The 144,179-nt window shown below is 42.4% G+C and overlaps 1 protein-coding gene across 1 annotated transcript; it reads left to right on the forward strand.

Annotated features, from left to right (window-relative positions):
- Positions 1–25,032: 25,032 nt before the first annotated feature.
- Positions 25,033–68,211, forward strand: bnc2 (basonuclin 2; the record flags this gene model as incomplete). Its single annotated transcript, XM_022765417.1, is given in 5 exon segments — positions 25,033–25,075; positions 25,077–25,183; positions 27,118–27,353; positions 57,833–60,240; positions 67,389–68,211. Coding segments are annotated over 5 exon segments (3,617 nt in total), but the record flags the coding sequence as incomplete, so codon positions are not given.
- Between the last annotated feature and the right edge of the window lie 75,968 nt (positions 68,212–144,179).

Consider the following 144,179-nt stretch of genomic DNA (forward strand, 5'->3'; position numbering starts at 1 on the left):
GAGGAAGCTAATGAAGGCAGGGGCTCAGTGCGGTGAGAGCTCGCAGCCGTCAAAAAGGCTTTTGATTCCATTTGGAGGAAAGACCTCTGAGGGCAGCCTGGTCTGGCACCAGCTGACCTTCTTTATCTGACCTCTGACCTCCGTAGTAGCTCGGGAACTGGGCTGATAGCTGATTTGTTGGCTCGCCCAATAGCCCAGGGAAAGATAGAGCGAGAGCGAGAGAGAGACACACAGAGAGAATGTGTTTTCACTGAAATCTTGTTTTCATTGAACTTCTCAGCACTTTGTGCGTTCACGACAATTACATGCTGGTTGGGTGACTTGTTAACAGCGTTGCAGCCTTGCAGCACACTGACCCTGCGCTCATGCAATGTGAGTGCCAACACTGTGTCTCTACACCGTGTTTTAGTATCCATAGGAGGCCACAGCAGCTGAGGAAAATAGGAAGAATAGGGTAGTAGGGGGCATGTAGAGGACAATCATTAGACTGCACAGAAGGAGGGATGGGAGGAGGCAGCTGGGTGAGAGAAGAAGAGAGAGGGAACTTCAGCGGTCCCTGAGCATCTGGCAACACGTCGCGGGGAGCCACGGTCCCTGTCATTAATAGTGATGAAATCATTTAAGCCATCAGGACTAAACGAGCCAGTTAAGAGACACTCAGCGCTACACTTCTGTCTTGAGACGGAAAGACATCGCCTGTGTGCGCTGCTGGCATTGACACACAGAGAGGGGGGAAATAAATGTGTGCGTATGTGGAAGCTGACAGGGTGTAGGAAGTACATTAACTGTGTGTTTTTTTATTTTATTTTACTCAGCTGTGTTTGTGATGAATCCAAAGATTAGATTTAAAGGGGTTCCAGTGAGTGTGTGGGGTAAAAGTTATGCCACTGTTACTTTAAATTGGGTTTTGAATTTGAATTCTATGTCCTGAATGTCAGTTGTGTGGGCATTTTAGAAAGTGAATGCTGTGATTTGCATCTGAATTTTGAAAAGCAGTTTCTGCAGATTAGATTTGCTGTCATGTCACGTGTTATAGAGTAGAAGTTTGAAGACTACACAGGCTACAACTACACAATTTCAATTTTAACTTGCAGAATGATTTTGGTCTGTGGCAACATCTGGCCACCAGGAATGGTAGTGCACAGAAGGCAACCGACAGATACAGTAATTGTAAAAGCAGTAGTAACGTAAATGATAAGTAGTGGTATTAAACAATTCAACCTAACAATTAAAAACGAAACACAAACTCAACAAGCGCTGAAATTCAAATTCAAATTCAGAACAGATCATTTACATTTCTTTGGTTTATGGTGAAATGGTTAATGCAGAAACACTGTTGACAGGAGGAGCACACGAGGGCTGAAGATCATTATAAGCTCACCACTACATGAGCAGAACATGTGGCCATTTTTTTATATCAAGTTCCAGCCTCAGCAGCAGCCCTGATGAGACATTCTCAACAACAAACAGGTCAATTATCTAGTCCAGGCATTACCTGTACATTAACTCTGTGTTCCCCACTGCATGTATATTATGCCAGTGAATTATTTTTTTTTGGACACCACAGTGAGAGGAGCATAAACTATGCGTGTGCCTGTATGATACAAGTTGGTGGAATCAAGCAACAAACTGTATTATTGGTGTGCCACAATTTACAAGAGATGTGCCATCATTAGAGCTGTAGTGAGCGGAGAACAAAACCACTGGCTAAATCTGCCATGAAATACTAGACTGCTGCAATAAAACCTGAGCATCTGCACCAAACTGGAAACAGATGAACCCCGTCAAGGATACATTGTGCTTTTTTTTTTTTTTTTCTCCCCCCCCTTCCTTGTTTCCTATGAGGCTGCGAGTCTTCTCTGGATAAGTGGTGAGAATGGTGATTTTGTGCATAATTACGTGTGTTGATGTGCGTGCACAATGCGCAGCATATGCCGATTATGTGCGTGTATGAGAGAGTGCACACTGGTGTACGCTTGTCGGCCTTTGTGTGTATCATGTTATGGTCTACACAAGTACTGAGGCCACAAAGGAAATCCACTGCCAACAACAGCACAGCTACTGGCAAGGAGCCATACCACCCCAGAGGCTTATGGGATAGGGTTTACAACCAGAGATGGAGTGTAGGAGGGTGAAATCTGTAAGGGTCACCCTGTGTTATACTGTATATAGTGTCCACTTATTCCTCAGAACACTGTCAAATGCCTTCCCAGAATTCCATATTTCTCACATTTCTAAATAATGACTTTGTTTTCATTTTGTACATGTGGAGATAAAAGCAAAGCTCGGCCTATAGACTTCTCCGCACTCGCGCTACATATCAGGCTATTAATACCAAGCATTACACTGATGTAGAGCAGAGTACCAGAGATTTATAGACTACATTAGGAGTCAGACGAGAACATTATGGTGCTTATTGTGAATTAGGGCATGGGCTCTCTGCCTTGTTTGCTCCTGGGGAGAGGTCGTGATATCCTGTTACTTCCTCAAACCCCTCACTCAGAGGGGACAAGTGTGCTTTTTCCATCTCAGTCCCAGACAACTTATTTCCAGTGTGTTGGCTTTTCGTTATATAATGATATTTGATCGTTGGAAGGCCATGCCGAATGGCTGGTTACACTGTACAGATGTAGAATGGTGATTGGTTTATTAGCCTTATAAACATAATGATGTGGTGTGTTTGCCTCTTTGGCAAAGCGGACTAAAGTAGCTGTAAGATGACGGGGTTATGCTTCTTTCTCATTCTCCTGGTGGCTCAGTAAGATGATGTGTTATGTTTGTGGTAATTCATCTGAGTCAATGCTAATAGTCAACATACATTTTCGGGTGGCATAACGTAGAATTTGAACCCAGGGCCAGAAACCACCACGCTAACCACTGTGCTAACTTCTCTCTCTCTCTCTCTCTCTCTCTCTCCTTTGTCTTGTCATCCTTTTCTTCCCCTTCTCTCCAGTGAGAATCAGTGCTGCCTTTCGTCAGTGGCGGTGCCGTCTATTGACAGAGCAGTACATCCTAGACATATCTGGGGGATTAAGTTGCAAATTTAAGCAATGGGAAAATCAATGGGTTCCTCTTTTAATTCATGAGAAAGGCTGTCACTGTGAAAAAACAGCAGGGAGATGTGGCTGTTTAGATCACATTCATCCAGGGAGAAGCAGAGTAGGAGGAGGAGAGCGCAAGTACAGCATCCTTTAAATCTCTCCATCAAATGGGGGCAAGGCTGTTGGTGACTCACCAGAGATAAAACCACACCAGGAAAAATATATCCTTTGTTTCCACCTTCATCAGTGGCATTCGTTTGACTGGTCATTCATAGACTGATTGCTGAGAAAATTTGAATGGCATTGTGCTTTCATTTTTCTTTATCAGAAAGCAATGTACATTTTCACAATGTAAACTTGGGGAGCAGGAGTGTGTTTCATGTCTTTTAAGTCCATGTAGAAACACTAGTACTCAGCGGTGTTGGGAGAGGCTGCAGCATAGGTTTTAAGTACTACCTCGACTGTCAGCCAATAAAAACAGGTATCTGCCTGCGCAGATGTATAATTTTACTCTAGCCAGGGTTTTTTTTTTTTTTTCACAAAAAGCCGAGAAGTCACCCAACCCTTTTGTTTTCATCTGCAAAGATTTCAATCGCAGCATCTCTCTATTTTTGATACAACAAACTTCATTTGTTTAAACTTTTACCACCAGAAGTTACGAGTACAGCAGACTATTTATACGAGAGGTGACAGAAAAAAAAAAAAAAAACATTAAACATTGTTTTCCCAAACACAAGTCACTTTTCTGGCAAACATTCAGTAACGTCATCACATTGCTGTGTTTTACGACTCCTCTAAACAAGTCGCGTTCATCCCCAGGTTACACTCTGTTACTGTGTCTCCCCTGCTGACTTCAGGGAATTTGATTTTTTTTAATGAACAGCTCAATATCTAATTCATTAAAGTGGCTGTTTTATTTGATGCATTTTCCTTACTCCAGCTGAACCAAGGGAGCAAGCCAGGGCGTGTGGGGAGATGGCCCTGCTGATGGACATGCAGTTGCACATACAAAGTGTGTCGAGTGTGTGTCTGCATGTGTCCCCTTGGAGAGACTCGGGGGCTCCGGTCGATTGTGGCTCCTCTCCACAGGGGCTGAGAGTGGGAGTTTTACTCTGTTTGACTGCTGAAGGACGGGAGCTGTAATTGGCCTTGCACACACTCTCCCTCGTTATTAGAGGCAGGCCAAGAGGCAGGCTTAACAATCGGTGTGGGGCGCACTGCCAGTTGCTTTCTCTTTTCCTTCTGAGCCTCTATCTGGCAGTGAAATAGCATAAGGAGGCACGTTAGGCTTTAGTGCCGTATTAAAAATGTCGCCCATGGCTCCGCTTTGTGTGTGTATGTATCCTCTGCTGCTCTGTAATTAGCACGTCTCTCATTTAGCAGCTCCTCCGTGGTCTTCTCCGATCAACTGTCTGATCTCGGATCTCAACTGTAGATCACACGCTCCACACAGACACACTCTTCCCTCTCCAAGACACATGTAGAGACAGACACAAGAGATACAGGTCATCTTTAGAAATAATAGAAACATGCATTGCATAATATAAAAAAACAGGGAATCTGATATATAGTAGGTTGAGAGGCGCTGAAGACGTGTACTAAAGTGAAACAGAGGGCCTTGGTGAAATATGAAGGGGTCAGAATAAGAGTGGAAGGGGCTCCCTGGTGGAGGCCCGGGGGGGCAGCTCGGGATGTGTCAGGTGCCTGAGCAGCTCTCTGTGCTGGGCAGTGTTGTTGTTACACCGAGGGCAGCGCCACAAGTCCGAAAGTATTGATTTCCCGCCTTGTCGAGAGGCAGAGAACTGTCATGTGGAGAGCACTGACCTTGGTATACACACTAAGACAACTATTCCCCCCGGCCCCCCATGGCACAGAGAGGAGAGGAGGAGAGGAGCAGATGCAAGACACGGCAGCGGTGAGCAACAAACAACAACGAGCTACAGAGTCTCCTGCGAGGGGGGGGGGTTGTAAGGTGGGGGTGGAGGCAGGAGAAGAGAAAAGACGAGGTGAGCTTGAGAGGAAGAGAGGAGGAAAAAGAGAGGGGAGAGAGAGAGAGAGGTGGTAGCAGGAAGCAAGAGAGAGAGAGAGGAGAAAAGCTGGGGGGGTGGGAGGGGGTGCTAACAGTCAAAGCCAGGGCCAGTTCCCCAGAGTTGTCAGTTGGGCAGCCCAGTGTCTGGTTATCACGCTTTGAAATGACAATGGCTTGACTTGTATTTCCTCCTGAGACTCAACTCAGATCTATAAGCCAGAGGGGGTGGGGTGAGGGGGGGTGGGGGGGGTGTTAGAGGAGCAGAGAAAAGAAAAGGCTGGTCAGAGAGAGAGAGAGATGATAGAAGAGGGAGAGGGAGGTAGGAAACAGTACAAGAGAAAGCCTGACAAAAAGAAAAGTGAGGGGGGGAAAGGAGTAAGAGATTGACTCCTTCTGTCTCCGTATCACTGCTGCAGTTGCAGCCTTTGAGATCTACAGAGAGAGACAGAGAGGAAGGAAGAGAAAGAGAGCAAGAGCAGCAGCAGCAGCAGCAGCAGCAGCAGCAGCTCTCTTGAAATGTTTTTCATGTGGAAGCTCCATCAGGACTTGACAACAAAAAGGGCTCCCTGTCACCTGCAGCTACACGGCGGGGCTCATCCCCAGTCACTGCGGAGCGCAGCACAGAGAAACAGACAGAGAAAACACAGCCTACAAAGAGCTCTCCCCGGGTTAGATCAGGGTGACAGACACTTAAGAGACCCAGCTTTAGTCACACATCTCTCGCCTCAGATCAGGGTATTTTGCTAACAAGCTCGGCAGCAAGTTCCCTCTCTTGTACACTGAAGCTTATGAATAAAGGCCACTTTTTCATGATGAAGAGTTCTGTGTAGAGTTGTGAGGGAATCTATTCACAAAGTCTCTTCTTTTTGGGGGGAATTTGAAAGAAGTGGAGTCCTAATTGAATTAGCTGGCTTATTAGTGTTTGACATTGTAAGCTTGGCTATAAGTAAGGAAGTGGGGACTTGGGAAGTGGATTTAAAGAGCAGTGTTGGTTTTGGTTCTAATTTTACACTCTCCTGACACACATTATTCCCCTTAGCTGCAGTTAGGCCCAGATATGGTAATGCTAATAATATGTGTGCAAGGGGGTTTAAGTGGCTCTCTCACCTCAATGGACAGGCCTGGGAAACACAGTCTATAAAGCCGGTGTCTACAATTTCGTCAATGGTGCAGACACATTATTTATGGGTGAAGCAGAACCAGCGGTGTGATTTAAAGGAGATTCATAAAGAGCAGAAAAGGTGTTATTAGACACAAAACAAAGATACTGAGTTATTATTCCATTTAAGGATTCAAAGAATAACCTTCTTCATCCTCCTCTCATCTTTGTCTTTCACAATCCTCTTATTTCAACATGTCTTGAAGGAAAAAAACACACTAAGCACACCTTTGGCTATAATACTGTTTAGCAGCCTTGATGCAGATTTTTGCCTCTGTTAGTCTGCCTTAATTTGGTCAAATCTAATTGCTAATTACACGTGCTTTCATTATCTTAGTGTGTTAAATCCAAGGGCTTTACCAGTATTATCTTTACTCACAGAAAGAAAGAAAGAGCCTTTGATCAAGATTAACAACCTATGCTCTCCTTCAGTCTTTGCAAAGACACACACACATACACACACTTGCATGCATTCACATACTGCACAAACTTAATGAATCTGTTTCATCTCTCTTCTTGACTTTCTCTCTGTGTGTAGTCGATATTCCCCTCCCCATGCCCTGAGAACACAGTTTCTAAAAAGTACAACTCCATGTTTTTGGAGCAGTGTATTAAATAATAACACACACTACCATCGAAACCTTATTAATCAACTTTTTCAGTCAAAAGCAGGGTTGTTCTTGATGCATCTACCATCCCACTAGGTCAGTAAAGTGTTAAAAGTCACTCGGGCAGTAGTTAACAACTTAATCTTTTGCCTCATGTTGATTGTCTGCTTCCTTTGGGAGCACAAAAGGAACCTTGTGGCTTTTACCACATCACCATGAGTGCTCCGACCATTTAAAAACACAGAAACACAAACATTGGCATTTATTGCACCTCCCCAAAAATATACTGGGGCAACTGGCAGCAAACAAATGAATAAATGTAAGCCTCCACAATTAGCCCTCGCTCTCAGTGGATGCATAATGGATCTCGCTACACAAAACGATTACGTGCCACTTGAGATGATGACAGATTGTGCTAAAAGGAGCTACTTCACCCACTTAGTCAGCTCTCTTTGGGGGTATCGCGCCGTTTGTATCTGTGGTGGAAAGGGACATGCCAATGAGGCCTGTGAGCCCCTCAGCCTCCCCAGGTGCCAGAGGGCGTAATGCCAAGCAAATGCCCCCGGCTGACACATGATAAACCTGGGGACAGGTGACCAATGTGAAGCAGGCCATTCTTTGCATTCCAGACATGCCGGCAAAGAGCCTACGGTTCACTTTCACATCTTTTAAATCGAACAGGAAAAAAAAAGGTCAACACTCGCACTGGTGTCAACAGCTCTGATGAAACAAAGGAGCGCAAAGGTTACACATTTTGATGATATAATGGCAGCTCTTTTTCTCTCTGTCTCTAGCTCTGACAGTGCTTCACTGTACTAATTTGGAAGTCAAACTTGGCCTGTCCTCAAAGGCTATCAAATATAGTGTTGAGTGCAAATTCCAGTATATTACACTGAAACCTTCATGCCAGAGGATGGAGTTTGCGACTCACATGGAAATACACCCAAAGCACAGAAAACACTAGGTCCAACTGAGATTATAGCTTTTAATCCTGGGTGAAAAGAATTATTTAGGATCAGTTATTTTTTTATAGCAAGAAAAAAGTGATTATATGTTGGTTCCTCAAACCAAACCAAAAGTGTGTATCTTAAGAATTAAATTATAGTGTAACCTGTAATTTATGTAAATTGACAAAATGTTGCCAACAACAGAAGTCCAGTTTGAGTTTTAAAGTGAGGGAATATTCATACTGTCTAAAGTGTATTGTCACCTTCAAAGACCTACTCAGAGGCAGCAGATGCTTTGAAACAGAGACTGAGGAAGAGAGAGGAATAAAGAGAAAGAGATTCAGAGATTGGTATATTTGTCTGAGAGCATAATCACCTCAGCGCACAACACAACTGCATTTCTTTTCATTTCCATCCTTGTTTGTCTCTGTGTGTTTTTTTTTTTCTTTGCCCTGGTCTTGTATCTATCCCACATATTCCCCACTGCCCATGACATACTGGAAATGCCTGGTTAAGTGCTGTTCTGACATTAGCTGAGTGTAGTCACAGCGTTTGGCCTGGGGACAAATGCTAGAAAGGCCCTATAAATATGGATGCCACCCACCCCTCCTCTTTTCTCCCGCTCTCCCTCGGCTCCCTGATGAGTTTGCATGTGTCTGTGTGTGTTTGTGTCTGGGTGGCACGCCGTTTGCTCTGTCACACCATGTCCCCACTGTTTGTTTACTCACACTGACAGAGATACACTCGCTTGCTGTCGGTGCTCACCACCTACGCCTGCTAACCATGTGCCAAAGAGCTCGCTAATGCTCCAGCTCCTCCTGTAAATAATGCATCCGCCAATGCCAGGCAGCTAGCTAGCACCGCGGCCCCAGATGTCTGAACTATTTCATAGGCTGATGAATCTGTTAGCCTGGACGTCATTCTCAGTTTGCCTGAGTGTGAGTATGTGTGTGTGTGTGTGTGTGTTTGTGTGTGTGATAGGGAGTGTCATTGTCACCTGCTGTTACGTCGCAGAGCATCGCACCCAGAGAGCTCAGTGCTGCGTGTAAATGATGCCAGCCAAGCCAGGCGTCTTCCTATGTGTGTACCTCTCTGCCCGTGGCGCTGTGGCGGCCCTGTGGGTGCCCCGTGGCTGCACTGATGCCAGCACGTGCGAAGCTGCAGGGAGGGTCCCCATGGGGAGGAAGAGGGCCATTAGTACAGTCCTTGCCTGAGCGTTTTACTCCACTTCAGTACACATCACAGAGGGCCGCCCTCTCACTAACTAGCTAACATATGCTAATTAGCCTGGCGACAGAGCCAGTTTCTCCCTGCTTATTTGTAGCTCCAGAGCAAAGCTGGCTGGGAGGACATGGCCAGGGACCGACTTCATTAAGTTTTCTTTTATCCACTTGAAATAAATGTAGTACAGCAGCGTGGTGTTTCAGAGCAGCTGGAAAAATATGAACGATAGGACAGGGGTGATTCTTTTAAATACAATTTCAGTACAGTCTTATTTGCAAACTGGGGTGGTTGACTGACAACTCACTGCTTTGAACAGGCATCTAAACATAAATAAACTTTCCTTACCTTCTAGATTAGTATGGCATACAGTCTGCTCTCGAACAACTCGCCTTTCCTGCAATGTCTTCATTTTCTAGAAACAAGAACAACCACAGCCTTAATGAAACTTAATGATGATAGTCATAACACAACAATAATCCAGTGGTCTGGAAAACTAATCAATGCGTCTTCTCTCCTTCCCCTAATGACCTGTGAAAACAAAGCAATAAAAAGGCGGCGTGTGTTTATTTTGGCCAAAGCAACAGGCTGATAAGAGGGGCTGGCTGATTAGCGCCGCGCAAAGCCAAGACGGTCACAAAGATTAGGACACTGCACAAAGCTAATGTCACCACATGAAGTGAAGGTGAAGGGGTTTGTATGTGTGTGTGTGTGTGTGTGTGTACGTGTGCGCACTTCAGGAACTCTCCTCTCGATGGAAATTTTGCTGGGCAATTTTACTAAAATGTATTAATTCTACCACAGTAGGCTTGTTATCTACGTGTTAAATAGATGAAAATTTCCTGTTTGATGTCAGTACACTATAATTTTCCTGTTACTGTAACTCCAGTCAGCGGTGCAAAGTTGCTCATCCCCGTAGTGCAATGATAAACACATGTTGTTTCCCCTGTGTAGTGGCTGACTGCTGTAGCTCTTGTTTTAGCAAACCTCTTGTCTGTTGGTCTCTGGTTGATTCCTCACAGACTCTGGCCCCTCACCACAAATCATTGAGGTGAACTGTGTGCAGCTTTGGGACACAAATGTGCTTCTAAAGTGGTGCAAAAGCACCGTTACTCAGATTCATCTTTTTCCTTTCAGACAGAAATACAAAATATATACGGGTTTGTGATTTCCACAGTTTATTTTACAGTAGGATGGCGAGTGTTGGTGACTGCTTTTAATTAGTTAAGTAAAGATATGGGAAAGAAGGAAAAATAATATTTTGCTTTCACAGTGTGGTGGGAATTAAAAAAAAAAAAAGGAGAAAAGGACACTTTTTCCACTTCGGATCAGCAGCTGTACCATTCTTTCTCAGCGCATACTGTAGTACATCATCTGCTTCTTGCCACTGATACAAATAAAAACTAGTTAGTACACAATTTACAACACTGGAAATCACATGTACATATGTTACACAAACACTCAGAGGAAAAGACCACCTCAACATCATTCTCCAGGGGCCAAACCAAATACATGTCATGCATACTATATTAGGACACAGAGAATTTCTGAAATCCTCAGAATTAAAAATGTTTGAACAAGCTCTGTAATAAATGTGTTTCTTATTCCCTGGTCAGATCATATGAATACCTAAACACACAACACACTTCATATGGCAACATGGGAGATCAGTGTCAGGTGGATTACATGGAATGATGGGGTGATGTGTCTTTTTTTTTTTTTTTTCCCTGCTTGTTGGAGAGCATGGTGTCCTGATTAAAAATTTCAGCTCCACTGCCTTTCTAATTAATTAGCGAGGCCACTCAGAGGAGCGCTGTGGACCAATTAGTCTCTAGCAAGCCGATGATGCCTATCGCTACAGCATCACTGTACAGCTGTCGCTCCCCGCTCCGAGGACGGCTGGGGATGGACCCTCAGGTGCTCACACAGGTTCAAACAGCAGCATGCGTGCATCAGATGTATGCACACACACAGCATAATAATAATGGCAGGAGAAGAAGAGATATACAAAAATGTACATGTACTGACACAGGATCATAAAAATATTTCTTAGACTGACCTCATCTTTCATCTAATGAAAATGATCATAAACAATGATATGCCTTTGAAGCTGTGAGGAATAGATATTTTAAGTCTGGATTAAACAGAAACAGCCCTTCTACTGACCTGCAGCGTCTGAGGCTGTTTGTTTTCTGCTTTTTTTCCCTCTTTAAATATATTGAATCTTTTTGGATTTTTGACTGCTGGTCAGACAAAAATTGACAAATTCATCAGACAATAATACTGTTGCAATTTTCTGTTGTTTTGTGTCAACTAAAAACTACACCTGCATCTGGAAAACATCAATATATATCTAAAGGAAATAAAGATATAGCTAGGTTCTTCCGTTTGCCATTTTAAGCTAACCGTGGGATATAGACTTCCATGACTGTAATACCATGAATTTGCTTTTCCTAACCTACAGTGCTCGACGTGGCTAACAGCGAAGGCTTTGAAAGTCGCCCGAGTTAGTACAAAAGCCACCTGAAGAAAGAATAGACCTCTTTCACTCGTCTCTCCTTCGCACGTTAACAACAAAAGCAGCTGAAATAAGACAGACCTGTTTCTGTTTCCTAGGTCTGATGGTGAATTCATCCTGCATGCTGACCACAAGGCTGGGTGGGGAGAGGTTGGGTTGGATTGGGAGTTGGGTGGGGGGGGTTGGGGGTGTGGTGGTGGTGGTGGTGGTGGGGAGGTGTGTGCATTTTATGTGGAGGGGTGGCAGGGTTTGCTGACTTTGTGAGAACGGACTAGTTATAAGACAGAGGAAGCTCATTTCCACTTCAAGGGGTCGTCTGAAACATGGCATCAGCAGGCCTCTCCGTTCGTTCTCGCACTCGCTTCGCTGTACACTCGCACGTGTGCGCACTAATGTATGTATGTGCATGTATACACACTCATGCACACACACACAAACTCACACATCATCTGATCGTCTCACATTCACAGATACTCTTAATGTCTCCCCATCGCCTCCTCTTCCACAGTCTAATGTTTATTCGTACTTGAGGAAAATGCGCTGATACAGTTTTTCTTCAAGACTAAAAAACAGCCAAAAGCTAAAAAAAAAAAGAGGAACTTCAAAGCCCCCTATGGTGGTGGGTACACATTAATGAACACATCACACATTTCACACACGCAAACACACTCAGAACGTCCTGCAAATAATTCACTTTCTCTTACAAGTTTAATTACTAAGTGGATTTTGGATTGGCACGTTTGAGCATAAAAAAATGTGTGTGTGTGGATGTGCTTATACAGCACAGACACACACACACACGAGTCACTCTGCAAGCACAAACAGTCAATACCATAGTGGCTGATTAGTATGAGAAGAGGGGATGAATATTGGAGAAGGACTCTCAGGAGCCGCCCATGAAACATGGAGAGGATGTCAAAGCATTTTGTTCCCATCTCGTTCATTAGATTTAACTCAGGCTAGTGGATGTTGAGAGTGTTTTTAAGTGCACTCACAATCGCACACACACACACGCACGCACACACGCACGCACACACGCGCGCACACACACACACACACACACACACACATACACACACAGACAAAAAAGGTACACTCTGAAAACAACACTGTTGGAAACAGTTGTAGTTATTAGATCGGCGTGTCTGACATTTTGTCGACATAAGTAATTAATTTAGCCTTTCTATTGGGAAAGTCCAAAGAGCCCAATTAACATGGCTAATATTGCTGCATCGTGTAAAAACATCATTTTTTTAAATACAGAGGGAATATTCAAATGACTTGCCTTCATTATTCAAATGTATAAGCAAAATCATCACTGGGGAAAGAGACAAGACGGGATTCGCACTCACAGGAACAAGAAAATGATAATCAATCTTTTATTTCTGCAAAGCAATCAAATAAACAGCATTTGTGCTTTTCTTTTATCTGGGGTTTTCTTATTTGTGTCATCTGGAATTTAAGGGTTTCTGATATTTGTCCTCATTATTTTACACAAGAAATTTTAAAAGCTTATTTTTTGAAGATCATATATCGATTAAGTGCCATGTAACACTGATTTTAGTTAATTATTTAATGGAAAGAAAACAGCAGATTTGGACATCGTGGCAGTATGTTTGCACAAGCTTAAAAGCAGTTTGATATTTGATTGAAATTAAGGAGTAAGTCAAAGCTTTAGAGAAAGAGAATTTTTGACTTTTACAGTTGGTCCAGTACACATGCTCAGACAGGAAGCCAGGCCAAGACTCGCTCAGTTGCCAAATCCCACGGCTTTGTAAGCAACACACTGCAGAAATGGAATCAGACGAATAATAGTCTTAATTCAGAGAGTGAAAATGTAAAGGTCACAGGCAGGAGTGAGGGACGTTTTATAGTCTATTTGAATCTGTTTTTATAGATTGCTATTGTGGTACTGTGTTTTCTATTTTCACGGCTCGTTCGGGTATTTGTTTTCAAGCGAACTCGGAGGGCCCCACTAGTGCAAGGCCCGGGCTCTTGGCTCTACTCTCCCACTCGTATAGCTGTAACAAAGTCAATATTACAAAGAGGTAACACATGTCGAGGTATGCTTCAGGCCTGCCCTGGTGTTGTGATCCTGGATTGGGACACACACACACACACACACACACACACACACACACACACATACACACACACACGTACACTGTGTAAAAGAATGCATACCTTCAATGGTAGGCTGCCTACCTCCATGAAGAAAAATGTATCCCGCTTTTTTTTCATCTCTTTGCAAATTTGTTCTCTGGTTGAAGCTGGTATTTTGGCTTTCACACATGTGAAATTGTTCGTGTGTGTGTGTGTGTGTGTGTGTGTGTGTGTGTGTGTGTGTGTGGGAGTGTGTGTGAGCTTCTCCCGCTACACAGTGTTATGTGTGAGCGCACAAGTACTTGTTGGTGTCTGTGCGTTCACATAAATTTTGTGTGTGTGTTGTGCTGTGATGTGTGTGTGTGTGTGTGTGTGTGTGTGTGTGTGTGTGTGTGTGTGTGTGTGAGGGCCAGTTTGTTTTGTTTTTCCCTTACTTCAGCACATCTGAGAGAGCTTTTCTGGAACTCCTGAGCCCTGTCCAAACAAAGATGGCCGAATGTGAGGGATGGAGGGGAGGTGGATCAGGGCGTGCGTGCGTGCATGTGTGTGTGTCTGTGTGTCTATGTGTGTCTGTGTGTTTGTGATTTTTCAAGTAAGCTGGGACCAGAAGGGCCTTGCGAAAAACCAAGAGGAGGGAGAGAAAACCGAGCCCCTGAGAAAGGCAGCTGGAAACACGGAGACTTGCGGTCTTTCTCTCCCCCACTTCTCCTCCTCCTCCTCAACCACCCCCCCCCCCCCCCCCCCCATCCCTCTCTCTCTCCCTGGTCCAGCTGCACTCAGATGTGTCTGCCTGTCCCCCCCGAATCCCCCCGCCTCCCCCCCCTCACCTCTGCACTCCCAAGCTCAATGCCACTGCCAAGGAGAGAGAGAAAGAGGGAGAGTGAGTGAGAGAGTGTCGCAGCTGGTAATACTTACTGGCCATTTTACCGCGGTAAAGGCATGAGATTCATTAGCCCAGGGCCTGCGTGTTTTGTGCTGAGTACCGGCCGTGTTATTGTTAGGATGTGGTAAAATTATAAATATGGAGGGGTGAGGGGGTTTTCGGGGGGAGAGGCGAGTGTTGGAATCTAAGTGGGACGGGTGGAGAGGAGAGAGTGTGAGGTGGTGGTGGTGGTTGGGGGGGGGTGGGGGTGGGGGGGGCAGAGGGGGGGAGAGGAGAAACATGCCACTCATTAACTCCTCTGCCACAGTCTTGTTTCTCATGATTGGGTGGCAATAAAAAAGTCTGTCACAATTTGTCAAAGTTAATGACTCAATGGCACACCAGCACTCAAGGGCTGGAAGACACGCTAACATATGTCGAATTAGTCAATAGCTTTATAATTGCAGGAATAAGGATTCCGGCTTTAGCCAAATGAAGCGGACTTAGAGGGTCCTGAGAGGGAATTCGCAATTTGGTCAGGTCGATTGCAGAATGGCAATCACCAAGGCTTGGCATTGCTCTCCACATGCAATTGTAAGCCGCTTTCTTTTGCTCTCTTCCCTCCCTCCCTCCCACCTGTTTGAGCTGCGTCTGTGTCTTCTTTGTGACCTGTGACTCTGGATCAGTGTCTAGCCTCCACTTCAGCCCCTCTATCTGTGAACTTTGTAAGACTGATAAAGACGAAAGCACCCAGATGGACTTTTCCTTTGGTCGGCCGTCTCCCTCCCTCTCTCGCTATCCCACCACACACACACACACACACACACACACACACACACACACACACACACTTGGAGTCAAGACATTCCTCACTTCTCTCCCTCACTGTGTGGCTTTGGGAGTGACACACTTGTCATTGCAGTAATGTAGCCATTGGTTAAATACTCTCTGTGTCTCTCCCTCCCCTCTCTCGCTGTATCTCTTGTCTTGTGTCCTATTTCTCTGTCTCATTTGCTGACTGAGAGACTGTAAATACTAATGGAAGATGCAGCTTTTTCTTGGAGTGTTTTATCTAAAGTGGGAACTACGAAACTGAATCAGGAGCAGTCTTCTCACTATGCTGGCTGAGGTAAATGATTGCACATCTGTGATTGCAAATCTGCAAATAACAACAATCTGTGCATTGATTTTTCCTTCTTCTTGTTGCTCCACCACTTTTGGCGATATTTTATAGTTGCAAGAAATAAGTAAAATGCAAGTGGATTGGGCCACTCGGTTGCAAATAATCTGAACGGAGCAGTTATTCCTGGTTCAGCAATAGCTTATACATAGTTTTGTATTTCCACAGCTGTTGGGTGTGCAGGTCCAGGTGTTTACAAGTAAACCGCCATGCTGACACACTGTTTGAACAAAACTCTGAGGAAAGAAACAAATATTATTGCCCAGTCGTGTGTCTTGAAAACCAGCCAATCTGTCTACAGTAGTGTTCGGTTTAGTTGAAAAAACACATATACATAATTTGGAGATTGCTTACACACAATTAGTGCAGGCTTTTTTACATTAAAAAATGGTCAAAGAAAATAAAGAGCTATTGGCAAGATTAAATCTAGGAGCTCTTCCAGGATTTCTCTGGCTGGGAGCTAGTTTGAGTAGGGGAATTCACTGTGTGTGAGTGTGTTTGTGTGTGTGTGTGTGTGTACATGTTTGCATGACAGGGAATGTGGGAGAGTGTGTGGGCGCTTGTATGTGTGTAGTTCAGGAGGTAGAGTCCCACCCTGTAGACTAGTGTGATGACTAAATGTCAATTTGGGGTAATCTCAGCAGTGCTGGCCTCCTGTCGTCAAGTTGCTGTCAAGCCTGCGGTGTGTGTGTGTGTGTGTGTGTGTGTGTGTGTGTGTGTGTGTGTGTGTGTCCCATCGCCCACGCCAAAAAAATGATCACCATGGACATGTCCCCTCACAGAGAGGGGTCGGTAATATGTCTGGGCTCTGACTAATACTTTCTGTTTGTGTTAGGGTGCAGATGGGGAGGGAGTTAAAGAGCAGACGATGTTGGTCATCTTTTCTCCGGTCTCCATTTCCATTTAACTCAACCCCCCTCCACCACGCTTGTAATTTTTTCTGTCCCCTCTCCTTTTACTTCCTCTCCCCTCTCCGTTTTCTGTCTTTTCTGCTTTCTCACCAAAACATGTGTCTGGTCGCACTGTGTGGTCATGTCGCTCCCTCAAGTCTCCCGACTGTTGCAGTGCGGGCTGTCACTGAGGCATTTGCATTCGGTGGGGGCGATCAGTGGGCCAGCGAGTGCAGGTGTCAAATCTGACAGGGAGTTGTCCTTATCTGGCGTGGGTTGTTCCCTCTGATAGGCTGAAGGTCAGAGCAGATCTAGTATATATTGACGACAATGGCCTCTTTTATTTTCTTTCCTTTCCTGTCCACACAATGGCCCAAGATAAGGAAGCGTGTCTCTGAACAATAGAGAGGCGAACAAGTTGTGGAGTGATTCCTGGCTTTTATTTTATTTTTTTAATTTATCAAGCAAAAATAAACATTTGCTGTTTTTAGCATCTCAAATATGAGGATTTATCACAAAGGCTGGGCCTTTTTCACAATTGTTGACAACTTATAGACAAACTGAGTAATGAACTGTAAAAATTAAATCAACACTATGTGTAAGATGAACGTTTTTATCATAAACAAGTGATATACACGAACATTGTTGATAAAGATCCCTCAGATGCCTTTGACAAAACCCAAAGATTTAGCAGAAAACATGTATATTTTTCAGGGAAATAAAACATTTAAAAAGAAAAAGATTCTTTAAAAAAACAAAAACAGTCGGATTTAGTTATTATATGACCAATATATTTACTCAGCAGGAGCAGTTTTAATCAAAAATAAACTGTAAAGTGTTCGGTAGTGGTACCATGCTATTTACTTCCAACATGGTTTTGGGGATTTTTCTAATGTAATTTGTTATTTATTTGTCAACATAAGCATCTAATATTGGTCATACTAATATACCGTATCAGTTGGACTTTTTTGTTTTTTTTTATTGAATTGTAACACTAACACAGTATTTCAGTTTATCATATACTATTATATCAACTGCCAAAAGTTGCGTCTTACAGGAGAAACTTTGTGAGATCTAACCCGAGATCTATAGCTCAGCATTTTCTCCTCACCCTTCCTACCGCCCCTCATCAACTCTCATCTGCTGCCTCCACCTTTGCTGCAACATTTCTTCCCCACCTTTTTGATACACCAGCTTGCCCGACTCCCCCCTCTGCTGCTCCCCTGCTATCTTACTTCTCTACCTTTTCGCCAACTTTCCCTTCGTTCCCCCCCCCCAGCACCCCTTCTTTGAACCTGGCCTTGTGTCTGTGGACCCAGAGGTCTGTCACTGGGCAGATGGTTTGATCTCTGGCAGGGGAAATGCTTTGAGGAGAGCTGAGAGGGGCCAGGGCCCTGGACCGGGGGCCTCTGCCTGGACCTGCTGTCTACACACAAGATGGGAGAAACTGCTGCTCCCTTGATGCTTAGGTATTTGAACTGACAGTGCAGTCCAGTGTTAACGGTGTGCTTCAGCTCTCCCACTACATAGACTGCACTGACTGAGAGCATGGCATATGATAGCCGGATCATGGGGCTGTGTTTCTGGTCCAGTATTGTGATATTACGCTCCCTCTCCCTCTCTGTTGTTTCACAATATCAAAGCCAGCTGGGTCCTTTATCTGTCCACTTCATAAACAAGCATGACTGTCCTGAAGTACACGCACAGCCATTTATCATGCAAGTGAGTCAGACTGAAAGTTTCGTCATTGATCTGATTTGAAATTTTTGGGGTGGTGCTCATGATGGGGAGATTTACTTTCTATGACTGTGTTGAACCACACAGAAGTAGGAATGTTGGAAACAGAAATGTTACTCTGTTGTGTGCGTGTTTGATTCTGGACTAATCACATGGGTGTTGTGTGTGTATATGTGAAATAGTGCAGCGCATGAGTCATATCTGACAGCTGACAAACACTAAAAGACAGGACTGGACCTCTGGTTGAAGTTGAAACTGGACGTCATCTGGAATGACAACTGATTATAGATATCAGCGCTCACGGTTCAGTTGTTTAGATTGTCCGGTTATGAATCTCAGATTTATGTTGCTGATTAGTGATTCTCATGGACGATGACTGCGTTGTGATTTCATCACTAGCAGGCAGCAGTACCGCATTTTGTTAAAGTATTCACAAAAGGTTGAAAGAAGGTTTGATATGACAGATGGCATCAAAAAGGGCTCAACAGTAATCCGATCAGATTTAAACCAGGCTTGGTATATTCTCCACCACATCTGACATTTTCTGCATTTGCAGTCTTGACCAAGATATGACCCCCTTAGTCGTTGGGTCAGCAGGACCCAACGCTGCTACATCAAAGCGGGTGATAGCAAAGTGCAACAAGACCGAGAGTCACTGCCAAACAGCTGAAACTTATGTTTCAGTTTTTCACAGACACAACATGTTGACAGACCAATGAAGTTCAGATGAACTCCACTGTTCACTAGTCTTTGCTAAATGTTTATTTACCTTGCTCACTTCATTTCCAAACGTCATTTTCAAATCTGGCCTCTTTCAAATTCAAACTAAGTAGTTTACACTATATAACTAACACGCCTTTTAAAAAAGGGCTAAATCTAAACACTGTAATAGCCATTTTGTACACATTTGATCAAATTTGAGATACATTTACTGATTGACAATAACTCTTAAAATCTGTCAAGTCGCAAAGAGCGTTAATTGAGAGTGCGTGCAAACAACAGACATGGCTGCTTCCATTTGTTTGACTTAAAGAAAGGAAGGAGGGAAAAAAGAAAAGAAGAAAAGAGAGGGGTCCCAGGTCTCCACATGAATACATGAAAACACATGCTTCTCTTCTCCTTCTGTAATCCACCAGGGACTCACGCCCCATTTGGTTCCCATTAGCATAGCTCTGGTCGCTCTGCCCCGTGTCAAAGCCCAGACGCACAGCTGCACAAAGGACAGGGACCTCTGGCTCTGTGACTGCCAGCCGCTGGGCTCAAAACCAGAACTGACATGGAGGACGGGCTGTGCACTGTGGGGATTTCAGAGGGGAGACACTAGTTGTTTCTGCCGACTAAAGTTTCCCCCTGTAAAGCGTAGTAGAGTTTTTAAGCTGAAGTCAGCGCACAAGTGATTAATCATTGTTTATTTTGTACCACTTTGTGAGGCAGGAAAAGCTCTGTTTCAAGTCAAATCCAATGTATAAAATCAAACAAGCAAAAATTAGCCCTGGCATGAGGTATTTGCTCCCTTGTATTTTGTGGCGTGCTGTGTCTGACTACAAAGACTTTCTTTATTCAGCGTGTTTTATTTGTCACCTGTTTCCAATATGGACATTGTGAAGTCCTGATCTATCTGACGGAGCCAGGGCCTGCTTTATGACACGCAAAGCTGCTATGCCTCTTTTCCTACACACGTTGGCTGCACATTTCTGGCAGGAAATTGACAGCATTTCAGCAGCTAACTCATGGATGAGATAATATCTTGTGGGTGGAAGAGAGGACAAGATGCTCCCAGTGTTTTACAGTGACCCTAAGCAGAGACAAATTTAAATCTGAAGCTGCTGCTGCAAAGAGGAGGCGCACACATGCACACAGATGCGCACGTACACACAGGGTTTTCATTTAAATCTCGGCTTTGCTTAACTCACCAAACAAGAATTGTGGTCTGTGGCTGTGTGTTGAACATGGTAAAGGTTTCAATTAAAGTAGGAGGAACAATACCCACCCTGCATCCAGCAGCTGTCTGGGTTGGCTTTCGGTTGTACACTGTCTAGAGAGGATACAGAGAGGCTGAAAGGGACTAGGCAAGTGGTGTTTTAGCGGTGTTTTCTGTGGCATATAGTTACAACGTCAACCGTAAAAAAAATGACAGGGTAGCAATACAGTTGTACAGGATATTAGTTTAGGATCACCATCAATTCTATGGTTTCATAGGACTTGTAAAGGCCAATTCAGTGTCTTTGTTAACCTCTATATATGCCTTTTGGTTTTGGGCTGAGCTGACTTACATAATAGCATTTATTCTGGGGCCTGTGTTTCCCAGTCAGTCTGTTTAAAATCCTCTTGGAACTGACTACAAGAGTCCAGACTGAAGCCATCTTGTTTTGAAGCTCTCCTTTCCTGCAGTTCTTCAGTCCATCTGTCCCACTAACAGTCTTTTAATTGAGAGTCCTCCCCTGTCTGATGCTGGCCATTGCTGACTGTCAGTGTTTATACAATTGGGCTGGGACAGGGACTGCGAGCCAAGCAAAACATCCATGAAACATCAAGCCTCGAGCTAAACAAAACCCAGCAGTGAGACACACACACTTGAGCCAGATAAGGGATGAAAATGATGCTTTCTGAACGCAGCTAGGTTAAGTTGTTGACCAGAGCGGCAACACGGCAGCTGGAAAGGAGTGTTGACTGTTGTCTGGGTCTAATTGCTACAGCATTGTGGGATTTTACGCACTTGCTAACAGCTTTTGCTTCCTAGCTACTCATTTTTCGAGTGATTTACTAAGTCGCACACACACTTGCTCAAACACACCCCTCTGTCCTTTTCCTCACCGTCGTCGTCTTTAGTTGTGAGCCAAAGAGGAAACCCTGGCGAGACGTTAGCACAGTGACTAATGCATGTGTATCTGGCCGGGGCGCAGATAACATAGCCTCCTCCCCCGGCCTGCTGTGACAAATATGTGCGAGTGTAGCAGTGGGATCCAGGCCCAAGCTTGTCCCTGACCCAGCCCAGGCCAGACGCAGGTTAAACCACGGCCAAATGCAACCCAGAGCCACACTGTCCAGAAGCACAGAGTTATGAGTACGTGAGAAACTGGAGAAGAAGTCAGTATGATTTTGTCTTTCTTGTTTCCTCTTTCAAGCCACACACGCAGACGAATCCACATCCTTGATGATCTTGTTTGTGATGACCATCTCTGACACATCCGCCTGCTCCCTCTCTTAAAAAATTCTGTAATCAGTCTGTAATCTTTCATCTTATGGTGTATGATCAATTTTGATGCTTTCATATCTCAAACATCTCTTCTGTTACGCTTCTCTTACACACTCCTGACTGAATGTTGAACAATACACAAATTAATCCCGAGAAATAACAGGCGCAGTCCGTCCCCTCCCTTCCCTTTTCTCCCGTCAGTGCCTCCTCAGTTGAGGGGGCTTGCTGCTTTAATGCTTCTTAATGCTGCTGTCTGCTTAATGGGCCAGATATGAGAGGTGCTGCTAGCCAGCGTAATAAGTCAGTGATTAGAGGGCGCCTTGTCACAGCAGCAGCCCCGCAGACAGTGGCACACTTTAATTGCCGTATTAGACGCCCCTTAACTATTTTGTCAGCTGTCAGACCCCAGCTCGTAAACAGCAGAGGTGCATTTGATATTTCCATTTGTTTATTTCCGTCTGCTCCTGTTAGTGCTGCCGGAGAGAGAGGTAATTAGAAAAGGGTTGTGTTGTGTGACATGACTGTGCTAAATCTGGATACTCTCAATTATCGTTTGCAAAATCTTTATGCAGGAGGAGTTACACAAAAAAGGAAAATCATGTGTGGCAAAAAAATCTGACATAGATTCACTTTAAGGCGGAGTGACAGTCTAACCAGTGGACAAAAGTGTGCAACAGAATTATGGCAGCAATTAATGACTGTCTTTCTTAACGAAAACATTTCCCAGAGCCTTCATATCAAGTCTTCATATTGCAAAATATCTCATATTACCAGTCAATTAATAGAAACTATTCACATTTGAGAAGCAGTCAAGTATTTGGCAATTAATCAGTTACCAAAACTGCTGCTGATCGACGGATAGATGAATAAACTAATTTTTTCCAGCTCTAAACGGGATTGGATTTTTAGAGAGTAGTTAATGCAAAAGCAGTTTTCTGGAGATTCGATTTCTTTGTCATTTTAGAATTACGTTAAATTACATATGTACAGAAAATAACAATTGATTAAATGGGGGAAGAATATATTACAGATGAATCCTTAACCATAAATTTCTAAATAGGAGTTTAGGCTAAATTGTGTGTATCCTAAATCGTGACAACATAGAAAACTGCATGTAAATGTGAAGAGCAGCATCCTAGAACAACTGTATAAACATAGACGTTGCTTCAAATACACTGTAGATTTTACAGTAAAAGACTTTTCTAAATGCAAATATTCTTTGACCTATTTCTGATGACAGCAGGGCAGACTTTTGAGTTTATCCCTGTATCTGAAAGGTCACAGGTTTGACCCTCGCCCGTGGCCTATGAGTCTTCATGAAGAGACACATCTACTACTGCGTAAGTGTCCTTGTTGGAAGGAACACTGAACTCACTTTTTGCACGCTGCTCTGGATAAGAACGTCAGCTCGGTGCATAACATATGTACACTCCAACTGACACATGGCATATAATCCCCATGCACTGCGAGGATTGCCGAGCCCGCACCTGGAGAGCTTAAAAATGGTGTAAAGTCAAATAATCTCTGTCTCCTGTCTCATTCGGTGTCAAACAGTGAGGTGACATGGTTAGAAGTGGTGTAATTTTGTGTTTAATCTTGGATTAGCCCGTGTTCACTTTGACACCTCCAGTTACTAATCTGGTTTACAACACCTTAGGGCGAGAAAGACGGCGGGGGGTGGGTTCTGATAGATTTTATGGTCCCTTAGTAGATTATGAGTGATCTGACTTTTATATCCTGAATTACAGGATATAGGTGTAATCCACAGACTAGGTAATGTCGTTTGCTGCTTTTAAATGCCAGAATGTGCACTTGGGTCAATAGTGGCGGGTTCGGGTGCGTGCGCGTGAGTAAAGAGCAGAAATACTCATCTGCCTCAGCTGTAAAGCAACGCATCAGGAAGGGCTGATGTGCTGCTGATCCTTTTTCTATCTGGAAGTGCTGATTAGCTGTTTTTGACATTGTGAAATATAGGTTGCTGGCGCAGACATGGACTCCAACCTACGACCCTTTGTGAGCATGTCTGTGTCATTTCGTTGTCACACCGTTGCCTTGTAGGAACAACAGTGAGACAATGAGAGATAGCATTTTTAGTGCAGATTGTAAATACATAAAGTCTCGGGCTCTGATAACTGGGGGACAAGCAGTCACTTTGTCATTCCTTCTCTGACATACACCCTCATCCCTATCTCTATAGATAGTGCCTTCACTTTTTGATCTGACAAGTTTCCTCACTGGATCATTAGGATTTTCCTGTCAAAATAAATAGGCAGCCCCTCACAGCAGCCACCTTGTACACTACAGCCAATTTCCTCCCTCACGCATTCTTGAAATATTTTTAGCTAATTTTCATGATTACAGATTTTCTTTCTTTGCAACCTAAAGAATTTACACATAGGAAAAACCCTCAGTCATTCAGCACTGACTCAACACCATATGTGCCAAAGGTAAAATACATTATTCTCATAGTGTGGAATTGCTGTTTTATTATGCCAAGTTATTAACTCGTAGTTTTTCTATTCTAACATGAGCAGCAAACATACTTAAATTAGATGTTTATGTTAAGGACATACAGAATTTGATAAAAAAAACAAAGATAAGTCTGTGTTTTACGAATGAAAGGTTTCCAATTTTTTTTTTTCTCCAGTCCTCCTACAGCTGCAGATTCCCTTTAGGCAGTTTGGGTTGCAAAAGTGTTACTATCTTTATTCATCAATTCATCTTGATAATGTTAAAAAATGTCTGATAAACAAAAGTCAGCCAGTGCGTATTGAGATTCATGTTTCTAATTTCTTTTCCTCTTTTCACTCCTTTTGCTCCGACTTCTTGTTTCTCCCTGTCGTGTGAAATTTACGGCTTGCAGCTGCTGCACTCATTTGGGTGATGGAGCTGTATTCATTTGTGTGGATTTCTGTGTTCATCACACATTGTCTCCGTGCTGTACAGTCTCTTTATTGTTTGACGAATGTGAAACATCTTACAGGATCAAATGACCACCCGGCAAATTGTACCTGAATCTTTTTGGTTTTTAACGGCCCTTTATCTAGGCGTGAGCCACAGCACGGCCATGCATTGTGCTGCACTGAGTTGCCCTCGTCAAGTCTGGACACTTAACCTCTCACTACTAAAAGCTTTCCGGGGTCAGACTAAGTGCAGCTCTAGTGTTGAGTAATGGAGCCTCAGTCAAAACAAGTTACATTTCTATGTTTTCAGGAGGGGAAGTCCTTTTGTCGGTTCAAGTGAACTCTGGGAAATGACAGTATGGAGAGGCCGGTTCACACACTGGAATGAAATAGTAGATGGGAAATTTGTGGGCTGAGAATTATTCTTTGTGGCACTGGCTGCAACTGTGGATATGTTTTGTATTACATTGTCGTCACATTTCTAACCACAAAATACTTGTTAAGGAAACTATTGCGCTATTGACTATTGCAGAACAGTCTCATCCACACTGCACCGACTGCTTCTTCCTTATATTTATGACTGCTAAACTGATAACTGCTCTTTAGTTCGCACCCATTATCTCTCCTTCGTACTGGAGTTGTGACTGATGTGGATTTCTCTCTTTCTCTGTTCTGTGTTTCTACAGGCCATTCGCTGCACACTGGTGAACTGCACATGTGAGTGTTTCCAGCCGGGCAAGATTCACTTACGAACATGTGACCAGTGCAAACATGGCTGGGTGGCTCACGGTAAGGACATTTCATTGTTAGGATGATGGGTGTATTTAAATATTGTATAAATTCATATGAACTTTGTATCTGACCCTCATAAAACTGCTTCTTCTTGCTGTGAAGAGAAGGGAGGTCCTGACCTACATATCTGGACTTTCTACTGTGTATAGAAAATTAACACAGATACAGCAGCATGAATGCATCTCACACATCTCACACAAAAAATGTGTTTTGCACTGTTTTTTATTTGCTGCAGAATCCAGATTCTCTCTGCCTGTGGTTGTGATTGTACTGAAACCCAAATGTTTTCACTCATTTTCAACAGTAGAAGTAACTTTGCTATTTTTGTTTGCTTCTGTATTTTTCAACTGCTTTCAAAGTCTTGTTATTGCACCTTAGATCAAAAAACAAAAAAAAGAAAAAAGAAAAAAAAGAACACGACCACAAGACAGATACAGAAGCAAGAGACCACACCTTATGGGTTTTTCACGCGGGTAGAAGAAAAAGGGAGAGGAGGCAAGAAAGTACAAAGAGAAGGAGGAGGGGAAAAAAGATAAAAGAAAACACCTGTTTGGCTTGCGTCCGCACAAGAGCGGGCCATGGGCCCTTCAGCGGATCGCACAGGACCCCATTGACTATTTTTTAATCTCTCCCTCTGAACTGTCAGGCGCCCATCTCTCCTCTCCCCCACTTTTCATTTCATGTCGGCATTGGCAGGGACTCTGACAAGTAGTTCTTCATTTTTTATTATGTTCGTGTCTGGCTGCGCTGTGTTGTCAGGCAAAGCCCTCGTCAGCAGGAAAAAGCCGTCCCAGGATCAGAGAGAGACCCAACCAGGTGTCACCCAGACAGGCAGGGGAAGAGGGGAGGGAGAGGGGGGAGAGAGAGAGAGGTATGAGGTAAGGGAGGAGAGAGGGATTGAGGCAGGGAGGGGGAGAGAGAGAGTGAGAGAGAGAGTCGACCAGGTGTCGCCCAGACAGCCAGAGAGGAGAAAGAGGTGACTGAGGCCGTGTTAGAGGGGGCAATAACAAAACCCACCTTGCGCTCACAATTAAGCTTTATGAGCAGCAACGAGTGTTCGGCTTTTTTTTTCACCCCTCAGGCAACACACAGGTTACTTCATCTTATTTCTGGAGTTTGTTGTGGCTCCTGAGAGAAAGACCTGCAGACATAACTCAGGGCCAAAAAAAGCACTCCCACCTCTTCTTCATGATTTGTGGGTTAAAATGATTTCATCAAAGTGTGTTTTTATTTACAGTTAATAGCCTCCCAAAAACACACTACTCAATACAAATTAAAAATTAGTCTAATTCAAGTATCGATAAAGTATTCATCGTTAATCCAGCAATTATTTTGTTTTACATTACAACCACCATTATAAAAAACATGGAAACCAATTTCTTATTCTTTCTAGACTGATTATAAATGTGGGTCAACACAGTAAAGGAAATAGTGATATCATAAATAGCAGAACCCAAACCTACACTCTTCTTGCCTTCTTGGTGCACAAACCATTTAAGCGCGTTTTTGATTAGGTACAAATAAATCAGATGTAAATTAAAGCAATAAGAAAAGCAGGTGTGGTGACAAATGGGAATAATTAAGGTTAGATACAAAAGAGGATGTAATGCAGGTTAAAGGGGGGATAGATACAGAGCAGGCAAATAAAAGAACGAGATGCAAGAGCAGCGTAATGCGAAAGAGCAAGATTAGATTAAATGGAAAGAATGGCGGATAATTACATTAATGCCATTGCATTTATCTGATAGATATGTTATTATCAGCTCGTGCTGACTGTGCAGTAGCCTCCTGAGGAAGATCTGAGATGAGAGAGAAACTTGATAGTCATTAACCGTGCCTTTCTATGTGTGTGTGTGTGTGTGTGTGTCTGTGTGTCTGTGTGTCTGCATTTTCTTTTCTTTTTGCCCTTTGTCACCCGCTCATTCACGCAGCTCTGGACAAGCTCAGCACCCAGCACCTCTACCACCCGACCCAGGTGGAGATCGTGCAGTCCAATGTGGTGTTCGACATCAGCAGTCTGATGCTGTACGGCACCCAGGCCGTACCTGTCAGGCTCAAGATCCTTCTGGACCGCCTCTTCTCCGTGCTCAAGCAGGAAGAGGTGCTGCACATCCTACACGGCCTGGGCTGGACCCTCCGAGACTACGTCAGGGGCTACATACTGCAGGTCAGTGACCAACATTCGTGCTACAGCGACGAACACATGTAAAGCATCATATGGGTTTAGTGTAAAAAGTCAACACGGAATATAAGAAGTACTTGCTCTGTGCTTACACACCATTGCATACCCTACACGTGCTTTTATATTTGCCTGCAATTTTCAGTGATTTCTGAAAGCGGGAAGAGAGTCCACAGTGATCACTACCATTACTTTCTCACCAAGTGTATCTACAAATTTCTTTGGCATTGCAGCTATTTTGAGAGGTATTGATCAAAACCACAATAGTGACAATCTAGGCCACTTCAGTCCCATTGCCCATCATTTTCCTCACATTTTCCCTGCTGTTACTTTTACTTCAGTCTGCCTCCTTTTCCTGCCCTGTCAACACTATGCCCCTCTGCTGGAAAAAGGAAAGGAATAAAAAAGTGGAGAAAAATGTCACACCAGCAAACTATAAAACCACTGTAGTGCGTTTCCTCTCTCCATCCATTCCTCCTCCCTCCCTCCCATATAATTGCAGTCAGACACATTTCTCAATCAAAGGTACGGAGGTTTTGGTGTTGAAACCCAAACCAAAGTGTTCCTGAATGAATTAGTTAAGAGCGAGTGAACATGTGCATGTGGTTAGCTGTGTGTGTGTGTTTGTGTGTATATGAGTATATGAGTGTGAGTGTGTGTGTGTGCTTATCTGTATGCGTATATAGTTTAGTGTTCCAAGAGTGTAAGTGGAACAGCATGGTGAGGAGAGGGCGGTTTGTATGTGGAAACAGCTTCTGTGAGTAAAGCGCTCGCAGATCCAGTCCCTTATCTGAGACAGAGCACGCACACACACACACACACACACACACACACACACACACACACACACACACACACACACACACACACACACACACACACACACACACACACACACACAAACAAATCAATATAAGCCCAGCAGTTATATGGATCTATGAGTATATTGTATATTACAATTTGAGCGTAATTTAGAGACGAGACAGAGTAAAAATATATGTAACAATTTGCATATATCTGAAAATGTAGGAAATAAATAATATAATATAATATAATATAAGAAATGGAGAAGACTGTATTATAATCTAGTAATATTAATATAATTAGTTATATGATCTTACATGAAAAATATTTTCTTAATTTTTCTTATTAAGACAAAATAAAAAGCATTAGGGCTTCAAGATATTTACTTTAAAACAATATGAAACACAGACAAGCAGCAAATCTTCACATTTGAGAAGCTGAATGCAAAGAACATTTTCTATTTCCGCTTGATTCAACAACTGAAATGATTAATCGATTATCAAAATTGTTGCAGTTTAATTTTCTGTCAATGCCCAGCTGTTTCAGCTAAAAAAATAAAATAATAAAAAAAAAAAAAACAAAAGAAAAGAAAAGAGAAAAAAACATTTTTATGTTTCAACCTTTGGATTTTTTCCAGAGAAACCTAACTAAACGCTCCAAATGTGCAGTGTGAGAAAGCCTTGTATTAAGTAACCATTGGAGCACTGTGGTTCCCATAGTCGTAGCCACTGTGTTTTTATCAGCTGGTTCTAATAGTCAGCTGTTGGGAGCACCATTGCTCAACCGCTCAGCCTCATGTCACGCTACTGGCTAAATCCTCTAGATCTCCTCAGAAGGGCTTCAAAGGGGCCGCGGCCGTGGAGAAGCAGCCAGTCACTTAAGGACAGTAAGTAGTCATTGTACGGCCCTATTAGCCTGTAAGTAGCTATGAAATTCAATCATCTTCCCCGAGCCTCCGGGCAACGCTTTGTGTCAGGGGTGTGTTCCCCACTACTATGCTGTGCTAAATGAGAGATAAAATGAGGAGAACAGTATTGCAAACGATAGATAATAAGTTGTCTTTTTGATATTGATGTCAGGGGACGTTATTTGATGATAAATTACTTTACCGTAATCCTGGCAGCCAGGCTTTCAAGTGCTTGCTTGTACTGATTTAGGATTTGAATAAAAGTGTTTAGGCCACAGGAGTAATCATTGTTAATTTCTATTTTAATGAGATATGTTATAAATCGCCATAATTATCCAGCAAATAAATCCACTATTTCTGAATTATGTTCTAATGAAGCCTTACATTTTCTTTGAAGGTTTCGGTTAGCTCGGCATGTACTTGAACACATGTGGCTCCCTTTGTTTTTCTGAGATCGGTTTACCCATCTCATTTTTTTTTCTCAAGGAATAGTTTCCATTGAGAGAAAAATTCATCTGTGTGTTTGGTGCATGGTGCGAGCTGGGTGTCAGTGTGTATGGGTGTCAGTGATGCGTCAGAGAGCTCAGGACACTGAGCTGACAGAGTATACCTGCAGCTCCTCTGATGCCTGACCACTGAATGTATGCAGTGCAGGAAGAAGGAAAACACACACTTATATTCGACCAAACACATCGAGAAGACCCCTGAAAACACAGACACAGCTCGGCTTCAATAGTCTGCCTTCCCTTATCAGACGACACACCCTCTATCTCTTTGTGACGCGCATCAAAATCACGATGCCTTTCTATTCATACTGTGGTTATCTAATGAAGTTAATGCGGGTGTTGCAGTGTGGCACCCACAGACCTGTAGTCCTGCTGAGGCAGTGGTCACCCTTAATCACTCCTCCGCCTCCTTCTTATCCTCATTTATGTTCTTGTGATCTCATTCACAGAGCTCACACTTGTGCACACAGCCATGCACCTGGGCAAACACGCCAACTTTGTCCTTAGTTGTGTTCTCTGTAATTTCGAAGCTGTAAAGACTTAGTGTGTGTGTGTGTCTTTATGTGCCGCCTCCACGTGCACTGTCCTGGATTAGAGCTTCACCAAGACTCATCTGGTTTGACTCTCTCCCTGTGAGGATATTTCAGAGACCTCTCACGGTGCTCACCTGCTCTTCCTCAGAAGTGAGCCAAACACCTACATACCTCACGTATACACTGATGTGCAAGAACAGCCGTGAACCGCCACTCATGTGTTGTTCATTCATATCAGAGGCCTCGGCATTGTATCACAGCCTCGCTTACGTTCACGACTTTACATTAGCATCAATACATTTTGGTTAGCTATCATTACTTTAACCTCTGTAATCTGTAAGTTAGACTACGCCTGCAGAACGGACTCACATTCTCTACAGGAAAGCAATACCACTGCGATGTCATCGTAGCTTTTTTTAGGTCAGATTTACAAAGAAATAAATCTGTATCAACACCTGGGATAAACTTTACCACCCCTGTGTCCTCTCTGCCATCCATTGCATACCAAAGGTAAATACATCATAGAGGTGTGACTAAATATGCGTACTCTCTGCAATTTACCTTTGTAATAGGCTCCTTAAACTGAAGAAATTAATCGATGTTATTAAAAGCTCAGTGGCTTATCATGTGGTTGGAATTTTGATTTGTAAAGGGGAGGAATAATACATGACATCAATAACCATTAAAATGAGTGATTGTCTTTCTCTCTCTCTCTCTCTCTCTTGTTTCATTCATCTATAAACCTTGCAGCTTGACCTTCAGTTCACAAACAGCTCTTTATAGTACCAAACTTGCACAGTAACTCACTACAATATTCATATACAAATGTATTCATAATACCGGCTGATCTGCTGGTGTGAACGCAACATCCACACACACACACACACACACACAAAAAAAGTCTGGATGTTTTTAAGTTCTCAGTAAATACATTCTTGAAGTTAAAGACGAGCCAGAAGAGAATAACTCCCTGTCATCACACGTACAAGAGTGTTAGTTTAAAAGTTATTTCATGACCTTTGCAATGCGCTTTACCACTACAATATTCCATACGGAGATTCCCCTGAAAACTCGCACAGAAATTTCTGCCAACTTTAGCAGAAGGCGGTTTAAGATCTGCTGCTCTTTTTTTTTTTTTTTTTTTTTTTTTTTTTTAACTCCGTTGACTCTTTTGTCACAGCTCACAATAAGTTAGTTAACAGATGTGTTGAGATGTATGAAATTATCATTAATATTTAACTGTAAATTTGCAATTATCTTAGATGCTGGCAGACATGCATACATATGAGTACAGATGAAGAAGATAAAACTAAAAACAATAGATACCAAGTAGCATTTTGCTACTGACAGATAGTAGTATTAACTGTAAACATTTCATGAACAAAGTAACCTGCCTTGCTAATTCATTTCAACATTATCATAAGGGTGTAAAAGTCCACGTCAGAGAAATACTCAACTTTTTGCAGAGCAAATCTAAGCAAGGTTTTCACCTGATGACTGAAAGTTATGTGTGTGTCTCTGGGTGTAATATTTTGCCCTTCACACTGCTTTATATCTCTCTATTTCTCCCCTATCCCCCTGACTTCAAGTTCAATCCAAGTCAATATGTGAACAATACAGACACATTTATTCGTTGCCAGAATTCTTTGCCCTTCACTTTGGCAGGACTTTTTACCTTCTCCACTCCTCAGCCCTTCATCCTTTTCTCCCTCTTTCTACTCATCCCTCTCTCCTTTCCTCTCCCATGGTTGTTTCCAGACAGACCCACGGCCAATGTGCACCAGATGCCCCCCCCCCATCCCACAGCCTGTCACCGCTCACTCCTCTGTTCGATACCGACAGATGGAATTGCTATCAGTACTGGCTTCTCTGTCTCAGCCTCTGTCTCCCACACTCCACACTGTCTATTTTGTCTTCCTCCTTCTTATCCCTTACCAAGTGAAAAATAAGTAGAGGGAGAGAGAGAACGAGTGGAAAGAGATGGAGAGGGGGAGCGAGATACAGCCTTTGCAGCCAACATATGGGCCAAAGCCCAGGGTTTTCCTAAGCGACATTCTCAGTAATGTTCTGTCCTTGTAGAACATTGGGCTGCCTCCGCTTTTATGAGATGTGGTTTTCCTGACTCCACACGGCTTCCAGAAGACCCAGATGGAACCGCTAACAACCCCCACCACCGCCACGCAACCACACACACACACACACATACACACACATACCGTACACACACAAACAGGCTTAACCCTAATTGCACACACACTCGGAGGAATTCTTATTCAAACTATCAGGCACACACGCAGCCACAAAATCACACTCGTCTACCCCAAAACGGCCCTCCAACATGGGGCTTTGTTTCAGTGGCAGTTGCATGGGCATGAGTGTGTCAGAGGAAAATGTTCTCTGTATATATTTTATTATATATCTACTTATTTGGTAAATATATTGTTTATCTAATGAGTATGAATGTTGGAGGTAGTGTTGAAGGGCCGCAGGGGGGATGTGCTCTTATTCAAAAAAAAAGACTAGTCACTGTAATGTTGTACATGTGTACTTACACATGTGGAATATGAGATGTAATTACATGGATTAGGGGTGCAACAGTGTTTGTGTAAGACAGGAAACCATTTCCAGTTGCAGGTGGGTCCTGAGGCCTTAGTCAAGGTACCACTCGGCTTCTCTATAGTGGTTTAGAAAGGTATTTATTGAGTTAGAGTCACATTTCAAAACGTCTATCGTCTTTTTTCCTTCTCTCTCCCTCACTGCACTCCCTTTCTCCGTTTTCTGTCTCTCACTCTGTCAACTGTGAAGGTCACCATATCTCTTGATCCTCGCCTGAGAAACTTCCATTTTAGGTAGTCAGGCTCCGCGCAACAACATTTTTTGGACACAATCCCCTTCTCCAATCTCCTCCATACGGCACACTTGTAACCTCTATTTTCCTCCTGTCCTCCTCTCCTCCTCTCCACCCTCCATCACCTCCCAGTGCCTCCCGTCTCTCAGAACCTGTTTTCTGTTATCACTACTTAATGCCTCACCCTGGGAGATGGACGGGGGAGAAAGCATTCTCCCAAGGTGGAAATTCTTACGTTCATATGGTTATGATTTGGTGGGGAGGTCAGGCTCGACTTTTGCTGGAAGGCTTATGGTTGGCTCTGTGCTGGCCGTGCTGGGCTCCAAGCACATCAAAGAGGGCCGGTGTACTGAATCAAGGTGATTCTTACCCCCTCCCCCTCCCTCTGCACACACATACACACACTTGTCCTCCCTAGTGCTCTTAAGGGTGTCTTCTCCCTTCTTATTCTCAATCGCTCACTTCTAAGTAAGCCGGAGATAAAAGGATGTGATTTCAGATTAGAGGATCAGTCAGAGAAAGGTAGAACAGCATTATCAGCAAGGCATTAAAACCTTAATTTTTGATAACATAACTGTATATTAAAGAAAACACTGCTTTAACGACAAGAACTATTGAATCCAGCATGCATTATATTATCACATAAACAATCTAAAAATCAATATTTTTTTTGCAGAGGGTGCAAATGTCTTCACTGTCACTTTTCTCACAGCTTGCAAAGCTCACAGCCAGCTCCTTACACAAGTTCTGCCCATGCCAAATCCTCAGTCCCTCGCTTTTGAATCCTGAACCCCGAGCCTCAAATGAATTCAAGCTGGAGAAGCAAGGTTATGAGCAGGTTACATTGTATGCTGGAATTTGGGAAATAATTCCCCTTATATTGGATTTGGACGGTAGTCTGAATTTTGCCATAGATTTGACAAGGCCTCACAAGCTGCTGCAAGTTCAAAAATTGAGGAAAAAAAATACTTGTATGTATTGATATTATAGCAGGTTGTGTGTTTGATTTTACACACTTGTAATACCTTTGAACATCAAGTTGAGATTGAGAAGAAAAAAAAAATACTGTATACAGTATATATATATATATATATATATATATACATACATATGTGGAATTGATATTTTTTGGGTTCATCTTTGTCTTTCTTCTTAGCTCCATGAGCTGGACAGTGGTTTTAGGTTTACTGAATACATGCTCTCCCTTTAATGAGCAGAGGTACATTTGTTTTTCTCTCTATTTTCTCTGTTTATTTGGCTTCACAGAGGCTTGAGGTGAAGTTTGGCTGACTTAAGGCTTCTGATCCTTTTTTGTCAGATAGTTTTCACGGTGTAATATCAGGACTGCAGCGATAAGACAAAAACTTGTGCTGTTACTGCCAGTGCATGATCATACCCTTGTGTTTGTGTGTCATGCACTCACATCTTTTACACATACTGTCCTTTGTCATTTTTTTACGCAATCTAAGCCTTTGATGTCATTAATAACTCCCTCATATATTTTGTTCTGTCAATGTGCGACCTGTCTAATATAATACCTCCACCACCGTCTCCTCTGTCACCTCTTAAGGATGCTTTCTCTGTGTGTGTGCTCAGGTCTTAGCTGTTATGAACTACAGTACCGTGCTGGGTTGTGTTATTTATCTTTTTATTTTTTGCTTGGAAAGTCAGACCATTGCTACAGCAACAACATTCAACACTGTGATGTGCTCTCCTCTTTCTCCCCTTCTCAACGATAATCAAATCACACACTTGTTGTGGTTTAACCCTTTTCTAGCAGCCTCATAAATGTTTAATATGACCTGCTTTTTTTTTTTTTACTAACTGCACACACACACACATATGCACACAATATACAGTGAAAAAGAAAAGGAAGGACCATTTCCTAACCCTTATATTAAAGGAGTTGTTCACTGATTTAAAATATTTTTTGACTTAAATATTACATCATCAGAGCAGGCCTGTAGTAGCAGTTCATGCACTGAGGCCTAGGATCATGGATGCTATATCACATAATGTGCTAAGAAAAAAAAAAAAAAAGAAGCCAATACACGCTGCAATTCTTCTCAAGAGACATTTGAGCAATTACACCGCGTTTGGAAATCCCTTTAATGCATCCATTACATGCTTGGTGGCCACATGTATATTTCAAAATGTTATTTTAACTTGGGGTGGGTGACCCAATATATGGTCATATTTAAAGATCATGAATATTCCATGCCAAAGCATATGGGAGCGAGACGAGTGTGCATGTATGTATGTGTGTGTGTGTGTGTGTGTGTGGGTGTGTGTGTGTGTGTGTGTGTGGGTGTGTGTGTGTGTGTGTGTGTGGGTGTGTGTGTGTGTGTGTGTGTGGGTGTGTGTGTGTGGCGAGGGGGTGTTGCACTCTAATAAAATCTGATTGGGGAGTTAACCTGCTGTGCAGGGCAAACATGGGAAGTGAAAATGATATGTTTAACATACATGGTCATGTCTAGGGCCTCCCATGGGATCCCAGTAGGGGTTTGATCAAACTACCCTCAGCACACACACAGTATATGAGCACCACCTTCTTACCCATTTCCCTCTTAAATCCCCATGATAAGGCTGACTTCAAAGCCTAGTAGCCAATCCTACAGCTTTGCCTGAGATGCTGGTTTGATTCACTGGCTGCATCTCTTCCCATGGCCTCCAGCACACCCCAACACATGCACACACACACACACACACACACACCCCCACCCTTCTATTCAGTTTCAATATATATCTGAAAAAAAGAAGCTATCCCTGTCCTCCTCACAGAATCTCCAAATCCAAGTGAAGAAAAAGGGGCCACCAATGCTTCTCTTCTCCCCTCTAAGTTCCACTGGCATGTCATAATTAGAATAAAAAGGAATATTCTGCCTGTATTAATGGGGTGCACGCTTTCTCCTCATCCCCTCTGAACACCCTGTTCCTCCCTCCTCCTCGCCTGCTCCATGTGATATGCGCCATACTGATCAGTGTGAAGGGATCTCTGGTTCTCTCGCTGCGCATTTGCCTTTCTCTTTTTACCCAGTGTCCATGCCTCCCCCGCCCTCCCCTCCCCTCCTTCCCCCCGGGAGAATTCCCTCAACAGGTCCTCGCTGCCGCCCCGGTGTGGCTGGAGATGCTCTCATAGTCAGCTGCACACCCTAATTGAAACGGGGAATCTGCCAGCGTGCTTATCAGGAATTTTTATTTACCTCAGCCAGGCTCTGCCCTCTTTACTTTTTCAAAGAGGGCCGTGTTATAATTACCTCCTCAAACAGAATCCCTCTCTATCTGTCGGCATCCCTGGCTTCATATATCCTTTTTCATAAGTTATAATATCCTGTCTCGCCTGCGCCGGAAGGAGGAAATGGCTTCTGAATTCTGAAGTGGCTTTTCAGGGGGCTACGGGGGTTTGTTGTTGCAGAGGGAAATTGAATTTTACTTCAAGGTCAGCGACACTAATGACAGTGTGGGAAGGTGTTGATCTCGCGTAGCGCTGGTTTGTCTAGCAGCATCCCACTGTATCGATCCGCACAAGAGATTCTAGTCTCGCATTGATTGTCACACTGAATTGTTTTGGAGTGTGGTGGAAATCACTGGCGTAGTATAAGCTGTGATTTGGGACTGCAGGCACTCTCTGGGGTCAGTACGTGTAGATAGAAAAATAAATAGTTTCGAACAAAAAGAATACTAAGACAATTCTCCCACAACAAGTAGAAATCTAATGCAGATAATGCACAGTAATAGCAGATCCAGTACACAAATGTCCTGAACTGCTCCCCCACATTATGACTGATGCTTAATATAGCTGTTGAAAGTATACATACACTCTAAATACATCTTGAGAAACCCAACATGTGCACACACACTCACACAGCCCTACACAGACTCAAAAAAAAAAAAAAAAATACACCCACCCATACAGATACCAAGAGTGAGAATTTTAACCAATCACTTTCATGATTCACTGCTGTTTGTATGCAAGATGGTTAGTTATGGGTAGGTGCCCTGCGGTGTGAGTGAATGTGTGTCACTTCCCCCACAAATGGAAACATTTAGACACTGAAGTGTATCCTGAGGTGAGAGCTGTAGAAGCTCTCACTCATAAAGTAGCGGGGAGGCAGCCTGTGGAGGAAATGAGCTAGGCAGACTGGTGGAGGGAGAGGAGCGTGACACACACCGAAGGACCTCACACACACATGCACATAGAGACACACACACACACACACACAAACGCGCGCGCACTCTGGTGAACCACACACTGGTGACTGCTGTGGTTGTGTCTATCAGCGTCTCGTTTTTCACCAATGTCTCCAGCTGTGTTTGACTTCCTGCGTTTCTACGTGATGCTGTGGTGTCATTGGCAGAAGGACACAGCCTGCACTGTACCTCCATGTTGTGTGGTGGTGGTTAAAAGGTCCACTGACCCCATCGTGAACCGACACCAGTGCTGAGACACCTGTGGAACTCACCACAGAATACAAAATAATGTGGGACGGTTGCTGGAGCTTCTCAGTTTAGACTTTTAAAGTGAATCTATATTTTCAACAGGCATTTTGGGGGGATTTTGAAACAAGTGGACACCTCACAAGCTCCCTCTTCTCTCTCTCCACTCTCTCTATCCTCTCTCTCTTTCTCTCTCTCTCTCTGACGTGTTGTGCATGAGTGCTTTTATTAAGCAGGATGACCTGTCATGCCGGTGTGAGGAGGAGGTGATGACTACCCCCCCATCCCTCCATCCCCCCATCCTCCACCTATCCTCATTCTCTCTCTCTCTCTCTCTCTCTCTCTCTCTCTCTCTCTCTCTGGTCTAAAGAAAGACACTGCCTCTCCTCTACCAATTGGTCCGGCTTCACTTCACCTCAGACAGGAGAGGAGAGGTGGACAGAGGGGTTGAGGAAGAGGAGGCGATGGGGGGTGGGGGGGGGGTGAAGCCATCAGAGTGAGAGCAAAGCCGTGCACTTCACTGAGAAGGACCCAAGAAACTTCAAAGTCAGTTGAATTCCATTGTAGGTCGGGCTGTTTTTAATGGTGATTAGTATTAGCATGCGTTGCAAGCTTAAAGACACTTTTTGTTTGTTTGTTTGTTTGTTTGTTTGTTTTTATTCGCAGCCATGCCAATAAACAATCAGTGCATTAAGTGGCGAGCAAATGGAATCAATTCATCCAGTTTTGCGCAGATGAGTGCAGAGAACGAGGCGTGAAGCAGCCGCTCTCTGTGTTTGGAGTGGCTAATTAGGAGCCCATTACAGGGCATCTCAGCATGGTGCTACCCTGATTGTTTATTAGAATTTCACAAAGGTGAAGGAGAGCGAGAGAGAGAGAAAGAAAAGGGGACTAATAGTAGTAATAAATGGATAATAAATGGATACCTTACAGAGACACACACACACACGCAGCCTCGGTGAATGCCAGCCCCTGGGCCTCCTACAAAAAGGGCTCTTGTAAAAGTTGGGAAAAAAGAGAAAAATCTCTACCAGCACCGTGCATATGCTTGGCTCCGTCCTCTTAAAGACTGTCTTATTAAATGGGTAAGTGGCTGAGTGCTGGGACCACCAAGTGAGCCGTGCTGTCACTGGCACACAGCTCTCTGTGGGCTGAGTGCCGCAGGCGTAGACAGGATATGATATAGGGTCACCAGAAATGATGGTTTAACACTCGATGATGCATCAGTTCCCAGCACTCACTGCTCAGCACTGCCAGTGGCATTTCTAAGACTTTTCTACTCCTAGATTTTGTTGTGGAAGACACAGAGCTAAGTTATAGCCTCCCACAACTCCACCCTGAAAATGTGTGTATGTGTGTGTCTGTGTGTGTGTGTGTTGGAAGGAAAACGCAGTAATCAAGAAAGACAACAGGGCTTACTGAGGAGGGAGAATCAATAGACTGCTACAGGTGACTGACCTCAGTGAGCGTACACACATGCATGCAGGATAACCACACAAAAACACACACACACACATTCAGGCGTAGGCACATGCACCAGTAAGTACTTGTGGCATACTCTCCTCTGTGTTGTCTCCACCTAACCTCTGGTTTACACTCTGTGTATGTAGTGTACGCTCACACGCAACCAAGTATTACTCTCTCTCATCTTCAGGATCTAAGGCTCGATGCCAACTGGTGCTTTGGTGCCAGGCACTGCCTTATCACCTCCCCGGCACACACACGCACTCACACACACACACACACACATACTTGCATTCTTATTCACATGTGCACTTTAAACAACCTCGTTGCGTGAGTTTGTGCACATGCGCTCACACACAGTCGTACATGATGATCTACCCTCCACATAAACAAAGATAAGAGCAGGAACGCGCAGCACAAGGCCCCAAGAGGTACAAAGCTATTACTGGGAGACCACAGTCGCGTGGCTGTGTGTGTATGTGTGTGTGCAGCCGTGTTTGTGTTTATGTAGTGCCAGTTGCAGGGCAGAGCTCTTGGAAAAGCAGCTCAGAGTTTTGTGTGTCACCACCATTTGCCAGTGTTGCAGTACTGAACCGATCCTAACTGCATAACGGGAGACTGCCAATGATTGCGTGAGGTGCTAAACTCCTCACTGACTTCCTGTCAAGATCTTTGCCACCAGCCGTCACAGCGTGCACATTCAAAAGGGATCTGACAGTAGGATCACAGCAAGTCACTGAACAATGTGCCAAAGGGCCCTGACAATTTGACAATGACTTTGTCAGCACCAGTGTCTCACGTTGAGCATTGAATCACACCTTATGCCGAGCAGTGCGGCCTACTTAGGTATGGGGTGTGCTGCCTCCGTCTTGATCCCTGACAAAAATCCAGCCTGCTGAGGTGACACAGTACAAAGCGTTTTCCCACTTTGCCAAGCTGACAAACCTAATTACCGTGGTAAAATTCCTGGGATCATTCCTAGATCAAGTCTCCTTAGTACTGTGAGCTGCACACCCAGTGTCCCTCAGGACTCCATTGATTTCCCCGATTCCCAGGTCTGAACACCGAACATGTCTCGAAGCTTTGTAATTACTCACTGAAATTCCCATAGTGTTATCTTTAGGTTTATAGCAATCACAGGGTAGTATATGTTTTGCCTGTTGAGTGAGGTGAGATCTCATTACCTGTTTATTAGCTTTAAAACCTTGAGGCAGGAGTTGTAATAGTTTGTCAGAGGTGACATCTATGACTCAACCTGCCATTTATTAATGTTTTAAGAGTTTTTTTTTTCTTTACAGGTCCATATTCAACCCAGGATCAGTCTCTTCTCAACACAGTATGATTTGAAAGCTAAAAATAGACAGTTTCAGGCACTTTTCTCTGGCTGAGTGACAGAAGTTTGCCTTTGTGTAGCAGTGGAATGAATTCCTCAGCATTATGACCACATCAGTTCCTTCAGCTCTTTGAAATAAATGCAGGACTGAGGCAGTTTTTTTTTCTGTTGTTATCAGAGCGTAGGCCCAGCCACCCTCTCCCTTTATGGGCATGTTTTGCTAATCTTGCTACTGGCCTCTACTTTTTAAGTTGAAACAGGTGTTGCATTTATAATGCAATCTTGTATTAGTGCAAGCACCTCAGCTCATACTCCTCTGAGGCTGTGTTTTCTTTTCAGATTCCTTTGTTATAGCTACGAGGCCTACACCTCATTTCATATAAGTTAGAGACAAGTCATTAAAGCTATTTTGACATGGATGTAATTTTAAGATGGGCTTGTCAGGGGTCAGATGTACTTGTTAGAAGCCCTGTCGATGCTTCAGAAAGCAATGAAGAATTCATGTGCTGGCACTGAACCAATCAAGACAAAAGTTGTATCCAGTGTGAGTCACAACTCACCATTTCTGTTTTTGCCATCCACCGTGTGCGTGTTAGCGGGTAGGTGAGTTTTATTGTCTCCCTTAAAATAAAAGTGATATAAAGTAAAAATCAATCTGGCACAAGACCCAGCAAAAGGTATCTGCTTTGGTCCCCTCAGCCACCCTCCTCTCTGCCTTTTCTTCCATTTTCATGTCTAAGGATAGAGAGATTAAAGGGAGGCCATGTCTCAACCCTGAAGAACTGCCATCACTCAAAGATGAGCAGTGCCAAGCTCCTCTCTCTCTCCAGCTCTCTTTCTCTGTCTCTCTATCCACTGGATGCACAACATCCCCTGGTGCTCTTTGGCCCTTCGCTTCATCCTCAACCCACTCACTCACACACACATCACACCCATGATTTACTGTCATACACTCCTGTGTGTGTGTGTGTGAGTAAATGTGTGTGCACATATGTGAACTGTGTGCATGGCAGCGGCCACATCAAATACACTAAAGCAGCACTCCTCTGAGACATTACCCCATCCATTCTCATTCCCCCATAGTGATTCCAATACAGAAAAAAGTCAACATTTCAAAACCTGAAAAAATTAATAAATAAAAGTAAAGGCAGACTACATCTGGCACAGTGTCTGTACTTAAGGTTTCCAAGTATGTGTCTGGGGAGGAGATCTGGTGGGACGGAGCCCGAGTCGGCTTGGAAGCAGTAGAAACGGATGTCACACTGGAAATTTATACGGTGCGGTTCAGGGAGCAACGGCTGTAAATTGACAAGTGATGCTTGTGAGCAGCGTTACCCGTCTGTTTCCCTTTCTCTCATCTTCTATCTTTTTCCGCTCATCTTTTCTTCTTTTAGCGTAGCTGTTACTTCTTACATCTGTGCTCGCCCCGAGCATTATTGTTAACGGGTGAGAGATACAAAAACAAGCCAGAAGACTAAAGGGGGTGGGGGAGTGGGGTGTGGGGGGGAGCTCTGCACAGAGACGTGGGAGAAAATTACTTGTATTCCCTGTGTGACATGAAATAGTGACAGACAAAAAATGTGAAGTGCATTTGAAGCCAGTATCTTTAATCTCTGAAATGAAGCAGTGTTTTGCTTGGATGAATGTGACCCTTAAGTCCTGTTTTGGCAATGGCGGGAGAGTGTGAAATGAAGGGAAACTGTAATACAACTTGAACATTGTAATACAGTGTCACCAGCACCAACATTTTCTATAAGCCCTGTCATTTATTCCTACAAAAATATTAAATATGACCTAAGCTATAAGGCCACAGTGTTGAGGCTGAGTATGTGTGTGTGTGTTTGTGTGTGTGTGTGTGTGTGTGTGTGTGTGTGTGTGTGTGTGTATCTGTGATATAATTTGATCGAGTCATTCTACTGTATAAATGTCTCTAATGGCAGCACTCTTCTTAATAATACATGATCCTTTTTTCTCTGTCCCTCCTCCCCATCACATCATGTACGGAGTGACGGCCACATGAGCCACCAGTCCTGATGCACTTCCTCTGTGTGCAGCAGGTCAACCAGACATAGAGAGCGTATGCAAACTGTATATAACAATAATATGATACTGAAACAAAGATGCACACAAAGGAAGACAATTGGCTACCTACAGTAATTTGGCAAGTAAAATACTTCAAAGTTATTTAGAGGTTGGAGACTATGAGCGTTTGTGGCATTATCATTTACCAAATCCATCATTGATATCCATTTTGATTTATAAAACTTACATTTCTGAAACTTCTGTTTAAGAAAGCCTCAAATCCGATATATGTTCTGATCATGAGAAAAAAAAAAAAGCCTAACAAAAAAAAAATCCAACTATTTTCTGGGGTGTCCTGATGTTTCAACTGTCCATTTATGGCAAAACATGCTCCGGTTAAAAATGATCACTACACAAAATAGCACAAATTGAGCCATCCTCTAAACTGCACAAAATATGCTACTATGCAGTGTTAAATCTGTCCATGTGGAGAGCATGTGTTGGAGTTTGTGGAGGATCACAGGAGCTGTAGTCAGCCAACTGAGCCACAATCTGACAAAGACATCATCGACCCAGTGGATATTTTTAATAATTGAAAATGTTATTTCCTTTTTGTTCAATATAAAATCAAAATCGTTACTCCCTAAAGTGAATCCTTCTGAGAGGATGAAGTGTGCTGGTGGTGATTCTGCTTCACCGTGCCAGTCAGCGCTCACGCTGCCCGGGCAGCTTCAGCAATGACATCTGGCAGGCTGTGCTTTTCTCCCACCAGCATTGCCGCACACTAGTTGAGAACAGACAGATGCCAAGACCAGTGTGGCAGCTCTGTCTTGCTCCCTCTCTCTCTCTTTTTTTTTTTTTTTTTGTCTCCCAGTATACCAATCGTCTCTGATATGGGAAACATGCTGTCACATCTGGGCCTTCTAGAGAGAAAGAGAGACGTGAACAGAGTGATAATATGAAACAAAAATGGGTGGAGGGATCACCAGGGCGGACAGACAGGAACTCTAACACAGCCGCTCTCATCCACATACGGAACATACACACGTACATGTGAAATGTCACAGGCCCAAACATCAATGTGGGTGCCATGAGGATGATATCCCTTTAGGGTGACAGCTTGATAAGAAGGGTGTATTATACTGTAGCACCAGTGCAGTGAGGTGCACGTTACATGCCGCACCCCTACCTCGTCTTTTCCGCTCTCTCCCCCTCTCATTAACCTCGCTTCTGATTGCCCCCAGGACTCCCTTGTGCTAATTAGAGGGGGGGAAATATGTCTACGATGCATGCACTCCTGTACAAACACACACACACACACACACAATTTTGCGCTGCTGACAGAAAGGCTGCTGTGACTGTAGGTGTGAGAATGAAAGGCTCATCTGCTATTGTGTTTCATCTACTCTCTGAATGTGTTGGCAACTGCAGGGTTAACCCCAGCAGGTGACGGTTGGCAGCACTGTTGATTCCTTTTACACAGACAGCCTTCATCTCCGTAGTGCTCACTTCTTGATTTAGCGCGGCTAAATCAAGAGGTGAGCATTTTGTCTCGACATGACACAATTAGGGCTGAACAGGATGTGTAACTGTGAATTGATCATTTCACTCACTCCCTCCCCCATAAGTCACTTATTATATTGGATTTTGCCATAATAATACAAACAATTTATTTCTTAATGACAAATTCAAATAGAATCAGTGGATTAAAAAAAAAACAATAATATCATTAACGTAATTCCTTCATGTTTTAATGAGGATTGACCTCTTGTGGTGAGATGATCAGGAGGATGCAGATTAACTGATTGCCGAGATGAATTGCTTCACACACAGACACACACAGACACACACACAAAGACTCGCACAATGACCGTTTCCAGCTCCTTAGCGAATTAAAGCCTATTGACGGAGAAGCTGTGCAGCCTCTTCCAGCGCAGACATCTCTAATCGTACTTTGACATCTCCATTCAGGGGGCTTTTGTGTACTGGGGAGCAATTTGTGAATAAAGAAAGGGCCCATTCTCCTTTTTTTGTTTTTTTTTTTTTTGTTTTACGTGCTGTTAGGGACAAGCACGAGCTGACACAAACATGTTGTGGGAGTTGTACAGCAAATAGCCATTTGTACCTGGACTGGACCTAGGGAGAAGTGGGGAAGAAAGAGAAAGAGGGATGGAGAGAGGTGGAGGGGGGTAATAGATAGAGGGAGGCGGTGGGGAAATAGAGAGCGAAAGAGAGAGTATTTAAGAGCACTTGAGTGCCAGCATAGATGTAGTCACTTCTCCCAGTGGACAAAACCGGGCCCCTCTGCACCATGGCATGATTTTTCACTTTAGCAAGCACCACTCAGGGCTCCTCCTTCAGTCCCCCTCTCCTTTCTCCTCTCCTCTCAGTCACTGCGTGCTTCAGTGATTCCATCATTCCCTTTCATTCACTCTGACTACAAGGGGCACAAGTGCGCACACTCACACACACGCACGCACACACACACAATTTGACCCATTTGCCCCCCTGCCATGGGTAGTAAATAATTCCATTGTGAGAGCCATTAGCGAGTATCTCAAGGGTTAAGAGGGGAAATACACAGGCAGTCAGATGGGCGATTAGACAATAAGAAGATGAAATGTCTACTATTGTTTTGTTGCTTAATTGTTTCACAGAGCTCACATTAGACCTGTGGCTAATTCATATGCTTAATGTCCTCTTATTTGCCCTGTTTTCTTTTTTTTACTCTCGAGGGCCTACATACTGTAGAGATGAAGACATTTAAACACATACACACATGTGCACAGACTCTCACACACATTATTTGTGTTGCTACCTCTCTCACATGTGGCAGCAGGTTACTCTGCCAAAATCTAATGATCAACAGACCCGGTTCCCATCACTGTTAAGGATTCAACATCCCTTCAGACTTAAGGAAATGTAAGACGCAATTATGCAAAGTATAGAGAGGGCAGAGCCAAAACTCTTCGCCTGTCCTTCTGCATTCCAACGGCAAAACCAAAACTGTTTGTGTTAATGTACTGACCTCTGTGTGTGTGTGTGTGTGTGTGTGTGTGTGTGTGTATCCGGGTGTGCATGTGTTTCTGTATGAGTCGGGCCTAAAGCAATGCAGCTTGCCATTTCACTCGAGGACTGCACCTTACATGGCTAGACCACAGTTTAGCCAGTGACATAGCCTTTTAAGAATTAGTGTCACCAAGCCAGAAACCTCACAAGGGAGACTGACTCTGAACAGTGTAATGCATCTTAATTGTGTGTGCATGTGTCTCTGTGCATGCCTTGTGTGTGTGGTGTGTGTTTATGTGTCTGTATCGCCCCCACAGCCTGCAGCCAGTCCCGTACACATGAACCTGTGGACACACTAACTGGTCCTCTGAGCCTTTAGTTCAGCCACTGTCAGAGGGATCCTTGTATTTTTCCACAGGCATGTCAGAGGATTACACAGTCCCTCTGCTGTTTCACTGACCTCCAACTACACACACACACACACACACACACACACACACACATACATCAAAGCAGCTCAGCGTAGTGCCCGGCACTGAGTTAGGGGCACACTGGCCTACTCACTCAGCAGGCCGCTGGCACACACCCCACATCTGCCTGCAGGGATTGCCAATGGCAAGCATGGCCCCTGTGTGAGTGTGTGCGTGTGTGCATGTGTGTGTGTGTGTGTGTGTGTGTGTGTGTGTGTGTGTGTTCGTAAGAAAAATATAGCATATAATCTACTTATGTGACACATTTTGTGGTAGCATTAGTAAACAAGGCGATAGTTTCTATGTTTTATCATTTCAAAACTGCTTCCATTCCACCTGAAATATCCACAATTTCCACTTCTTTTTAGTCAGCCTGTGGTCTACCCTTTGGGGAAAAAAAAACTTAGATTTTAATCATGCAGTATATCAGCTAGATTCCAAGACAAGGTTCCAGTAATTTTACTGAACATTTAGGAAAAACAGAACTACACAAAAAAAAGTCCAACAATTGCTAGTACCCTCGCCCACTTAATCTTCCCTTTTTTCATAAACAGGGAAATTAAATTTCTTCCAGATAGCAATGTAGGCCGGGTAATGAATAGAATAAGACATTTCCAAGCCTTTCCATTTTTTAACTTTCAATCTAACTGGTGTTTTCAATATTAGCTTAGTCAGAAATTAGCGTTCCATACTGATTTCTTAAAAAGAAATCAGACAAACAGGTAGATGTAAATGGGTATTGGGTAGCTATGAACAAGAGTTATATGCAACATGAATTATTAAAGCACCTAGGCACATTTGCTGAGGGGAAGATATGGTGCGTGTGAATTATCTCCGATCAATATATAGAGTTTAGTGGTAACATGGTTCCTAATTACGCCCCCGTTTGACCACACGCTCACCTCTTCTCCCACCTTTTTGTTTTCTTCTCTTTACAAGCTCTGCTCCCATCCCACTCCTCCTCTGTCAGGCGCTTTGGCTAACACACAGAGCAACTATACAAGCACAATACAAATCAATGGGTTCGCACATTAACACACAGACGCACAGCAGACAAGGTGCGGGCTTCAAGACCTCTAACCCAATCACCCCTAGCCCTGCAGGTTGATCAATAGTCAGAAAAAAAAAGCATTAACAGCCCATCGCACTCTTTCCATCTCTCTCATTCTTCACTAATAATTCTTTCGATGTTATCTCTCTCACTCCTTCCCCTTTTCTTCTGCGGCAGAGAGGAAAGTTTATTTCCCAGAGCTCCTTAGAAATCCCAGAAGCCTGTATGCCCCCATCTCACCTCCAAGCCACAGCCAGACACCCTGTTAAAGGATATTACTATCATTACCCCCCTCCCTCCATCCCAACAAGACTCAGACAGAACCTGGACATTAGCTAATCCATACTTATTGCATCTGGGTTCCTCTCACTGCCTTGTAATTCGTATGGAGAGACATATTAGCACGACATATTAGGCTGGCAACAGGTCTACGAGGTGAGATGCTACACTGACACTGAATTGACTTAGCCGGAGCCTCGTGGGATGTTGTAGGGCACTGCTGCTAGCTGACGACTTGGGCCCAGTCTGCCTGTATTGAGTTTCTGTGATGGCTGTTTAGCTTGTGGTGCTACACAGGGCAGAGAGGGGGAATGGAAGGTGCTCCGGCTCATTGCATTTACTGACAGGAACCCTGCAGACCACAAGGCTATAGAGATCAATAGCATTGCACTGCACAGCACTGCCAGACCAGGCTAGACGCAAACATAGGAAGATTGCGTTACACATAGGCTGGAATCAGGACAAGCCTACAGTGATATCAACGCAGCAAAAACACATTCAATTTGTACTCAAATTCATTTTCTGATGCACCATCACATCCCCTTTTCAGACAATGTCAATGCAAACAACACTGTACATTCATGCAAACACAATAACGTAATCTGTCCCCAAATCTGATCGACACGCGCACACAGGTTATGTTTTTGTCTGGTGATTCTGGGCCTAAACCTCCACGGGGGCCCTGCATCCCCTCTCTGAACAAACAGAGCAGCGGCTTGCTTCACTTCCCCAAAGTCACCGGGGCCAAACCCAGACATTGTGTGGCTCACCGGCCTGCTGACACGGCCACCCAGCCTGCCAGGGATTTGCCGCTGGGTCATAGAGTTGACATTTATTAAAGGAAGTTGCATGGAGAGTTACGGGGAGTTGACAGTCCTCTCGTCACGTCGCACTTCAGAACTCAGCAACCTGCACGGTACACACCCCTCTCTGTTTCCAACAATAAAAGAAACAATGAAACTGTTAAGCACTGTATGACCCTCCCAGGGCCCACTACTATGAGAATGACAGCTTTAATTTCCCTGACTAGTGCCACTGGAGTTTGGAGTTCCTCGCTGGGTATTACAACTTATAACCATTTTCAAAAAGGACCCCCTCGCATCTCGGAGGGTATAAAATAAAGATGTTTGATCATCACCAGATATTTAAATCTTATAAAAACTAACAACACACACACACTCACATACACACACCCTTCTAATCACATGCAAAAACAAAAGCCTATATGTTGAAATTACTCTTAAGTGGGTAGAGTGAATGATTGTGAATGAATATTTGTGGGCCACAAGGGAGAATGCAGAGCTTAGTGGACCATGAGGAACAATGAAAATCTAAAAGGGAGAAGTCAAGTGAAATGGATTGAGTGTGTTGAGGACCAGATGTGCCGTGGATGGATCAAACATCTGCTGGTTCTGCAAGGCCTCAACGGTCTTGAATGACCCCCATCATCTCAACTTTCTCACCATGCCTCCTAGTAAACCTTTTGTTCTTCACTATCTGCCCCCTCATATAGATCAAAAGTTGTTTTAGTGAGTGTTTGATTTTATTCTGAGCATCCAAATTAAAAGGTATTCATCTGATCTTACAAATGTACAGGGATTAAAAAACATTCAGATTTTACAGTGCAGATTTGATTTTTTTCTGTTATTGTTCTCAAGTCTGTGTTTTGATGGTCTAGAGCTTTTCTTGGTGTATAAGTTACAGTACAAAGAAGCAGCACCAGATGGTAATGGTGTTTATTTTTGCAGTAAGTAATCACCATTCTGGAACTTATGACAGTAGACAGGCCCAGGGACCTGGAACCATGCCCCGAGAGACCTGAGCACCACTTCCTGTCGTACCCACATGATCACAGACGCACACAAAAGCGATCACACACACACACACACACACACACACACACACACACATAAACATGAACATCCTCTGGGCCGCTGGCGATGTGAGCCCCTGGGCCACAGGGATAGATGTGTTCTGGCACATAGGTTGGGGGAGTGTGAATTACACTGCAGCCACACTGGCACCCTCCGCCTCCAAGATGAATGAGCCAACTTACATGCCAGGCAACAATTCCAGTGAGGCAGTTTAAAAACAGGGAGACTGCACCATGTGTGATTTGGGACCATTTTACTCACTCAGTGCACTATTTCACTTTGATAAAACAACAGTACACACTAACACACTTCTTACATTCAGCCTTAGGTTTAATTTACAGTAATGTTATTAGTCAGTCTGTCTTTCTTTCTTTCCAAGTCTGTGTCGAGAAAAAATGTCTTTAACAACATATTTGCGAGGTGCTAAACTAGAGAGAGAAATAATTAACCTATTACCATAATTTAAAATATCCATTTCACTCACTTAATTATTTAATTATAAATGTGGCTAATAATTAAACTTACTACAACTACTTTTAACCCAAATTATAGCCTTTAATATATTTTTTTTTTTTTAAACTTTCCTAAATACATGCATGAAAGTGGAAATTGCACGTCCAAATTTTCTCATAAATGTATCAATGTCTAGAAAGACTAAAATAATACTGGGTGGGTGCAAACCTTTCTTATTTGAATCTTTATACTTTAAAATTTTAAAATGGAAATGAGAAGTCTTGCTAAAACAAAGGTGCTTTAGTAATTTGGTCAATTTTATAATGCATTATATTTTGTAGCTTGAATATATTACGTACTATTTTAGTCCTTATATTTTATTTTATTTCTTTCTAAGGTGTCAAAAATCCCCCAGTACTGTCTCTCTTTATAAAGTGTGTACATAATATTGTACAAAACTCACCATATATTATTTTTCAAATACCGATTTAAAAAAAAGCGACTTGCAGCGACTTCTACTTTATTAGACAGTTCAACAGAGTAATAAAAATTGATTTAAATTACAAGATGTTAAATTTGCATGGTCGGCTGCCGGGCCAACTAAACCATCAGGACATACTGCATAAAAATTTGAGCACTTGTCCTGCACTCACAGCAGACAAACACTAAGATTATACACTGCTATAAGGACTGATTTACGATTGCCAAGTCCTGAGCAACATCTTGTTGCCAATTCTCCAAATAGTCTGTATCACAGATTCCTAGTTAACATGACAGACACAGACTCCTTTGGGGCGCCCAGACCCCCTAGTGGCCCTTCCTCCATATGTGAGCCAGGGCAGCAGTGAAATACTGTCGGGGAAGGGAGTGGGGTGGAGGGAAGGTACCAGAGAGAGAGAGAGAGAGAGGCTCGAGTTAATGGTCTTGCATCTTCCTGGCAGCATGTCAATAATGGCTCTGATCACATTAAGTAAAGAGTCCATTAGCTTATTCTCTTTCCTCCTGCATGCTCCATAGCAAAAACACAGGAGAAAGCTGAAAAGCTCCTCTAATGCGGTGTGTCTGTGTGTTACAGACACCTCTGTCTGTTCCCAGCTAGACCAAAACAAAACGACTTGGAAGGTTTACCTACACTGTAATCCATTATCCATTCAAATCTATTTCCATTTACACAGTGACATGAAAGTGATGTGTGGATTATTTTGATAGTGTGAAGATGAGTGTTACACCCCAGGAAGTATCGAGGAAAATTCAGGAAGAGTGTAATGTATTTTTGTTGTACATTCAAACTATTCAAAACCTTGTATGCAGAATAGCCTGAAACAACTTGTCACATACAGGTTTTATGAGCTGGAGCCCTAATGTGAAGTTTTCATCTGCAATAAATACAAGTTTATGCTTTTCTAAGTTTCACCTTTTTTGAAGCATCATTACTTACCAAAGACTGTGTTCACTACCCATTACTAGCCTCAGGATATAATGCGTAAAGGGGCGGGTATTACACAAAAGAGAAACAGAAATGACTGATACATCAAGACACAGTACAAACATGTAACAATGTGGCCAAAGAGCAAATTGTGAGCATATGTTAATGCACCTTCTCTGCACCGGCCTCTTGCCAAAATAGTAATCAAGACAAAGGAGATGTGATATAAGAGGGAGAGAAAAGCAGGTTGTCAGCCCCCCCCCCTTGCATCTCTACCAACACACACACACTGGACAGACAGACCATTTCTCAGCCGCTTCACTGCTCTCCATTGGCCCTGGAGGGAGCACAGCGGCCCCCACATCTGTCTCCCAGGCCCACGACAGACCTGGCTGCTGCATCCAGACCCAGGAGATCACACGAATCATCCTCAATTAATGTGAACCATCAGGCGTTCCCTCGCTGCTTCCATCACTCCACCCCTCTTCTCTGAGGCATCCCCTCTAGCTCAGTGCTAGGTCCGCTGAGTTTTACACATTGACCGTGGCTACGGTTCCTTAGCACAGTTGGGTGAGGCAAGCCAACGTTATTGTGTATGCTTTGTGAAAAGAGACAGGGAATCAATACATCAGTCCAGACCCAGACACTGCTCACATGTAAGTGCTGCGAGGCGGTTCTTCAGAGGTTCTGAACTCAGAGAACAGTCGACTTTGCTCTGCAGCGCACCGGGGCCTGAAATGGCTTCCATGTGCTGCCCCATCTGCACCTCTGCTGGGCTGTGGCCAAAAGACTGTCCTTTCCACTTTTTAAAGATGCCGAGGGACAGCTTTAAAACAAAAAGGGGTGGTGATGATGGTGGTGGAGGTCAGGCGGGGTTGGATGAATCAGAGTTTAGGAGACCTTTTTAAAAATGGCAGGTTTGTTTTCAAAAACAGATAATGAAAAAAGACAAGTCAGTGGGAAAAGAAACGGGAACTGTTTACTAAAGGCCACCTGGAACCTAGGATGTGCCAGATTGTGACTCACCCGTCTGTGGTAAAGTCCTCTATAATAACCCCTCCTGATCCCCCTCCCCATCCTTGCAGTCTGCAACTGCACTATAAATCTCACTCCAGTCGATTAGTGTGCCCTTAGCAACAACTAACACACAGTCATGAATTTTTAACCAAAGCCATGAGTTAAATCAGGTTGAGAGGTGAAGGCAGGGTATCTCGCGGCCTGTTGGTTGATCAGTGTGTCTGGCCCGGCGAAATAAGCCCTGTGGCTTCTTCACATTTACTCACACCAGAGCCCAGCAAGCAGTCCTCTCTGGCAGTCATGAGCATAATATTGACCAAGGCAATGCCCTTTGCATGGTTGTTAATTGAATTATAAAGTAGGAATCAAACTTGAATAGATCTGTTCCAAGTTGTAATCAGGAACATGAGCTGGTACAGAGGGTCCTGTCTGGACTTTATTGAATCACCTGTGTTTCCATCTCAGCTGTCTTTTAAAGGGGTTGACGTTATATGGAAAACAGGATTTGGCAAGTCTAACTTTTGTGTCTATGTAGGTACATATGCTCTTCCACTTTCCTCCATTTAAATAAATGGCTGCCATCTTTTAACAATTAAAGATTGTGACTATTGCATTTGTTGTATTTAATTAAGCTATGGGTGTGCACAAATGAACATCAGTGACAGTAAAATATGATATAACATTGTTTTCAGCTGCTGTTTTATCTCCTGTATCTCATTTACCACCAAAACTGCACAAACAGTCACTTATTAAAACCAGACTACTATCAGCGAGGCATCAAGGCTGATGTGTAAGACTTTGCACAATACTACTAAGAGTATCTCAGAGAGACAATGTGGGAAAGTTTCTAAAACAGATGTGAATTTGTTTGGCTGCTATTTGTTATTTTTTGCAATCTGATGTATTGAAAGACACCTGTAAACCACACAATACTCTAAGCTGCCATAGATTTCTTTTTTTTGTACATATTTCATAAAGGCTCAGTTAAGTTAAGTGATAGTTTATTTAGTGAAATGCCTGGTACTGATATAAGATACCGCAAGGTGACGTAATTGATTGTTCCACAGAGACACTACTCTGTCCGTCTGATGATAGGATGACATGATTTTACTGTTGACTACTGAACTATATGTCTATGTACAGTAGATTATCTTCTTGCTGTAGAGAAGAAGAAGTTATTGCTTGTGCAGTTTAGAAAACATCCAACATCTAAGGTAGATACACAAGGTCACATCCATAGTAACGCATTCTTTTGATGCGCATAGCATAAAGGAGGAATTTACAATGATCACAGAGTGCAAATTTCAACCTCTATGATTCTTACAAATGTCCTCCACCCACGTCTGGACGTAGCTACTGATTTCCCTGAGGTCCATCACAGGGGAAGAAGTAGAGCTGGTTGTTCACACATGACCTCTGACCTGCCACTGGGGAGCCAATGGGGGAGCAGCCTATGTCTTGGGAGCTCCTGCCCTCTGATGTGATGGCTCCAGGCAGTGGGCTTTGCGTGAACCCATCCCCCACGATACCCCTTGCCACTAGATCCTCTGCATTATTCATACGGCCCGATATGGTGTGGGGTGGGGCGGGGGAGAAACAGAATATGGAAAAAGAAGCACCAAGGTTCAAGACCTTCTCAGATCACAAGGAACTTCTGCTTAACCTCCCCTGAAGTGGCGAACACAGGGATAGAGCAGTTTTTTAAAGGAACTGGATCTGAAAGCAGGACTGGAGATCAATGGGGATTCCCTCGAGGCGCGGTGGAGATCGCATTCACTGCAAGGTGATTGGTGAATCAATGTGGTTCCCATGGTTCACTTTGCCATTGTGAGAACTGATCCTCCTAGTGCAACTGTCTCATGATCAGTTGAACTGCCGTGATGTTAACGTGGGACCAGTGTAGCTGTCATTCTACAAAGATGTACACAATTGCACATCATGCCAGTAAATGTAAATATCGCAGATGTTATGTGAGAAAGGCTCTATGTGAGTTGGAGATCTCCCATTTGATCTAGTGTATACAGGCACAGGTCAATACGTTGTTTTAATAGCTAATATTTTCCTTTTTTTGCTGTGTGCTTAGCATAGCATCTCTCTTCATGCTTGCCAAATAGACTCAGCCACTGAGTATGATAGGTGATGATTAGTGAAAAGCGTATACATGTTAAGCTGCTAATCCCAAATGCACACTATGCAACCTAACAACGCTTCACACCCCGGCTCTTAATACAGCCCGGCATACAACCTGCTAATTGCATAATTGCCTGATTTGTTTTAACTGACAGTGGTGCCCTGGTCCATGACAAGGCCATCATTTGCTCATCCTCATTGTCGGCAATTTGCAAGGTGGATACCCGACTACACACCCACTACACAACATCCAGCGCCACAGTATTAGAGACAGCCATGAATTAAGAATGCATCGCAGCGGCAGAGAGATGAATAAATACAGCCGTTGCTAGATTAATTCTGAGAGACATGGAGGCAGGCAGATAAAATAAACTAACAGCAGCGGGCTGTCCACCAGATAAAGTGGGTACCCTATCGTCTCTCTTCTGTAATTACTGGCTAATAGTCATTAACCTGGCAAACAGAGGTTTAGCTGTATTGTTTAAAGGACTCTGGGATGCATAATGACAGACTAATATGTCATAGCACTGGTGGAGATGGGGGAGGGGTGGATTAATGAGATTTTCCTGGAGGGAGTGTACAAGAAGAGGTGGGGCACGCCTGGAAAATATAGGGGAAAGAGGGCCACATTAAGCTAATTGGAAGATGAGTGCCTACTTGTAAAAGTGCTTCTAATGGCATATTTGTTTCTCTCACAGCATCACAAGGCTAATGCAGGGGAGTGGAGTTGTGAGACTTACTGTGGTAAGGACTACAGGGGCCTCTGTTTGTCTACAAATGTGTGTCAACACACTTTAGATAAGTCACTCTCGTACAATTCATGCACCTTTTTTTTTTTACACCTTTGATCGTTTATAATTTTTTATGAGGGTTATCTGCATTAAGCATTTTTGTCTGGAAATGAAGATAAATCCAGTGTCATGAATGAGGTACTGCAATAGTATTTAACAAACAGCCGTGTATTGAAAGGTTCTTGTCATAAAAACCAGTAGTAGTTTTCACAGAGACTGAGTTATCAGGTTTGTCCCTTCACATCCTTTTCTGGGCCGATTTGTTCCATTTTTGAATTTGTATCGACTCTCTGCTCTAAGCCCGACCCCAGCCTCAATGCTTGTTGACTGGCCTCCAAAACTCAATTGACCAAGTGAACGAGGAGGGCTTGGAGAGCGTCCTCTAGCCTCCTCACAGGGTCCTGTGCATAGCAGAACTGCTGACCTGTTCTGACAGCTCGCTGGCCCCTCCACGCACTAATGGTTTGCAGTTTGGCCTGTGTCACTGTGTTTTGGCTTTTGTTTAACTTCATGTGTAGGGAAGTGAAGGCGCGGGGTCGGACTACTAGAGGATAAAATAAATGTCTAAACCCTGTTTTTCTCCAGTCAGTGATTGCAACAGGTGTGGATCACTGTGTGTGAATTTGATGGGCGGCACTGGTCAAGCCATCTTTTTGATGTGTGTAAAAATGCAAAGCTTTTTCTAGTTTTTACTTAATGATTTGACTTAATTCTCGAGACTAATCCTTCACACTTATTAATGGAGCTCCTATTAAGATTACCTCATTTTTGGGAGCTTGTGGTTCTTATTAATGTTATTTCAATCTTAATTTGAAGAGCAAACATCTAAGTGGGGCAGCTTGGAAAGTGATATTAAGAGGTCTTAAACTGGCTTAAATTGAGTTAAACGTGGCCTACGAATGATCCCAAAAATGCAAGTACTCCCTATTGCTATTTGCTGCAGCAGAGACCCTATTCGTAGGAATTATACACTTAAATTTTACTTATGATTTTTTCTACTAATCAGAGTTGTAATTGTAGGCTAGTGTATTTAAATGTAACACTCACAAATTAATCTTTTTTGTCACTAGAAAATATCAAAGACTGCTCCACTTCTTAGAACTACAATTTCTTAAGAAATGTTCTGGTTGTTGAACTATTTAAAGATTCACTTTCTAATTTGCTTTCATTTTTTGTTTCAATTAAATCAAATGGAAGTACTAATGCCCAGATGGCCATGCAGTATGAAATAATAGTGCCCAGGCTAGAATTTAAAGTCATACCTCCAGGCAAAAACTCCAGAGCGCACACAGAATGAAAGTGTAAAATGTTTTTTAATGTATATTTAACAACAAATACCCCAGTGACTATTGATGTTTCGTCTCAGAAGAATCTATTTCTCCAGTATATCTGAGGGCATGATATGAAACCACTCACACTTTTATTTTCTCTGTTTTTCTGCTCTTCTTCCTCTGTGTCTCTCCCTTACTATCTCTCTTTCGCTGTCTCTCCTAAAACATTTATCTTCTGTTTTCTCCTTACAGGCCCTTTGTGCTTTGTGATGTTGGTTTTTACAGCTTTTTACTCACCAGAGTTGCCATTTATGTTTTATAGATGCCAGCAGCTAGGAGCACATTTGAAATGTTACCATTTCACTGTGACTAATTGTCATCGCTTGTGTTGCTCCCTTGATGTCACTTGCGTCTGGTCCCCCAGGAACCCATGTGTGAATTGCAGTATTTACACTGTCTCTCTCCCTCTTTCTTTCATCTATTTTTATCTTGTTCACACGAACACTCATACCATCTTATATAACAACAGCTGTGGCAGCATTTATACAGTATGAGTATAATTTTGTGAAGAGTTCTGTCATCAGTGCTATGAAGCAGCAAAAGATGTGGGTTCATACACAGGGACAAAAGTACTGGGTCAAACATTCATTGCCTCAAACTTAGTAGCTCAACCACAAAGTCAATTCAGAATCCCTTGCCATCTCTTGATGTTTGACAATGCGCACATTTTCATGGAGTCTAAGCTTTTTATTTTTCAACCATGAATAGCACATCTCCGAAAGACTCTGGCCAAGTAAAGTGTTGTATTTGGAATAACGCCACAGTCCCATTGGAGTAGTTCTGGTCTCTTAGGATGGAAACAGCAGAACACAGGAACAGGAAATCCAAAGTGTTGTTATAAATAATCTATTGTTATTATTTGTTATTTTACATTTTTGCCCTTTTCCAGCCACTGTCAACTAAAATGCATCATTAGTTAAGAGTGACTGTAATGCCATGGTCATTTATTAAAAAGTACTTCATCATTAATATTTAAGGTGAAACAGGTTGTGCATCCTTTAAACCTTACTAACGTATTGACATGATAAATATTTAAGCTAACACAGGTTATACATCCTTTGGACTTCAGTAACATAAAAGCATGATAAATATGCAAAGGAACACAAGCTCAATGTCACTGTCAAGGCATCCTGCAACACAACCTTAAATAAACATGAGTTTTTCCTCTTTGAATGTCCATAGCCATTCCCTAATACATAGTGTAGCAGTCCCATCCTCCCTCAAGCCTTTCACGGCCTCAGAGACAGAGAACACACAGAAAAAATCCTGCCAACCAAGGTGCGATTAGTGGCTTGCATTAATTATTCTATTATTTCTGTTACCCACTTTTTCTCTGGCTCACACAATTTTGTAAATATCCCTAGGTACCGTTTGTGTACAGAGGGAGTTACAGCAAGAGTCCATGTCTTTTACAAAGCTGTTTTACTGAGTCTCACATCCCTACAGTTCTGGAAGTCACATAGACTTGCTGATAGCCCAACCTCAGTGATTTTGATTTGTTTGCTTGAGACTCAATTAAACTCTTGCCTACTCTCATCATTGTGTGATTAATGATCACATTTGTAGGGCTGGCTTATAGAAAAAAGTAGATGGGAAAGAATGACAGGGGAGGGGGGAGATTTAGTTGCATGTCGCTCCAGGGGCCTCTGAATTTCATGAGCAGAAAAGCTTGCCCTTACAAACTAACCCCTGCTCTATCTTTTCCTTTGACCACACTGATTATGCACAATCAATAATGGTTTGTATTTTTGTCTTCTCTCTTGTCTCTTCTTGGGCATCTAGGATGCTGCAGGCAAGGTGCTGGACCGCTGGACCATCATGTCCAGAGAAGAAGAGATCATCACCCTACAGCAGTTCCTTCGCTTTGGTGAGACCAAGTCCATTGTGGAGCTGATGGCCATTCAGGAGAAGGAAGGTCAGGCAGTAACAGTTCCCTCCTCCAAGACAGACTCCGGTATTAGGACATTCATTGAAAGCAACAACAGGACCCGCAGCCCTGGACTCCTGACACATCTGGAAAACAGTAGCCCATCGAGCATTCACCATTTCGAGAATATTCCCAATAGCTTAGCCTTCCTCCTTCCCTTCCAGTACATCAACCCAGTCTCTGCCCCCATGCTCGGCTTGCCCCCTAATGGCCTGCCTATGGAGCAGTCTGCCCTCCGGCTCCGGGAGCCCAGCCTGCCAAACCAAGGTGAACAGGTGGAGACCAGTGAGTCAGAAGTGTCTCTGTCACCCTTTCGCACAGGCCAGAGTCCTAGCCGTGGAGCCATGGGAGCCATTAACAACAACATTGAACCCAAGACAGAGCCCAACAACAGGGCATCACCCATCTCGCCAACCCCTTCTACCCAGCAAGCTCAACAACAGCAGCAACAGCACACACAGCTCCAGCAGCAACAGGGCCAACAGCAGTCCCAAAATCAACCTCAGCAACCCAACAGCTTGAGTGACCATCAGGTCCACCACCACTTTGTAAAGGATGAGCAGTCTAAAACCATCACCCATCCCTCCTTTTCCTCCAAGATGCATCGCATGCGCCGCATGGGAGCCACTTCACGTAAGGGTCGCGTGTGCTGTAACTCTTGTGGCAAAACCTTTTATGATAAAGGCACACTTAAGATACATTATAATGCTGTACACTTGAAGATCAAACACCGTTGCACCATTGAGGGTTGCAATATGGTCTTCAGCTCACTTCGCAGCCGCAACCGTCACAGTGCCAACCCCAATCCGCGATTGCACATGCCCATGCTGCGCAATAACCGCGACAAGGACCTCATTCGTGCCAATTCAACCACTGGCACACCCGTCATCTCAAGCACCAAGAATGGTGGCTTCACACTCACCAGCCCTGGAAGGCCACCACTGGGCTTCACTACTCCACCAGTAGACCCTATGCTTCAGTCACCCCTGCAAAGTCCACTGGTGTTCCCCTCCCTGAAGTCAGTGCAGCCAGTCCAGCCAGTACCCCCATTCTACCGTACACTCTTGTCCCCTGCTGATCTCGTCAGTCCTCCAGTGTCACTTCCCACCAGCCCCATCCTGCCCACCACCACTAACAGTACCACCCTAATGGACCAGCAGCAGCAGATCCTGGCTGCTGCAGCTGTGGCTTCACATAATAATGTTCATGTGTCAGAGGCTGGACCTATGTCCCACCGCTTACCTACACCAACAGCCAATCAGGACCTCACCAGTGGCAGCAGTGACCCCACGCCGAAAAAGAAGCCTCGTAAATCTAGCATGCCAGTGAAGATTGAGAAGGAAGTGATTGATGTGGCAGATGAGTACGATGACAAAGATGAGGATGACGATGATAACATGCACCAAAATCACCACCATCACCAGTCATCCCTTCTTCACAACAATATCAAAATTAATGGAAATTGTCACAGCAACAACAGTGGCAGTGGTACTGGGAACCACAGTGGTGGTAGTGGACAGCAATCCCCTTCTCAAGATGAGATGAGCCCTGGATTAGCTCTGAGAGGCATGATGAGACAGAGTGAAGATGAATGCCGGGAAGGGACTGGTAGCGACAGCAGGGGTGGAAATGATCTGCGAGGCTCTGGTGAGCTACGTTGCATGGACAGCTTCACCTCTGAGGATCAGGACCATGAGAGGGACTTTGAGAATGAGTCTGAAACCTCTGATTCCAAGATGTTCTACCGTGATGAGCTCATGGATGTGGAGGAACAGCAAAAACACAGCAGGGGTGGAAGGGGTCTGGACAAGGATCATGACGATGAGGGTGGTGAGGAAGCCCATTTGAGAAAGGAAATGGAAGGCAAGTGCCATTCATCACCCTCCCCTCATCAGCCCCCTATCAAGATCAAGGAAGAACTCAACGATCCTACTTATGACATGTTCTGCATGGGCCAGTATGGCCTGTATAATGGAGGCATGGCAGCAGCTGCTGCCGCTGCTGCAAGTATGGCAGCCCTGCATGAGAGCTTCATCTCTTCGATGGGCTACGGTGCCAGCCCACCCAAATTCCCTTCTTCTCAATCACCAGAGGGGGATCCGTGCTCAAGTCCTGACCCCAAGATCTGCTATGTTTGTAAGAAGAGCTTCAAGAGCTCCTATAGCATGAAACTGCACTACAAGAATGTGCACCTCAAAGAGATGCATGTGTGCACTGTGGCTGGCTGCAATGCTGCTTTCCCTTCCCGGCGGAGCCGAGACAGGTTAGTGCTAGAACTTGGTGATGTTTCCTTTTTATTTTAATATAATTGCAAAAGTCGCAGGTAGGTTCAGTAGAAATGTTTAATTCAGTCTTTATTATCTTCTATATTTTATGTAATGGCACTACATACATCTACAGAATATACTTTTTTTTTAAGTATTTTTGTGAGATATGGGTTTTCATTTGATGTTAATAAAACAAGATTAAATTGCAGTATTTCATTACTGTATGACATTTCCTTGCATAGGCTATCACTTAACATCTGTTAGCTAATGGAATACTGAAAAATGAATTCAGGGACATCTGCTCCTTGTCAACTCAAAGTTCAGAAGAGTAGGGTGTCAGGATGAGAAACATACACATACACACACACACACACACATACTTTCATACAAGCACCAGGTTGTATCCATCAACCCTCCAGCAGCAGTGTGTTGTTTACCTGCCCTTACTACCCCACCTTGTCACAGGGAAGTGAAGGCGAATATATTAACATAGACAGCGGTTTGTCAAACCACTGCATTTATTAGCGCATTAGGAGGTGAGGCTAGCCATGCTCACCTGGGCTTGTTAGCACATATCAGTCCCACACACTCAGAATATATATACAGCAGTAGCACTGGCAGCAGATTGATGATGGAGATACATACACATCACGAGTGCCCTGGGCTAGTACAGGATCCAGAAGGGTTTAAACTGTTTGCACCATGGGAGTGACTTTCAAGTGTTAAATTAGCCAGCATTCAGTCATGCTTAATAAGTAGAATTTCTCTGTCACAATCCTTTATAGTTAAAATTGTATCCATTAGTGCTAGTTTTATCAGAAAAATTAAATAGCTACCAGAATAAATGTGAATTAATATTTTAAGGTGACACAGACAATCATATTCAACAACCATGGTTACTTGGCTGAGTTATCCAGTCACTCAGCACAGCAGGCACATAATGTAAAACGGCCCTTGAAACAAATTGTAAATACCCCCCGCCCATCTAAAATACACAGCACTTCAAGTGTAACAAATACCTCTCATGCTCACACTCTTTCTCTTTAATAGAACTCAGCTGCTCTACATAAGTTTTTATTCACTCAAAAAAAAAAAAAAAAAAAAAAAAAAAATTATTAAAGTGAGACTTTAATTTTAGTAAGGGGCAAGTTGCAACTTACTGCATGCTTCCAAATCGCAAACAAATCTTCCCAGGTGGAGCTTTAAATTTTTCTTCAGTGTTTTGTCTCGCCCACACACTGGCTCTGCCCCCCCCGCCTCCTCCATCACTGCTACCTCCCTCCTCCTAAACTCGCAGCTCCTTTTCCACCCCAAGCCTTTTATTACATTTGTTGTTTTGGTGGCATCTGTTCCTACCAATGTTTGTTCATTAGCAGCATGTAAATAGAGCAGGTGATTCTGGGACTATTAGAATGGATGTGGGAGGGGAACAAGGGGAGCAGAACAGGAGACAAGTAAGCGTTAGTGAAGGTGCGACCCTACTGCTCACCTGACGCAGCTGTGCCGACAGCAGCAAGATGACAGGAAATGTTATTATAGCATCCACTGCCTCAGTGTGCTGTACTGCCACCAGTGAGTTTGTTAGCTCCCTTCTTTTGACAAGGCTTTAGAAAATAGAAAATGCCCGAGGCATGATCGGCCTGCTGTGTAACATGTGCGCACACACACACATATGAACACTCACACACACGGACGCACACACAGGGATATGTACAAATAGATAAAAAAGAGAAAACTATTTATTCTCAACTCTTCAATAGCAAAAATAGAGTTCCATAGTACGTTCATCAATTTAACATGAGAAAAGTTCTTCATGGCAGATAGGAGCTAAAGTGCCGCTGGTAATCAGCAGATATTGTGTTATTTCTGTGAATCAAGAAGTTCAGTTCCAACAGCTGGACGGATTTTTTGTGCAGTGATGTGATTTAGTCCCTTTCAGACTGGAATCCGTTGTTATGACCCCACAATGGCATATGAGAAGTGAGCAGAAGAAAATAATCAGAAAACAATAGGGAAAAGGTTAGAGAGGGGAAGGTGCATTTTCACATATATGCAGCCAGGCATTTGCCAAGCCAGGGGTGAGTGGACTGCTTTAGGCTTCAAAGATTAGATGACACTGAATAGAGAAAGAGTAACACCTCAACATGAACTCCTTCTTTGCTCTCTCTCCTCCTGTGTCACTCTGCATGTGTGTGTGTGTGTGTGTGTGTCTGACAATTTGACTCCATGATGAGAAACGCCAGTATATGAACGCCATTCAAACGCACAAAGTGGCAGAACATACAAGAGACAGAGATGACTTTGTAGCAAGGAGGGACAATTGTGAACATAATGCATCTGTACTTTATAGCTCTGGGTGGGTGAGACCTAAGCACTCTATTGTTTCCATACTTTTTCTGTGGGGGATAAATTCCTGATGGCATATGGGACATATTACTCTGCCGCTGGTTCAAAAAGGGAACAAAACATCAGAAGAAGGGCATTGCATAGCTAAAGGAATCCTGGGGCTTTTAGACGAGTCAATAGACAAGCCAGGCTCTCATCAAATCTGTCCCTGGATAATCCTCTAATGATATAATGTATGTTTGAGTGTAATGATAGCAATAAAATGTGAAAATAATTTGGTTGTTTTCATAAGAGCAATTGCCCTGATAAGATTAAGAAGCTGCATGTACAAAGATATTTGCACAAAATAATGTTTAGAATGTTTATTACTAGTAAATGAGATCAAGTCAAACTTCATTCTTTCTCCTAATATGATTTTTTCGCCAACGGTGATGGCAGAGCGATTAATAAGCAGCTCTTTGCAGTGTTTCACCTCAGACATAAAGGATTGATAAAAACGACAATAATCAACGCAATGTAATTCTCCTCAGAAAATAAAAAACTAAGAACCATTAGAATAATAACCACAGTGAATTTTAATAAGAGGAAAGGTAAACCAGTGTTTTTTTCTTGTTGTTTTTCAGCTGAATAATATATGCTAAACCGGCATTATAATATGCAGTCCTGCTTGGCTTCCTCTTCTCAATACCTTCCAAACAGCTGTTGACATCCAGCAACAGGGAAGTCTAAGTGCCTCTGCATATATGATTAGTCCGTGAGTGAAAAGCCAAAGGCACGTAAACACACCATCAGACAACGGCATCAAACACTCTCGTATCAAAGTGAAGAAGAAAACTGAGGAGAGGTCATTTGATCTACAGAGAAAAACAACCGAGAGCCAATGACATTGTCAGAGTAGGACACTGTAAATGTGCTGCCATGGAAAAAAGAATCACTAGTGTTTGTTTAGTTTGGATCCCTGCCCTATTTATAAGACTGAAGAATGAACAGCCGATCTCACACACATGCATACACAAACGTGTTTAAATGAATTTCGTACGTCCTCACACACTCTCTCACACACACGCATACATACAGGAGAGGGTTATTCATTGTGCCCTTGAGCAAACATGTAACGTGTGTGTTTTTGAGTGTAAAACAGAGAGCAACATAAGTGTGTGCGTGTGCACGCACGTGTGTGGTTTTACAGTGGGGTGTTTTCTCGCAGCCTCCTAGCCGCCTGCTGCATGGAGGTAAATGATTGCATATTTATTGTGGGGAGCGAGCAGCGTCGGCAGAAGTGTTGAAGACGCTGCATGATTAACTGCTGGAAAGGCGCGTATACAAGTAATCATCACCATTATTAGTCACGTTAATCATATTTTTTAAACTGGTGACAAGACTTGCCTTACTTATCTCATTTTTATCAGCCTATCCTGCTTCTTCTTTTTAGTTTTTTTTTTTCTTTTTTTTTTTAAACCTTCACTCCAGCTTTTTAACCTGCTCCTTCTATATCGCTAAACCAAGTAGGTGTCCTCCCTCATCCACGTTCTCATGGTGCAACAGTGCACAGCCCGTCGTCCCCACACGGGCCACTGCAAACGGAGAGTGAAGGTTAATTATGTTGGAGAGGCTCTTTCCTTCCCTCTCCTTCCTCTCTCTGTCTCCCTCGGTCCCCACACAGCATGTGGGCCCGGCTCCGCTGCTCCACAATCAGCTCTCTGTTTGTCTCTTATAAACAAAGGGCACGCGGCTCATAGAGAGAATATGTTAGCAAAAGGCACTCACCCCAGTTGAATATTATCTGCTGATCAAAAGACGGAAACTTGAAATATTACATCCCTTTGGTTTAGCATTGACAGTTTTCTTGTGATGTATTTTGAGAAGAATAAGGGGAAATATTTTATTCTTAGATGAATAACATATAGACACCCACACGAGCACAGTGGCATCAACGGAATTTCAAGTAATTTTAAATCATAACTTGTACATAAAAATGTTTTTCATGCATATTTAATGACTATCCACTCTTTTATTTGAGGATACTCAAATCATTGTTTGCAGCTTGTGCTGTTGAACAGAATTAAACAAGCAAAGGAGATATAACAGTGGCAGAGAGTGATAAATGTTACTAAAACTCTTGTCCTCCCACTTACACCCAAAACCTCATAACGCACCCCAAATGACAGGAAAGACAAAGAACCACTGGTGTCAGTTTAATACCACTCAGCTTTCTATCTCATTTACGCATTATGAGTCATTTAGACGACATACACACATACACACACACCTATACACACATGTACACACTGACACAAAAACAAGGGCAAGGGCCATCAGATGATTAACGCCGGTTGGGACATGGCACACTCTCGCTCTACCTCCTCTGCACAGTCAAAACTGGGCTCTCTGGAGGCCTCCCCCATCTTTTGGGCGAAGATGAGACTGTCAAATTGGTTTGCCAGCCACATTACTGGCCAACAGGGAGGCAGAGATGGGGGGTGGGGGGGGTGGGGAGGGGATAAGGAGTTGGGTTTGGGGGAGGAAAGACAGAGCATACTGAGGTGGTGGAGTGATGGTGGTGGAGTGATGGAGGGGATTGGGAAATGGGGCAGAAAGTCTAAATCTGATAAATGAAGGGGTAAGTGCATTATGCCCACTGTGTGAAGATTCAGCTGACTTATTTTGATTATTTAGGGCCATGCAGCGGTGCCGACACAGTAGTTCAATAATGTTTATGCAAATAATCCTAAACTGGACTCTTTCTCTCCTCTTCAGATATTGAGATGAAAATAAATTCCAAATGGTTACTAATGATATCTCATAAAGTGACTTTTTTCTTCTTCCATCTATTTTATTTGCATATATCTGTAAAATGGATAAAGAGATTGCAGTTGTAATTGTGAATATTTTTCATTTAGATATTGTTGTAATATTCTGACAATGTGGTGTGCATTTTGAGTATTTAAAATGGCAACTGTAGCTATAGCGCAGACTACTTACTGCATGATATTTAGCATGTTTGACTTTAGTATCTTACAACTGAGATAGCGATGGTTAACTTAGAGCTTATTAGCAGTGAGAAGGTGTTGTTTTAGAGATGGAGACATGTTGCAAAGGACCTGCCTACTTGAGCATCATCAACAGCATCCTGAATTTCAGGCTTAACAGAGCAAATCTATGGCCCCTCCTCACATCAAAGCCTGTTGGCTGGTATCCCTGCAGAAATTGTGTCCATTTTCTCATTTATTGATCACTGATTATGGCATTTTTCAGACATTCTTGAAGCACTCTGGCCTCTCAGAGCCAAGCGTCCACACATGTATATGACTAGACATGGATACAGCACTACAGACACTGAATCATGACTCCCATACTCTAGCCATAAGCTAACACCATATGGGTGCAACTGTACTATCAAAGGATAAAAAAGAACAAAGGATTTATACAGTCTTTTTGATCGAATCCTGCTATATGGAGGTAGTATATTTTCTGTTTTACACACACATACACACACACACACACACACACACACACACACAAGCACGTGCAAACACACACACATGTACTGTGACAGCCACAGCCAATCGATTTGCCACGCTCTCTCTCTCCTCAATGCTGACGATGCTCGAGTGGACGGGCTCCTGGTTGCTTGGTTCACAGAAAAGGGTCCCTCAAATGAATGTATTTTTACCTCTTGCAGGACAATGTCGGATAGGGAAGTAAATAATTAAAGGAAAGGGACCCTTTTTGACTGCATCAACCCTGCCACTGCTGGTAAGCTCTACTATCCATTGTGACTCCATTTTTGCCCGTCCTGCTAAGGATGACCCTTGTCTTTTTTTTTTCAATTTTTTTTCAATTTTTGTTTTGTTTTTCACACGTGCCCTCCCTGCATGGAAACCCTTCACATTAAAAGGCACTGAGTGTTTGCATATTTTCTTATTTGATTTAAGTGCTGACCTGATATGAGAGGAGTGGGCCTTGTGTATGTCATATCTGACACCGGTCATTAGTTGCTTAAGTTTCCTTTATGTGTTATGCAGTTTTATTGTGACATGTGTGCCGTGGGTCCCCTCTTTCTTAGTCTGACTACTGGCAACTGTGAAATTGGAGCAAGAAGGCACTGAATTTGATTTTTCAAGCCCATTTCACCTTGCATCCTTTAGCATGGCTTTGTATGTACAGAAATCCTCACTAATCGTATCCTGGCTTAAGCATGGCACTTAGTTTCTTTCATCAGCTGTAGTACATTGTGTGATACAGTTTGCCTTGTGTTTGGGAAAAATGCCAGCCTTAATGAAATACAGGGCTACATAAAGACATGTTCATTGAGGTGCTCGATTAAGCCACCTCCAATAGGGAGCGAATGCGATAATGCTGTCAGGGCCTAGTGCTAATATGCTATCCAGTTCCTCTCGATTATCACATTACCACAGCTCGAATCAATTGATAAACTCCCATTCAATATGGTGGAGTATTTAATTGAGTCAGAGTCTATTGGATTTGAGGGCTGTGCAGTGCAGACATGCTGACAGCAGTAAACACTAGCAGGGTGCACTTTTCTGAGGAGAGCTGCAGGGTGGATTTCTCTCTGTGTGTGAATGTCTGTGTATCTCAACTGATACGTAAGAATAATGAATTACATATGTAGTGGTTTTTAGATGTTGAATCTTTATAGTCTACCATTTCATAGATGTCGAGATAACTTGACAATATGAAAAATAAATTATTTAAAGTACAAATACATGGATTTCAACACTGTGGAATTTTGTATTTGTATTCTGATCCACAACAATCTTATGTTTGCCCACATTAGGCACAGCTCCAACATCAACCTGCACCGCAAACTGCTGACCAAAGAGCTGGACGACATTGTCCTGGACCCCCAACTCACGCCACTGCCCAAGGACCTGCGAGCCGAGTTACTGGCCAAGATCTACGCCGGGCACCACATGGGCTTGGACCCTATGACTGGGATGGGCATCGGAGGCGCTAGCCTCGGACCCACCGGCCTGAACCACCATGCCCGTTCCCCCATGAGCAATGAGTATCCCCACCACCCTCTCAACCACGACTTTAAAAATCACCACACCAACGGCTTCTCCCAGGGCCAGCCAGATGACTACATGGTGCTGGACCTGAGCACCACATCCAGTGTCCAGTCCAGCAGCAGTGTCCACTCCTCACACGAGTCAGATGAGGGCAGCGATGAAGGCATCCTGTTGGATGACCTGGAGGAGGAGGAGGGAGAAGAGGATGAGGAGGAGGGTAACAGCGAGGGGGAGGACTGCTCCCAGCGTGCCGAGAGGCGAGCTGAAGGGGGGCATCGGGATGAGACTGGAGAACTAAGAGGAGAAGGACATGGTGAGGGGTTGGAATCTTCCTCCTCACCATTCCTCCTTTCGTCCACCGGGGGCAGTATTGGTGGCAGCAGTGGGATCCTCTGCAACATCTGCCACAAAATGTATAGCAACAAAGGGACCCTGCGCGTGCACTACAAGACTGTGCACCTGCGAGAGATGCACAAGTGCAAAATCCCCGGTTGCAACATGGTGTTCAGCTCTGTGCGCAGCCGTAACCGACACTCTCAGAACCCCAACCTCCATAAAAACATGCCCTTCTCTACAATAATAGACTAAATAATGACTTTCTACTCGACCCCTCCTGTCAGTCTGCCCGCTCCTCCCTTCATTCCTCATCCTTATTCCTCCTCAAATTAACTTTTAACCCCAGCCCAGGGCCATCAAATACAAGCTGAGTGCTTGTATGCCTCCTGCCCGTCCTCTGTAAGTCATTGCAAGACATTTCTATGTCCCTCTATAAAATTCATTGACTCTAAATACAGTTTATTATTGTGACCTTTGACTTTTCCTTCTTTGGAAGAACAGGATGACACTCGAGTACGGAGTTTGCTTTATAACAAAACTCCAGTTTGTTTTTTTTCATAAGCCCCTCCATCTTTCCTTTTCAAACTTCTCCCCACTTTGTTTTTATGTCCGTCTCCAAAGAATCTATTCAAACTCTTATTTGTGACTTTGCCTGCAGAAATGATAGTATTGAGAAAAAAAAAGAAAATCTTCTTGTTGTATTTGTGTAATGATAGCTTTTAAATGAACCCCTTACAAAAGCATGACAGCTTCATTTGTAAATAATGTCCCAAGAGGCTTTTGGTGTAAAAGAGTTGTGTTGATGGTTGTTTGCTTCTTTTTTCTCTCTCTTTATGGTTTTATGTTACAGTCCAGTACAATACTTCCAGCTATAGGCAAGAAAGAGGTAGCATCTTACTAGCTTGATTCATTTATGTTAGCTTCAAAGACATGTTTTAAACTGAGTCCTAGGAAAAAAAGAATATCATGTGACTTGCTTTATCTACTTGTTAGGTATTCAGAGGTTGCCGGCATGCTTTTTTAGGCTCCTACACTGATATCATTCTCTGTATTTCTATTGATTTTTTTTTTTTTTTTTTTTTTTTTTTTTTTTTTTTTTTTTTTTTTTTTTTGTCTGTTATGTTTATGAGCTTTAGTATACTAATTCAGTTTTTGCACTTTGCATCTATACAAGGGGATGTGTAATATTATTATAATGAGGAGTTTTGCAATGGTGAGTTTAGGTGTTGTTTGGGGTCATTGATGGCTACAGTGCCAAGGGAAATGACAGTACCTTCAACATACTTGTGCCAGTTTCTTTTTGCACGTGCTCTGTTTCAAACACAGTTTCACAACAGAAAACGTCCCTGAACAAAGCCTGAGATCTTCCCCTATCTCTAAAAAAATAATGTATTCAGAAAGTGTCTCCAAAGTGTCTTGCTTCAAAACTAATCCAGGTGTGACTGAATATAAACTGCTGTTTCACAAACACAAAGGAGTTAAATATTGATCAAATTTGTGTATCGTTACCAGTTATGATCACTATAATTACTTCGGCGGTATAGTGAGGTAATCTGTGTAAAGCATGACATTATTGTGAAATTGTCAAAGTTAGCAATGCAAGAGCTCATGTTTGTTCTCACAAAAGGCATCTTAATGAAATACGACTGTCCCGTAGATTTGAAAAAAAGAGAAAAAAGATGAAAATAGTCCTTCAACTGTGACCAAAACAAAAGTGTTTGCTTAAAAAAAAGCTGTTTCAGTGTGACATTGTACTTAAATCATGCCCCATTGGATTAATATGATGCACTTGAGTCTTAAATCTTTTGCTGTGATATTTTTGGTAACGGTTTCCATTGCTGAGTGTCAGCTACAAATGTAATCTATGAAAAATGTTGCCATTTTCCTGGCTGTTGGTTGCAGCCATTTTTAACATGTCCATGACTGTCTTACGGTACAAATATTTCCAGTAACTGGGCAAAGTAGCCACGGGAAGGGGTATTTATTGGTGGGTGATGTATCTTCATGGAGATGTTTTTGTCCAGTATAAGAATATTTTTTGTAAAAAGACAAAAAATAGAGATTGTTCCTCAGTTTGACTTGTTTATCGATGTATTAGCAATGCCATGTGTTACTATACAAGGAGATCTTCTCTTACTTGACTGGTGCTACACACAGAGGGAAAAATATGCAGTGTTACATAGTGTGCTGTAAAGTATTCACAACACCTTACATCCATAACAGTGTTGAGTTCCATTTGTTTCATACTTAAACCATTTTGCAATATAGACATGACCTATTCTAAAGAAATATTTCATGTCTTTTTTATGACTCCACCTATATGACACATGCAGTTTTCAGTCCACTCTTCTCAGAGATAAAGAAAGCGAGACAGAGAGCTGAGGCTGATGGAAAGGTTGCGGAGGTGGAAGGCTGACTAGGGAGGAAAGGATGACAGCAACGATCATTAAAAATGTGCTGCTTCTCCCGTTACCTGGAGGCGTCCCTGCCATTCCAGCTTCTTCTGTCTAATATCTCACTTGTCACTTCGTTACACTGCCAGACGCCAAGGCTGCTGACATGACTGTGACACTGACAGAGAGAGAAAAAAGAAGGACGGAGTGTGCGTTCTCAACAATTCAATTGGACTCATTCAATTTAGTTGAATTCAATTTGTCTATTCATTTTCTACACGTGCTTATTCTTATACAGGGTCGGTGGTAATTCAATTCAATTCCTTCAACCTCATTCTGGTTTTTTCGCTTTGTCTCTCAGAACACAGTCATTTAACAACCGCCTTACCCATTTCTTCAGCCCGCCACTCACTTACCACCTCCACACCCCACAGCGCAGGTCCTACAGGGACACACACTAATAGTGTATGCTTAAGTTCACCGGACGGCCATGGCATAGGAAAAAGGGATGGGTAATTGCCTGTTTATCCCAAGTGAAGGGAAAATTGAGTACAGGAACCCCTGCCTTCTCCCAGGAGTGGGTTTCACTGAGGCGCTTGCAGCCTCATTCACTCATTCAATCCCCGCGGCCCTCGCTCTGGCAGAAATAAAAAAAGTGCTACTCCAGGAACCCTGCTGACAGCTGTCTCTCTAACACACAACCACACACACACACACACACACACACACACGGAGGAGAGTGGCACACACTCATATATGCTTCCTACTTACAGGGCAGAAGGATGACAAGAACTAGATGACTTCTTAACCTCTAGCGATGGAAGAGACAGAGGCAGAGAAAAATAGTATGAAACCTTCCATCTAGTATTAACATTATAGGCTTTGCCACTACACAGAAAGCTAACACTCCATTATGGAGAATGGTCAGGCATGGAAAGTCCAAATCTCTTATCATTATTATTATTTCATTCTAAATATCCCAACATGTTTAATAGCTGATACTTTGTGACATTTTACCTAAAGACAGAGATTAAATGATGAACAAGTCCAGCGAGCTCACAGACTGATTTGAACTCACTAGAATTGAGAGCTGAACATATCCAACATTAAAAGTTATTTTAATATAAATATGTCAGGCCCAATAAGCTCAAGCTTTTATGCCCTTTTTGATCCGAGAAAAAAAAAAACAAGTTTTCTGACTTGTTTTTATTTATTTTTTACACATTCCTTATGTTCTGTACTTTGTCTGTTTCTGAAGCAGCAGCTGCAGTGCATGACCCCTCTATCTGTGTACTTGTGTGCGCCAGACAGAAAGCTGAATATCATAGAAGAGATTCCCTTACAACACCCTTCTCCTACCCCCTACGGGCTCCTTCTGTGTCCTGCATGGTGCTGGTCATGCCAGCACAGCTCTGAGCTGCAAGACGCTGGAAACAGAGCTGAGAAAACACACAAACGATTGTCCAGCATAGCCAGGGAGACAGACGGCAAGAGAGAGAAGGGAGAGATGAAGGGAAGGGATTGGGCGTAGGAAGTGGTCTGGCTGGAGCCTTGCGGCAGTCACTTAACAAGGCAGGGGAGAAAGAGAGGAACACAGGGAGGGAAGAGAGCACGAGAGCAGCAGGGCCAGGACTCCCCAGGACTCATCGGCAGCTTCTTCTTGATTGCCTGCTGGAGAGCGATCGAGCCACCCCTTCACATTTCCACCCCTCTCCCCTACACTCTGCTCTCCTCTGAGAAATGACCACCAATTTCCGCCACTCCTCGGAGAAAGCCCCCAATCCAATCTTTGTCTTTCTTACTTCTCCGACCACACGGGCCCAGGTGCATTCTGCTACCTAGTGACCGGGCTGTGGGACGGCAGGAGCGCGTCACTCAGAGCGCCTCATTGGCCCAGACCACTGGAGTGAATCTTTAATATTTGATTAGAGGAGCGTCAGGCATCAATTATTCTGTAATTCTACATAGCACACAGAGGGAGAAGGAGACGGAGCGGCTGACCTGTTAATCACTGTCCGTTTTGTTCACGTCACTGAGTGAGTGAGGATGAGAGGTGACACGGCAAGCAAACTGTCCAGTTAATGTAGCTCATGGAACAAAGTGGGATTCAAATGTTTGATGGGACATCATACGATATATGCAGATAGAAGAAAAATACACACATGCGTGGGTTTGTATAGATGCTTCAGTCTCATGTGTTATACTCTAAAAAAAAAAAAAAACCCTCATTAATCTGAACTGGAACCTGTGAAATGTCAGTGATCCTGAAAAAAAATACTGTAAATTCATGAGATGTTTTCCATTGTGCCAATCATATTTTACAGTCTTAAAGTATAAATAAGCTTGAAGACCTGGTGAATTTAGATTTTTTTTTTTGTTTGTTTGTTTTCACTTGTGTTTTTGTGTATCCAATGCATTTGTGTCTGTGTCTTAAAAAGCCTGTGTTATGGCATTGGCACTCGACAGCGTTGCATGGCTACATAGTCGCACTGCAAAGAACAAACGCAGCAGAGGAGCTTGTATCACTTTGGTGTCAAAATGGTGATTTGGAAGCCTCATGAATACTGTACGTTACCTAAACAGGTGTTTCCCATTTGCAGACAGGAGGAAAAAATGGTCCTCTTTTTAAAAGACTCTTTTCTTTTTTTTTTCTTTCCTTTTTGCCTTTCTTGTATTTGTTTCTGTATCATAACTGTCTATGGTTTTTGCATAAAATGCATAAGGGTTTTGGGATGTAAATGGAATTTTATTCATATTTTGTCCAAATACCTCTTGTAATTTGTATCAGAATTCTTGTACAATTTTTATATTAAAGATTTATCAGTCACTGGCATTTTGTCATCACATTTTATTCAACTGTGACAGACCTGGACTTGTAAATAATCACTAAACTGTGTTATGTTGAAAATGTAATTTAAGTGAAGTAGCTTGAATTCTATAATGTAGAAAAATAAAAATATATATATAAAAAGCCCGAAACGATGTGTCAATCAAGCCATTTGAACCAGACACTGTGATTTCAGCAGGTTTTACTGGGCTCTTAATTACCCTATGATAAAAATCATTAGGGAAAAGGCTATCTTGACCAATTAGTGGACGATTAGATTAATAAAGTTATTAAAAGGTGTATTGGCATGAGAAGAAGGCGCTGCTGATTTGAGCAAATTACTAAGATGGTCACTGAAGGAGGGAAACAAAGGACATCTGCTACCTTTGTTAGATCATATTCTGCAATTAAATTAAATGCACTCTTGAAGGCGCTCTTTATTGGTGGAAAATACAAACTAAATGTACTTTTAAAAACAGGGCTTTCATTTTTAATACAGCTATGACTGAGCACAAAATATATTGACAACCAGAAACGCCTTTTGAAATGAAAAAGCTTTTTTAATGAACGCTTCAATTTCAAGCAAACGAAGATGAAGAATATTAGCATCTATGAAAATGAATGTCCTTTAAAGAAAAAAATACTTTAACAGTGGAACAACGATGTGACGCTGAAGACAGAAAATGACAACAACTACAGACAAATGCAGGGTCATTTTGCAAAAGTGACCTGTGCTGACATCATTTGCTGTGACTGCGAGTCAAATTACAAATTGATATGAGCTCCAGCAGGGATGTCATGTTTGCTCTGGTAACCAACAGGAACATAATGCCTCCTCCCTCCTCTCTGTGAAAGTGAAGGAGTGACACAGGCCTTATTGACCTTGAATTAGACACCATTCCTCTTTGTCACACACCAGTTCGATGATCCCCTGTCATTGTTGATAGCTGTGCGACGAACACACACACACACACACGCACACACACACACACACACACACACACGCATAACATTTCCGAATAATAGCGCTGGATGGTATTGATTATATGCAGGGTTAGTAAGCGATACTCCCCCACTTCTCACAGATATCCTCAGTCACCCATCTTAAACACATACACACTACCTTCCCTCGGTGACAATCTCCCACCAAGGAGGAGGCGATGGACGCCGTCCACCACTAGGCCGACCTCCCCGCTACATAACTGAGCATGTTGATGGTGGCGGCAGGCCATCGATTGGCCTGACAAACACTCTGGCCCTCTGCTGACCTTTGAGAGGCTGAGCTCTCTGCTGTGGGAGAATACATACAGACAGAGAGAGAGAGAGACAGCCAGGGCGAGCTTTGTTGTGTCTGAACTGGAAAGGCTTGAGAAGTTGACAGGGCAAAGATGTTCATCAGCCCATCTGTCTGTCTGTCTGACCTTAGAGATCTCCGGGATTAGTAATTAATTTGCTGTCAGTCCATTCAAGATGCGTCTGTGAATGACGCGTTGCTTCACGTTTCAGAAATAAGTTTCCAGAGCAGCTACGTGTAATAAGCTAACAGCGATAACTACGGTTGACTTACAATAAGACATCAGATTGGTTATTCAAGCATTGTACACCTGTGCAGACCAGTACTTCACAGAGAGAGGAGACAAATCACTACCTCACATTCACCTTCACATTTACAGGTGATCGCAGTATGTAGGACAAATAAATAGGACGCAGCTCCCTTTCCCAGCCACAGGCAGCAGCACAACTCAAGCATCTGACGCAGGGCTACATGTTCCAGAGCTCATTTTTAAAAATTTCAAAGGAAAGACAATAGTGTCTGAAAAGCATTTCAGCTACAAACACCTACAAGGAGCATGTACTGTCTCCAGTTCAACAACATGCAAAGGCCTGCAATAGGGGTCTGACTGAAGAGGCTTTAAAAGCACTGCCAGTGTGCAAAATCAGCTGCTGTCATTCTCTCCACAAGCAAAGCTATTTGCAGAATTTACAGATATTAGCTCTTGCTGTTAGCTAACTATAGAGAGATTCACTACGCCACTTTTGCAAAAAGATGCTGTGATATGGAAGTTCTTTATATGAGTTACTGTCATGTTATGTACAGAGCTGTTTTCAAGTCAGGATACTCAGGGAACTCAGGAAATTGTAAGAACCGAATATGGTAAGTTATAATATAATACAATATTATATAATATAACATAATATGACTCTAAAGTGCCCATAGGCTTGTTTGTCTCTATGTCAACCCTGTGACAGACTGGCGACCTGTCCAGGATGTACCCCGCCCTCGCTGTCATGTCAGCTGGGATTGGCTCCAGCCCCCCCGCAACCCTATAAGGATAAGCGATAAAATAAATAAATACAAAATGGATAAAAAATGGATAGATGGATAATATAATATAATATTTCAGTCTGCTGCTTAGTACCCGTAATCTACGTGATTTCTAATGAAATGCAAGCTGTCAAGGCATGAAACTGAGGAAGTGAGAGGTAGAGCCATCTGGCACCAGAAATTACTAAAAGCAAGACTGAGCAGATATAGATGACATTGAGGTTTTTAAGCAGCACTTCACTTTTGAAAAGTAGATATCAAAAGTAGATATCAGTCACTGTAAAGAAGTATTAAGTCGTGACCACAGAAATATCAACCAGACAGTATTGTAGCAACATTTCAATGAGTGAATCTTTCAAGGCTCAAGAAGATCAGTATGTGTTTCTGTTTAAAATTGTCAGTGAAAACAGATTAGTGAGTACGTGCAGGTCATAAAATACAAATAATTATGTGGGTAAACGATATACTCAAATTCTTGGATGTAATTTCTGATTTTTGTTTCTTCCAACATGTGAAATTTATCAAAAAATATGCGTGCACACGCACATGCACACACACACGCACACACACCATCTCGTCACCGCACTGAAGCACAAATCAATTTTCATTGAGGACTAATTGGTTGTAATTGCACAATACAATTAGAAGGTAAATTAGCAGAATTTAGAGGGAAAGAGCAGAAAAGATTTTATATGTCACTGCTTTATCCCAGGGCTGCTAAGTTTAAATCCCTATTTAATGTAACAATGAGCCGAGACATTTCTTCTTTCAACTTTTTGATGGGTGCATCACATAATTATACTAAAAGGGACGGGATGACTATGAGCAGAAGCACTTATAAATGTTAGTGAATAGCTGAGGAAATGTGGAATTAAAGGGAACAAAATAGACAGTGACTCCTGAATTCTTATAAAAACTTATCGGTGGTAACATGAGCCTTGACTGGGATGGACCGCATACACGTATAAGACTTTTTACTGGGCCTTATTGATTTGGTTCTACACCAGTGAGGCCTGCAATGCTGGCTAATGCTATTGACGAGCCATCAGTCTTGTCCAGAAGTGTGGAGGCATGCAGCTCTTTTTCCAAGACCAACCAAGGAAGGAGAGAGGAAGAGGAGAAAAGAAAGAGAGGGGGAAAAACATCAATGGACAGTGATGGAGAGTGGGGAGGAGGGCGAAGATGCAAGCACAGCAGACAGGCTCAGACCACTGTCCATGGTTTGGGAACACTAAATTAGAAAAAAGACAAAAGGGATGAGAGAGGGAGAAACTGTAAACAGCCGCATCGATCCAACTAGTGTTGGGCAAATCAAACCATTACAGCCGGAGTCTCATGCTCCAGAGTTGAGGGAGATAGTGTGAATATCTATACACTTCCCTAGTGAAGAGAAAAGTTTTCACCAGCACACACTGGATCTCTTTTAGAACTGCTGGACTTACTAATTGTTTAGTCTGCTTCATCCGCTACATAACAAGGTGGAAGTGCAGCAGGACAGGAAGGGGTTAACTCAGAAGAGGGTGGAAGAGAGGATGAAAAAAGCCCTCTGGCAACCCAGGGACAGAGGGAACGCTGAACTCATCACAAACCCCTCTCCTGGCGTCCGCCAGCACATAATGACCCCAACAAGACGGGAATCCCTTTTAATTAAAGTGAAGGGAGATCAGTTAAGCAGATGGTTGCCGACAAATATTAGGGGAAATAGAATGTTTAATGGTCTGTGCACTTATCGCAGGCTATTTTCCACACCCAGCCCCAAACTGATAAACAGGACAGGGCCTTGTTAATCAACCTTACAACCTTTAAAGCCCAAGATAAGAGAATAATTCGGGATCTTTGTAAATTAGCTTGAGATGTGGCTAAGACTCTGGCCCCTCGCGTACTCAGGGCCAGACTGTCGAGGAGGGAGAAGAATTTCTATCAGAGTAATAGCCTTGCGCCATGGTGAAGAAGTTTGGGGGGAAAAGTACTTTTTCCAGGGGATAAAGATATTTTTTCCGGTATTTTCCTGAGTTTTTATTCCCCTTGTGGTTTGACCCTCTTGCCACCACCCTGCTGCGCTCTTATCAGTGACACAAGAGAGTCACCCGCCTCCGTGGAAATAATCTAAACAGAGAGGCGGGGAATCGGCAGCCCCAACCGGTGGCCTGTGCGAGCAGGTTAACGGGCCCTCACCCCTCTAACTCAGACACAGGTGGGGGTGGCTTGTGTTTATTTTGCAGATGATGGATTGAAGAGGAAGGGATTATCGACAACAGGAGCAGCCCCTTGAGAATGGTAGCAGGTACATTTTTTCTATAACAAGCCTTCCACGAGAAAAGTATTTCTTTGGATAAAATATTGCAGTTATTTTAAAAATCTATGAAGCTGAGGGCTCATGACATTAATTTTCCATCATCTAATATTAAAACACTATGTTTTAGCATTTTGCCCTAAAAGGAAAACAAAAAACAACAAAAGTGTTTTCAGTTCCTTTCAAGAAAAAAAAAAGGGCCTTAAATCATTTTAATCCAAAACACAAAACTTTCTAGCTGTGTTCCCAAGGTGATCACATAAGGGATAAACGATCATGTTTGGTGTTTCATTTTTCTGGGACAGGCTTGCATACCACATCTAGTCAGTCAGAGCACTGATGCATGATGAGCCTCTTGTGGTAAAACCAAAGTTTTAATAAGAAAATCTCTCATATGCACTACAGCAACTGTACCAGTATGTATGTCAAAAGATATCAAACAAGACTTTAATCCACAAATTTTCTTAGTGAATTCATGTTATGACAATAACAAACCAAAATCCACTTCTCAGTTTTCCTCAGACATCCTTATCTTGCTTTTCAACGTTGTTTGTCTTGTTATATTAGGTCGACATGTTGTGATCACACTGATACAAACAATAAAATGCAAAAACCTGCAATGAACTTATGCTGTCCTCAGTGACCGTAGACTTTTTGCCAATGCAAATTTCCCCTGTAGTATATTTTACCTTTTCTTAAATGAAAAACATATTGGCTGAACTCAGCTCCACCTCTTCCTACCCCCATCCTTTTTTTTTTTTTTTTTTTTTTCTTTGAATCACACAGCAGAACCATACTTCATTTAGCCAGCATTCAGAGCATTTCTGTTTTGTTTTTTTTACCAGTTAAGCTTTGTTGCTGTTCTAGGCTCTGTTGTTTCCTTCCTGGCCTCTTGGAAAAGGGACACCGGATTGAAGGTAATTATGTAGAGAAATGCAGACATTTATCAGTGCTTGTGGTTTGGGACCTTAAATGGTCCTGCTGACAATTTTCCCTTACAGTAGGCCACTGTGGAGCTGGCGGGTTCTGTTCGGAGCCCCAATGCTGGGCTTGAAAGCACAGAGTGCTGCCATATGTTGGACATCACTGGTGCCAACAGCAAATGTGCTGAACAACGCGACTCAAACCATGAACTCCGTGCCTTGGCAGAGGGTATGTGCATGGGCTACTTGCAGGAGCGGAGAAGTACGCAGTTAACAAAAGAAGATTGCGTATACAAGTCTCTCAGTGTTTGTGCATGTGTCCATAATTCTGTCTACCTGTCTGTTTGTCTGTCCAGTGTTGGATTGAGAACACATTGCATCCTCCTATTTCTTCAACACACACACATACACCCACCCCCACCCCACCCCCACCCCCCCTACACACACACACACCCACACACACATGCATACTTATATTAGTCTGAATATCCATGGAGAACATCCCAGATTGCAATGGGTCACACCTGGTTATGCTTCTTCCCTGTCTCCCCTCTCGCTCTGCTCCCCGGTTCCCACACCGGCGGCATCTGGAACCTATTGGCGGCAGAGTCACACCGAGCCATAAAGCCCTCAAAGGCTCACAAACGCACTAGGGGTAGAACGTCAAACAATGTTGGCCCAACAAGCTGCCAACAGACACAATGCATCTTGAACCTGAACAAACTCCACTGCTCATTTTTTATCCTCTCTGTATGTCTCTCTGAACTATTCCTCTCTTTCTCTCTCGCTCACAAACACCACCTGGGAATGAGTCGAGGGGGAATTTTTACATTTTTACCCCTAAATGGAATTGGTACTGATGCTGAGGGAGCTAAATGTGGCTCAGGCGACTGAGACCGTGGAGAAACAGATACTGATGAGGCCAGAAACTCGCTGTCAAAATAGCTTGTAACAGAAACAAAACACTCAGACCTTGGTGCAATTAAACAAGTACTGGCTGGATCTCTTGAAGGTTTTAATAAAATGACCTCGACAGCCACCATGCACCAGTCAAGGAGTCAACAAAGGGTTAATGACGACTTATGCCACCAAACAGATAATGTGATCAGGAGTGCGAGCTAGACCCACTGTCACACAGCCATCCTTTTAGAGATGAGAGGAGCGGGGTTGGGGGTGGGGGGGTCATTCTGTCACAGCCTGGTAATGCTCTTATCGATTCTCCATATCTGTTACGGAGGCTGGGAAGCACGTCCCAAATTCGATATGCTTTTAATAGGGGCCAAGTTCTCCAAACGACACAGCGCCGATCAAAATGGAAAAATCACTGAAAAGATGACAGCAGCAAGAACAAAGCCTTCGCAATTGAGCAATTAAACAAAACTATGTATGTTACGTGTAGTTTGTCTGGCAATTTCCTTACACACTTTATATATTGCTCTCTTTCTCCCAGCCATTTCTCCCCTTTTTGATTTCTGTGGCATAAAAAAATGTTGGCCAGTGTTGGAGCACAAAAATCTGTGTTGGAGCCATTTCAAACCAGCATTTTATTGTTAACAAATGCTGCCTTTGATACTGGCTACAATAGGCGATACTTCACTGTTTGTTTGTGCTGGAGGTGAAAATGAGTTGCTAACATTTGGAAGGGAAAGCTTGTGAAATATAACGCAGCAACAACACAGAAAAAAAAAAAAAAAAAATGGCACTCTTTAATGTCGTGCAGGAGCCGGCAATGTTTTTCCACTCATTAGAGGGACTTTGAAGTGTGTGTCTGAAACCTTAGCTTGGGAAATCTGACAGAGACAAGATTGTGGTGCGCACTTTCTTCTCCAAGAACACCGCGATTCAAGGTAACATATCCACATCCTATTAGTTTGCGGTAAACTTACCAATTGGATGCAGACAGACTGTGGTATTAGGCAGTACAGAATTTGATCATGTTGCCCATAGTATAAAATACAGTAGGGTCTACATGGGGAGATAAATACAGCTCTGTCAAATTTAATTTCACCTCACGACTATGACCACAACAGCATTATTAAAAGAAAAAAAGGTGGATTTCGTGTGAGAAGCTACATAAGTGCTTTGCTGGGCTCAAGTCCTAAGGACCCCAGTGAGGGGTAGTGCAAAGTCTTGCCTCTTCACTGTCAGACCCCAGGGTGCTGTCTAAATTAACTGGGACGAGTGGATTGTTAGAGGGATGACCCTTTCCCTATTCACCCGGTTCCACCTCCACACACACACAAACACACACTTCATCACACATACACACTCTCAACGTCAACCGCTAAGCCTCAATAAATCTGATAAGCCACCCTGGTGGCTTCTGTGGCCAATCCGCGCAGAGAACAACATGGCCGGTATCAGGCAGCTGCAAAGCCCTCGTCAAGCGGGACTTCAAAGTGCTCTGAAGGGCCGCGCTCGCACCCCTGAAAGCTGGCCCGTCTCTCAGCTCTCCCTTACCCCACCCCAGCTCCTATCCTCTACCCCCATGCCTGGGTGATGTCATTATTGAAGTCTTTGGCGTGCTATCCGAGGAGTAAGTTACCATTGACAGGTTCAGAGCCTGGCTGGCTCACCCATGAGGATTCATGACTTTGAAGCTATTGGCCTTAAGCTGCAAATTATTCTTTTCAGACTCTCTCTGCTCTACCTACAGCTTTAATCCACACCCTCCTTCTCCTCAGTACACTCAAGCTCCACCAGACAGCACCCACTACTAGCCTGCGCAGCACCCACTAGTACTGCACACACACACACACACACACACACAAATTACAGATGGACCTCGTGTGACACTCAGAGGTAGAGAGAGCAAAGTCAAACACATGCTCACTCATTTTTCCGAGATATCTGGAAACATATACATATAAAATATACTTTATCGAATAGCCTCATTGCCCCCCTCCTCCGTACAGTAAAGTTAATAACACCAGCAGGGAAGAGCAGTACCAGGCTCCAGCAGCACCAGCAAAGATCCTCTTAGCCCCAGCCCATCCATTCCTCACTCCCTTCATCAGCACTTAGTGGACATCTGTGCAGTGCCAGCCCTCTCCATATGCCACGGCGGTCAGAAGACAAACGACCGTGTCAGTGCAGTGGCACGCCTGTATGTCTGATGCCACACAGGGGTGCAGGGTGGGTGTGGTGAGGGACGGAGACAGGAAGAAGGCCAGAGCCAGTAAGGAATGGGCTGGTTGTGCAAAGCTTCCAGCACACAGGGAAAGGGGCAATAAGTTATCTAAACTGTAAACACATGAAATACCAAAACTAAGTGATGGCTTATGTGGCTAACAAGGCAAGCAAAGAAAATCACCTTCAACTCTTGCTCTCCATGGACCATAGAGGTGGTTTGGCCTGTTATGGCCCATTAACTGCATATATACATTATAATATTACATGCTGACAACTTTCAAAAGCATAGGATTTTATTCACTCTGCTAGGGTGTTAAAGTAAACTTCCTACCTCTGTATGCATTTTTTATACCCACTTATTCTGTGCAGCATTGCAGTGGGCTGGAGTCTTTTTTGTTTGTGTTTTTTTTAATGTGACCAAGATATATACTAAGTAGGACATGTTACAATTGAAAAATAAACTCATCAGTGCTCTCTGATGGACAAACTATGTAATGGTGACACAGTTTCTAAATTACCTCAAGCCTAGCTGATACTTCTTTAATGCAATTTCTTGTAACTTACTGGCTGATACTGATATATCTCCAATTAGCTAATGTTCGCCTGGACGATTTATCGGTCTAGTTCTACTTTGTGATGCAGGGCATGGCTATATTAATGTGCTTACTTTTTGTTCTGTAAGTGGCATGACTTTGATTTTCTGAGATGGTTAAAAACATGAACGTAATGCTTTTCAACATGCATCTCTCAAATAACTGGATGTTGGTGCATCAAGGAAGATAATTACCAAGAGAGTTCTCCTCACTCAAAACTACCACAGAAAGATAATTTAGCCTTGTGAAAAAAAAAGCAAAATAAAGGCTACACGTTTTTCACTGTGATGGATTATCTGTCTCACGTTTCTGCAAGTTGATTCTCACAGGGAATTGTCATGAATGAAAACAAACCTCTGCCTGGAAAGCGAGAAATCAATGTAGAATCATGAGGTGTGGTAATATCGATGTAAAGTAATGAACTCCATTGGCACTGGCAATACCGCTGGTACGTTTCTTAAAGGTGTTATTTGTAAGTGTTTAAATTTAAAACATTAAAAAAAAATTAATCAAAATCATCAACAGAATGTGAAGAAATAACAGTTTTGACATTATGTCAAAGATGACTATGTATTATGTTGCAGAGATATCTACTGAATTTAGCATGCTAATCAGCTAGCCATGTCCCGTTCCATCTTGTAATACCACTTTGTACCTCAAGAGGCAACAGCGAGTCAGTGTAGCGTTCAGTCTGCCCTCAGTGGAACGTGAGAGGATGAAGAAGTAGCTCTGACCAGAGGGAAAGAAGAAACCACATTTGGCAATAAATATAAGAAGCGATAGAAATAGAAGCAAAATGAGCGTTAACGTTGGCGTTGTTTTCCACAGCTGGAGACAGCTCTTGTAAAGAAATGAAGCTTGATGGTGAATTCACAAGGTTTCTTCTAGACTGATAGGTAAACAGCTGTTAATGCTAATGTTGGCTATGCTTTGGCATTGGGTAGGCCATAGTATACAACACATACTGGTCAGCATAGTTTTACTACAAATCAGCAAAGTTGTCCGAATGATTTCATAGTGCAAAGAACGATCCACATTCTTTCCACAGGAAAATTAAGGTGATGAAATGAATTTGACTGGAAGGTGACTATAATAATTCAGGAACACATAAGGTTAAACTTGTCATACTTTAAACCCAAGGCTTGAGTTTCAAATGTTAACACCATGACTCACGAATCACCCTCATGCTCATGTGCTCCAAAATCAAAAATCTGTGTCCAGCTGAGGAGAGAAGGATTGGTGGTGGGGGGTGAGAGATGAGAGAAGGTGTGTGTAGAAAAGTAGGGGAGGAATAGCAGTATTCCCTGGGTAACAGGCTCTGGCGAAGGAACTGAGAGGTGTTTTGGCTTGTGTTGCGTTCAGGGAGAGTGTAGCGTCTCCCAGAAGGAGGCTATAAAAAGACAAAGGAGGCAGGAGGCCATGTGGAGAGACTGTTGAAAGGGAGCAAACACCCACTCCATAATCCCACCACCGCCACCATCACCACCACTGGGGAAGAGAAAGAAACGCACATTGAGACTGAGATCACATAAACACTTCACCAAATTGCTATTGCAAACACATGAAACACACACATGCACATGCACACAAATAAGACATGTGCTGAACTTCAAGTTTAAACTTTATTGGTACTAGTGGCCAGTTGGTTTTGCAGAGGTCAAAACTCACTTTATTATTAGGCTGACGCGTTTCGGCGCGTGGCCTTCATGGAGGTCACGGTTTTGCAGCAAGTATCAAACGTAGCATTACATCAAGCAAGAAGACTGACAGCCACAACAAACAACTGACAGACAGCCACCAATGCAAGGTGCTGATGTTCAGTTTTAGGCGGGCAGCATAATACAAATGTGGTTCTAACTGAGCACTCAGTGCCAGTTACATATGTAAAGGATGAAAATAGAGATTAAGCATCAGCTCTGAGAACCGCTGGAGATATGACTGCAACACAATGATCCCAAGAGGCAACGAGACTTGTACACATTCACATTCACATGCACAAAACAAAACAAGCCTGTAGGCTTTAAGTTACCACTGACAGTTCGATGGACATATGCACAAATATACAAAAACAAACACACAGAAAACACATGGTGGTTTCACAGAGGGAGTGCTGAACATGCTCTCCTCTTGCCTACCCACAAATATCTGAACCATGAGGTAAAGTTGGCTATCCTTTGTGAACAACAGGCATAAAATGTAAGTCTGAATTCCTGACGCAATACAAATCAAAATCAAATGAATCCAAATACCCTCTCTGCTTTTGTTCTACTCCTGTCTTGGCCACCGTGGCCAAGATGGTCAGTCAAAACATGGAAGCCTGATTTGAGTGAAGGGGATGAGACATGTGAGAAACAGAGAGGAGAAAAAAGGACAAAGAAAAAAAGAGAGGATGTGCCATATCCAATTCTGAATATTTACGTGTAAAATGTGCTCTGCAGTTCTTTCCCCCTAGCAGGTCCATGGGAATGCAATGCTCTGGCCCTTTGCCTGGGTAAATGTGTTCCCTATGTGTGGGCTCACTATCCCTCTGTGTTGTCTTCACCAGAAAGGGGAGCAACTGGGCAAGGTGCAAGAGAAAGGTGCCTCTGGTTAAAGAGCCTTTTTTTTTTTTTTTCTACACTTACACATTTGGTCGGGGAGAGAGAAAGAAAGAAAAAGAGAAAGAGGCAGGGATGGGGTGGGGCGAAACAGAAAAGCCATGGCTCTGTGGTTGAACCTAAGTGTGGGAGGTCCAGAAATCCCCCCCCTCCCACCTCCACCACCACTACTATTAAATACCTTTGGAACATCCCGACTGGCTTTTAAACAGAGCTGCAGAGGGTAACTGGTGGATATGGAGGAAACTAAGCATGCCCAGAAGGGGGGGATGTTGTGAATCGCTGGGTGTCCATGACCTGGCACTGCTCTAGCCCTCCAGCTCATTGTTCTGGGCCCAAGAAATCCTTTATAAGCCCATTAGAGTGTGAATTTTACCAATCAAATTGGAGTGTCTAGTACTAACAAATGCTAGCATTGGAGTTTATTGCTGTTTGAGCCCTCCTGGTGCAGGCCTTATGGACTACGTGGTCAAGCTGTTAGCCATTACATTGACAGGCATGCACACGTTTCTACATCTGGCCCTCTGCAGCTCTAACACACCAAGCCAATTACATGTTGTTGTTCTTTTTGACATATAATGTTTTTCGTAATCAGATAATTGCTCGACCCTTCAAACTCCCCCTAAATAGAATTTTTCTTCCTGTGCTTGTGTGTTGCTGCCGAAACATCGAGCCAAAACTGCTTCATCAAAACTGCTAGGAAGAAGCTTTTTTTTTTTTTTTTTTTTTTCCCCAATATGTGTTCTATAGTGTGCTGTATTTAAACAACATATCTTTCGGGATAGTATTCAAGCCTTTGTGAAGACGTAAGAGAGGTGAGAAGTAAATCAATGACAGTCAGGAGAAAAATAATTACTGGAAACCCTCGCTGAAAATTTTACATGGTTCCACTTTCAAAAGTGTGCACACATGCAGAGATTTCCTGAAACATGGTCTCCAAGACAAGAATCTGTCAGTTTCTAAATACTTGCATGTGAATACGGCCACAGAGTACGCCGAATGTGTCAAAACCTTGATGAAGGGAGGAGATCTCCTGATTGAGTCATGTGGTTGCATATTATCCCTCAAATCAACCAGCATGTGCTCTGCACTCACATCTGCCCAGAACACTCAAATCTTAAGTACACCACAGCTCTGCCATTTAGCCCAAAATACTTCACACCCTCTTAAGGATATAAACATTATTGTTGGAAGGCATATAAATGAAATGCAATCTAATGGTCAGGGTGAAACCATGATCTGTCTTTAACAACAGACCTTCCTTCTTCTCAGAATTTATACTGTCTGAAACATTATGCATTTATGGGGAATATTTGCAGAAACCTCAGGAATCTGCCCTTCTATGATTAAGACATTTCCATAAAACTACATGCAGTCATGCCATTTCTCTGTATATGCAGCTGCAATATATGTGCAGAAATCAAATACAGAAATCTAAAAAAAAAATCTATTTTTTAACCATGGCTCTCTCTGTATTTTGTATGCATATGTTTTTTGCTTTATAGAAGTCCTCTCATTAGGAGCAATTGCCATCTGCACATTGAGCTACCCGGTGGCTGGGATAATTGTACTGCTAATTGTCATGTGGTGTCTGCTGGTTGCCAAGAATAGACGGTGCCATGTGGCCCAGTGTCTTGGGGTTTGTTTCTGGCCTTGATAACTTGATAGGGAAGATGGGAGGGCATTGGTCTCCTAGAATTGAATTAAACAGTAAATACTGTTTGTGTTTTTGTCACGATTTCCTGCTTGTTAGTAGTCCCATTAGGGGTTTATCTTGGAGCGTTTGCTCTCTCACACACCCTACCGCTTTCTCTCTCTCATACACTAGCAGGAAAGAAACACTGTCTATTTTATGCTCTACAGATGAAACACATTAGCAAATGCATGGCAAGGGACACTGAGGGAGGGGCAAAAAAAGCCCTCCTCAGTTCCAACGACATCAGCATTTTTTCGCAAATTTGCAATTAGACTTAAGGGCCAGTGTAAATTAGGTCTCCTGACAAATGAGCTACCGGGACAGGACATGAAGTTTCAATAAATCTGAGAGGCTGCTCAGGGCATTGGTGTCCTCTTACTCTAAAGCATCAAGAGAGTCCCAACAGACAACAGGGAGAGATCCATGAAATAAGCCCAGAAAGCAGCACTCACCACAGGGGTTCACACGCCCAAGCTCCTGCCTCTCCCCTCTCATAGTTCCATGAAGGAGACCACTCCGTAGGAAAGACAAGTATTTCATGATGGGGATGTGAGAAGGGGGGGTTGGGTCTCAAAAGCCCTGATAAGGAGTCTCTAATGTGGGTAAACTAGCACCGGTGTCTGTGTCTACACTCATAACTTCATGGATGAGACCACTTTACGCCGAGACACTGAGAGTGAGAGTGCCGTGGTCCCATTCAGGGGAGTCTAGAGTTGCGTCTCATCAGTGTTTAAACATATTAGAGCGGGGCCTGCGCTGTTGCTGATTTGATCTGCTGCCTCAGTGGAAAGACATAAAATATAAGGTTTTACTTTTTAAAGACTGTGCAATTCTCTCTGCATGGTTATTGATGATGCATCAACTTACACATTTGGCCATTGCACAGGAGGGCTTCTGGACAAGTATGACAGTTAATGGAGTTGGCAGAGGAAGCCTGAGCAAGGATCAGGTTCAAATGGATTCCTAGTTACTGTCCATTTAATCGAATTGGACAAAATAACACGCCACAATAAAGTGCTGCTTAAGGTGGAGAAATGCGTTTAAAGGGGAGGCAAACTGATGACAAAGCGAGGGAATGTAGGATGGGACTGTGAATAGCATTAAAGCCCCATTTGTCTGCATTACCTGTATGGAAGGGGGTTGAAACTTCCACGGGAAGGAACAGTGATGGGAGAGAACAATAATGTGGTGGCAGGAGGGACTGCTTACTAGGTTACACACAGATGTAGCCCAAGATTGAATTGCTAACAATTGGAATAGTTGGAAAGTACAGATTGAGACATCTGCCTCGTGTTACAGCATGATACGTACAGTATCACATTATGTGACCATGTACTTGGCTATTTGATCAGTTTCATGGTGCTGGATTAGGAGATGCAGTAGCGCCTCAAGCACTGGGACTACTGAACAAAAGCCTAATGGTTTTACCAAGCATTTTCACTGACACCTTATCTAAATCACTCAAGTCGAATCAGTGTATTTCAATTAAATTCAATACAGTTCACTTTAATTCTGAACAGTTCAGTTCAACTTCCTATTGTTTCATCTACCAAACGCAAAGTAAAATGAAAAACCTTTTCTTTTAGAGCTGTGAGCTTAATCCCATTCTGGCTTTGGCCCCATAAATTCCACCTCTGTTAGCACATCTGCTCGGAGACTTGAGCATATTAAAGTGCCATCCCACAACAGTTTCTCGGTAGTGGAAGTTAAGTATAACATATTCGAACAATGGATCTGCTGTGGTGCTTACATATGGTACCTCACTGCCTTCCCACAGAAGTGTCAGAGAATCAAGGAAACAGCATATAAATTCAAGCTCTGTTTTGCCACTCGCTCAAATATTGTCTTGGTTATGCATGTAATCCAGTCATGTATTTTCCCTGAACTGTCTTTTCACGGTCGGTTTACACAACAATCATTGGATGTGGTGCGAAATTTAAATAAAAAATGTTTTGTCCCTAAATTCATTTGTTGACTTATTTTGTCATGTGTTGATTTTATTTGTTTATTGTTTTGGGAATGTTATGAATTTAACTGGAAACAAGAAAGAAACAAATCGAAAAAAGGAGGTCAAGCGCTGAGTCGATCAATACCCATGGTAACAGCTATTTCCTATTAAGCAATGGAAAGTGTGTCCCGTAGTTTACCCGTTTATCTATACTGTAACCTCTTCCATGATACAGAGAACCATCCATAGCTGTGAGTCTGATTTCATGCAGGATGACACTATGAATTGAAGTGCTGGTAGATTATGCACCACAGCAGTGCCACACCTTAAATATGGCTCTAAGTTCCCCATTAATATATTTTTGAGCCGTAGTTCCAGCTTTGAAGATAGATCCTACTACTACAGCAGCACACTGCTATCCGGGAAGTAGGGCAGGACTTTGGCTCTCTGTACACCATTATACTGCAACATGACGATACAGTGTAGCAGCAGACTGTGTCACATTCAGAGCAAAATTGGGACAGGTTTAAGATCAGTATCTACACAAAGGGAATCATCAAGGGAGGCAGGTAACGGGAAGAGAGGAAACACGGCGACAATATGTTGAATCAAAGATAAGTGTTTTCTTCCTCTCCAGAGAAAACTATCTGCAACCCTGCACTTCTTGGCTGCTACTGAGCCGCTTGTGTTTTGCAGACACTATTGACACAAAGTAAAGCTGATAATTAAATTACATGTGTTGTGGCAGTCCTGAGATACTTTGAATCATTAGCACATGTAGGGGGAGGAAGGAAGCCGACGTGAGCGCCGGCGTGCATGCTCAGATCAGGTTTGAAGCTTTCCCCATTTCTGTCGTGGGCTACGCAATAAAAGCTTAACGACAAACAAACCGTTAATGATGGTGGTGTAAAAAGGAAAGGAAGTCAGTGATTCCAGTAAAGCCTGGCCACTGATTCCCTGACATTCTTCCTGGGCTTGGTCCCACACATCATTTTCAGGAGGGAGAAATAAAAGAGGGAAGAGAAAACATCGAGAGTTTTCCAGTTTGGCGTCTGCCCATCCATTATAACTATAAAGGCTTTCACACAATTCCTTTGATGCGCATCACTGATACGTGCTTCGGGGGCTTGTACTGCTTGCATGGGAACAGTCTATCTAAGTGACAGCTCCTCAAGCTCTCAACAAACACACACACACACACACACACACACACACACACACACACACACACACACACACACACACACACACACACACACACTTGCATTCATGTGCACACGCATACACTGACTAAGGCAGCTGTTTAAAACCATTACATCTTGTTTGGTGTGGAGATAGAAAAATGTTTCCAGATCATAAATGTCTCCAGTGGATCTGTACAATGCCATGTCCCCTTAACTTAAAAAAGACATTTAAATGCAACTAACAGTCCATTTCTGCAGCACATTAACCTGCAGTTTAGGGATTAAATCTCTCTCTACCGCCCTCCCTGACTCTGGGCTCACCAGTCCAGTCCCTGTCCTAATTGAGTCAGCTCTCCTCTGCTGCTTGGACCTTATCGTATCACGCTTTCTAATTGACCTGCGCTGCTTCATAAGACAATGCGCCAGGAGCTTGACAAAAGTTATTAATTTTCACTTTGTCCAAGGCTCTGTCCCAATTAGGTCCCCTGGCTGGGGCCGACAGGGCGGCTAACGTGATTACAGGACAAGCTTATTAGTCTGCAGCAGCATAGAGGAGCAGGAGGAAGACCCTAAATGAGAACACACAACATAGTGGGTGATTACTAGAAGTCAGCAGCACACTGGGATTTTTCTGTTCGGATTCAGTGCATGCATACACACTAAATATATTCGATGGTTTGAATGTTGTTAAATTAAAGATCAATAATCTGCAACATTTAAATATCAGATCATAGCGTGGATTTAAAGCCACGAGACATTTTATACATCCTTCACTAAACTATGTTGATTTTAACATGTCGGACATTCACCGTGATTCATATTCCTTGGTCTTCCCTGTTCTTTCCAAAGGTACGCAGCTGTAACTGTGAACTAGGCAGCATTAAAGCAGTAGTCACAGTGAGTCTGGGGGATGGTTAAGGAGAAACCATGCGTGCCAGTGCTCAGTGAAAGTTCACCACATGCCAGGAGCAATGGCATCTCTCCAGTCCTGACTTCTAGCCAAGTGACTCTCAACTGGGAAGTGAGTGGACAAGCTTTAAGGGAACCAATCGGACCCAATTAAGTATAATTGCCTCAAGTCCATCACACTTTGGTCAGAAGCTTCTCCTTTAGTTTTCTGCATCACCTCAGTCACAAGGTACCAAATGAAAATAGTAGAACAAAAGAACCCGAACAAGATGGTGGCCCTTGCTACTCTGTAAATCTGCTTGATATCCTTAATCATACATGGCATGTATTCCAGCATACACACGATAAAAGGAACAGATTTTCAACATTAAGGATTTCAGCAAATTTTGGTTCCTCAAACTTCCTGAAAAGTAGCTGATGATACCTCCAAAGAAAGCCACAACAGCAGCATGTATTCTGAGCCCCCTTTCAAGTTTAGTTACAGTGCTGTCATGTTCAATCAAACACTGTTGTGAGGATTAAGATGGGAGAGATTTGAAGCCAGCTTGTTGAAAAGAAGAAAAAAAAAAAAAGAAAAGAAAAAAAAAAAAAGGAGTGATTCTTTAGATGGCGACTTCAATAGCCCTGAGTGCAAAATTACTACCGCACTACCATGCCCGTGGGGGCCGTTTTAATGACAGCTCACAAAGATTGGCTTCACCCACCACGATTAAGGTTACCCTTCATGATCAGAGGCAGAGCAATACAAACAGTTAGTCCAGGAAAACAAGTGAGAGGTTTGACACAAAGACACCTGCCCACTCAGCAACTCCTTGTAGAGTTTCAGCCATGGGGCCTCGCCTGTAGCTACCTGGCTAACAAGTCTAAAGTCCTGTGGATGAGAGGAGAGTGACAGCGGCCTGGCAAGCTACCTCTCGCTGATTAATATTTCATCTTGGAACTTTGGCCCTAAGATGTATCATACTTGTCTGAGTCTTAGATGACTTAGTGCTGAGACTACAAAACTAGGGACTTCAACCCTATTTAAAATCTTTCAACTTTTTTTTTGCCAGCATGTCAAATGTTTTTCCACTGACAAAGGAAAGTGCTTTTGTTGCTGTCTTTTAGTAAACTCATTTTTATATTATTGTTATGTAACGCTACGTATTTCTAATTCTATTTTTTATTATTTTTTTAACAAAAAACAACAGTTGTGGAGAGATACAAATTACAAAAATACGTATTTTCAATTTTGTCTGGAAATTTAGATTAAAAGAAAATTTCATTGTAGATTCTGGACTCAAAATTGCAGTGTCTGGCAAATTAATGTTACATTCTGTCCTTTGCTCATTCATCATTGGTGGTTTACGGGCAGAACTCTGGGGGTAAATATTTCTCTTATCAGATTTTCCTGGCAAGCGCGCCTGGTATATAGCACAATTTATCATATCCACTTACAGTACAACATAATGAGGCATAATAAACAAGGAAAACCTTTATTTGATTTGTTAATTTTGTGGAGAAAAAAATACGTTTCCGAGGGTTTGAAAAAATGTCCTGTTCAGGGACCCAGTGGTGAGAATAGTGTCTCTGTTTAGTGTCCTGGCTTGACTCGAATGAAATACAATTTAATGAGTGTATGTACTCAAAAAAGTACTGACACATGCGTGGGTTCTGCAACGCGTATGCCATCGCGTGGCGGTCTCTCATTGTGTTTCTCCGTCTGAGACACGGGACAAGTCCTGCTGAAGTGTCTTTAACATTTTTTTTCTTTTCAGATGGCTTATTAAAATATTTACCCATGCTGCTCTGTCACTTGGAGAAAATGAGAAGACGAGGATGCACAATCAATAAGCAGCAAAGGCAAAGTCCAATTATGTAAAAGTGTAAATTATAGATTTGGTGTGATGCCAAGGACATGGAGACTCTATTGCTCTCTTGCTTATACACTCTCTTTCTTTTTCTCTCTCTTTCACATGCACACACAGAAGCAACCAAGAAGAAAATATGAAATTCTAATGTTTTGAGCCACAAGCTATTTCAAGTGCAGTGTGACTACATAGTGTACATGTGAGACCATATTCAAATTTGGACTCTTCAGCATCGGGGCACACATTTTTGTTGAAGGTTTATGAAAAATGCATCTATTAATTCATTATTTCGATTGAACCTGTATTATAAAGCCAGACACTGAAACACAACAGTGATTCTGTCTGCCTAAAGTTTCTATTTCCATAATTTAATTGAGGTCACAAAAGCAGCTTTGAAGAAAGTCAAATGTTATGGGGCACAAGCTTTGCCATATGTTTGCATTGACCTTTAATTTTGTGAAATGTGTGTTACACAATCCTCAGCTTCCATGGGTCAACCTCAGTGATTATTCACAGCGAAAAACTAGCAGCTGTTGACTCTGACAGCCACATTCCTCTCTAGCCTCCTGCGTTTCAATTTGTCTTACAGCAAAAAGCCCTTCCGTTTTTAAATACCAAGCAGGGCTTTTTCCCACACAGGTCCCGCTGAGGTGAAGAATCCCACTCCTGCCACCACAACAGCAGATACGCCAGGGTCTTCTGAGAGGTTAAAACATTCTGCCGATGTTGGAGGAGGAGAGATGAAGAGAAGGGGGAGGGAGTAGAAGAGGGTCTCTCTGACAGTCAGAAAACAGTCCCTCACAGCGTTCGCCCCAGCCTCTGCTGCAAAAACAACACTTGAATTCCTAACAGCGAGTGCCAGGTGGTCACAAGATGAATTCATCAGGGCAATGCATAACGCAAAAGGCAGAGATTATCACATCGCAGCAGCCCTAGGGCCATGGCAGCGCAGGCTGATTGGAGACATAGAAGGAGGCCCAGGAGAGGCGCTGGTCTTCCCTCTGGCCAGCGGAGAGGTGTCGGTCCACTCCTGGGAGAGATGGAAGTGTAAGGGAGAGAGGAGGGAGGGGGTGGGTGGTTCAGAGGATTGGTTCACCTCGCTACAGGCAGCCCTCCCATTGGGGCAGGAGCAGGCTAGGAGAGGCCTGAAGGCCACACACACACAGAAATACACACATGTATTCTGCTTTTCAAAAGACACAAACACACAACGATCTTTTCTACCAGATCCTTGGCAACATTTTTTTCTTGTCATGGGACTTGCAGTCCCAACAAGATAAGGGTTAATATCAAACAAGAGTGTTCGTATGCTTTGCCACTGTAACCCTGCATTGTTGAGTAGCTAAGTTATTGGTAAGTGTGTATGTGTGTGTGTGTACTTTTCAAAGGTGATGGAAATCAAGAATCATCTACACTATCCAACAAAACAACACAATGTAAAAACAGATACTACTGTCATTCAAGAGCTCATCAAAATGGCCAGAAAGGAGATATGTGAAATCTAAGGAGCATCAACATCCAATATTTGTATAAACTATGTCAGAGTGAGGGCAACATTTAGTTATCTGCCAGAAGGAAGCTTCACATCCATCAAATGTTAAACAAGATAGTTGGTGGTCGATGATTACATCTGGGTAAGAGTTTTAGTAATTTGGTCTGATTTGTAATATTCAATCTTAACATTTGTTCATCAACATTACATTATCTGGTGAATTATCATACTGTGCAATTTAAACAGGTTTTATTTATTTAATTTTAAATTACTTTCAACTCCATTAACTGTCACCAATCACCTGCAGACTGCTACAAATCCATTAATGCTCCAGTAAAAGTTTTTGTTCTGTTAATGTAAGGTCTAAATGAAAAAAGAGAAAAGAAAAAGAAAAAAAATGCTGAGGGGGTTGGCCATTGTAAGTATTGCATGCAATTACTTAACCAGGAAACCAACACATTAATTAATTACACTCAGTATACAGATTTGAAACTCCATGTTTATAAAATCTTGAATATAAAAATAAAAAAGAGTCAACAGATGAGGTTAACTATCAGTCAAGTGTAAAGAAGTGGCTGCTAGTTGAAGCCATGTTTGTGGCTTTAATTAGCATATTCAAGAAAATGTGTTATGTGATGGCAACACTACAAACAGAAGTCTTCTGAAGTGGGAATATCATCATCTAGGGGCATGTGCCAGTGTAACCTTTGGATGCACTTTCTCAAGCCCATTAATCGTACTTTGACAGTGCCAAAGTAGAATAAACACGAACATGACATGTTATATCGAAACAACATCAGGACCAGACTTGCCACATTACAGGCCTTTTATTTCATTGTTGTAAAATAAAAACAATTATTTATGTTACAATTTCCAGAGCAAACAAAAAATAATAATTTTTAAGATTTAGACAGCTGGGGCACTACTAAAAGAGTGAAAGGACTGCAAATTAAACATCTTACCATGTCTGTTATAGCAGCAACAGACAGAATATATCAAACATTTTCTACTCACTTTCTAAAACTGTTTGACTTTTTTTAAATATGAAAGGTCATTAGATAAATTACAGTTATAACATGATGAGCTTTTCCGATTACCATAACAAAATTATATTTGAGTATGACGTACTGACCACCCCTAATACTCTGATTAGAAATAAGACCCAGGCTATTTCCTCTTTTTTTCCCATGACTCTCATTCATTCAGTTCATTTAGGGTCATCAAATCCTACAACCAAAGAATGCACATGCACAGTTACAACACATGACAGTAAACAAATCAATGTGTCATGTTTGCCTCTTAAATATCCAATATCCATGGAAAGGTATGTACATCTTTTCTGTTGAAATAAAATGTTTTTAACAAGCCCCTATAGGGAGGTTTAAAAAAAAATAAAATAAAAGAAGATAAAAAATTAGAACAGACCCAAATATCTTGACCTTTTTAAGCCAACAATCAAGTCCACCAGTAATTTGTATATCGCTGCCATTTCCACCTGGTTTTGTTCACTTTCCTGTCAGTGTTTCTCGCTCTTTGCTTATTCTACATAAATTATTGACTGGCTAATTTGGTCTGCTGGCCCTGTGAGACACTGCAGCATCGGCATGACAGCTTTATCTATTAGACTGAGCCCAATGACAGCCTTGTTCCGGCAGCGTGTGTGTCTTTCTGAGTGTGAGTGTGTGTGTGTTTCTCTGTGTGTGTGCATGCGTGTGTGACTGTTCATGCATGTACGTGTGTGTGTGTGTGTGTGTGTGTGTGTGTGTGTGTGTGTGTGTGTGTGTGTGTGTGTGTGTGTCATGTGTCTGTGTGTCAGTGTTGGTGTCAGTGTGCAAGTGGGGGCAGGTTGAGGGGGCCAGGCTCATTCTCAGTTGCATTAGCACAGGAGCAGGGACTGGGACACATCAACATCTTAATCAATACGCGAGAGTCAATTACTGAGGAAGCGCGTGCTTAAGCAAGATCTGATTATTGGGTTCATGTTCAGTCCACCAAATGGACCGAATCAATGCGATGTGATATGTGCTATATACACCCCCCTCCCCTCCACACACACACACACACACACACTCTCATTCCTCCTCCTTTCGCATCCTGTCACCTCACCCTGTGCTCCCTCTCCACCCGCTGTCCCCCACCCTCTCACATTCCTCATGGACACTTGAGGAAAGGAAGGGAGGCTGATCAAAGTGACAAAGAGGAAGGATTTATGCTCTGGTGCGGCAACTAACAGGACTGCACTGAACTTGTCCAGACAGCACAAGTGTATTAAGATGAAAAGGCTGGAGGAGCTTCAAGCTCTCAACGAACCTTTAAATAAGTCATATTTGGGCATGATTTATGAAGATATAAGAGAGCAAAAAAAAAAAAAAACTGTGAATATCATCTTAGAGGATATCTGGATGTGCTCACTCCACTCTACTAAACCAAAACACACTTTATACTGAATGAGTTTCACCACTCAGAGGCTGGCTTTGATAAGCCCTGTTTTTGCTTGTGGAGATTCGCTGCAAAAGTAATCACACTTTTTGTGTATTGTTTCAACTGTGGATTTGAATTTGTCTGTCTCTGATGCTTGCTGCTGATTTTAGGGAGCACAGCAGGTTCTGTTACTTTTCATCATGTCATTCCAGCACTGTGTAACGATATCTAGCATTCTACACCTCTTCTCAACCACCCAGTTCAATAACGAGTGAAACACTAGTGCCGAGGTCTGCCTTTCAGTGGAGTATTTTCAAGGGCTTTGTCTTTGTGTTTTAGATATCGGTGGGTGTGTTTTTTTCCCCTCTTTTCAACATTTGGCTGTCATATTTGCTTTTATTGAGGATTCCGTTTGGTGTGCTTCTCCTGTCTATAACCCGTCAACTTATCAAGACGGATCACACAGCGGGTTGCCGCACTTCCTCACACAGAAACCTCGCCACACCTCGGCCCCTCCTTGGCCCGGAACCCCACCTCGCGGTCGGACCACTTCTTTATTTACCTGACTGAAAAATTACACCTGGAACATGGAGGACACAACAAAGGAGAGAGGGAGGAAAAAGAATGTGATGAGAAGCCGGGTGGTAGTGAGAGGACCAACAAAGCAAGAAATCAATAGCCCAGAGATTTTTAACTAAGGTTTTTTTTTCCTCTCACTCTCTGTCTTTTTTTATCTCGTAAGCTGCCAAACATCACCAGTGAAACTTGCACGAGGCAGTCGTTGCCAGAGGGTGAATCATAGCAATATTGATTTGATTATGTAAAAGCTCGGTGGAACCTCAAGCCAGATGCAGAAATAACTCCTCACCTAGGTCCTGCGGGAGAGTACACACACTGGTTTGGAGGAGAAAGAGAGAGACCAAGAGAGAGACAGAGAGGAGAGAATGAGAAAAATAGAAAAAAATATTGTTGAGGATAAAAGCATAATTACTTCCCTCACAGCTGAAGTACATTTCTCCTATTTTCTGAATAGTTCTTACTTCTGTGGAGCCCCCCCCCCCCGCCTACTCTTCTCCAGTCTTGCTGGATGATAATTAACACCACTCTACTGTACTGAATTAGGAGCTGACAGTTATGAACTCTGCAGAAGAATAGACAGCTACCTAGGAGCGTGCTACCCTAGTTGATCAGATCTGTGTGTGTGTCTGTGAGTGAGTGAGTGTGTGTGTTGCCAGACAGCACCACGGCTGATAGAAAAAAAAAAAAAGGCAAAAGAAAAGGCAGAGCGTGCTTGGATTCTGATCTATGGCACCCTCTTCTGGATCCACTATCTCTGTTTATCCTCTCCATAGAGAATACAACAAAACTTAAGCAAATTTTTGTGCTACAATGGTTTGTATTCTTTTACTTATTCACCAATGAATACAGCATTTCTATGTACGAATAAGCAATTAAATATATTTCTCATAAAACTTCATTTCTAAAAGGAAAGCTATAAAATTGTGTGTATATGTTCAAACCTAAGGACACACATTTAATCTCATATGATGTGCAGTGTGATCTTTCAAAAACAACATACAAAATTTTGTAAGCATGATCAATTTTTTGCCATTTAAAAAAAAAAAAAAAAAAAAGGAAAAACATTTCATAGACAATATCTTTGAAACTTATCTTCTATTAAAAGGAGACAAAAAAATTTTAAACTAAGTTATGAAGGGGTACAAAAGATCAAAACACTCCTGTATAAGATTTGGCGACTAATCATTTTGCTGGAGCAGGCAAAGCCCAGCTAGACTGAAAGTGCTCCTGGGTAGGCTCTAATTGGGCCACCTTTTTTTTACAGTGCATTATGGAAGCCACTGATCCAGGGTTCTGTCTTTAACTGCCCTAAATTATGATTCCACCTCACTGGATCTGCACCCCATCAAATGACTGGAACATTCTGGTCAGCTCTCATAATTGGCCCAGGCTGGTATCTCATGTAAAATACTAATCAGATCACATGAGTGGTGGGAGTGTCTTCAAAGGGAGATGGGGTTTCACAGAATCTATCTGAGCGTGTGATTAGGTGGGCATAAAATGGACCAGAATAACAGATCTCATTAGACTGGACTGTATGCCTTTTTTCTCCTTCCTGAGCGTTTTGCTCGTCTGGACTTCCTCTGCATTTTTAGAGGCATCTGCGTGTGTTGGTATAGTAATGCAAAGCAGATAGGTCTGAAATGCTATTGTACCCTTTTCTTCTGTGCACTCTGCAGCGCTGGTATAGTGCACGAGGCACAGACACAAAAGATGTTTGCTTCCAGCTGTTGCTTCCACTAATAAAGTGTGTGTTTATTCTCAAGTTTTAAAAAAAATGTAAGGAAGAGAATTTTTCATGGGTTGATTCTGACACTGAAATCACCTGCACTTCACCTTTTGGTATCAGGGATTAAAACTGCATATTCTGCAGGAATTATTTGCACAGAAAAAAAATACTGTATTGCCTAATTTCTTTTCATTTTTTTCCACAATATTGTGAACTAAAATAGTTAGATTCCCTAAATTATACTCAAATTTAAAATCACAAGGATAAAATCTTCATCTGGCCAAAGAGACAAACTGAGTATTTTGTCAGGATAATTTTGATAGACATTTTTCCTATTTCACCTTTAAATTACAGTAAATAGAAGCAATTAAAACAAAAAAAGTATATATTTATTGGACTTTTTTAAGACTTCTTTATTCTAAAAATATCAACCTGAACCCAGCATGCTATTTAGTTCTAAAAGAAAATTGGAAAAACAACCATTAATTTAAAGTGAGTTTGTCACCAAATGAATTTCTCCCTCATTCTGGATGATTAGGTATTAATGTGATTTAAAGTGAAGGAATGCATGGTTTCATACCTAACTGGCATTGACTGGTTTAAGAGTAAACATCAATTCCAGATGCACATAATCATATTACCAGGCTAATCAGCATTGATTTTCTTCTCGGATCAAGATAGAAAAGGTTGCATGCAAATAAAATAAAAGGCATTTTGAGCATGAGAAGCAGTGTACACAAGGAATCTGAAGGACAGATTGCACTTGAGGTTTGAAGTTTGGAAATAAAATTGTTCCTCTGTTCTGACTGATAATAATGTCCAGACTCTCTTCTTACCTGCCAAAAAGCTAATTTATCTATTACTGTATTCAGGTAACTCAGAAAGGAATCAGCCAGTAGCAGAGACTCTCTGCAATTGCTTGATAATAACATTGGAGCTCTTAATTAAGGTCTGTTTCACTGAGAAGCCTTCAGTCCTGTAAGCCCCCTCTTCAGAATAAGGATAATTCCCATTCATTTGGAGGATCTCTTAATGATCACTCCCACACTGGACTCAACCTCCAAATAATACCATGCCTCAATCAGCATATTCCACAATCAATTCTGAATGGATTTCCTTTGCTGCTGATTACTTTAATAACTTCACCATATCTATTAGCAAATGGGCATGTGAATCTTTGTGATGATTATCATTTAGCTATGAAAGGGGAGGGGGATAATTTAATTAGGGTCTAATATTGCTTTGCTCAATTATGCTCCAGCAATACATGTTCCTTTTTATTATCGAAATTGTTGTTCCAATACAGTCAAATATTGTGATGTTTAAAAACTAATAAAGTCGGAGTAAAATCACTTAGATTATAATGTCAGATGTCAGATCAAGTTGTTTTTGCTGCTTTGCTCACAAAGGAAAGATCACTATAATGCGCTATGTGAACCAATCTCTAATTACATCAGTGGTGCTCCTAAGATTTGAGCTCTGCGAGGGTTCACACACTCCAGTGGGTACACACTCTTCTAATGAGATCCAAGCACAGGATATAGACATATTTTACAAGGAACTAAAACCTTAGAAGGAGGAATTTCTTGTATATAATTCCTCCCATCTTAGATTTGTTTCAAGATTTGAATACCTGTGTGACATATCAACTGGAAAATGTTTCAAAATCAAGAGTTAATAATTTAAAAGGTAGGCTTTTATAGTATTTCTTGTATAAATGTTTAAAGCAAAATCTTATCCTGCTATCAAAATAACTGAAAAACATGAGTAAAAAAACAAATTATTTGTGGATAATCATTGCTAATTTAGTATTACTTAAGTATTAATTTACATAGGTGGAAATTGGCAAAATATGTCATATGTCTTGTGTTCCAGCTGAATGAAAGGTATAAAACCTTTAAGAGCTGTAAAAGAGATAATCTAGGCCACAATAACCTCTAGCAAACTATTTTATTACATTGGAGAAAAAAACAGCTACATTACCAGACAAGGACAGTTCAACCTGACTACATACAAACACAGTAGCTACATTTGTCATCCCGTCTGACAGAAGCACTGGAGAGTGTCATAAAATGTGCATTTGTCATGGCACATACTGATTTGTCAGGAGACTATCATTCATAGTTCATAATGCTCTTGCTCTCTCTGCCTATCCAGCAACGTTAATGTTGTTTAAATGCCCAATGGAGCTGCACTACACCAGATAGCATCCATCTCCACCAATCAGTCAATCAGTACCTGGGAGAGCCCCAGAGAGCCTCTGGATTAGGCCAGTTAGGGTGCTCTCTGGTCTAGTTAGTGGATTAAGACCCTCTCTCTAAAGGCTCAATAGAGCAAGCCACACAAGAAAGGTAACATAGCTGAAAAGTAGTATTTCCTCTGTGTAGTATTTGTGGCTTGTGGTCTCAAATGTGTTCCTAATTCCTAGGACAGATGTAATTGTTGTACTGTTGGCTGAATGTGGTCTGGTCCTGTGTGGAGCGAGTCTGTGTTGTATTACACTTGGTCACAGGAAAGCCGGGAGAAATAAGCTGTATTTACAATGTAGCACTACTGCTATTGGATGTAATCACATTAAAGCAATGTGTGGAATTCCAATTATTCATCATAAATCATACAAATAAACCATAGAAAATTCAAACAATCTAGTTTGACCCTTGAACCTGAACTGTTATCATTTCCGATCGAGATCTTTATCATATCAACTTACAATTTGCCTTGTCTGCTGCACTTAACTGCAGAATAAACTACTCATGTCTTGTTCCAAAGAAAAGACACTGAAAGTTTAACTGTACAAAGACTCCCTTTTCTTTTAAGGGTCAGGAATGAGCACGTTCAGACTACCGCTCTGTCCCCAATGAAATTAACACCAATTATGAGTATAACATTTTGAAGAACCTTATAGTGTGCTGCGCCATTTGTCATGAGCTTTGCGGATAATCCCAGGAGTAGAGGGTTTAAGATAGGACACATCATTCTGCTGGGGGAACTCATGGGGTCATTGAAGGTACACAGGCTTTTTTCCCCCCTGACGCATACAAGCATTCAGAAATTAAAAACACTGCAAGGAAAAACAAGCAAACGCTGCAATTAAAGGCCAATCCTCCTCATATAAAGCAAAATAAAAGCACTGTACAAATGGCAATAAACTGCGGATAATGACCTCAGGATGCCAAAGTAATATTTTTCCCCCCTTTTTAATTGTAGTTGTATTCGCCCTCACCGTTTCATGTTATGGGGTCGGGCTTTTTAAACTTTTCACAGCTGTGTGGAAGGGAAGGGGACAGCATCCTGAGGCGCTTTCAGGCCTGGTGAGGGGAGTCGCCGTGCCAGCTCCCAAGACTTGGATTCATTAGCCGCTTTAGCAGCGCAAACATTACCTTAAATGGTGAGGCCATGTGCTGGCAAGGACCCACTCTCGCCTTGTTTCAATTACATGGAATCAAACATTGCAGGTATGCTAGGCACAGGGTCTTTATTGAAAGAGGGAGAGGGAGGGAGAAAGTGGTTTACAAAGCCCTTGCCCTCCCTCGTCTGTGAAAGACGGCCTTGTTTTATTTGAAAACTATTGTAAAACAAAAGAAAGTGGTAGTTTGGCAAACAGTTGTGTTTTCAGTAACAATGTGATTTCTTTTCTTTTTTCTTTAACAAAGCTGTGCTAACTATTATATGCCGAATTTTATGGTGAGGTTCCTTTGATTTTATGTGACTTGTCAGCCTTGTTAAAACGTCTGAAAAGATTAGAGTTGGATTATACGTGTCACTCCACACATGTATGTGTTTCATTATGAACCTCAGGCCGATCTTCAATATGCAGAGCAGCATTCTGGCTGCTTGTATTGTTCTTGGGACTCCTGGAGTGCCCACAGCTGGTGCCAAAATAAGGCCTTGTACCTCATTGCCCCTACACCACTAAACAGCTCTAATGTGCTCACACATCTACTAGGAGTCTTTACAGGTAATGAGGTCACTGCATTGGAAAGGGATCATGAACACATTTCTATAATGTGACCCAACTGGAGGGAATTAGACGGTATGGCAAGTCAGTACACAACTCACACTCACATAGAGGGTAAGGTGCAAAGCTGAGGAGTTCAGAAAGTATAAAAATGGCAGCCAGGTTTGTGATAGGGTGGCGAGACCACCACATTACATACAATTAGAATTCTAATTGTTTGTACAGCACATCTCAAGAAGGAATCTGCGAAAGCAAAGCACTCTGACAGACTGAAATGAGCGGAGGTGACTGATAGGGATCAAGATGAAATTTAAAAAAAATAAATATGAGGTGATGTGTCCTCTATTAATTCTTATTATAAATTGACTTGAAAAGCCTTAGAAATGAACTATTCTATGACTGACCATGCCAGAGTCACGCATACTCCCTTTCTGCACAAGCATTACTCTCCATTTCACTGTTATGTAAGCCTGCTTCGCTTGTTATATGCAGACCCATAAAAGACTAAAACAGACTTAACAGACAAGCATTTCTCTCTAATAGTGCATAGGTATGGCATTGCTTTGTTGTAGCCTGATGCACACTCAGTCCCAACCTGTTATCATGGGTCTTTAACTACAAAGACTAAGAAGACAGGAAAGTTTGTGGTCTTGCAGGCACAGTTGTATGGTGCATTGAAATCGGTGTGGGAAATGGACCAAAGATTTTACTCTAGTCGTGCTTGGGGAAGACCAAGTGGGCATTTGTTTCAGTTGGTGGGTGTAGAAACAAAATAAATTTTCCGGCAACTTGTGACCACAGATTAACAAAACATTTAAATTATGCAAGTCTTATGTGTTTGCTATTTTTGTATTTTTCACTCTGCTGGAGGTCAAGAACAGACGATTTAGCCACCAGCAGAAATCTGGCAGGAGTACAGAATATTCACACTTGTGATCCCCTGCAATGCAGTCATTCTCTGTTCTACATTATATTCAAATGTGTTAATTTTATGTGAGTAAAGTACAGCTATGACACTGTTATAAAAGTTTATAGAGTGTCTTGTCAGCTCTTTAGTAACATCACTTATATCTCACCGTGCCTTCCAAAATCAATACAATATTTTTCTCCCAATAAATAATGTAGGCCTGAAAAAGGTCCAAATGCACGCATCGACAGTTGGCTGCAATTAGGGGGCGGCGGCAGCAGTAACTGATGACAGTCCCTCCCTCCCTCCGGCTCACATGGCATCAGCAGAAAATGAAGACACCGAGACCACTTTGTCACCGGCTGAGGGTGGACCTGGAAATGACTCCTAATGGAAAAAGGGCTCCCTGAGCCGCCACTGCATCTGCTGCTCCAAGCACTTTCTCCGGGCCGATGGGCCAGCCCCAACCAGTTTCCAGCTCTCTTTATCTAAGCCTTTAATATGCTCTGGGCAGCCAGCAGCGACCGCAAGCTGAGGTCAGGAGGCATCGATGGTTGAGTGTATGTGTGTGTCTTTGTCTCTACACATTTGTGTGTGTGTGTTGTGAGAGTGCATGGCAGCAGAAAATGCTATTGATACCAGGCTACCAGACTGGAGGAAATGACAAAAGTTGTTGACAAATTTTAAAACACAAAGTATGTAACAACACTTAATATGCAACATGTAGGCCTCTAAATTTATGGTGATAAACTGTAGCAAAGGACTGATAACTCTATTCACTTATAGTGGCCCAAACTACCTTTACTGACATGGGTGTGTTATCATTTATCCTAATCTCTATCTGGAGAACCTCTGAATTGCACACACAAACCGAGGGTCCTAAAAGTATTTTAGATCAAATATCATTGACTTTGTAGCTTTGCACATACAATTGTTGCTCTGCTAGCCAGCCCATGCCACCAGATCACACCGTCATGTAACAATAATCCTTAGCATGTTACAACACTAATGTTGACAGAAATTCAATCATTGGTTTTATAGGTATCTCGTCATCAGTGTTGAACAGATAAACATTTTGACCTCCTAAATTATTAAGAGTCATCCTCTGCGGACTATGAATCTCTGTACCGCATTTCATGACAATCTGTTGGGACATTTTATTCTGGACTGGTGGACTAACGGACTTGCCAATGTACAAACCAACTGCCCTATATTCCCGTTCCTAGAACAATTAGCATGGCTAAAGAAGGTACTGCAGGATAAAACTGCTGCTGCCACTGGGCTGCTGTGTATACTTTTACAGTTTTCAAGACATTTTATCTAACTCATGTGGCTCCCAAGCATATTGCTCTCCAAGGATTTCTTTAAGCTCTTCAATTACTTCGGGAAATTTTGGTGTGAGATAAAAGTAAGTACCAAAGCAGTCAGAGATTACAAGCCGAACAAGCAGCACTGTACGCGCTACATTCTGGGACTAACTTTCTAAACAGGCTGCTCTGAGGGGGTGACAGAGATGGTGGAAGAGAGCCTCCCTTCGTGTCACTGTGCCCCGGTCTGCAGGTGTCTCCAAGTGATGGAGAGGGCTCTGGGAAACATTTATATCTCAAATCCACTTTATCGACCGTTCCCCTGTCAGAGCGGAGGTAGCACTGGTAGGGGGGGTTGGAGGAGAGCAAGTGGCTCTCAGCACACACGCTGACACTGAAGGAGCCTCTAGCACTCACTCTTTAGCTGTGAGTCTGGAACCTCTTTATGGTGATTGTTTTATCAGCGTTCCTGTCTATCCCCTGGGAGGCTGGGGCCCAAGGAGGATGACCCTCATTTTCTGAAAGCAAAGTGTTCAGTATTGATCAGTAGGAATGAGCAGCCCGTGACATGGGTTAATTTACTGGACCTAGGAAGGTTCATTGTTTCCTGTCATTCCTGAACTCATCGCACTGACCTTTACCGCCATGTCCTGCCATGCAATGTGTGTGCGCACACATGGACTTGTGTGCACACACACACGTAGACACACACACGTACAGACACACAGAATACATACTGCTGAAATAACTCCACTGCTCACTGCCTGACCATAGAAAGGGAAAAAGTGAGACCGACACATGGACAAACAGACAGACAGATGAAGACAAAGAGCAACCAACCCTGTGACAGAAAAAAAGAACTTAAAATTCAACTAAGTTTCACACTGTTTTCTAAAAGACAACAGCTAACCACAAAGGGAAAGGAAAACCAGGAATATTGCAGTAGGTAAACCCGTCGGTACATTGTCAAGGAAAATTGATGAAGCTGATGATTGACAAAGAGATGAGCCTCAAGTCACAGAATTGAAACGGTCATAGACTTAATGCACCAGGTCAGAAATATATTCCACAGATACTTCACTGAATATGTAATCTCCCATTCAATCAACCACAAACTGAAAAGGGCTCAATGTCTGAACATCTTTAAGACGAGATATAATCAATACTAAATTCATAACCTGTGTTCAGAGTATTGAGAGTGACAGAGGTCAAAGGTGATTGTCTGTGGGTGAAAAGGCCAGTTTAGTTACATCGAAAGGTCAAAGCCTTAATGTGAGGCTCAATTGCAAAACTTATTAGGGGCATGGCCTAACGACTTAACTACAGTGTGGCCTTACATCATTTTGGATAATGCAAACTAAACATTAGCAACAGAACAACATTTTTGATGTATAGTATAACTCCAAGGCTATAATTTTACAACAATCAGGAGCACAAGGTATGTAAATGTTTAGCTTCTTTCGGCATCAAAATCTAGTCCTTCTGGAAGTTTCTCCCATCTCCACACAGGATCTTTGGAGCCAAGCCAGAGTGGCTATCAGGTTCTTTGTCACCTCTCTCACAAAGGCCTTTCTCTCCTGATTGCTCAGTTTGGCTGGGCCGCCAGCTCTAGGAAAATTCCTGGTTGTTCCAAACTTCCCTTCATTTAAAAGTTATAGAGGCCACTGTGCTATGGGGTAACCTTCAATACAGCAAAAAGAAAAAAAAAAAAAAGCCTTCCCCTGATTTGTGCCTCAACACAATCCTGTGTCTGAGCTCTGCAGGCAGTTCCTTCCACCTCATGGCTTAGTTTTCGCTCTGATAAGCATTGTAAGCTGTGAAACCTTATATAGACGAGTGTGTGCCTTTCCAAATGATGTCCAATCAATTGAATTGACCACAGATAGATTCCAATCAAGGTGTAGAAACATCTCAAAGATGATCGAGAGAAATGGGAGGCACCTGAGCTAAATTTCATAGCAAAGGGACTGAAAACTTATGTCGATGTGATATTTTAGTTTCTCCTTTTTAATAAATCTGAAAAAAATTCTAAAATTCTGTTTTTGCTTTGTCACAATAGGGTATTGAGTGTAGATTGATGAAGGAAAAAATTTTTTTTGAATTTTACAATATGGCTGCAATATAATAAAATGTGAATAAATTGAAGGGGTCTGAATACTTTCTGAACGCATTGTAGATGACTTTTAAATCGTGTGTAAATTGACAGTGTACTTTATATATACATTATATCTACTTTAGGCTAGCTGTATGTTAGTGCACAATTTAGTTAGTAAGCAATTTGATTACATCTCCTTAGGCTTTTTTTAATATGCATTTCTCATGATTTTCTGATATTTTACACATACATGCTACTATTCACCCTACTGTACTGAATTACACTCTGCTCCAGGATGCATAGTAAATAATATCAAAATAATGAAGAAATAGTGCCAATGAACTGAGGATAATAATTCATGCATGCAGAGCAGACAAAGGCAAACAGCTTCAGCACAAAGGCAAAACAGTACTCAAGAGGTGTCCCTTGATTCAGAATTTCCTAGCTTGCATTTGCCATGTTTGGTTAACATGGTGGTTAGCTTTATTTATTTTGCCCATTTTATGCAGGATTGGCCCAGCTCTGGAGACTGGGAGGTAATAAATCCGTGAGGTGTCATCTCGCTCCCCTCCCCTTTGCCTGGCATCTGCGAGTGCTACGCCACTTCTGATTAGTGCCGCCTTTCCCTCCCAGAAAGCCAGCAGACAGGAACAAACTGATTACTGCCCATCTTCAGGGGATTGGAGACACCTAACAGGAGGATTACATTAACATATTAACGGATGCCCCTCACCTGCAGCCCTCTTAATATCAGTCCCATGCTCCTTTATTTTTTGGGGAGGTGTTGTGGTGTGTGTGTGTGTGTGTGTGTGTGTGTGTGTGTGTGTGGTGTATTTCATCTTCAGATGGAGAGCAAATAAATAAAGAAAGATAGTGATTCCCTCTTTCTCCCTGGGTGCGCTATCTGTCATTGATGATAGGTGAAGAGGAGAGGGGCGCCTTTGAAGTTTTTCGACATAAAAGGCGCAAATAAACGCAAACACATCCTTTCAGCTACTCACATGAAATTAGGACCTGCTGAAGACGGGGGTAGGAAGCTGGCCTCCGCAGCCACACCTAATCACTCTGACGGCAGCAAAGACTTCAGTCTCTACTCTACTGGGAGCATCAGAATTAAGAATGAGGAAAAAAATTCAAAAAAAGAGTGCTTTAATCTGCCTCAGCTACTTTTCCACTGTTTTTAACAATGTTCTGTTGAAACAAAACAACAAACAACGAGCAGAAAAGTTTTGCCGCCCTCTGAAATCAATATGAGGAAACTTTGAGTTGGTTGACAGAAGTGTGGATGGAGTTGACTCTGGCTGTGATATCTTCAGTCTTTGATATTTTCACTGTGGAAAAATCAGAGCATGATCCTATGAATCAATTACAAGGGTGGACGGGATAGTCCCTCCTATGAACTACCTCAGAGTAACAGCGCAGACAGTGATAGTTATCAGAACTGTAAGTGTGAGGGGGCTCCTTTCACATTATTATTTGAAGCACTGCTCCAGACAAAATGAGCTAACTGCCAAAGGAGATAAAGGGATTTAGAGATTCAAAAGAATAGAGATTTAAAAATTAATGGTGGAAAGGATTTGCCTTCATGTTTCTACAACTTGTAAGCAGAACATGACATAAAGAGTCAAGGAGACAAATTGCTTTTTAGAATAAAGTGATGGTAAAAGGGAAAAAACAAGCTGTGAATATTTAATGGGCACCGCAGCCTCTCCACAAACAAATCAATATGGTGATAGTAAACATAAGGAGACTCATACTGTGGCACGCAGGCTGAGGAAGGAGGGAGGAGGACAGGTGTCAGCGGGCCCAGCCACAGAGTTTAGGTTTACCTTGACATTTGTGAAGGTTAAAAGATTGTAACTGTCTATCTGTGTCAGTCACTTTGCTCAAAGGTCACAGCTAGTCTATTTTTCATTAATTATACCCTCAGATGTCTTCAGAATGCACAGACACCTAACAATCCCAACTCCCTAAACAAAGGCCGCCGAAAGGTTGTAATAGAGGAATACATCCATAAATTTATAATTCAGCATTTACACTGAAGGCTTGGTCACATCTGATTCCATTATATTTGCTCCTTGCAATTAATGAATTAGAGTGATCATCTTTGCTTTGTATGTTATAAAAAGGGGTACTTTTTTTTTTTTACAAATTTTTAAACATTGTCTTACTGCTCAGAAATGAGAGCAGTTTCTCTGTGCTTTAAAAAGGCATAGCTCCTGTTTCAATGTTGACAATGACTCAAACAGTGACGGTTTATTTTAGTGGTCAACGAGCCTAAAGTACCATTTTATTCGGTCCGGCGTTCAGATTTGTAGGGCAAGGTGCATAATGTCTGGAAAGCTGAATGATAGAAAATATGGTCTGATCACCTTTCACATTTTTATACATACAGATAAGTATACAAAAAAAAAAAAAAGGCCAAAGATGTCTGCAAAAGTAGATATGGCAGTGGGTCTGTAATGATATCAGCAGCCATCTACTTGGAGTCATTAGGCCTGATGGTTGCTCTGCAATGTTTCACGGCAAAAGAAAACATTTTACACCATCACTTACACCTCACAATGCTCCTATTCCCTCATAGCATACACATATTCCAGGAATTCAATTACAAGGGTGGTCTAATGAACATAATGCCTTCCTTAGCCTCCCAAGTAATCAGATGTAAACATCATTAAATTTTTATCAGATGCTCTGAAGCATGGGCATTGTAAAAAAAGAAATCCAAAGAGGACTTGAGGACAAGCTCTGAAGCGGGATAGTGACTTATCTCCAAATTAAGCATTTGATAATCATACAGTTTTAGGTCTTTATTATATTTTGTCCATGCATATTGAAATTACTGAAAACATTTAATTCCCCATGGGACCGTGGAGGTAGCGAGGCATAACATCAGAGGGCTAAAAGTAAACTGATTTTGACTTCTGCACACCAGTTTCAAGCATGGGTTTGACAGAATCAGACTTTAACAAATGGATTGATCTAGTCCAGGAAGATTTCTGGGAGCTAAAGGCCCTCTGGAGCGAAGGCAAGACTCTAGTGGAACTTAAACTATAGCCACACTCAGGTCCACCTGCCTCTCTATTCTTGAATCAAACAACAAATCCAAACAACACCAATACCTGGCAAGCTTAACTCAGCTGCTCCACCATTGTCTGCAGCATCCAACAAAGGCAAGTCCTCTGACGTATACCACTGATTCTGCCAACCACCACGTGAAAAAGCGACAGCATGGACAAATTCAGGGCTCCCTCGACGACAATGAATGAAGGCTGACTTTAAAACAAATTAGAAGGTGGCTGAGGAGAAGAGACACTAGAGAGTAACCATTGGTGACTTATCAATAAGTAAGTTTGGTTGAGATAGTAGTGTCCCATCCTGGTTTTATTACAATTTGTGTTTCCCAACACAGTCTTTTAGGGTGTAATTTATTTGTTGGATGGTCAGAAACATAAATGATTTAGTCAGACCTTTATTGATAGTATTGTGCTTTGGAGTCTTGTTATCGAGTCTTATTTGTTAGCGACTGCATGAAATGTTGAATAGTAATCAGATGAAGTTACCACCTTGAAACTAAACATTCTGAGAAACATTTCTTCACTAGTTTCTGTGAAGTCCCTTGCACCTTCTTGCACACAGGCTTTGGCCTTTGTAACACATTAAAGCTTGTGAAATTTCCCGTACTTGACATTTATGTAGTTACTGCTTTCATATTGCTGCTGTAACTAAGACTTTATTTTGTTTTACTTATTGTGTGTAGGCCTTGTGAACAGGATTTTACAGTTTGCTTGTCAATTACTCTGCCCGTCACCTTTGACCTGCTCTGGAGCACTAAATGCTTTTCTTGTTTTACCATGCGAAGCAAGGCTGAAATAACAACGCTTCTCTTCCGCTCAGGGGGCATGTAAGAAAATGGCACACAACCTGAAGTGAACAATAGTATGTGCACTCAGAGCACCTCTCAGAGCATTCCCCGAGCAGGATGCTCCACCGCTGTGACCAAGCCCTAAAGTGAGCACTGGACTCTTCTGAGGCATGAAATAATAATAACATCCCACTTCCGTCTCCCTGCTAGAGAGGTGGGGAGGAAAGTATATGAGGGCATTCTATTGTCACCGTTCACTAGAGAGATACCAGTATCCCCGAGACTTTAATGGGAAAGACAATAGAGCTGGCCTAAAAAGGCTTCCCATTAAAATTTAATCAGAGACTTTTGTCTCTCACTATATGTGACGATCTGTGTGTATGTGTGTCTGCCTATGCATGTGTGTGTGTGTGTGAGAGTGTAAACGACTACAGGGACAGGTAACAGCACTCACGGCCCATCTTCATCCCCTCTTGTGTTGTTTGTTTCAGGTCCATCCCTTTCCTGTACCTTGGGAGAGTTATTTCATTTTCTCCCAGGTGTGTCACTACCCTCCTTTAACCACCCAACCACATGGCAACTGCTTGAAAAAATGTTAAGGGCAAATTGGATTAACACCACGGTCTATGGTCTGGGCACTTAACAAACACAGATGCACTTAAGGGAGCCCACAGAATGATTTGTGACTGAACAAAGAACTGGAGAGATGGAGCCTGGGCACAACCACAGGACTGGTGTAATATGTCATCTACCGGAAGAGCTATCGGCTCAGCCTACTGGAAAAGGAGTAAACTCCCAAGTGCTGAAGGTAAATTATATCGTGTCAAGTGCTTCTGTCCTACTTTTGTGGCAAACATATATATTCTTTTTGTTATCAAATCACAGGGCTTTTGCCTAGTAGGAGACAACTTTTTGTGTTTGCACTTTTGTGTTCTTTTCAATACAGACACTGTTTCTTTGGAGGACTAAAGAGAAACTTTTTTTTATTTGAAAAGTTGCTTCATCTTTGAATGCATGCTATATCTTTTAGTGTTTTAAATATCCACTGGTAATAATGAACTAAAAATTCAATTTTCGTTTTAGTTCTTAAGCATTTTCCATTTTTCTTCTGGGGCAATCAGTGCAACAAATCAATAGTGGAGGTTAACGCATCAGTATGACGAACATGTTAGCTTACAGTTGGGAGACCTGACCCCAATAAACCTTGAATAAATTCTAACGTTATGCAGCTGTGGCCTGTTGCATTGGTAGGATTCAGAAAAAGATCAAGTTCATTGCTCCCTCTCCCTCTCACTGCCTATCAAGTTGTAGATGTGTTTAGAGAATGCATAATTGCATTTGATTGTGTCAGCTGCTTCCACCATCATTCTGGTGCTTTAAGTGGATTATTAGAGGATTTAGAAACATTGTATAAACACCAGAGGGTTAAAGGGTGAAAAAGAAACTGCTGTAAGACAGCAGCTGCCAAAGTGAATTGATGAATCATTAAGTGAGGCTCTGGAAAGTAGAAGTGAGGTTTGATTTATATACATACGTATATAGATTAGTTTTTAGCTACCATGGAATGTGTCACTCTTCATTGTCTTCTGTGCTATCTTTAATTGTACTTTATTTCCTTCACACTATGGAAAAAACCCATTAATAAATGCTAATACTACAGGGCCCTATCAGTTTCATTTGGTGACATTTCATGGCGAAGCTCAGCCATTGATTACCTCTCTATGCTTTATAATTGTTTCTTCAAGGTACTGTGATCCTGTGTGCAAGTGAAGTTCCATGTATGGATTTCTTTCCAATTAAGGTTGGAATTATTCACAGGGGGCTCACCCTTGACGGCCTGCAAACAATGACATAACATTGGAAAAACATTTTTGAACCAATCGATGAGAAACAACCAAATGATGTTGGCTGAATGATAAACAGCTCTGCTTCCTCGACCTACACCATCAGGCTCTTAAGAGGTCTGATGTCAAGTAGAGTGACACACACACACACACACACACAGACACACACAGACACACACACACACGCACACACACGCACACACGCACACACACGCACACACACGCACACACACGCACACACACGCACACACACGCGCACACACACACACACACGCACACACACGCACACACACGCACACACACACACACACACACACACACACACACACACAGACACACACAGACACACACACACACACTGTGAACAGGCCTGATCTTTTGGTCTCAGAGGCGTCTCATTCTGCAAGGATCCTGCACCACCTGGAGATGGAGAATAAGCAGGTAGGGAGTCGAGATCTGTGGGGAACACTGTTCCAAAGGAATGGCTTTATGGAAATGAGGGTTAAAGGGAGCATCGGCCATCCTCTGATATGAAGCCTATGAAGCGCTGACACATGCACCCCCCCGCCACTCTCCAACATGAAACCATGTTATATGAGAGGGGGTCACCGTTCACCCTAATCACGGCCGTGACATGACATGCTGTAGGTTGCCCCTCAGTGTTAAATATTTATGTCAGCACCGCTGTATTGCCTTGATGGCTGTCAAGACTTTGACACATGCTCTCTCTCTTTCTCTATCTCTCTCTCTCTTTCTCTCTTTGTGTTTCCATTAAAATTCAACAAAACACAAAAACAGCAGAGAAACACAACAACACAAAGGCATAAGCTAAAAGTAGAGGCTTTTATGTATTTATAACAGCAACTGGACGTTAGAATTGACACGGTACTGTATATGCAAAGGCATGCACTGCCGTATTTTCAGGTGTTTCTTTGTTTCACTCAGAACTCGGCAACAGTGTGCTTGGGTGCCAAAAGACCAGTTGGGGACTATCCCAAAGACTGTGGATGAAAATGATCTGTTTAGCCATATCTTAGCATAACTTACCAGACTCTTTCTAAGTTTGTGTTTTAATTAATGTGGCCCCAGTTCAGTAAATTACAATAAACAAAAACGCAAATGCAAAGCCAACACATGGCTTTATGTCCTCTCACATGACGCAATCTAAAAGATTTTGGGGGTGACTTGAGATCACTGGAGGCAGTGCTCTTTCTCCTCCAGCCCTGCTGGCTCCCCCATGATAGGTGTCAAAGATATTCTAATGAATGTCAGAGTACATTTCAGGGGGCCATGCTCCGTACAAACCACTGGAGTGGCCCATCTTATGGGGCTGCCAAACCCCCTCCACTCTAAACTCCCCACCACTCTCTTCATGTTCAAGAGGGTTAAGAAGATTAATCAATGTCAATGTCTTTTCCCTTTTGAAGCCAATAAGGTGCACACTGTCTGGCCATGCCCAACAGAACATCACTTTGTTCCGTCGCACAGCCGCCCCTTCGCTGCCCTCACTGACCCCCCAGCAGTCCCACTTGTCAAAGTCAAGGGGGCGTTTGGCGTTTGGTAGAGACTGGCCTTCCGGATAGCACTCAGCTCCGCCCTGCTTGACCTATTCTCTGATATTTGACCACTCGGTTGCAAGACACTTGCTCTTTCGAGCTGAAATGTCACTGGGGCATCTTGTCAGCTCACAGACACCTCGGCCTGACAAGCGATTTTACTTTGGTGTGCTACAAGGCAGAAAATACAGGGCCGTGGCCTTGATGCACACAAACTGTCAGCTAGCCAGCAGGACTACTTGTTACTGACTTACTGGCCCAGTATTAAAACACAGGAATTGGTAATAATGTGTGGCTGGGACATTATATCAATACCTGAAAAATGACGATAGCCATGCATGAGAAATGAAAGCTGGTTGAGAAAGTACACAAATGTAAACCAAGCGTTTGGTTTAATTAATACAATGACAACAAACTTAACAAAGCAGGTATCCTTGGAGCTTGACACATGGCAAAACCTTTGACTTGCCCTATGTTAAGCTCCTACCTCCTTTTACCACTCCTACTTTCACTCTCTCCTCCCCATCCTTTCTTTTCCTTGTCATCTCGACCCCCCTCTTGTCTATTCACCTTTAAGGTTTTTACTAAATCAGCATGTTCTTCAGTTAAATGAGGGAAAGCGCACTCCTATCCCCTCTCTTTGACCGCCAGTGGCATTGCAGCATGAAAGAGAAGGATGGGGATTGGAAGTAGCAGTCACATCATTTCTGGTTTGCGCAACCTGCTCAAAGTTTGCAACTAAATGCTTGTCTCCAGTCGAGCTGACAGGGGAGAAGTGGGCGCTCAGTGAACCATGGCCGGGCTGCCATGAAATGACAGGAATCATTGGCATACATTTCAAACAGCCTCGCGCTATCCTATTAAAGTGCCACATCCCCACTTTAAAACAGACAAGAAGGAATCCGCTTTGATAGATAGAGACTAAAATGGCTTATTGATTTTCTCATCCCTTTTTTCTTTGTTAGGAACTTTTAAAAATTAGCCCCCAAACTTATCTTTTTTTTTTTTTTTTTTTTTTTTTTTTTTTTTTTAATTACAATAGATTGGAAAAATAAGAAAAGTGATCTCTTGGGACATCACAGCTCCTGTATAATTACATTCATTGAAATGTTTAAATTGTTATGCAATTAAGGAAATACACAGTACCAAATTCTACTAATAGACTGCCATGTAATTACAGCATAAATACAATGAATTAAGAGGTGGGCAGTAGGATGAAATAACATGGTATAACCTCATTAACAATAACGATAGTGAGTTAAAAAAAAAAAAGCTAACATGTTAAATTATAGTGACCTTAACATTATACCTTACTTTTTTATCTTTTTCTTATGCTGCTACCAGTTCATTATGTTGAGATGTGGTACCCCGGTTATAGTTTCAGTGGGTATCTGGCTTTAGTAAATTTAGAGTTTTATTCCAGAATTTGTTACCTCACTGAAAGTCAAAAAGCAATCCAGTCTGTCAGTAGTAACTACAAAATTAAATCTAATGAATGAATGAGTAAAAAGGTCAACTGCTGAGGTTAAAATAACCCGACAAAATATCTAGTTTTATGTGATAATTGTTATAATTATTAACGAGCTTTATTATGGAATGTCAAGGACTCATCTGACTTTAACTGTGTCCACGGTCTTCTGTGAAAACTGTAGTTTTCTGGTGACCAAAATATGCCATGAACAGTACAAATAGATCTCCTCCATACTGAGGTGAATTTAATATTTCATAATGCTGATTTATAATGGTTTCTATTAATATCAGAATTACTAGAGATGAATAGAACACAGAGATGGCAATGAAAATGTATTTTATCACAGCGGTACGGTTCACAACTTGACTGCTTATAGCCTTTTAACTTAACTGCTTGACTTGACGGCTTATTGTACATTTAACCCATTATGACAGAGGAAGTAAGGAGAAGTAATGGTCCTTTAAGCAGTTTACAAAGCTGTTAGCATGAGAGTAGGGAGTCATGAAGTAGAATCAGACAGGGGGCGAACATTTAGACAGAAGTAGAAATGTTTGAGGAATTAGATTTTAAAAGTGTATCTGATTGCAATAAGCTGGTACTCAGGTTTTAGGAGATACTTGAGGATGAGGTTCAGACTGTAAGAATAACTGCACAGTTTGTATGAAATGCTCAGTAAGTGCTAAAGACCAATTAGAGGGCTTCTCCAATGAAGCCTATCCAACTGTTTTGTTTCAAAGCATATTTTTTAGAATGACTCCAACCTTTAAAATAAAGCAATGCGGTTCAGTGAGATTGGTTACTTCATAAATATTGCACTGTTAGGAGGATAATCAAATTAACATAATTATTTCACAGCTGCCTGAGGCAAGTGATTCATTCAGTGTCAAAGGGCTTGTGTCTAGCTGCAGGGTTGGATTTGATCAATTATATCCTTATACTAAAGTCAACTGCCTGAATTTTATTTAAAAAAATGCATTAAATTTACTAATTTGTTACTTTTTGACTAAAATGGAAATTCAGGAACACCTTGACACAGAGCACTTGGATGTAAACTTGGGGACATGCTCTGCGTGTCTAGTCTACGATTCTGCACTGCCCGATACAAACACGAATCCACAGAATTAGCCTAATCGGTGACTGTGGCCGGACAAAGTCCTAACAACCTTGTCAAATGCTTTGTGCCTTTCAGAATAGAGACTGTGTTATGGCCCATCAGTTTCATAAGGCCTACATTATGGATCGTTGAGTATGTTGAGACACCCATAGCAGGGGATCTGCTGCCATGCTTGATTCCCACACTGCTCCGCACAAATATTACAGCCATAAATGGTGTAAAACACAATGATCCAGGGGCCATGGCCATCTTCCTCTCATCTATCATTCAATCCTCTCTAATTAGGGTCTTTTTGTCATACTGAGAGAGGGGCACTGAGTAGCACTTCTGGAGTGTCAATGGTAAAGAAAGAGGGGGTCTCATTTCCATCTGACAGTGTGATGGAGATTGAATGTGAGCTTTAGGAAGATAAATGGGCATCCCGCAACCCTCCGACACTATCTGCAAAGCTGCTCTGTAACCCTCCCCGGGGGAATCGCTTAACAGTGGATATTTGGGGCCTCTTTCGTTAAGTTCTGGTTAGGTTTGTCAATAACTTGTCAGGTCGCCCACTCATTTCTGTTAAATTAGTGAATACACTCAGGGAAAAGAGGAATTCAAACCACTGAAAACGCAGATAATGTTCAAAACAGTCAAGGATACTGGTATTATAATTGGGTTTTTGGAATTACAGGAAAAAAATTCTGGGTTTTGCAGTTATGTTGTACAATTAAACCACTGTAACAATTATACAATTTGGTCAGTTAGGCAAATAAAATAACAATATGAGTCACGGTTTGACTGACAGTGATGACCTGATGAAAAATGATTTTTGTTTAAAACATACAACTATAAGATATTTTAATCAGAGATATTATGAGCATTCCCTTTGATATAATTATTGCAATAAATAAACTTGTAAAATATATTCAAAACAAAAACATGCTGGCGTCTATTTGGTTTCTATTCCATGTGCACCATTAACTGCACAAGCAATAAAAAAAATCCCCTAATTTGGTCATAGGTCAACAATCAATGATTAACTATTATTTTATCATCACTCCAACTTGGTATAATGAAACCAGGTTTATTCTTTTAACTTAAGAAAAGGTAATTATTTAACTAACTCTGAAATAATCTTCATTTGTGACAGAGTGTGGGCGTGCACCAGAGGGGATGAGTGAATGTAATTGGGTGCACATGTCAGTGTGTGTGTGTGTGTGTGTGTGTGTGTGTGTGTGTGTGTGTGTGTGTGTGTGTGTGCGTGTGTATATGTGTGCAGGGAGGGGTTGGTCTCTCTCCCTAACAGCCCCAGCGGCCCTGCTTTAGGCCCGGTGACAGGGCTCTGTCTCTCAGCCACACTTGACTGGGTCCCACTGACACTCAACTGTCAAGCCGGCAAGCCCTCAACCACCGCCCTAACATGCTCTACAGCTTCACCCAATTAACTTGCTTTCACTTGACATCGCGGCAAAGAGCTTCATAATAGGTGGTCAAGGTGCAGTGTGTCTGCTTTCGCCCCTCTCCGACGACTAGCAGTGCGCATACACACACACATTCAAGCATTGCCCCAATCATCCACCCCCCTCTACTAGCTCTCAATGCTTTTGTGACTCTGTAGGTCTAGCAGGCCTCTCTTGGCTGCCTCTGCCTGTTCACTGCACTGTGACAGCGGGAGAGCATTGATCCAGGAGAGGGGGATGCAGTGGGGTACAAACGGTCTTGCATGGCAACCTACGTACACTAATCCTACTGGACACGACTCGGTCTTCTCACTATAAAACACAAAACTACATATGCAGATATGCACATTTGCGTGGATCTACGCTTGCATGAACGCTTGCGAGCACGTGTTAACATGCGTCCGTGCATGCGTTGTAGTTTGCTGTGTGTATGTGCATGATATGAGTGTGTATTTCCAAATGTGACTGTGCTAGTGTGTGTGTTCGTGGAGCATTGTGTGGCTCTCCAGCTCTCTATTAGACATTCAGTAAGTTGGACACCAAGCCAGAGTGGGCGAAGGAAAGAAAGCGATTTGACCCCCGACTGCCCGTTTAGGGAAGAGGGTCTTGAAGCATGTCAGCTCCGCTCAGGCTCCACTTCCCCTCTGTGTCCTTCCTATTTTTTCCCTAGTGCCAGGCCCAAACTTTGAAAACATCCACCTTAATAGGACCTAGTCAGCGAGAGCTACTCTTCCGTCTATCAAACTGTGATCCGAGGTGTCAGCTTGGGCCGGCTTTGACAGAATGTCTCCAAACGAACAGTACAATGGTGTTTCCCTCCTCAGCACTCGGCTACTCTAGTGTAGCCCCCTGGCTGCCTGGCCTCTCCATCTCACTACACCACCTCTCCCATAGTTCGCCTGCTTGATTTCACCTCTTAAAACACCTTGCAACAGTGGGCTGACTGACAGCCACAAGCCAGCCTAATTGTCTTCTTCTCCAATTTAGAGCACATTGGAATGCTTCGGTCTTATTTCCCTTCTTAAGGAAATTAACTTCTTCCTGAAGAATGAGGAAATATGAAGTAGTAGTGTCATTATTTAATCACAATGCCTTATCAAGCATGTGCTGTACTTTGCTTGAAACTGCAGTGATAAAAGCAAAAGACAAGAGCTATTATGTAGCTGACACTGTATATTTCTAAATTATATGTGGAGTTGCTATAAAATTTAGGAACTAAAGTTTTATGCGCCTGGAGTGACTTGACCCAAAACAAATGCCTTATACCCCAAACTCCAAATCGTGTAAGTACAGAAAATAAATATTGGGCTTAAATTCCCACAACATAACAATCCCAATTCATCCATTCTTCACTCTGCCCAAAATAATACAATTCATAGCTGTCAGGCCCTATGGCTTCCCAAATTTGAACAGCATCGATCGAGGATATTGACCATTCACCAGATGCAACTCCCTGTGTTTTAACACACTGCGCTGAAATTATATCTGCCCTTCCTATTAAACAATAGGCTCCCCAGTGGTCCACATTACTGCATGATAAGTGAAAACAAAATATGAGAGGTGAAAATTAACATTAGTAACCATTAGACATGCATAAATTTGTATCGCTTGCAATACCCAGATGGAAATTACTAAAATGTTAATGAAGATAACTATTCCATGCAATAGCACCACCTCATTTCGTGTGGATTTTGTAATACTTAATACTCCTCAACCTTTACATCTTCAATGCTGCGCCTGAAGGCATCCTGTTCACTATGGATATCCACTGAAAAGATTGAGAGAGTTAGGTAAGAGACTCAGAGAGCTGACTGTTCCTGTGACCTAAGTGTTGTTTGGTTTGGTGATCTGATTGTGCTGTTGAGTTTTAACTATTAATACACAGTTCGGGGCTGCATTAGAGTATGCTTGAACCACCAGAATCTCTCTGATGACTTCCACAGCTGAGGCTTTGTCCAATAAATTAAAAATAACACAGCCAGCTATGTGTGAATCAGAGCTTCTTTTGCACCCCAGACCATTTTAGGTAAGGGAAAATAAAGTCCTTTCTCAAGGCTCAGAGTCCAGGAGTGCAACTGGAGAATAGGCATGTGGTTTCATCCAGAGTTTCGCAGCACACCTGAGCTGCAGTGTAACGCTGGACCCAGTCTCTCCTCTCGCCTCAACCAAATGCACCCCTTTGGCCCTTTGGCTGCCAGTGTATTTTGTCATTCAAATTGTATGAAACTACTGTGGATTACCATGAGGAGGAGGCACTCCAGCTATATACTGAAGGCCTCTTAAAAGCACTACTTAATGTTCTTTTCTCAGTGTGTGTGTGTGTGTGTGTGTGTGTGTCTCTCCCAATCGGCTGTGCTGGTGTTAAGATGGCAACACTTGCCCCTCTAACCATCACTGAGTCAACAAATGAGTCCACACTAGGTACTATTGGAGGAGCTCCCAGTGGTTTCCCAAGTTCCTGCCAGAGCTGGTGGAGACACACATACACATACTTATGCACACATGCACTTGCCCAGACACACACGCACACACACACACACACACACACACACACACACACAGGCAAACCAGCTAGTCCCAAGGACACTCATGCGGTTTCACATCTAGTCAACCACCCAAACAGACCATCTTGGGTCTTCCAGTTCACTTTAACATCCATATCCACAAAGAGAGCACTGGCACAATATTAATAACACTTAATTATTTCCTCTGACCTAAATGATTTCTTTATGGTGCTGTGGAAACAGCAACCCTAGTCATGAATTGGGTTTTAATCTGGCTGAAAGTCAGAACAGTCTTCAGCAAGCACACATGCACCCATAACACACATGAACACACACACACACACACACATATACATAATGCCACATACAGTAGTCGCGCAATGAAATATGCTCCTGTCAGGCCATGCATTTGAGTTTTGACTGCATTTTCCTCCTAGCTTTTCTCAGTCTCAAACATGTAATATGAGTGAACCTTGCTAGCACATACTGTATATTAATAATACAACTGGAACTTTGTGTAAATATTTCTGCATCGGCTTCTCCAGTATTATGCCCTGTTCTATGTTTTATGCTTCAAATTCCATGCCATGGCAGCTTCTTTTAGTGAATTTTCAATTCATATCAGGATAAGCGGTCTGTTCTCAGGAGTACCATTAGAATAAGACAAGTATTTAGCTTCAAGGAAAAAGCCTTTGAAATGAAGCCCTCGCTGTAATAGTAGAAGTAGCAACATATCAGGGAGGGAAAGACTCATTATTTGTCAGAGCAGGATGTGGCTAAGAACAATTTCAGGACAGACTTTACATACAGAGGCCTATATGTTTGTTGTCCCAGTGTTTCCCATGAACCACATTGTCCAGGTCATCTGTTGCATTAAATGTCATTTAAGTGCAGCTGAATTAATTATATCATTTTACATTGAAGAAAAATATGAGCATCTATATAGCTTAACTGTGACTTGGCGGTAACCGTGTTTTCAAGGAAGAAATAGCAGTCTGGAAAAGAATTAAGCAAGAGACGGAGTAAGGAAGAGAGACAGACGGGTGTGAATGGGAAAAGAGGAGGAGGGGGCAGTATTTTAATGCCTGTTGTCACCACGTAATGTCCTCAATACAACAAAATGCTGAAGCAGAGAAACCGGAGAAGACTTTTATAAAATCCCCCTGCTGCCTCCAACATATCTCGGGGATATTCCGAGAGCAAAACGTATAAATCTGGGTCTTTTCACATCCAAGTCCCTCTCCTGAACACTGAATTCACACACATACGCACGCGCACACACACACACACACACACACACAGACGCACTAAGTCCCACATGACCTATGACTGCAGTTTGAATACATGCTGCACACTACCTTGTTGGAGCCAGTCCTCGGCTGGGTTACACTGAGACTATAATAACATGCTCTCAGCAAGACAAGGTGTTGGTCCTCTCTAAACTGTCCTCTTACCATGTTGCTGAGTTAAATTAAGAATCTCATGTCATCTTTACAACCGTGAGACTCAGCAGAATGAGTCATACCGCAAAGGTATTTGCAGGAGGGTTAAATCTGGACAATTTCTGATTATTGTTTAACACAGATGAAAAAGCCAGAGAATCCCGTGGCCATTGTTTAGTTAGTTGTCTCCTCCATTCGCCAGTTGTATTCCATAGCCATGCCATGATTTGTTTTTAATTTACTTTCTCTTCCCACAGCTTACATTTTCTCTCCATCTCTCATCTTGTTATGTGCTTGTGGGGTACGCGCAGACTGTTTGTGAATGAATGTGTGTGTCCTCATGGATTTATTTATTTGTTTCGGTGAACCACAAGCCGGCGAGCTGAGGAGGAACCGTCGTTTTGCGTAAACACTCATGAAACACGAAGGAGGGGAGCAGAGAAAGGGAGAAGAGAGAGGAAAAAAATTTGGAGGAACAAAAGGAAAACAGAGGTGCAGCATGTTAACGAAAAGACTGCGACTCTCCTGCAGGGCCTGGGGGCACAGCGACGGCAAACATGGCCCACTCCCCACCCGGAGCTTGTCGACAGGAATTTAATGCTGGCCCTGCCGTCTGAACCGCACAGCAGGAAAAGGAGGAGGAGGGGATGGTGGGATAGGAAATACTCTGCCCACCTTCATGTCAAACACGAGACTGTGCGCGACTGTGCTGCTGCTGCCACCTGAGGGACACATTAACACCCCCCCTACCCCCCCACCCCCCACCCTCATTCCCTTCCTCAAGTCACACTCATACACATACAGAGACATGATTGCACAAATATAAACAGACTGTCTTTCACAAACTCGCTGACTATTTGTTGCTTGCCCCCAGGGTCGATTAGGTCGCAGGANCCCCCAGCCTCATTCCCTTCCTCAAGTCACACTCATACACATACAGAGACATGATTGCACAAATATAAACAGACTGTCTTTCACAAACTCGCTGACTATTTGTTGCTTGCCCCCAGGGTCGATTAGGTCGCAGGACCAGGCCTGTCCCCACATGGAGGCTTTTGGTCCCACGCCCAGTTTGATTTCCCTTCTGCCTCCGTGATTAAATCAAGCTGGACATTTCTGTGGAGGTGGGAGAGAAGGAGGGAGAGTAAGAGGGGAGGGAGAGAGAAACTACTGCCAAACCCGAGGCAAGCCGCGACACACTGTTCCAGACAAGTCACACAAACTTGTCTTCCTCTCTCCCTCCTTCTTTTCCTTCTTCGCCTCTATCCTTTCGTTCACTCTCTCAAAGCATTCCATGTTTGAAAAATGAATCAATGTATACAGTATACCATATGACTCTCAGAAGCAAAAATGTCATCTGTAGAGGAAGGGAATGGCAAAGTCTTTAAAAAGGACATAAATCTGAATTAGGCTGAAGGACGTGGTGAGAGGACTCAGTAGTTGCTAACACATTCATGGTCACCAAGCTGGGCGACGCAGCAGGGGTGCAAGAATGTGGGACAAGAATCTGTCAGCTGGCTACAGACTGCGGGACGTTCAGCAAACCCTGCTCAAGTGTCCAGTCAAATACACTGACTTTAGTGGCTTGTCATTTTAGGTATGTTCATTGGTGCCAAAATATTTTTGAATACCAAAGTAATCAACATCAAAAAGCCATCCATCCATCTAGGTTTGTTTCTCTGTACAATCCATTTAACAAGCCCAATATAATGTCAGTGAGTGATGAGTCAGACAGCTGTGGTTTTTGCGGGGATGTAGCAAACAACAACAACAAGCTGGGTTGGCCCAGTATTGTGTGTCTCAGGATGATGACATCATGACACAGTGAGTAGGAGGTAAAGAGCAGAACAATAATCATTCATCCCCATCAACCTCTGGCTCTGTTACACAAACCCTCATTGATCTTCTTGCCCACTTTGTGGCAGCCACACTGAAATAAACAACTAAGTAATGCTGTTAATGCACACATTCCTAGATGCAGTGAAATATCACAATGTAATAACCTGTTCTCAAACACACACCGATCAAGACAAATGCATGCAGATGTTCACAGAAATAATACATTGTGTCATTACAGGAATATTTTAAGTCCATGCCTTGGTATGTACATATACGCATAAAAAAAAAATCTATAGGTCTGCACTAGAATAGATAAGATGGAACTCTAAACAACCTCCATTGTCTGTTTTTTTTTTACTCTGGAGGCCTTAAACCAATTTACACACCAACTCCTTCCACCTCCTCACATACAGCCCCATGATGTTTAAATTAAAGAGGGAGGGAGGGAGAGAAAGGGGGGGGGGTGGTTGGAGTGGGGAGCAGTGTAAAGGAGAGAAAGAAAAAAAAGTTTCCTGAACATAGTAGAAAATTATTTTCTCTGGACAGTTTTAAGAGTCGACATCCTGTGCTGGAGTTCTCTAATCATCACCAGTGCAATTTACAATCAGAACACACAGCGAGCCAGTTCAGACCAGCTCATCTGTTGACTTTGGCCCCAGCTGAGCTCCGCGTCCTGCTCTGTATGTGTGTGTGTGTGTCTGTGTGCGCCTGTCTGTGTGCTGTTGCCATTTGAGACTTGGGTGACTCGGCACTGGGCCCTGACAAGGGTGGGGTGAACCTCTGTGGGGCTGAAGCGACCGCACACATGCACATGTTCCCTCTCGCTTTCATATACACATTTGCACGCTGTTCTTTTCTGCACACAGGCACACACCATAAAACGTCCACTGAACAAACATGGAAATGCACTTGAGCACACATGCGTGCATAAGTAAGATTTGGGCATAACTGAGCACTTGATAAACGCAGATATGCACGCCAGCAGGAGACTACTGCAACACACAGCCAAAAACACAATTTAGACAGATGTATTACCACAAAAATTCACAAATACACACACACATACACACACACACACTCACACACATATGCATGCAGAGAAAAAAAAAAAAAAACTCCCTCCCCATATCTGTACTCATTCAGTGTGGCCTTGGTTCACAATGCACAGCCCTTGTGTACATCTGTGTGCATGTGTGTGTCACACTCAGGATGCTCTCCCACCCACAGTTCCCTTGGCTGGCCTCCACCTAGCCCAAGCCCAGTGCGGTGCTGCTGCCTTGCCGCAGGGCTGAACACAGCTCACTGTGTGTCTGCCCCCTCACAGCCCCAGACTGTCCCGACCAATGTGCTTCTGATTAGGTGGCTTAATTACAGCTGTAAAAACAATGTTGATATAAGCCTCAAAATTGCAGTGTGTCAGATACTATTAGCCAACCTTGGACTCATGCCATTGTTATCCAACTCCTCCAGCAACCCCCACACCCCCCCCACCCCCCAAACCCCCCCCCACCTCTCTTGCTCTCCCTCTGGCTCCTCCCATACTTTTCCTCACCCTTATGATTTTTCTTCTCCCGTCCACATTTTCTTTCATGTCATAAGCTGCAACACAGGCATATTCTAAGAGGCCAAATGGCTTGCAAATAAACAGCAGTGGCGTGCAGACTGACCTTGACACAGTCAGGAAAGCTCTCTAGAATACCAGCAGGCTAGAAACGTGATAATAAAAAAAAAAAAAAAGCTAACAATAAAGAGAAGCATTCACTTTAGCTGCTCAGGTGTGAATTACACTTTATTTCTTTAATTGGCTTTTTGGCCTGAGATGCTTGACCTTTTTTAGCGGTCTGTGGTTGTTCAAAATAAGGGTTCTGGCTCCGCAGCAGAGTAAGAGGATAGTCTATTAGCAAACATTGCAAGGCAGTTAAAGCTTCCAGAGAGGAGAGGTCAGACAGTCTGGGACAGGACATAGGGATGTGTGTTGGGCTCTTTGTGTTTCAGTGACAGTGACTAAGGAGCGGGTGTGTGAGGCGTGCCAGAAGTCTGGTCCAGGGAAAACTCGGCAACACCGTTGAGTGGAGGCAAGGAAGGAAAGCAAAGTAAAAACCTCAAGTATGCAAATCCTGGGTGGTCCCATCTTTGGACTGCCCTAAGAGAAAGTCCCCTTTTTTCGTCTGTCTCCATCCTTGAGGCAGCTTCAACCTCCACTCTCCTGAGAACCAGGTGTTGTGGATGAACGGCGGACATTCATCAGGCTCACTTACAGCTAATCAGCTGAGTTAAGACAAGAGGCAGTGGAGAAACCAACGGGAGTGGGTAGAATTTGACAAAAAGGCGGCGGAGAGAACTGAGGGACAAGCCAAGGGCTTGTTTCCAAACCCTGCAGGCCTCCATGGTGGCCTGCCTTACCCCTGTGGCCTCCTCAGCAGCTGGCACTTCAAGGTTTCCCAAACGTGTAATGCCAGGGCCCCAAATCCAACATTGGCATGGAGAGCGAGACAGACCGAAACGAAAGAGAGGAAGCAAACTACCCAGGCCTGTATTGATTCTTGTGGACCAGGCAGGGTGTGTCTCTGCATTTCCCAGCCTTGAAAGGCCGTCTTGTCACTAAAGGTGGAGGCAATACTGTATGCCATCGTTTGAATAATTGATGACTGATTCCTAAGTAATCAGTGTCCTCACAAGACAATGCATTCTCTCTCTCCCTGGTGGAGAGAAAGAGCTCGGCCTGTTTTTGTCCCGATGCCTTTAGAAGCAAAAGGTAAAAGCTTTAATGCACTGAAGCCACTGGAAGTGCTGCTTCTGAAGGACTCCCCCTGGAATCAACTGGGATGGTGTGTCTCTCCTTATGAGGGGGCCTATCAGAGTGGCCTTCCAGTAAAGGGAGTGAGAGGGAGAGACAAAGTAGGGGAGGAAGATAGAGTCATTGAGTGAGCGAGTGTGTCAGAGCAGGAAGGCATGCGCATGCATTTAGATGTGTGAGTGCACAATCGTGTGTATCTTCCGTAAAATGTATACTAAGTGTAAAGTTTGTTTAGGTGGTGCGCACGAAAGTATTTGTGCTCATGTACAAGAATGTTTTCATAAGTGCCCATGAGTGTGAGTGAGTGTGTGTGTGTCCAGGAATGCGCAGCCCCTTCCTCTAAACAGGAAAGGAGCACAGTTAATAGCATCACCACCCTTTCCCCTCGTACAAAACGGTGGCCAGACCAGAAGAACTTTAACTGTGGGCCAATCTGATCCTGTCCTGAACCCTTTTCATAGTAATATCCCACACAGCATCTGATTTCCTGAGATTTCCTCCAAATTTGCTGTCGACAAAGCACCTGGCAGGAGACAAAAAGATACCTCTATCAAGCTGTTTGCAAATCCTTTGTCTGCTATCTACAAGATATGTGAACAAGGCAACAGAAAAACAAGAACTAGACAGTTGAGGGAAGAACGAGCCAGTAACTCTACTAGTGCTTATCTAAACAATAGCGGGTAATTAGTGAGGCGGTGTGTTGTTTCTTCAGGAGAGCCGGGCCGTGAGGTCGGGGCTGCTGTCTCTGTTGCAGAGGGACTCTCACTGGGCCTGTGTGCATTTTCCATGAGGGTTGCTTGTAACACAAAGACACTTCTATCCAGTCGCAGACAAACTGTTCTGTTATAACCTCATAGAGCAACCCCCAGGGTCACACAACACTGTGTCCTGAAAAGACACTCACCGTGAAAAAACATACAAGGCTGAGGCTCCTGGGACCCACACAGACGCTACTATTACATGTAGTGTAATCATTGTATTTGTCTTGTTTAAGCACATGTATACCAAAACAATATCCCTGACTTTGTGCTTTTACAAACCCCAGCAGAAACCCACTTCAGTAAATCCCCTAGATTGCGTATGTCCTCTATAACCAATGATTCACTTGTAGGTCTGGTTATTGTACGTTTTATATGCAGCATAGAGTATTAAAAACTATGAACCCAAGTCATGAACCCAAAGCTGGAATCAAATCCTTGCACAAATTCTTACTGTACTCGATTTCCCTTGACTCTTTATTTTTAAATAAAATTATTTTGTCTTGTACATCTGTTTGTGTCAAGACATTTAACATTTGAGTTCAGCTTCTTTTGTGGGTTTCATAGAAAAACATGTTCATGTTCCTTAAAATAAGGGTTCAAAAGGAGCGCCGCGTAGCGCAGTGGGTTAGGCAGGCGCCCCATATATAGCGGCTACAGTCCTCGCTGCAGCTGGCCCCCGGTTCGACTCCCGCATTGGACGGCCCTTTCCTGCGTGTCATTCACCCTCTCTCTGCTTCCCCATTTCCTGTCTCTCTACTGTCCTGTCCATTAAAGGCACAAAAAGCCCCCCCAAAAAAATTGAAAAAAATAAATAAATAAAAAAAATAAGGCTTCAAAAAGTCTTAAAGCTGTAACAATTATTCATGTAATCAATTAGTGAATCAACAGAAAATTAATCAGCAACTTCAGTCCTTCCTCATGCAAAAACACAATAATTTGATGTTTCCAGCCTCTCAAATGTGATTTTGCTGCTTGTCCTTAACTTACATTACAGCAAACAGTAAGTGTCGCGCTATTGGCTGGACGAAGCAAAACAATTGTAATGTGCATTTTTCACTATTTTCTAATGCTTTATAAACTCAAACAATTAATGAAGAAATAATAAAAAGATAAAGCTGTAAAAATTATCATTAGCTCCAGCCTCAATTTGGTCTCGGTACCAAAACTCAGTTATTATGTCACAATAACTTCATCTTAGTCAATTGTTGTGCTGTGTTTATTCCAGGTGTAAAATTTTGATATAATGTGAGAGAAATTGTTGTGTGTTGAACATGTTATAACGTCTTTAGATCATTTGTAGATATAATATCAGTTGTTTTTAACAAATAGAAATTCTAGGTCCCAAAGAAACTTGGGGTTGTGGTGAGGTAGATGTAACTTACAGTAAGAAAGTGCACACACAGTTCCTTTTCATCGGCTGAAATGTTTGTAGGAATGCAGTAGGATCATTTCAATATCAAAGGCACATCTTTGCTAAATTTGCATTAAACAGGGGAGGGGTGGAAGCACATTTGGAGCTAAGAGGAGGTCCTTATCCCAATCGATCAAGACATGTTACTCGTGCAAAATCACATAATTAAAAAATGCACAGATATCATAACTTCTCAAAAATACCTGATTGTGATTTCTTTTTATCCCTTCGCACATGCCTTTCCTGTTTTCATTATGTTGTGACAGTAAAGTGAAACATTATTTAATATTTAGTGATGAAACAGGGGAGAAACTCTGTCCTCTAACTCCTACTGCAGAAATAAAATTGTGGAGACAGTGAGACTCTCAGGGAAATATGCTGAAAGTGTCAGTGCTGCTGCTTGAGTATGGCAAAATTGCTTATTTTCAGATTCAGCCACATCAAGCAGTTTTTTTTCCTGGCTGTTTGTGGAGGAGCTTGCATATTCATGGCCCGCCTGTTTTGAGAACCTGTCACTGAGCCTGTTATACTGCTCTCCCTGCCTTTCTGTTCAGGATGGCTTCAGAGGCAAAAACACTCCATCAGACTTAACACTGTCCAGCTGACACAGTCAGGCAGTAAAACTGACAGCCAATGGAGTCTAGCCTCGCAAATGAACCGGACATAATAAACCACTGACAGAGAGGTCACCTTCTGTCACTGCTTATGTATCCACACATTCATACACACATGTAGAAATGCACATATACACATCAAAAAGGACAATGCACCCCACATCCTATTGCTTTTAAACACCCATACATTCACACACACACACACACAGGCACAGACCATCACTTGCATCCTCCCACCTCTCTCCTTTGGCTGGGTTAAATCCAGCAAAACCCCAGCCTTGTATTTGACCTGCCTCCCACCTCAGCTGTAAAAGAGCGAGTGCAGGAAGGAGGAGCTGGTGAGCGCCGGGCTACCCACTTCTCAGACAAGAGCAACTATGGATTTATGACTTAAACTTGCCTAGTTATAAGGTCAATATAATATTGAAATGCATGGGAATAATTCCCCTTCTGCATGGACAGCTGCCTTCATAAGTCTGAAGGATTAATAAAACAACTGGGTGAGTGTTTTTGCTGCTATGAAAGTTCTCATTGACAGTGTATTCCCCTGTGGCTCTGTGAAACAGAATAGGTGTTCGATGGGAGATTAATCACCATGGCTAACACTCAGGTCAGGAGCCCTTCATGTTGAAACCAGCTCCTGACAACGTATGTACATATACGTTTGCATTGCTTTGCATGTAGGTATATATTTGCCTTCCACTTGAAGATAGTATTGTGTAAGTGGTGTGTGTTATCAATCCAGCTTCCTCCTCCCACGCTATATGACTGCTGTGTTCCCCCTCCTCCCAACCCTTCCCTCTGCTGAACAGCCGCTGTACACGGAGAGCTCTGCACAGTCCCCGTGGAATCTCCTGTGTCAGTACATTACCTTATAAGTGGAGGCATTGACTGTGGGGACTCTTTGATACACATTCACATACAGTACAAACACAATTGATCTTCAGCGGAGCATTGGGGGGGGTACTGAAGAAAGATCTACACACGTATAACAGATCACAGGCCTTCTTGTGGAATAAGAACTGTATGTGCAAGAAGGAACAAAACGCTCTTTTGATAAGGATGTGACATGGAGCAATCTTTCCCTGGAGCCAACCGCCGAGCGCTGAACACTATCAGCAATCTGGGAAAGGCTCAGAGCGCCACTGTAAAAATGTAATATTATACTATCTGTGCAGCCTCACATCGGGCATAATGTGACTGGCTGACTTTCTTTTTCTTTTTGCATGAGCAGATTTTCCCCTTAGGGGTGCTAAAATAATGACTCCATCTTATGACAACATTTGCAGCTCAATTAAAAAGTGTTTATGTAAATCTTCCCCTGTGTGGGCGCTGCCAGTTCACCATGTTCACGGTAGTAGGAGGATGTTGTCATCTACTTGCCATGAAGTGTCAGAGACCTTAGGTTGTCATGACAATACACAGGGGTCAAACTTCAGCACTGACTTTCTCTAAAGGCAAAATAAGTATTCCATCCAATCTCCACACTTATTCGTAAAAGGAATTATTTACTCGTTTCATGTTTTTTCAGACATGAGGGGAAAACATACAAAAATCAGTGAGTGACTAATCGATTCCTCCTCCATTTATATTTAAAATTGTTGAAGAGAGGGGCGTTAGTTAGATTCAAATAAATACTTTCTCTTAGATGTGGATGCGAGATCAGACAGCAGTCAATGATATGTTTGAAATAAAAATAAATGAAATGGAGAGTTTTTGCTCTCAGCGAGAGGAGAGGCCTGATGAGAGTGATCACAGATGCCAAGACCAAACACTTCAAACAAAGGCAGCTTGTTCTTTCATACATGAACAGAAAACAGAAAAAAAAAAAAAAAAAACTTTAAAGACATTTTCTTTAAAGAAAAACAAAACAAAGAGAGTGACAGAAAGAAAGATATTGGAATTATACTGTCTAGTGAACAAAGCCCGAACTGAACAATCGCAACCTATTCGCTATCTTTCTGGGAAAAGGTCATAATTACATAATTGTAAGTGTAAAAGCAGAGGAATTTAGAAAATTACTGACGATAATTTGCTGTAATTATGGGTCTCCCCTTGCACTACTTACTGTACTCTGCAGCCTCACACTGCTCCATGCAATGCACTCTATATTCTAAATGCTTTAGCTGTCCATATTTAGATGAGTTGTGAATATAAACAAGTGAGTGAGTGAAAAGTCCTTCTTGGTCTATTTAAACCCTCCCCCGCAGGCAACAGTATTTACAAGGAAACGGTTATCATTTAGTCTCTGTTGCAGATCAAAATGTCAAGCTCCACAGAGAATCTGAGCAGTGCTGTTAGGGCCAAAAGTGCAGTTTTAGAGCCCCAGGATCTGAGAGAAAAAAATGATTTGCAAATGCCCAAATATGTCTAATTGACCTGAAATATAGCCTGTGTGCAGGAACTGTTTGAAATCAATACAGAGAGCGAGAAGAATATCCTTGAAGGAACATTTCAGAGGATCACACCGCATGTCTTTCGGAGCAGCATTATGAAGTATGCAAGAATTATGAAAACAATCAAGAAGTCATGATAGGTCATGTGAATTAAAATTACAGTGGTTGCAGCCAATTAAGAGAGTGTGAGGAACAGCTGTTTTACACCTAGCAGACCAGTATAACGTGGAGTGAGAGTTTAGATTATATGAATATTCTGCGAACATAAAAGCCATTTGTGAGTGAATCCACACATAATGTATTCCCTCTGTATTTGCTTATTGTGTGTGTTTAGTGGGGTAAATCAATAGGCTGTATTCCCAGCCTTGATTGGATTCACAATTAGCCCTAGTAAGAGACTCCCTGACAGTGGGTATGTTAGATTCAGCACAGCCCACCAACCTGATCTGTCTTTCCCCCCACATCAACCGCTGCTCCTCGCCATCCTCTCTGCTGTCCAGGTGTCTTGTGGGTAACGGTGAGGACTGGAGGGAAGTTCCTCTCGTGTGGCAGGAGGGCCGTGACATCTCCGAGATGCTCTTTGACCTGAGAGGAAGGGAAAACAACATCAATGGTAATTCCCCTTCAAACACATTAACTGGGATGAACTGGGTCCCACCGAGCCCCTCTGAGTGGACTCGCATTGATCGCAGAAATCCATGAATAAATTTAGCACTAATTGATTTTTTTTCCTCCTCAGAAAATAAATCTCTAATTCTGAGTAGAGGCAGTGAATGTTGTAGATTGTACAAGCGCCTTCCCTTTTTTAAAAACCGAAGGAAATACATTTTGAGAACTAACTTAATAAGCTACAAAAATATTCAGCGTCCCTCGCATTACGTCTGATCCAGGAAGCCTGTTGTTTTCAGTGCAGCCACAAGTTTCATCATTTTGTGACTTGACAAGAGTCAATAAAAAAGTCCACCTTGAGCTCAGTTGCGAAACAAACAAAGAGAATTCACATGTGTTAGGATTGCCGAAGCAACAAGCCCAGAAATTAACCCATTAGGTCCTCTGGATTTCAGCTACCTTTTAATTGCTTTCAGTGGGGATTGAAGCTATAGTTGGAAGGAAAATGGTGTGACATATGCATTTACAAGTGCGCCCTACCCCTTCATCCTGCCAGTTGGAAGAGTGATACCGTCAATATCGGAAGAAAGCATTTACAAAAGATTCCAAGCATTATTGGTAAATACTGCACTGGGGTTGCAAAGTGAAGGATGTTGTAAATATCACAAAGGTGAACTGCCACAGCAGTTTTATTTAAATCAATAATGGGAAAACGTTTTTTTTTTGTTGTTGTTTTTTTTTCTCCAAATATTTACGAAGAGAAAGCTAAAGAAAATGTCCTTATTGTTTTTGACGTGAAAAAAGAACAAAAAACAAATCTTTCGATGTAAAAGAATTTTTCGTAATTGAGGAATCTTTTAAAAAATTTAAAAAATGGAAAGATAAATCAGAAAAGTACTCTCCAAATCTTAAACTATATCCCATCAAGTTATATTTCAAAGCAATTTAGCCTAAGGATGGGAGTGGTTTTTAAGCAGCGCATTAGTCATTAGTCACACTATATAAAGCTGATTGGAAACACTCTGTGCATGTCATTCACAGTTAAATCAATAGATCACGCCAAAATTCAGGCTGATCTTTTAGTCAGATGCTACAGTATTTTATTTGATATAAAATATGTTTTCCTCTTTGCTTTTCAAATTGATTGCTAAAGCCAAAATCTCTGCTCAGCAAATAATACAGTTGGATAGAGTGTGCCTGCTTTTATTCTGTGCTGTGATAAAACGGCCAAATCAGACTTTGCATTTCAATATGAATGTCTGATCTGTAATAGTATATAATAATAATAAAAGGGTAAATATCCAATAATATCAAATACCACTTTGTATATAATAACTGGAGCAGATTTACTGTATAAGTTGTCAATTGAAATAGTCAGTGTTCTTTCTCTTAGTGATGATTGAGGAGTCTTGATTTGGAAAGTTGTAGATTCAGGTATCATACTGCCACCTACTGGTTGAGACTTTTTTCAAAGCCGTTCCAATCAGTCAGAGTGCACTCAAATGAGTTCCTTATGATTAAAATTATTCAGGATTTCAGGAAGGACAACTTCTACTTCAATGACATCTATGGAAATGAAAAATCCCATTTAGTTTTACTTCAAATGATAGATAACATCCTCAGACATCTGCATTAACTAGGAGAGGAAGTGTCCCATGGGTGCCCTCACTAAACATTGTGTCCTGGGCCCTTTAAAGCACATGTAGCTGAAGATGTGGTTATGGTCTATCAAGACTCCCTTTACTGACAAACCTCAATTGCTCAGTCGTGCAAAGAAAAAAGCGTTCCTGAAATGTTCCTTTTTGTTTGATGGATGAGTTGTACATATAATGGCTGGGCATTACCTCTGCAAATAAACCAGACTTGACATTGCCCTGCGCTGGAACATCTGGGACGCCCCAGAGACAGGATCAAAGGCCTTGTGCGTCCTTGGACTCTATCTGTGCCAAACATGCACAGCGAGATCAGGAATGGCTATCCAACGCATTTCAGTCATCATCATCTGCACTGGCTGTGTTTGTTAGTCATCAGCTATTTCTATTTAATTTGTTACAGTCATATTCCTCAGTGTTTTCGTCATGGTAACAGTGGGGCTGAGAGCGCTGCAGCTAGACAGTACAGTAAATCAATTTATGAGCTTATTATCCCACAACAAAATTGTATCTTTAGCTAAGTGGAAACATGAATGTGATGTTGAAAATCAAGTGCTAGACTGATTGATCTTTCTAGCACTTACTCCAACTGACACATCGGACTGAACAGCACATCAACTCTGCTCTCATCTGTACTATACTATGGGGGCTGTTCTACAACACAATCCACATTACTTGGGCTTTTGTTTGGAGAGAGCCAGCCAACTGCATAACCTTAATTAGTCAAGCTGTATTCATTCAAGTGATTACAATGCGCCGCACAGTAGTGAAGAGAAGCATCTGTCACTTAAACTCAAATGATTTCTCAATCTTTCCGTTCGGTGGAATAAATTTATTAGACTCTAACATGGCTTTTCTTAAAGCAGACTGGTGAAACTACTCATTGAATACTGAATATATCCCTCAAATAAATACAGTATATAATACATTCTGATGTCGATTTTGTGCCAAAATAAAAGACAATCTTGTCCAGGGCTGCAACTAATACTTATTTTCTTTATCGATCATTCTGTCAATTTTTTATTTTTTTCCTGATTAGTCATTGTTCAGTCTATGAAACAGAAAAAAACATCACTAACAAGTTCTCACATTGCTTGTTTTTGTCCTTCCAACAGTCCAAAACCCAAAGATACTCAGTTTACAATGATATATAACAGAGAAAATCAGCAAATCCTCCAATTTGAGAAGCTTGAAACAGGAACTATTTGGAATCTTTTTATTATTAAAATTATTTACAATTTATTCTGTTGACTAATGGAATAATCAGCCACTATTTTGGTCCACTATATTCTAGGTTTTAAAAAGGTTTTAAAATTGCAAAAAAGCAAAGCATATCTTTAGCATCGTTAATTCTACCATGGGAAAAAAACAGACAAAATGAGGTTTATCCGAGATCGCCTTTTTCCCAGGTTCTTGAGTTTCATTGTGTTTGCCATTTCCACATCTCCCCAAGGCTATGCATCTGGTGCTCTCCAGCGTGCACGACTGGGGAAAGAGGCAGGATGTCACTTTTGTGAACTAGCCACGGTGGAGAAGAGTGAAAATGACGCAATCATCAGAAAAGTGGTTTGGGTGGTGAAGCTGGGGCCTTACGAGGGGCAGGTTGCAGGGATCGCCCGCACCTCGGCAGATGTGCCTCGGTGTCACTGCACATCCACAGCCGAATGAATCACCCGACAGATGTTTAACGTCAAGGCCAGGCTGTCACGCCAGCCAAACACACACGTGCAAAGCCATGCAAAGACACGCATACACCCACAGTACAATTTATTACTACATTAGGAAGATTGGCTCCACAAGGGGTCAGACCAAGGCGCTGATGTTCACCTTGAATGTGACTTTGACCAAAAATAAAACAGAGATTTCCCTCAACATATAGAAAAGTTTTTGTTGTGTGGAACAAAAATCCTCTGATGTGCAAGAAAATACACACAAGACACTGACTGAAATGTAGTTCTGCTCAAACTCGCTGAGTCTCATGAAATGTTTCTACAGCATAATGTATTTTCAGACGCTCTTTTTGATCTCTGGCTTGTACCATCTGAAAACAACCCGTCAATATTGAAAGAAGGTATTTTAGATAACTCTACACCAGAATCCTCCTGCTTCCTTTTTTTTGTGGGACCTTTCATGGCAGCATAAAGATATTTTGTAAAAACCCATTTCCACCAAAAAACAAATGGGGCTTCTTACCACAGATGTAATTTTTATTACCTCTTTGTTTCAGGGTTTGTTTTTGGGGTGAGGATGACGAAATGCAACACTACTACAATAAACTGTCAGTGCTGTAAAACAGATGTTCTCAAACTTTGTAATGTCACACTGCCATGCTGTACACAACACATTTCCACATGTGAGATTTTATTGACAAGAGGAAAATTATGGTTAAACAAAGAATTAACTGAGATTTAATTTCACACATTATAAATTTTTTTTCTGGAACAGGTCCTGCCATTTAAGGTGAACAATCATTCAAGGATTTGTCTGATCTTTTCACAGAAGCAGTGATTTTGTGTGCCATGGATGTATTTTTTTAATTTTTTTTTTTTTACATGTGTCTTGGTATCAACAACACTGAGAATGACTGTGTTAGAGACGAGCAGTGCAAGGTAAGGAGCTTTTAAGAAAGAGTTGCTGGATCTTTGAGAACATTCTTGAGGCCCTTTTCCCCTCTTTTGGAGAAACCCAGGCAGATAAAAGGAAACACTCGGGTGGATTAAAGTGTTCAGAATGTATCAGCATCAAACCACTAGAGTTTTTGCCCTCTACATTTTTCAAACACAGTCAATAGATCTAAATATTTTACTGTGCCCTGGCCGATTTATTGTTTGATGTTTAAAAACTTGTGTGGAATGAAAGAAAATTCATTAAAGAAGAAGGCCCCAGAACGAGGCCCTACGATCAGCTTTGAAAGTCTAGTTTAACTGGGATATTGATCATTCTCTTTCTTCTGTGACAAAGGCCACCAGGGACGCTGGAGGTGTCGGTGGATGAAGGCGTGCTGCCAATAACACCAGACGTGTGTGTATACACTGTAGGTGAGGCTGGGAATTACACTACTGACACTGAAAAATCCAATAACTCAAAAATGACCAAACAAACATCACATTCCTGATTTCTTGCTGGTCAAAAGAAAATTTAGTGTGCATTCTGGTTTGTATGCAGCATTGTGCTCTTGGGGGTATGTGATTTTTGAAATGCATGACAGATAAGATTAATATATTTGTGAACTTAATTATACAGTTTTGTGTGGCCACTGGAAATGGAAATTTAAAATCAAATGTTTCTCTGTTACATTGATCATCCCTTAAGTTATACAGGACTTCCAGCTCATCCAGTGTCCCGTCATAGTGTAGAAGGAGCTGTTTATTTATGGACTATGGACTGTTGCTCAACTGAAGTATGGAAGTAACATTCTGTATGCGAGTTCTATTTTAGGGTGAATTTTCTCTTTAAGTCACCCAGTCATTAGAAGTCTGAGGGTAAACCTTAACACGTTCAGACTGGTTATACTGCAGGTGTAGCTATACCCGACATGGCTTAAAAAATTCTCAGCACACTTTAAAAGCTATAACCTAACAAAAGGTAAAAAAGTGTTATGATGGAAGTGATTCTGTCTCATCTTTGGGAACCAGCAAAAAGGCTTCTGCACAAGTAACAGACACAGATATGTTTTGACAGAGTAGTATGGAGGTAGCAACAGTCACAGAAATCTTATTTTAGAGATATTCAGCAAAGAAATGCAAAACTTCAACTGTTTGATTTATTAAAGCTTAGATTACCATCAAGGATAACTCCTAAATTTCAGGACACAGACTAACCACAGCAGAATTAATGAATTAAATCTTTGGAATATGCAGTGGCAAGAATTTATTTTCCCTGACCTACAAAATATTAGACAAGTAGGAGTTGTCTGAAACTGTCAGCAATACTTTGGAGATGGGAGCCCATTTACATCGATGCTTTAGACAAGTGTAACGACATGTCATCAATGAAAAGAAAAACACACGTCGAGAATATGGAAATTGCACAACCTATATTAATGTTATATTAACACCTAAAAAGAATATTATGATTGTGAAATAAAATTGGGATCATGAAGCTACTCTGGCCATAGCAAAATAGGGCAATATTTTGTTTAAATAATTTACTTTTAAGTAAATCAAATAACAAATTGAGCTCTTTCTGTCAGCATACATCCTACAGGCCTGGCACACAGGAGTGATTAGGCTGGCTTCCCTCTGACACTCAAACAAAGTGTGGAAGTGCAGTATTCTGCACCCATTACACATAAAAATAATATTCAAGAGTCAGCTTTAGGGAAAAAAAAAAAAAACAAACTTCATAATGACTACTTGACCTTTGGCTCTTTCTCACTTTAGATAACTGTAGCTGCCTTTGGAAATATTTGCGCAATTTGATGAAGCCACTGAAAAGAACTGACAAAAGCAGCAGAGCAGTTACCCCCTGTGTCTCTACTGTGTCTGCCACTTTAGAAGCGTTCACAGAAATATGAGAGTATCAAACAAACAATCTAAATTTCAAGTATATCTCAAGGATCAGGCACTGCAAAAAGGCCGTACAGAAAGAAAGGCACTGCGTTTCACACTCATTCACACAAAATAGTGTGACCCTTTCTTTTTTCTATTGCTCTACAAGAGATGTGTGTGCAGACGTGCGTGTGTAAAATTACACATTTTATTTGTTGCATTTCTTTAATGTGTTACTATCAAGCAACAGTTGATCAACGAATTGTTTTTCTCTCACAATTGTTTTGTTATAATACATGATCATGCTTGGGTTTATTAAAAGCAGTTCTGTTTGCCCCTCCTTTCGCACAAATTCTCTTTCCTGAGTAATATGAATCAGCTTTTGGCACAGCTGAGACAGTGCAACATGGCCTGTCTAAATAAATATTCACCCCCTCTCTTTCCAAAAATCAGTTGCTGATTTCCATCTGATCTCTTCTCCTGCTATAGCATAGCTCTGATGATGGCACCAGTGTGTTTCAGTGGGACAACAATAGATTTAAGACGACATTTTCCACAATCTGAACTGGACTAAACCACTGATGGTCACTTAATGTATAGATTTCTCAGATCCTGTTTGCTGACCTATGCGTTCAGCAGTGTCTCTCTCAATCGCAGTCTCTCTTTTCTTCACCTCTCCACTGAATATCCGTCCCTTCCTCTGCCTTATCTACCATGAAGTTACTGAATGGAATTACCACTCTGCAGCTGAAAGAGAAACAGTCAGCAAATATGGAGTAAATGAATACATTGAACAGAGGTGAAACAGGTCCTTACATTCAGATGCAGGCAGGCAGGGCAGACAGATCTGCTTGGCCATCAGCTCCCAGGAACAAGTCAAACCGTTCACTCACTGAGGATGCTGGTTTCTTCAATGGCATGTGTAGAGACTAAAGAGAGAAGTAAGAAGCATGTCAGTGTTGGCATGTTAAGTGACATGTTTGTCCCTGCAAAATCAAGCACTTGAAGTAGATGAAATATCGCACTGACTCTTAATGATATCGTGAAGTACTGAGCTGCTGACAAATCTGGTGTAGCCTACAGGGAAATAAATGCTAATGAATTATCCTAATCACACTGCTACTGAGCATGCAACACTATGACACATATTTACTTTTAAGAAAAAAATTTGCACCGAGTTACAGTTTACGAGTCCTGAGCATTTCTAGGTAGCAAACAGCTTTTCAATGTATGTAGGTGGGGGGTTATTGATTTAAGTGTTTTCCATGAGAATATCGATGATAAAATATAGAATCGTTTGGATTAAGAAAACACCAATTTGGCGCACAATTAGCACAGTTCCAATGTAAGTCATTAATTGCATAGTGAACTGTTTTTAGCCTATTTATCACATAAAACTTATGAATCTGGTTTTTACTGAATATGCTTTTGTTCCTCAGTGTATCAGTGCATTCTGTCCTCCTTTCCAAGTGTGTTACTCTCCTTTGAAAAGACACACAGGACACAGCAGGAGGGGAGGTGTGATGTTCTCTTTTTATTGACTGACACGGCTGATGAGGGCCCATCCTGCACTTTGGCAGGAGGGTAGGCAAGCATGCGGAGGTGGCGCCCACCAGGGTGCAAGGAGGGGACGACATGGTCGTCCTTCATAGATATTCCATGCGTGGCTTTACCCTCAGCTGCCCTGTCAAGGTCTGTGTATGCCCCTCCGAGGGGGCTGAGACAGGGTCATGGATGACACCCGCCTCTATGCCAGACGTGACAGCACAGCTGGGCCGCTTAATGACAGAGGGGCCTGGCCCAGCACACACCTGCCCATCCCGGGCAGGGCAGGCGACCTCACGGGGAGAAAGAGGAGCCGCTGCCACGTTCGATGGGCAGATGTTCTGGAGAGGAGACAGCAGAGACAGCTGCACTACAGGGACCCCTCCGTTTCTCTCCTCTCTCCAGTAATTGAAAATCATGTAAAAGGTCAATTGTGTGATACTGGCTGTCCCTCTCTGCAAGTTGTTCCTTTCAGCCAGAACATGACAAAAACAACACTGACTGGTTGACAGCTTTTGCTTCAATTACTGCTTATTTAGCTATGGATGTCCACATAATGACGATATCTGTAAACATTCCCAGTGAATAAATCTGCATATACAAGGAGGTACAGGCCATCTGTTGGAGGCCATGGATAGGGGTCCCTGAGAGAAACCTAATCATTGGGTACATTACACAGACACTGTTATGACATTTGGACTCCAGACGAAGGAGGCTGGAAATAACACTAATTCCAAACCATCACCATCAGCTGAATAGCAGGCCAACAGCCTCTGTGAAAAGAGTCCACTGTGTTACAGAGGGTCAGTGACTGTCCTGAATACCGACGGAGAGTGACCCTCTCTCTGGGTTTCACTCTGATGAGAAGTGGCAAGGCTCTAACCTCCACAGGACTGCTCTCTGTTTGTGGTTGTCTTAAACAGAACCAGCTACAGAACTGTCACACACCATCAGCCTCCCTGGAATTCAGCAGAGATTTATAGACCTTCATGGACAGAGAAACGATCAAAATAGACAATGAGGACTCATCAAGTTACACAAAACAGGGAAATGAGATAAACTCTGGCCACTTTTGCGTGAAATTTGGTTGTTGACTTTCAAGTACTAGAACCTTGGCAACATGTTTAAGAAGTTTTTTTTTTTTTGTTTTTTTTTTACTTGACCTAGATAAATGTGAGTTTTATGTGAACTGGAAAAGATACAAAAGCTTTAGATGCTCAGACTGTGAAATACAGTATTTCAAGAGTGTGTGTCAGAGCTGGACAAGAAACTTTAATATAAATGTGACATCTCATCACATTTATTTCAATAATTTAGAAGTTTAAAAAAAAGTTGTTACTTTTAATGAGAAACATGTTAGGGCTCAGCCACAAACATGTGGTTTTGGGGGAACTCTTTAAAATTTGAACAAAAACAAGTGCTGCGACTTGAGTACCAGTACAAACAGGAAGGAAACAATATATTCCATAAACTCCCCCAAATGAGAATGTTATCAATAACACTTGTGTCTGCAGGAAAAACAAAATGAAGCTCTTCAAAATGCATGTTTCTGGTTTGACTGACCGTAGCCCTTTGCCAATAACAATGTTACCCGCAATCACGATCCAAACCACAAACCTTTGGCACGGCACACTGTCACAAATTATGTTTTGATTCTGACCAAATGCAACAGCTTCCTGTCTGGTGCTGTTTTCTCTTACTGTCTGTTTTATTATCTTGAACCAAATGCAAACTAGAGGATGCTGTTTTTGCTGCAGGAAGGACATATCAAAAGTGTTGGACGCTGCTGATGACAAACTTGGAGAACATGTATCCTCATCAAGGAAACAATGACTGTATCCAGAATTTCAAAGACATAACCACTATCTGTATTCATTTAACCCAATCAAAGTCTTTTGTTGACATTGCTGTTCCATAATGGACTTTACCCCTAATTGTTTCTCATCTCTAGAAAACAAATATTTAACAATTATTTATAATCACTACTGAACCACTAGGCCCCTCAATTAAAACGTGCAACTAAGTGATTGTTTGTGTGCGCAGGCCACTTGTATGGGAGTAACTGTGCAACGGCATGTGTGTAACACACCAGAATGCACATTTCAAAGGCAAGACAGCTCCTGGGCTTGCTGAACTTTTGCTTGTTATCAGGAGCTGAGAGTGAAATGGAGAGAATTGATCTTTTGTCTACTGGAGGTGCACTCCCTTGGGCTGCGCCGCTCGCTTGCTCACTCGCTTGGCTGCCATGCAGAGGGCTCTCTTTCTCATCCTCCCCCCACCACCATCCCCTCTTCTCCCCCTCTCCCCTCGTTCACTCACTCACACACACTCTCTCTCTCTCACTCTCTCTCTCTCTGCATGGCGGCTGCCTCTCCTCCAGCTGACACTTGTCCTGCCGTTACTGGGAGAGATGTGTGCTGAGCTGCTGACACCAGGATTGATCTTCTTCCTTTTCCCCATAAGCTCCATATCAAGCTCCTGGAGACTCTGGAGGAGACGAAGAATGGGCGGAGGGATGGGGATAAGGGGTTGGGGAGGCGGCCGGAGTGGAAGGAAGAGGAGGGAGAATATTGTCAACTAACATCACCTCTTCAAACTAACAATGTTTGTTGCACCAAAGAAATAGAGAACACAAAGTTTACAGTTTTATTGGTGGGGGTAGAAGGAAGTTCATTCTTTTTGCTAAATTGTTGCTCGCAGTGACACCACAACACCGACAACTAGATTTCCTAATGCTACCAACCACAGTTATGTTTCATGAACAAGTTTCAAAGAGTCTATTTAACAGGGTGAAGCAACTGTTAAAATAAAATAGTTACAGGATTCTGTAACTAACAGACCTCAAAATCTACTTGATTAAATGATTTTTCAGGACTTACACACATTTTTGTAAGAGACATCCTCAGTGGTGTGTGCTGAGACATCTGTCTGAGTCAAATTGGCATATTACTGAGACCACAAGATGATTTTGAGGTCACACTTAACAAAAACAAAATCAGTGCTCTAGCGCAACTTTCAGAGTTGTTTGCTTACTTTGATTTTATTTCTATTGTATTGATTTCTACTATCGGCAAATGTTTATCATGCTGATGAAATCCAGTTTTAAGAAATGGAAATCTAAATTATTTACTGGGACTTGCTGCGACTGCTTAGAACGGTGCTTGGGAGGCCGATTCAGTGGTGGCAGGAAAAATAATCTAATGTTTAACTAAACTGTAAATTGTTTAGTCTTCGGTGCAACGGACTTAATAACCATATTTTGGCAATATGCTTTTACACATCAATTAAGTCAAAGCTGAGTCACCAGGCTTCACTGGGGTGACGCATAATGCGGAACAGATTTTTTTTTTTTCCAAGTCTGTGGTCTTGTTTACATTATGAAGAGCTTTAACTCACAGACATTGCAATACCTGTGTTATGTGTATATTTTAAATGTACCTGGTGCTTACACAGCTCATATGCAAGTGGAAAATAAACAAATATAAAGCTTTTTAGTGGTAAACCAAGCTAAAATGTTACCCTAAAGTCTGAAGGTTCCCAAGTAACCTCAGACTGAGACACTGGCCAGTCATTTGCTGCTGTGATCCTACACTGAGTAAATGATAATAACATATAGTAATATTTTCATTCTTGTCACATTGATTTTTGTGTTTTTGTTTTTGCACTGATGAATATCACTATAATGAGATGTAATATAAAAAGAATAAAA

Source organism: Seriola dumerili, unplaced genomic scaffold (genome assembly GCF_002260705.1).
Source record: "Seriola dumerili isolate Sdu_G_001 unplaced genomic scaffold, Sdu_1.0 BDQW01000686.1, whole genome shotgun sequence".
In the NCBI taxonomy this organism is placed as follows: domain Eukaryota; kingdom Metazoa; phylum Chordata; class Actinopteri; order Carangiformes; family Carangidae; genus Seriola; species Seriola dumerili.